This window comes from Puma concolor, chromosome D4, assembly GCF_028749965.1.
Source record: "Puma concolor isolate L17-30 chromosome D4, mPumCon1.1.hap2, whole genome shotgun sequence".
NCBI lineage: Eukaryota > Metazoa > Chordata > Mammalia > Carnivora > Felidae > Puma > Puma concolor.
Genome location: NC_141679.1, coordinates 94,563,064 through 94,687,471, shown reverse-complemented (window position 1 = coordinate 94,687,471; position 124,408 = coordinate 94,563,064). Strand labels below are relative to the sequence as shown.

Here is a 124,408-nt window from a genome sequence, read left to right as displayed (position 1 = left end):
AAAAAAAACACCCTGCTCACTTAAAGGAGTATGAAGGACATAAGGTCGGCTGTCGGGGTTGTGAAATGTTCTACAACCACATGGCGGCGATGGTTGCCCAACATTATGAATGTACAAATGCCACTGAATCGTACCCTTTAAAATGATTTCAATGGTGAATTTTATGTTGTGGGAATTTCACCAGCAAACAAAGCCAAAAACGGAGGGCCTCCTGACACATGGAAATGGGGAACACGCAGCATCTAGAAACAAGGCGGTGGCCTTAGCAGAAAAGGGGGGCAGCGCCGGGGGGAGGGGGATGACCTGAGGCCAGTCTGTTTCTTGATCTGCCAAAGGACAGCTGGGATAAAGCGGATTATCTCTCACCAAACACAGCTTTTGCCAAATATGTGACAAACATCTCGTTTTGTCTCATGCCAGGTGTTCAGAGGTGGCAACTGCTCACTCCATTTTGCAGAAAAAGAAATAGAGACTCAGAGAGGTGAGATTCCTTCCCCCAAGTCACACAGCACAGTCAGCACCCCCACTCTGAGGGGGTCATCTGAGCAATGGGAACAGTCCAAACCGAAAAACAGGCTGGCTTTGAAGTTACTCGATTTAAGTGCTCTACGCTCTGTGCGGTCTGGAGTCCCCTTTCTAAAACGCCACATCCTCGGATACGGCAGCAAGGCTGTCCTGCCTCTGATAGAGCTCGGATGGCGGCCGGGTTCCGTGAACCTCCGGGCTGAGTTTGCCACAGGCAACTCCCCGTCCAAACTACAGGTTCAGTGGAGGTTTCATTCGAGTCCCATCACCGTCACCTAGTGAGCTCCTCCTGGCGTCCGGGAGGCCAAGGCCGAGCTGTGTACCCATCAGCTGCCTGGCAGGAAATGGCTCTTGTTGTAAAGAGGAGGTTCACCTGCAGCGGTATACCCCCACCCCCTTCCTTAAGGGTAAGATCAGGAAGCTGTCCTAATCGGCTACTTTCTGTAGCAGGTTCCGGAGACTGTCAGACCTCACTCTTGCAGGATCGGGGACAGCACAGAAGCCTGAGAGAGGCCCCAGAGTCCAGGAGAGACTTCCCCGGCCAAGCTCTTGCCTCCTGGGCAGGCAACCCCCTGCAGACCTTGGTGCCCAAAGGGCTGAGCAATCTTAAAGTACCTGCCAGTGGTTTTAGCCTGAAGGTGCTTTTAGACTTGGCTGTTTCCAAGGATTTTCACACACACATTTTTAAAACCTTGGATTCTGATGAAAGCAGGCCTTTGGGGCTTGCAACGCTAAGAACAGGGGGAGGAAGCCCCGGCCCAGCCCCGACTGGGAAGTGGCCGACCCGCCCCCACCGGCCCGCTCGGTCTGGGGACACCTCAGTCCCGGCTTGCTGGAAAGGGGTGAGTCACTTTGGTCGTCGGGCGGCTCAGGGGATTCCCACTCAGGTTCCTTCCTGCCAAAAAGAAAGCAAAACTCCACCCGAGGCAGCCACAGTGGGAGGGCCCAGGGAGGGCCCGGGACAGCCCCAAGCAGCCCCAGGAAGGCCCGCACCATGCTCGCCCTGCTCCTTGAAGGCTGGGGTCTGGGAGGCCGCAGAAGGCCACCGTCATGGACCTCAGCGCCCCCCAGAGAGAGGCATGGGCCGGCCGCAGATTGGGGTTCGTGCTGCGGTGTGAACACTGGCTGCTCCGGGGCAGGAGGGTCCATCGGCTGCCAGTGAGTCTCTGGACTCCCGCACTCACTCCACTCGATGGCCCGAGCTCCAGAGGGCAGGCAGCCCCTCTGTTCTCCTTTCCCACGGGGTCATCTGTGCCCAGGGACACCTCTGAATGCGGCACCTCCTCTCCCAACAGGCTGCTCCTCTCAGAGGCCTCATGTCCTTTACTCGGGCTTGTGCGCGTGGAGCCTGAGGCAGGAGGGCTGACCCAGGCCCCCGCTCGGGATCCGGACACGGGAGGTCCCTCCTGTGCCCAGCACTGTCCCCAGAGGAAAGGCCCCCCACTAAGAACGGGCTACCTTACCAAACCCAACCCAGTTTCTGTCCTGTCTCGTTTCTCAGACATGAGAAGGCTCCCCCTGGGCAGCAGCTTCCGAAAGACACCGGGTTTGCTCTCACTGTACCGTCATCTGACAGAACCTTTCTAGAAAGGCCGGCCGGGAGGGGCGCCCCCCGCCCCCCCCCCCCCCAACAAAGTGCACACCTGCCGCAGTCCCTCTCCCGGGGCAACCCCCTCAGAAAGGAGAAACGCACGGGTGGTGAGGCTCGTGCTAACTTGACAGCAGCAGGGCGGGGGCGTCCCAGAGCTGCAGAGAGGAGGAGGAGAAGCCGGCATCCTGAAGGGTCAGCCCAGGGCTGGCCCCCAGCAGTGACCCCGTGCCGAAGTCGCTCGTGGTGACCCACATGTGCAGAACACAGCGTCCTCTGGGAGCAGAGGCGGGCGACAGCTTCCACGCCCACCTCAATTCCCTGTAGACTTGGAAAGAGACGCAGAAAGTCGTAAGAGTGGTGAGGGGGGAAGAGGAGGGGACACGTTCACTCTACACCACCCCACGTTTTAAAACCCACCCGATGGGGCGCCTGGGTGGCGCAGTCGGTTAAGCGTCCGACTTCAGCCAGGTCACGATCTCGCGGTCCGTGAGTTCGAGCCCCGCGTCGGGCTCTGGGCTGACGGCTCAGAGCCTGGAGCCTGTTTCCGATTCTGTGTCTCCCTCTCTCTCTGCCCCTCCCCCGTTCATGCTCTGTCTCTCTCTGTCCCAAAAATAAATAAATGTTGAAAAAAAAATTTTAAAACCCACCCGATGATATTACCAGTTGAAAACCGTGTGTGTTTTAAGCAACAGAAGGTCACTTCAGAAGCTCTGGAAAACACAGAAAAGTACCACGGAGAAAACAAAGATCACCCCCCAATTCTCCCACCCGGAAGCACACTCCGCAGAGGTTCCCTACTCCGTTTAGCACCCACCTCCCTCCAGCCAACCTCAGAACAGAAATGCCACACCACACCCCAGAGCCAAAGGCCCAGGCCACAACCTCACGGGCAGAATTTAAAATGCCCAGTCTGGGCGCACCTGGCTGGTTCATCCAGGAGAGCATGCAACTCTTGATCTCAGGGTTGTGAGTTTGAGCATAGAGATTACCTTAAAACAAAAACCAAAAAACAAAAAACAGCCCAGGCTGCCCGGGGCATCTCTAGCCTCTGCTCACTGGGCAGGTCTAGCCCCAGGGCATTTGCACCAGCCAGGCCCTTACCGGGACCAGCTCCCTTCCTCTCCCAGGCACTTGGCAACCCCCTGAGCCCTCTGCAGGCCTTAGAAGGTCTCCAGATAGAGGAGTCTCTCTCCTGGTGGCCTTGAGTTAAGAGGGATCTTCCTCCCCACGTGCCATGTAACTCAAATCAGGCCGTATGTCTCTTCCCCAGATATGGGTCCCTGTTTGGCAGTGGTCCCTTTGGCCACATTCGGGGCTCAGTTCCTGGCTCGTTTTTGTTGGATAGATGAAGGCACGATCCGGTAACTAATGGCTGGACAGAGTTCCAGAGTTCGGGTCCCCAGGGCCGTCTTTGGAGCCTGATGCCACTGCCCTCCTCCTGGCCCACCTCGCCCCTCCCCAACGGGCACAGCAGCAGGTCCGCAGCTGCCCTCTGCCGGGCCCAGCTGGAACTGCAGCCCGGGCCCTGAGGGCGCCGAGGGCGCCTCGAGCACCTGCTCTCTCCAGGGACCTTGCTCTGATTGCCTCATTTCAAACGTGCAGACCGTGAGGTGGCTTTGCTCACACTCGCACCCACCAAGTTGATCACCCGGCCAAGGTCCGCAGCCCCGTCTCTGGGAGGCTCCAAGTGGCCCTCCCAGGGTCTCTCCACCCCGCCACAGCGGGCTCTCCTGGGCCCACCGCCGCTGCCCTCTGCAGTGGGGCTCCCCCTGTTCAGCTGTAACCCTGAACCCCAGCATTCTTCAGCCCAAATGGGACCTCCAACCCTGGTCCTCCCACCTGTCCACCGTCCTTCCTTGCTTCCCCAGACCCCAGGCCACACCTGTCAGCCCCCACCCTCTCCAGCCAGCTGGCATCTCTCTCTCCCAGTGACCATCTGCCGATGCCCTGTCCCCGCTTGGTCTAGGTGGTCCTACTCTCTGACGCTGACCGGGGCTGAAGGGAGTCGCTCCCCGGTGCCCGTGCTCCCTCACAGGGTGACCTCCCTGCCTTGTCCTCCTGCACACGGGGCCTTTCCAGTCCTCCCGGCCTGCTGGGGAACCGGACACTGGTTGGATCCTTTTTAATCTCCCTCCTGCACAGAACCGAAGAATATTCAGTGATGGCAAGCAATACAAATATTCCTTGGCTGAACCTCACGTAAACAATCATGCTGGTAAGAAAGGGAAATGCGTTCGACAGAAAATACGAACGAGGATGGGGCGCCTGGGTGGCTCAGTCGGCTAAGCGTCCGACTTTGGCTCAGGTCATGATCTCATGGTTCGTCCTCCGTCGGGCTCTGTGCTGACAGCTTGGAGCCTGGAGCCTGCTTTGGATTCTGCGTCTCCCTCGCTCTTTGCCCCTCCCCCACTCACTCTCTGTCTCACAAATAAACATTAAAAAAATACAAACAAGGAAAAAATGATGGATTAGAAGTTTCTTTACATTGTTGTATTTTTTCTTTCTTTTTTAAAAAAATTTTTTTTTCCAACGTTTAATTTATTTTTGGGACAGAGAGAGACAGAGCATGAACGGGGGAGGGGCAGAGAGAGGGAGACACAGAATCGGAAACAGGCTCCGAGCCATCAGCCCAGAGCCTGACGCTGGGCTCGAACTCACGGACCGCGAGATCGTGACCTGGCTGAAGTCGGACGCTTAACCGACTGTGCCACCCAGGCGCCCCTGTTGTATTTTTTCATGAGCAAGGGAATACTTACACCAACGTACAAGTTTTTTGCTGTAGTGATTGATGTTATAATCCAGTCCGTTTTTCCGCCTCAATATCTGCAAATTTGATGATAAACTTGTCACGACTGATCTGCTTTTTCTTCTCACGTTCAAGAGACAGACCAGCCGTATTTCTCTATTTTTGCTCACAGTTGGTCCAACTTTTTACTAACCTTAATTTGGGTAATTTTCTTTCGCTCGAAGCCACAGATTAGGGGGAACTTGAAACAGGATACATTTGGCAAAGAGTCATAAAAATCCCACTTTACGTCACCTTCTGGAAATTGTGACTCGACCGCAAGCAATCCTAGTGGCTTTCGGACATCTCTGCTGCTGAAAAACTGTGAATTCAAATGAAAACTCCAAGCGGCCACCCGGAATGACAGGACTCAAATAACTCAAGCGCATTAGTGGCTGTACCGATGTGCTCTGGTTTTCTATTTAAACACGGGACAACAAAATCCCATCGGGGCTGGAAACACGGTGCACCCAACGTTTAGGAGCTCCCCCTAGAAACAAAGTTGTAGCTGATTTGCACGCATGCAGCGCGTGTCCAAAGATAGGTCTCCATCAGTGTGCTGATGCGAAGTCTACCCACTGGTGCTGAAGTCAAGAGGTATCTGGAGCGGTATTTTATCACTGACGTTGTCCGGAATTGGTAGCACGCAGCAGAACTTTTAGCTAGGGTTGTTACGATCTAGCCTCTGGGCCGCAGGACAAGGTGGTGTCAGCGGAGGCGGGCCTGCGGGCCGGGGCTGCACGCTGCAGGACTGGCCGGAAATCCGTGCAAGGACAGCTGGACCCCCGATCTCCTCCCCAGCCAGCACATCCGGGTGACTTTCCCTTCCTCACTGGCGGGCAGTGGGCGGTGAATCCCGTGGTTCTCCGGCCTCAGGGCCGCCGGGCTCCCTTGAAGCTGGCAGTAAGGCTAAGCGGGAGACGGCGGGTCAGCGAGATACTGCTCTTTGGGACCCTCGGAAGAAAGTGCTGCATCCCAGCCCGATCACCCTGAACAAGAACCCACCCTGGAAGACCCCGGCACGCCACAAGGCTCCCAGCTGCTCCTCTGCAGTGTGACAGACAGCTGAGGGTTGTCGCACACCTGAGTGAGACACAGACACCAGACCTGATGGGAGGAGAGCAGGGGCGCTGCGGGTGCCACGGGAAAACGTGAACAGAGCTGAAATCAGCACCCGCACAGGAGAAGAGCGAAAGCCCTGTGAGACAGGGGGCCCCACCGGGGCACACGGAACATAACCGGGAGCACTTAGAAATGCAAGATGTGCCGTCGGGTTAGAGAAAAATGTCTGTAGAACAATTATAAATTTCGAAACTCTCCCAAAAGTAGAACAGAAAGAAAAGGAATTAAAAATTTTTTTAACATCGATTTTAACATCGATGTTAAAATTAACATCGATTTTAACATCGAGTTTTGAGAGACAGAGTGAGACAGAGAGTGAGGGGAGGAGGGGCAGACACAGAATCTGGAGCAGGGTCCAGGCTCTGAGCTGTCAGCACAGGGCCCGATGCGGGGCTCCAACCCATGAACCGTGAGATCATGACCTGAGCCCAAGTCAGACGCTCAACCGACTGAGCCACCCAGGCACCCCGAGCGTTAGACTCTTAATGCCACAGACTCTAACATCTTAGTAACAGTGGTTTCAGAGAGTGGAAACAGACAATAGAGAGGAAGAAGTTACGAAAGAAATAGCACAAGAGGGCACCTGGGGGGCTCAGCCGGTTAAGCCTCCGACTTCGGCTCAGGTCATGATCTTGTGATTCCTGAGTTCAAGCCCCACGTCGGGCTCTGCGCTGACAACTCAGAGCCTGGAGCCTGCTTCGGATTCTGTGTTTCCTCTCTCTCTACCTCTTCCCTGCTTGTGCTCTGTGTGTGTGTCTCTCTCTCTCTCTCTCTCTCTCAAAAATAAACATTGAAAAAAATGGAAAAAAAAAAAAAAAGAAAGAAAGAAAGCCACATCATGAAATTGCAGGAAAAGGAGGGAGGATAAAAGATTCTGAAAACTTTCAGAGAGTGAGAGCGAGAGCGAGAGAATGCACCCACACAAAGCAGATCATTCAGAAAGGACTGACAGCCAGGAGAGCATGGGACATCTCAACAGAAAGGTGGACGCTAGAAGACAAGGGAACACGCTTTTGAAATCCAAGACAAAACATATTCCAATCTATAATTCAGGTAATAAAGACACTTTCAAATGTGCTGTGTCTCAAAACATGTGCCTCCCACGTACTCCTGGTCTGAAAGCTACTGGAACTTTCCTGGGAAAGGAAATACAATCATAGTGTATTACGGGGATCTGCTATTAACAATATCCATCGAAATGCTGACAAAGGAAATAACCAGTAACTTTTAAGTCAACAATCAGCAAGAGGCACGTTGGTGTGTGGATCCAACCTGACATCATCGGCTTCCATAGGGTGTTCCGCCCCTTCCAGGCACCTGTCCACTCCTTAGGCCCTGGCCAGTCCAAAGCACTGCCCACACTCCCCTGGACACCGCCCCAGCCCCATGTACAGGCCCCCGCTCTCCACACTGTGGGCACAGTGCTCTTTGCCAAAGGCAAACTCAGTGGGTCATCCGTGTTCAAATCTCGAAGAGGCCTCTTCCTTGCAGGCGTCTGTCTGGAACCGTCAGACCCACGACACCTTGTGCACTGGAGGTGAAGCCCAGATGTCACCTCCTGTGACACCTACAGTGGAGACAGCCTGGATATAGCAGCTGGAGGGAAATTTTCTCTGGGCTAAATACCATATCAGAGAAGCAGAAAATAGGCTGAGGGCCCCTGAAAATAGCCGGAGATATTATCCAATCTGAAGAGCAGAGCAAATAAAGGTTGAAAAAAGAACGGTGGGACGGACAGAACTACCAGGATCACATCCCAGAGAAAGACAAGACAAAGAGTGGGACAGAAAAATTAAAATATCTAAACACTAGTAAAAATCGTCCCTTTTTTTTTTTTTAATACTTACTCATTTTTGAGAGACAGAGACGGAGTGCAAGTGGGGGAGGGGCAGAGAGAGAGGGAGACGCAGAATCCGAAGCAGCTCCAGGCTCCCAGAGCCCGATGTGGGGCTTGAACCCACAAACCGTGAGATCATGACTTGAGCTGAAGTCTGGCGCTTAACCGACTGAGCCACCCAGGTGCCCCCAAATCATCCCAATGTGATGAACAACATTAACGTATGTATCCAAGAAGCTCAGGAAACCCGAGTAGGATAAATAAAAACAAAAGTGAGCACCTGGGGGGCTAAGCCTCTGACTTTGGCTCAGGTCATGATCTCTTAGTTCACAAGTTCGAGCCCCGTGTCAAGCTTGAAGCTGTCAGCGCAGAGCCTGCTTAGGATCCTGTCTCCCTCCTCTCCTTCTGCCCCTCCTCCACTGCCTCCACACTCTTGTCTCTCCCCCAAATAAAAAACCAAATGTGTACCTGGGCACTTGAAAGGAAAATCCAAAAATCAAGAGAAAATCTTGAAAGTAAAGAACATGTCACATGATTTGCAGAGGACGATGTTACCAACGACGGTACCCACCCCTGACTTCTCATTTGGAAGCAAGGGAAGTCCGAAGATGGTGGGACTCGAAAACAGAAATACCATACGACCCAACAATTCCACTTCCTTATGTCTAAAGGATTGAAAGCAGGGTGGCAAAAAGCTACGTGTACATCTGTGTTCATAGCAGGATTACCCGTGACATCATTCATAACGGCTAATGGCGGAAGCAACCCATGCCCGCGGCTGGCTGGCTGGCTGGCTGAATGGCCAATTTTGGTAGGGGCACACGACAGAATAGTATTCAACCTTAAAAAGGAAGGAACTTCGGACACACGCTGTGCGATGAGTGAGCCTTGAGGGCACTGCTGAGAGCCAGTCACTGCTTACGCACTGCTTACCAGGCCTCCTAAAGCTGGTTGTGTGACACCCGCTCCGGCTCTGTCCCCAACGCTACTCTTCCCTGGACCCTGAGTCAATCGGAAGCACCCAGAGCCCAGAGGGGCTGTGCGCCGGTGAGTGGGAGGAGGCACAGACACCTGCACCACCCGTGTCCTTGTAGGAGGGCACGCCACAAGGACAGGGGCACCGGAAGTCTTTGTGGCTTCAGGCCTGGACTCCTGACCAAAGGCTGGATGGGGCTGTGCGGATACCGGCAGATGCCCGCGCGGACAGAGGACATCTAGGTCTGGATAGCCGTCCTCTGGGCCTGAGCCACCCAGGGCAGTTGCAACGCCGCGGAGCTGATGCAACTTCTCTTGCCGGGATCCCAGCCACGACTCTCGAGGGCCCTGTAGTGGGTTCACGTGGTCAAACGTTGGCGAAATCCACGGACCTCATGTTAACGATCGGTTAAGGCCGCTGCCTCTTTCCAGGTAGGCTGTTCCTTCATCACACTCTTTCTGGGGCCCACTGGGGAGACCACAGCATTTTTGGGACCCCACTATGGCGATCTCGAGTTGGGATGCATTTAGTTGGGGTTTATGGGAGATTTTTATGATGTTGTTTTGCTTGCCTTCCCTGGGTGGGTACGTCTTCTATGGCTGCGAATTGCCCACCCCCACAGTCTAGGCACGGGGAAGTGAGGAAGAAAACAAGATTTGTGCTCTGAACCAGAAGTGAGTCTGCAAATTGGGAGCAGAGGACCTGGTTCTCCCCAACATCTGGATAAAGGGCGTGAGTGGGGAAGGTGCCGGGGCGCGCACCCGATACGTTTATCTTCTCCGATAAATGTATTCCATAACACAATTTTACGTACTGTACATCTTTTTTCTTTTAGACGGGGACTGCATTTGTCAGAATTCCCGTCTGTGGAGCAGGGAGCCATAGCAATGCCACCAAGGGTGAGCGCATCTATGCAAAGCCCCAGGTGTTACCCAAACCAATGTCAATACCAAAGATGAGATACAAATTCTGTCAAACGGCCTAGGGAAATGTCTGAGGAGTCTTTCTGCTGTTTTCATAAAACCATTCTGCAAAGTCATGAGGTGGCCAAGAGAATACAGCCAAAAATGTAAGCAAAAGCTTTAAAGACATGCATTTGATACTTCGTACAAATGTTATTTTTCCAAACTTTGTGATGCTTGAGGAGTTTGTCGGCTTTTGAAAACGCACTGACTTCTCATTATGTAAGTTATCTGTAAGCTAGTAATTACTGTAAAATAAAGCATCCATTTTTAACATTATACAAAATATACACGTTATACAAGAATATTAACTTTTGTAACTAAGCTTATTTTATCATTTTACTTTTTTTTTTTTTTTTTTGAGAGACCCTCCCCAAATTGCATATGCTTTAGGCCCCACCAAACCCCGATCCACCCTCGTCCCCAACATCTTCGCAACACGTGACCGCAACTCCAGGGAAACTGAACTTCAAACTGCGTGCAGGGTGACGAAATAAAAAGCACGAAACAGAAACTGAGCTCAAATACAGAAAAGCTGAGGAGGCAACGTGTCCCTTGGCATCCAGTTTCCCGCATCCCCACCGCGCACGTGACCGGGAAGGGGGTGGTCCCTCCCCGTGCCCAAAGGTGGACCAGAGAGCTAGGTGTGGGCCCACCGAGCGCCTGCGGGGCCGCCAGTCCCCCACTGGGGTCGGGGCTCCGCGGTCCTGCCCTCTCGGCGCGCCCCGGCACCCTCCCCACTCACGCCATCCCTCCTATTGGCGCCCTCGCCCCCACCGCACCCCTGCTCTTCCTGCGCATCGCCCCACCGCACCCCTCCGCGTCCTAGGGGCCCTGGTCTCCCCCGCACACCGGTGCCCCCTCTCCTCCCCGAGTCGCCCCTCCCCACTTTCCCCCCAGCGGGGATCCGCTGTCCCCACCGCGCGTCCCCTCGCCCTGCCGCCAGCGTCCCCGGGCCTAGCCCAGGGCGCCGTCAGAGTACCCTCCGCGCCCGGGCCGCGCACGGCCCCGACGCCTCCCTCCCCACGTCGCGCGCAGCCCGCCGATCCCTCGGACGAGCCGGGCGCGGATTGGCCTTGAGAAGAGGGAAGTGCCCGCCCCCCGAGCCGCCAGCCAATGGGGAGGCGGGGGCGGGCCGGCGGCGGGCGCCGGAAGCGGCCGAGCGACGAGGGGACGTCGCGTCGCCGGGTCTCGAGCAGCTGCCGCGGAGCCGCCGGACGGACCGCCGGACCTGCCTGCCCGCCATGGCCGAGAGCGACTGGGACACGGTGACGGTGCTGCGCAAGAAGGGCCCCACGGCCGCCCAGGCCAAGTCCAAGCAGGTGCGGCGCCGTGTGGGCCTCGGGACTCGGGGGCGGCCGCGCGGGCGGGGCGGCCGCGGGGCGGGGAGCCCGGGGATGGGGGACCCGGTGGGGACGGGGACTAGGGGCAGGGTGGGGACCGGGGCTGGGTGGGCCAGGGGGCGGCGGATCAGCAAGGGGCTTGCGTGAGGGGATGGCGCCGGGGCTAGGAGACAGGAGACCGGCGTGAGGAAAATGGCCGGGCTCGGACAGTTACGACAGAGGCGGGGTGCGGGCAAGGGCCAGGGCCCGGCCGCAGGGTATGGGACGACAGGTCGGCGTGGTGGGAGGACCGAGGGGTGAGGGAGATGGTGGGGGCGTGGACCGGCTGCGCTGGGGTGGGTGCGGAAGGGCCCAGCAGTCTTTGGAGCCAGGGACACAGGTCCGGGGGTGAGGCTGTAAATAGGGACAGGGACAGGGTGGACTTGCGGCCTCTGACAGCCGGGATGGGGGGGATGGGAGACCAGGTGAGGTTGAAGAGGTGGACCTGGGGGCGGGGACTGGGGACCGCGGTGCAGATAGGGGGCGGAGGCGGTCCGGACGCCCCCAGGGTCTCTCCCGCAGATGCCTGGGCAGCCTGACGCTGCCTGTGGAGCATCGCGGAGGCGCGTTTCAGGCCATCGGGGGTCCCTGTGACTGGGCTGAGGTGGCCTAGAGACCCAGTGCTTCTGGGTCTTTCAAGTGTAGATGACACGCCCTGGGAGGTACTTGGTAACCGGTCTCTAGCTTGGTTAATCTATGCGGAATTCACCTGTGAAGCTTTAGTGACCACCTCTGCCGGGCCTGGGGCCTGCGCCCTGGTGCCCGGTCTGGGCCAGGACTGGGTGCAGCCCTGGCACCTGGCAGTCGCTGACCTGCCCTGACCTTATCATTTGCATGGTCAAAACCAAATTTGCTGTTCCTTTTTTTTTTCCCCAGAGGAAATTTCATAGCCATAAGCTAGGAATCACCCGAACACGTCTAGAAAGCATCTCTGAACGTATCACACTCAGAAGGGCCCCGGTCACTTCTCCGAAGCGTCAGAACTGTCAAGAAATGCGTCGCGTTAACTTTTGGCAAACGTAGACAGAAGGCTATTGCTCTCCTTGGTGATGTCTGGGGGCTGGGCTCTCCTCTCAGGAGTCAGGTCCACGGAGGAAGGTTGCACCAGGCCAGCGCCTGACCTTCCTTCCTGGTTTTGCAGGAGAGCCTAGTGGAGGAGTAGGTCCGCCGTGAGCACGGATTTCTCAGAGGAACCCGTCAGCCTGTGCTTGTCCGCAGTGAGGAAGCGAGGGGTGGGGTTGGCGGGCGCGGGGGTACCTCGTACCTGATAGCAGAGGGAGGGTTTTGCGAGGTGAGCTTGGGTTTCGCGCCAGCCGAGCTTGTCAGTCTGGAAGCGCAGCAGTGCCTGGGGCCGTGAGCTCCGAGCCGGGCTTCCCCGGGCTCCAGAGGCACCTGCCGTGGGCACGCGTGCTGTCCGGCTAACAGCGGCCTCAGCTGGTGTTTGCCAGACCCTGCCAAAGCCGATTTTGACCAGAACCCTTTTCTGAACGTTCTAGGCTATCCTAGCAGCTCAGAGACGGGGAGAAGATGTGGAGACTTCCAAGAAGTGTGAGTACTTGTGCTTCCTCACAAAACAAGGGTGCGCTGTCGGGGCATCTCTGTGACAGGCGCCCGCCTCGCCTGTGCTGTCCCCAGGGGTGTCGGGGCGGCTGCCGGCAGCTGGGGCCGCTGCGGGGCTGGGGGACGCCTGGGGTCTCAGCTGAGCAGCTGTGCTCACTTCCTGTAGTGAGGACAGAATTCTGGACTCCGTGCTCTTAAGCCTGTGACTTCCCCGTGTTTGGATACCTGGCTTCCCGTGTCTCCCTGGCACAGGTCGCTTGTCATGCCTGGTTCCCGTCTTGAAACGGCTTTGTTTTGGGTTTGTTGCAAACCCTGTCCTCTGTTTTTGTCGCATGCTGGTCCAGGGGCCGCCGGCCAGAACAAACAGCATTCGATCACCAAGAACACGGCCAAGCTGGACCGGGAGACTGAGGAGCTGCACCACGACCGGGTGACCCTGGAGGTGGGCAAGGTGATCCAGCAAGGCCGGCAGAGCAAGGGGCTGACTCAGAAGGACTTGGCCACGGTGAGCGCGGCAGGGTCGTCCTCCCAGGCTTGGCGGGGGGAGGGGGTGGGGGGAGGGGGTCGGGACTCAAGGCCTTGTTTGCCCTTGGCCCTGGGATTCTCTCTGGAAGCCGGGTCAGGGCGGATGTAAGTTCCTTTCCAGCATGAGGTGGCTTCCAGCGCGTGTAGCCCCAGCTGCTCAGTAAGGCCCTCGGCCGCGTGCTGCCTGGAAGGTGGTGCTTGTGGCGACTCCCTTGGCTGTGTGCTAGCTTCGTGGCCTCTTCTTACCGAACCGCTATGCGTGTGATACGTTTCTTTAGAAAATCAACGAAAAGCCACAAGTCATCGCGGACTATGAGAGCGGACGGGCCATTCCTAATAATCAGGTTCTGGGCAAGATCGAGAGAGCTATCGGTGAGTGTCTTTAGGTCCCTTATTGGGTCTCCGCTGCTGCCCTCTGACCAGGTGCCCTCACTGAGCACAGGATGGCCCCTGAGGCCGTGGAATTCTCCAGACCCCTAAGAAGCTCATGAGGGCACCGTCTTGGGCGCCTTCCCCTGCTTTCACCTTTCACATCCTGTCTACCCCTGCCTCTGCTGCTGGCCAGCGCCCTCTGGGCCTGTGGACAGAGGGCTCAGTGGCCCTCCTGTTCAGGCACTTGTGTCCCCCCCCTCCCCTGCTGCCATGGGCATTGACTTCCTCTCTGGTGTCAGCATGGCCCTCAGCACGGGGAGCTCCCAGAGCGCTGGAGTCCCAGTTCTGGTTCTGGGAGGGGCGTCGGCCCTGTCCGCTGGGGGGCTGGCAGGTACACGTGGGGAGCTAAGCCCAGCCAGGACTGCTGGTGACCCTCCGCCTCCCTGCTCTCTCCCGCCTCCTTCCCTCCTTCCTTCCTTCCTTCCTTCCTTCCTTCCTTCCTTCCTTCCTTCCTTCCCATGGAGAAGGTCGTGCGGGCAATGCTGCCGTGTCAGGGCGGATGGGTGGGATGCTGTGGCGCCGCCCCGCCTCTTGGGTCCCAGACGGGGCGCCGTGGCGGTGAGCGGGCCAATGGCTCTTTCAGGCCTGAAGCTCCGGGGGAAGGATATCGGGAAGCCGATTGAGAAGGGGCCCAGGGCGAAATGAACACAAAGCCTCGAAATCAGTGCGTTCCGGCTGATCTCGCCTGGCTGGTTCCCCTTGACCACCGGTGCCAGCGTGGTCTCTTCACGTGGCCGAGCGGAACGCGGGGCGTCAGCCCTGCCCGGGAACCCCCTCTACCCTGCTGTCAAACAAAACCTTGCAAAGTATTGCTTCTCCTGATTTTTTTTCCTTCCCATCCCTGGTGTCTGCCCAGCCTCGGGGCGGCTCCCCGGGGAGCTCTGAGCGGGACCACCTCACGCTGGCGGGGCTGTGGGGTGGGGTGGCCTGACCCAGAAGAGAAGATGTCTTCTCCAGTCGGCTTTTAGAGAAGCTAATAAACGTGTTGCCCTTCCTGCTGGTGTCCGGTCTGATCTGCCGGGTCCCCGCGTGTGACTCTCTCTGGCCCACGATGTAGGGAAGAAAGGGTTCTCCTGACGTGCCCTGGGGAGTACTTGAGGGACCCTGAAGGTCACCCTGTGCGGTGCCGCTTCCTCGTCACCGTCTGCTGGGACAGGCCACAGGCTTTAGTCAGCCCCTTGATCCCGGACCCGTGCCCTCCCCTGGCGTGGAGTCTCCAGTGGGCTGGACGGCAACGTGGTCTCACCCCAGGCAGGAGGGGGCAGTTGGCTGTGCAGGTGTGGCTGTCTCCCCTTCCCCAGGACGCCCGTGCCCAGTGGGACCTTCCAGGCCCAGGCAGGGCCGTGTCAAAACTTCCTGTGGGGGTGCCTGGCTGGCTCGGTCAGTGGAGCGTGTGATTTTTTTTTTAAAGTTTATTTATTAATTTTGAGAGAGAATGAAGCGGGGAGGGAGGATCCCAAGGAGGCTCCACGCTGTCAGCACAGAGCCTGACCCAGAGCTCGAACTCATGAGGCCATGGCAGATCGTGACCCGAGCAGAAACCAAGAGTTGGATGCTTAACCGACTGAGCCACCCAGGTGCCCCAGAGCGTGAGGCTCTTGGTCTCAGGGGTCGTGGGTTCAGGCCCCACGTTGGGTTTGGTTGGAGCTTACTTAATGAATAAGTAATTTTTAAAAAAAATTTCCCTGGTGGAAGAGCAGAGCCGGGGACCCTCCCTGGGTTAGGAAGATTCGACTCCGTTGTACTAGGCAAGGAGGGAATGCAGGCACACCAGGGGCCTTGACACCTCCGAGAGAGGGGGGTTGCCTTCATCCTTGGACCCCGTGAGGTCGGGAGGGCGGGAGCCTTGGGTTTGCCTTCCAGTGACCTCAGCGGCATCCCCAGGGCACCGAGTGACCTCTGAGACACATCATTCCGGGGACCACTCGGATTTGCCCACGGGGTGGTGAGCTCGGGGACACTTAATGGCACGGACCCTTTACCATGGGACAGTGGACGTGGGACCTTTATGTGGAGTCACGGACAAAGCAGGGCGTTTCCTCACCAGACCGGCTTTATGTCCCTGACAGCCGCTTCAGCGTTTGCTAGTCAGTCCGTGTCCGGGGTTTCTCTCTGTCCTGAATTAGAATCACCCAGCGAGGCAGGGGCTGGACAGGGCCTGGGTCAGATTCCCACAGGCTGGGCTGGACGGCCTGAGTGCTGGGGTGCCTGCCCGGCCAGGGGCTTCTCGGGGTCCCGCTGTATCTGCCTCTGGTGCCTCTAGCCCTCGGCCCCGTCCCGTGTGGCTTGCCTGTTACCTGTCAGCTGAGTCACTGAGACCTGTGGGAGGTGCCCCCAAGCACGTCCTCTCAGGCAGGTTGGGTCAGTTCTGGGGATCCCCAAGAGCCCACCTTCCCGCTGACAGAGCAGGGTGCACAGACCTCAGCCAATAAGCGGGGGCTGCCCTCGGGGACCAGGGCGTTTATTGTTGGGGTGAGGACCGTACCCAGGCACGCGGGTGGCAGTCTCGGTGCCGGGTGACTGCGTGGGGGCTCAGTGTGTCCTGGGGGAGGGGCAGGGGTTGTTCCTTGGGCTCTGTCTGCCAGGGATTGGGGGAAGGGGGCGGGGGGCGACCCTCTTGTGAGGAGCCAGAGTCTTCTCTGCGTCATCTACTGGCTGTCGGTGAGCGAGGCCGGCAGGGTGACACCGTCCTAGGAGGAAGGAGAGGGGCCTCTGACTGCCGGGTGGCCGCTGCGCGTGTGGACGGCCCTGGCCAGGGAGAGCGGACCAGGGGGCTTCTCCCCGGTCGGCCCTGCCCACCTGTCCCTACCCAGGGGCTCCTACCGCATTGAAGACGATGTTGTCAAAGCCGGGGGCCACAGCCGCTGTCTCGCCCCGCGATGGGCAGCCCCCCTTCTGCAGCCAGCGTCGTCCTGCCAGTCCTAGCAGGACGAGGAGGACAAGGACGACGAGGGCACCGCCGACCGCGGCTGGCACCGATGTGGCCACTACCGTGTCCCCTGTGGTCCGAGGACCGCGTGAGCCCGTGGACTCAAGCCCTGCCTGTCGGCCCTGTCCCCTGAGGCGGCACTTGGGACGTCCCATCCTTGAAACCCCGGCAGGTCGTGCCAGCACGAGGCTCCAGACCTGGCGGGGGTCACAGCCTCAAGCTAGAGCCGCCCCTCCATCACAAAGAGACAGTGGGCCGCGTGGGCTCCACAGGCAGGCTGGCCACGGCCGCCGGCCCGCTGGGCACCTCCTCCAGGGTCTGGGAGTGGGTGTGGAGTGCAGAGGCCGGCTGAGAGCCGACTCAGCTCCTGAGGGACCAAGGGCAGGGGTGGCCCAGCCCAGAAAGGGAGGGGACAGTGGGCAGGGGGAGGGGCGGGGCAGGTCCCGCCTTGGTGGCTCTCCTGGCTCCTTGGGCAGCCGTGCAAGCCACAGGCTGCCAAGCCTGACGGAGTCCCGGATCTGGGGCGGGGCTGGCTGACCTGGGGAGCACTTACCCCGGCCGGGTGCAGGCAGCTGGCAGTGCCGTCCGTCCAGATACTCGACGTCGTCCAGGGCGATGGGCCCCACGGCTGGCTGGCCGCTTAGAGTGGCTTCAAACACGATCTGACCAGAGGGAGAGGGGGCTGGCTGCGCAGGCTGGAGGAGGAGGGCGGGGCCTGGGGCCTCCGCAACCGCCAGGCTCCGGGCAGCCCGGCCTCACCTGGAACTCCTCTGCGCTGGCCACCTCCACCTGGCCCAGCAGCCACTGGTGCCGCAGGCGCCCGCCCATGCTCCACACGGCCAGCTGGCCCCGGGCGCTGTTCAGGAGCACCCGCAGCTGGCCCTTGTCTGCAAGAAGGGGGCCGGGGCGGCTCAGGTCCCCAGCCCGGTGGGGCAGGGCTGCCCCCATCCGCCCTCGCTGCTTCCAGCACCCGTCGCTACCGGCCCGGCCCCACTCACAGAAGTGCTCCGGGAAGCCCATGTGGTACCAGAAGCGGAGGCAGGAGGCCTCGGTGGCGGGCAGAGGCTGGCTGTGCAGCCAGGCTGCCTGGCCCCCCGGGCCCAGCATGTGGGTTTCAAAGAGCACGAAGTGTCCTGGAGGTGAGAGGGACAGGGTGCCTGGCTCACTGGCCATGGCCCTTGATTCTGATGGGAGCCCCCATGGGCTGGGCCGGTTGGCCTGGGGCGGGGGGGGGGGTGCGTGCCCCCCCGGGGTGTGTGTGTGTGTGGCCCCGGGGCCCCTTGCCCACCTCGGACCCACCTGTCTCTGTGCCCAGAGTGTGATCCACCAGGGGCTGGGGGTAGCGGGAAGGTGCGGCCCCACTGCTCCAGTCCCAGCTGTATCCTCCCAGGCCAGGCCAGGCCAGATGACTCCAGCCACACAGGCCAGCCTCAAAGTCACAGGAAGCTGCGGGAGACCTGGGCAGTGAGCAGGGGTGCCCCCACGCCCCCGGGGAGCCCGGCCAGTGAGCGCTGCTGCCTCCCCTCTGTGTCCTGCTGGGGCCAGGGGGCCAGGGGGCCAGGCCAGGCATCTGCCGGTCCGCACTGGAGCTGGTACCAGCCGCGGGTCAGTCACAAGGGGGCCCGGGGCCCGGCCGCGGGGCTCCCACCTGGCCGAGGGCAGGGCCCGTCCTGGAGGAGCAGGTCGTCCAGCGCGATATAGGAGTGCTCCACACCGGTGGCTACCGCCTGGAACACCACCTGGGCAGGGACAGGGCAGGGCAGCCTCGTGCGTGGTCCGGGCGGGCCCCGGAAGCGAAAGGTCACCTGCCCCCAGCACTCACCCTCCAGGCCCTCTCGGCCTGCACGTCCACACTCCCCAGGCGCCAGGCGGACCCTCCGTGGGCACTGATGCTGAGCACCTGCTGCCTCTCGGCCTCCCCCACGTGGACCTGCAGGGCGCCTGCCACGCCGAGTGACCAGTCCAGGTCAGCAGCAGTGGGGGGGGGGGGGGGTGTTGGCCGCTCGGGGGCCCCGGGCTGCAGACCCCTCACCTGGGTTTCTGAGGCTCAGGTGGTACCAGAAGGTCAGGCAGGCAGGCCGGGCCAGAGGCTGGTGCTCCTCTGAGGTCAGGGAGGCCACGTGGCCGGGGGGCAGGGCCTGGGGGCTCGTGTCCACCACCATGTAGTGCCCTGGGAGGCGCCAGCGTCAGCCCCCATGTGGCCCCCTCTGCCCACCCCTCCGTCACCCCCGATGCGAACCTTGAGCCGTCCCCGTGGTGTGGTCAGCGCGGGGGCCCCGGGCGGCATGGCCCGTGGCATTGGGCTGGCGCGTCCAGAGGCCTTGGCCCCCGCTGGAGAAGCCACAGGCTGAGTCCTCAAAGGAGCACCGCCTGGGGGCCCAGCAGGGCCCGGGCCGCAGGGCCACGTCGTCCAGGCCCATCGTGCCGTGGTAGCCGTCCCGGGAGCCCTCGAACAGCAGCTGGGGACAGAGGGGGTGAGCGGCTGTGGGCTGGCCCTGCCCCCCACCGCCCTGGCGTGGGGCCTCACTTGGTACTTGGTGCCAGAGCCCGGCTGGTGGTGGAGGGTGGCCCAGGCCTCATGCCAGTGGTTGCCGTGGGTGCCGGTCCGTGACCACAGGAGCGTGTCTGCCTCTCCTTCCCGCCTCAGCACCAGGCGCAGTGTCCCTAGACAGGGGCGCGGGGGTAGGAGGGGACCAGAGCCCGACTCTTGAAGGCTTCCGCCCCTGCAGAGCCCCGGACCCGGGAGGCCCTGCCCAGCACCAGGGTCGCTCACCGATCTGGGGCCCGTGGAGGTGATACCAGAAGGAGAGGCACTCCTGAGGAGCTGTGGGCACCTGGGGCTGGGTGAGCAGGTGGGCACCAGGGCCCCGGGCTGGGGGGTCCGTGGGGTCCAGGAGCAAGAAGTAGCCTGCGGCAGGGACACCGGGCTGAGCTGCAGAGACCCCGGTTCCAGGAGGGGCTTGGCCCAGACCGAGAGCCGCCCCCCGGGCTTGGGTGCCCCTGCCCTACCTCGGCCTGTGGTGTGGTCGTACCCGGGGCCGTGGCTCTGGATCCGGCGCCAGTGGGCATCTGTGAGGTGGCCGGTGTACCAGCCGCACATGTCCCGCTCGAAGTTACAGGAGACCTCTGAGGGCGGGGCCGCGGTGGGGTCAGCACACCCCGAGCACCCTCACACCCGCCCTGTGTCCCTAGAGGGTGTGAGAATTGCTCTCTGGGGTGGGGGCTCCCAGGGTCCCTCGAGGTGGTGACAGGGGGCGGGGGGGAGAGGCCCCCGGGTAGGGGCTGGGAGCGGGCAGAAGGACCTGAGTCCTTCTCAGTGGCTGTCACGGGGCTGCAGTCCTTCAAGGTCACATCGTCCACTCCAGCGCCCTGCCGGCCAGGGCCGTCCAAGTCCACCAGGCCGACAAACTCCAGCTTCGTGAGGAGCACAAGGGAGGGGGCTGTCGAGTCAGCGCTGGCTCTGTGACCCACCCCCCCCCCCCGCCCCCCAGGCGGCCCTCCTTACGCGGAAAGGCCGGTGGCGTGCCCCAAGAAGGACTCTGTCCATCCTCCAGCCCTGGCTGCTGCCCGGGGCCTGCCACACCAGCTCACGGTTGCTGTCCTCCACCACGACCAGGGCCAGGAAGCCTGGCCGAGGGGGTCACTGTGGGTCTGCCCAGCCCTCCTCCCCCACCCTCCCGCAGGGTGCCTCGGGGCGGGGTGGGCCAGAGGGACGGGGGGGGGGGGTACCTTGGGGGTGACTCTGGAAATAGTAAGCCATGTGGAGCTCACAGCGGGGGCCCGAAGGACCCAGGGGAGGTGTGAGGACCCGGGCCTCTGCCGCGAGCTGTCCCCAGGCCCTCTTCAGGGCCAGGAAGTGCCCTGAGGAAGAGCAAGGCCTCTCAGAGCCAATTCCTGCCAGGGCCCCCCCCTGCCCCCCTCACCCTGCCGCCCCGGGCAGGCACACTCCTTGGTGAGAGGAGGCACAGCGAGGTCCCCTCTGGGGGTGCAGTTCGCAGATGGGGGGACTTGGGCCTCACCAGCAGCGGTCCTGCGGGCGCCTGCGCCAGGGCCCCGGCTCTCCTGGGCCAGGAGACGCCCCCACTGCAGCCGCCCCACGCTGGCATCCTCCCAGCCCCCCGCTGTGAGGGGCTCGAAGTCCGTGGTGCCTGGAAGGGCAGTAGCAGGGAGGGTCGGGGAGGGTCTGGAGGAAGAGAGGGCCCCCCCGCCTCCCGCCAGCTCCGGCCGCCCCTCACCACAGTCCTGCTCATCCTCGCCCCCCTCGCACTGTTGCTGGAAGTCACAGAGCTGCTCTAGGGGGACGCACAGGTCCCCGCAGGAAAGATGTCCCGGCTCGCAGAAGTCCCGGGGCCGCAGGCTGGACGGCTGGCGCCAGGGGGCTGCGGCCCAGAGCCCAAGAGGTGATCCAGACACCTCTGTGGGGACAGAACAGGGGTCAGGGGTGTGGGTTGTGCTTCTCCTGGAGAGGGAGGGGCTCAGCGGGCCCACCTGGGACTGGCTGGCAGTGGTCCGACAGGATGAGGTCATCCAAACTCACGACACCGCCTGGGCCTGTGTGCCCAGTGAGCAGAATCTGAGGGCACAGGGGACTCAGGGTGTGCCCCCCCCCCCCGGCACCCTTCTGTCATCCCCAGGTCGGCTCCGCCAGCCCTCCCCCTGCCTGGCCTCGCCTCGTGTCACCGGATACCCTCCCCTGTCACCACCCCCACGCAGGCCTTGAAAGCGACCCCTCCTTCCCTGGGCCTGCTCCCAGAGCTTCCTGCTGACACAGCCTGGGGTCGGGGGGGGGGGGGGGGGGGCTCTGATCTCCCCTGCCCAGCTTTCCAGGGGGCGGGGGGCCCTCTGGGACCTCCTGCTCGCCCACCCCTCCCTGGCCGCCGCCCTCTCGGGCCTCACCCGGAAGGGGTGCTCGCTCTGGATGTCGACCCGGTCTCGGACCCAGGCGGCCCCCAGCTCCCCGTGGCGCCTGCGCAGCAGGACGGGGCCCTGAGGGGAGCCTGGGCTCTGAATTTGCAGGAACAGCTGGAGGCAGCCACCCTCAGACCCGTGCAGGTAGTGGTAGAAGATAAGCTGAGAAGAGGCCAGGGAAGGTCAGGGAGACCTCCGGGCCTGGGCAGCCAGGTCGGGCGGCCCCGTGTCCCCCACCCACCTCACCGAGCAGTTGTGGGGGCCTGAGGCTTGGAACTCGGGGCTGGAGAGGACAGCGGGGGCGCTGGGCTCGGCCACGGAGACCAGGAAGGAGCCTGGGGAGACACCAGACGTGGGCCGGGGTGGCCGGGCGGGGCCCCGGTGGGCGCTCCCCGGTGGTCCCCCGTGGGCCTCACCCTGCGCGCTATTGCGGCTGTGGTCCCGGCGCGGCCAGGCTGGCGGCCTGGGGCCGGCGCTGTGGTTCCGGGCCCAGCCCTCCGAGTGGTTCCACGGGCCCAGGCCCGTCTCGAAGTCGGTGGCCGTGTGGCGGCCTGTGGGGGAAGCAGGGTCAGGCTGCCGGCAGGGCCCGTACCCCCCCTGTCCCGCTCCGTCACGCTCCCTGGTGACCCCCAGCAGCCCCTCCAGCTCACGGCAGGTGGGCGTGTCCTCATCTGAGCCGTCCCCACAGTTGTCCTCTCCGTCGCACAGCTGGTGGGGCTCCACGCAGGCCATGTTCCCACAGTGGTGGTACCCCAGGGGGCAGCGTGCCTGGGGGGCTGACATGGGGGAGGGGCAGCCCGTCACCGTGACCCCAAGACCCCGGGGGCCGGGGCAGCTGGGGGAGAGGCTCAAGGCCATCTGGGTCCTGCTAACCCACTGCCCCCCAGGTGTGGGTCCGCGGCACGGGGGCCTTACTGGGCAGCCCACAGCCCCGGAAGACCACGTCGTCCAAGGCCACGGTGCCCCTGTGGGTGGCATTTCGGGTGGCAGAGAAGGTCACCTGAAAAGAGTGGGGTCCTCAGGACTTAAGTCAGGGCTCAGACCCTCCCTGCTCCCTCCACATCCAGACCACCCCCAGCTCACCCAGAAGTCGCCCCGGATGCGGCCAGTGGCCACCACCAGCTCCTGCCAGCCTGGGCCCCAGGGCCCAGAGCTCTGCCACAGGGTCAGCGTCTCGGCCTTGTGGGTCAGCTCCAGCCGCAGCTCAGCCACATCTGTAAGTGGGGGGGCGGGGGGTCCTGGGGCGGCTTGGGCCCCGCTGCTTCCCGCAGCCTGCTGGCTGTGCCCTGCCCTAGGACCCTTGTCCCTCCCTTGAGGTACCTTCCCGGTCTCAGCGGCGGCCCTCCGTCCTTTCCCAGTCCCTCCCCTCGGGGCGACCCACCCTGGTGGAGGAGTCCTGGGCACCCACCTCTGGTGGCCGTGTGGTGCCAGAGCCTCAGCTCACAGGTGGGGGCGGCGTCGCGCAGGACAGGGGAGCGCAGGGCTGCCGTGGACGCCTCTTTCCCGCGGTGCGTGCCAACAGCCGTGTACCAGCCTGGCCGGCAGAGAGGTCAGGAAATGGGGCTGGAAGTGAAGGGGGGAGGGGGCATCACGGACACCCGCCAGGGCCTCACCGAGGTCTGTGCCGAGAGTGTGGTCTGAGCGCGGCCCCAGAGGCTCCAGTGTGGCTCCTGCCCGGTCTCGCAGCCACCTGTAGCCTGAGGTGCTGATGTCCCGCCAGCCGCAGGAGTCTCGCTCGAAGTCACAGGCGAAGGGGGCGCCCGGGGCGGGCGAGACCCCGTGGTAACCTGGAAAGTGGGGGGCTCAGGGCTGTCTGCAGAGGGCTGGCCTGCCCGCCCCCTGCCCGCCCCACCGGGCCCCAGCTCACCGCACTGGGCCTCGTCGGAGCAGTCTGGGCAGTCACACACGAAGTTGCATGCGGCCTCGCTGGGGGCCCTGCAGTCGTTGGGGACCCAGGCCCGGCCTGGGGGCCCTGCTGCTAGGAGAGAGACAGGCGGGTGGCCTGGGGCGGGGTGACCCCCCCCAATCCCAGGCGGCCCAGATACTGTTCACCTGCTCTGAGGCCTAGGATGAGAGGTCAGGGAGGGAGGGGGCTGGGTCCTGCCAGCTGGGGGCTCCCGGTCAGGGCCAGGCAGGGCACACCTGGCCCGGGAGAGGCGGGCTGCACGTCAGGATGGGGGCGGGGGGTTGTGAGCATGGGACCAACGGTCCCCGACATGGGACGCCCCCCGAGGAAGGGAGCAGGAACCCAACAAGGAAATGCCCCCAGCCCCCTCAGGCTCCATTTGGTCCAAGAGTGGCAGACTAGGCTCTGCTTCCAGGGCCCTCTTGCCCTGGGACCCGGGTGACACTGGGGCCAGGTAAAGCAGAATTCGTGCCCCTTCCCCGATGGGGCAACCCCCAGGCCCCCAAAGGCTTGTCCTGGGCACCCCCCGAAGGCCACCCAGGGCCTTGCCCCTCTCCTGGGGAGGAGACCTGACACTCACCCAGGAGCAAGGCCAGCAGGAGGTGGCGGGGCAGACGCATGGTTGGGCCAGGGGAGTGAGGCGGAGGGACCGCGCACTCCAGGCGGCCTCGCGGGGATTTCGCCCGGTTATCTGCCTGTGGCCCCGCGGGCTGAGTCTGCTCTGCTTGAGGGGGGGACCTGGCCCCTTCTGTACCCGTTGCCCGTCAGCAGGCCCCGCCCTGTGTTGATGAGGACGAACGTCCGACTGTAAAAGCGTCCAGGAGAGGGGCCCCTGGCCCAGGTAGGCTCCCACCCGCCCGGATCCTTCTGACCAAAGGTCAGGCCTCAGTCATCACGCCCACCGCCCCAGCCCTGCCTGGCGGAGGGCCCACCAGAGGAAGCACCCACTCGGGCTTTGTCTCCCAGAGCTGGGGGCAGGAGCCCAGCACACACCCCCCACCTGTGCCCCCAGCCCCACGTTCCGTGCCTCCCTGACCCAAGTGACCAGGGACTTCGTCCTTCCCCACCACAGTCTGTGGCTGCCTGTTTGCTTATTCCTTTGTAAGGGACGATCATTTATTCATCAACAACTGTTCTGATTAGCGTGGCCGGGTGCTGCCGGGCACAGGGCATTTACCACCATGTGACCTCGGTCTTACCAGATCCTGTCTCCTCATCACTAAGATGTGGTCACAACAGCCTGGAGAGGCCACCGTGAGCTCACGGAAGGCCTGCGCCAAGATGGCACCCGTGCTCACGGGGAGCCACAGAGACAGCTGTGCTCGGCTGTCCCCTCATCCACACATCCACTTGCCACAGCTCGTCCCCCCTCAGCCCTGCACTGGGAGGAGAGGAGGGGGTCCTGGAGGGGGGCTCCCGGCTCCAAGCCTGAACCCTCAGAGCCTGTGGCTGCAGGGCGGGTGCCATGGGACCCGGTCTCACAAGGGGTCTGGGAAACTTCACGTGACTTCAAACGGCAGATCACGAGGGGACACTGATGTCAGCTGGCCCTGGGGGACCTGGTGCTAACTCCTTGCGCAAGGGCTCATCAAACAGTTTCCTCCCAGATGTCCTTGGACACAGGAGGGGTGGAGAGGAGCAATCAGGCCATAAATGGGGGCAGCAGCCCAGGGGCCCCCTTATCAGAGCACAAAGGGCTGAGTGTGCACGCCACCCCCCCCACCACCCCCCTCCGGGGCCCCCAGATGTGGAGCCAGGTGAGGGACAGCCAGTAGGGGCCCTGCGGCTACCAGGGCCGCCTCCAGCTCTCTGTCACCCACACCCTCCGGCCAGGGGTCCCCAGGGGTGACCGGAAAGCAGACAGATCAAGACACACACACATCTGAGGAAGAGCAGGGGTGATAACGTTTTTAATTCCTGCAGGTGAGGTAAACCTGGGCGCTCGGCCCGGCTGCTGTTGGTCTCCAAGGCCTGGCCCGGGGTGCATAGCGCCAGGGGGTATAGTGGGTCGCTCGGGCAGGCCTCAGTAACCGTCGTCGGCCCAGGTGACCTCGTAGTCCGGGTACACGGCTTTGATCTTCTCAGTGGAGACTGAGTGCTGGGCACGACCATAACCCTGAAGACAGAAGCCGACGCTCACAGCCGCGTCCTGGCTCTGGGCGTCCATCGGCAGCAGCACCCAGGAGGCGGCTATGGAGGGGGCCCGCTGGAGCTGGACGTGGCCAGCCCTCCCTGAACGCCCAGGGTAAGCTGGCCGCCAAGGTGAGCAGTCCTTGCGCGTGGGCCCTCCGGCCCAGGGCGCGGCCTATCCTAGGTGCCGAGAGAGGCTGTGTGAATGCCCCTGGGTCTCCACTGTGGCCTGGTGACGGGACGGGGGGATGGCCCAGCCAGGCCTCGTGGAGGACCGGGACGAGGCCCACTGTGGCTGAGGGGCAGGCAGCGGCCTCCCTCCCACTGCTCGTGGCAGATGGGGAAGCCACTGGCGGGAGGGGTCCGCGGCCCAGACAGCCGGAGAACCCCCAGTGCCGCAGGTGTCCTCAGCGCGGGGCAGTGAGGGCTTGTGAGAGCTGGTCCCTCCCCCCCACCCCCCTCCGCGGGCCGGGGGCTCACCATGGAGTAGCCATACACGTGGATCTTCTTGTCCTGGCTCTGGTGGGAGATGCGCCCGCCTCCCAGGCACTCACAGCTATAGCCCTTCTTCTGCATCTCGCTCGATACCTTGTCATAGATGTCGGCTGGGACAGGGAAGGCGGCTCAGCACGTGCCACGGCCCGCGGAGGCCCGCGGGATCTGGAGCTCCGGCTCTGGGCAGCTCCTTCCCCAGGAGAGGAGCCCCTCCGGGCTGGGACGCCATGAAAGGAGGAAGGCGTGCACCCGGGCAGGAGTCCTGGGACTAGGAGACACGGGTCGCGCCATGGCGGCCCCTCGCCCTCCAGGACCCTTGCCCTCAGACCGGGTACAGGACCGCCTCTCTCGACACCGCCTCATTCCCCGCCCAGGGCCCTCAGCCCCGCCCCCGGACGCCCTCAGCCCCGCCCCGAAAACGCCGGCCGGCCCCGCCCTCACCGTGGTACTCGGCCCACTTATAGCCCCGCACGATCTCCTTGCTCTTCCCGGCCGGGGCCTCGGAGGGCGGCGCCGTGTGAACTCGGATTAGCACGTACTTGAAGACGCCGTCGGGATCGATGTCCACATCGGCTATCTGGGCGAGGTCCGCCGCCGCCATGTTTCCCACAGCCCGCCCGCCCCGGCAGCCCGCCCGCCCCGGCAGCCCGCGGCCCTTCCCGCAGCGACCCTGGGTCGAGTCGACCGTGCGGGAGGCGGGCCCTGGGAGCCCGGGCCCAATCCCGCGGGGCCTTGCTGCCCGGGCCCGGAGCTTCAGCCAATCGTGTCGCCGACCCACAACACAGACTGGCCAATGGCAACCTAGCTCCTTGCCACTCTGAGGCCACGCCGGTCCCGCTTAAAGGGGAACAGGGACCCGGGAGTGGGCGGTGATTAAATCAAGCTAACTTAGCAGTTCTTTTTTAGTGGGGACTGGGAGGCGGAGTGGGTAGCGGGAACGGTGGCAGGCTCCTTTAGAGGGGCTGGGCGGCTCATGAGGCCCAAGCGACAAGCGCCCGTCCCGACCCCTCCCCCACCGCGTCCCAAGACCTCTCCCTCCGTCTTCCCAACGCGCGTTCCAAGGCCTCCCTCTCCCTCCCAAGGCGTCCGAAGGCCTCCCTCCCTGTCCCCCACAGCGTCCCAAGGCCTCCCTCTCCCTCCCAAGGCGTCCCAAGGCCTCCCTCCCTGTCCCCCGCCGCGTCCCAAGGCCTCCCTCTCCCTCCTCTCACCTCGTCCCAAGGCCTCCCCCTCCCTCCCAAGGTGTCCCAAGGCCTCCCTCCCTGTCCCCCACCGCGTCCCAAGGCCTCCCTCTCCCTCCCAAGGCGTCCGAAGGCCTCCCTCCCTGTCCCCCACAGCGTCCCAAGGCCTCCCCCTCCCTCCCAAGGCGTCCCAAGGCCTCCCTCCCTGTCCCCCACCGCGTCCCAAGGCCTCCCCCTCCCTCCCAAGGCGTCCCAAGGCCTCAAGGCCCTCTTCCCTTCCCTCTCGCGCCTGCCCAGCTCAGCGTGGTCAAGGGCCTTTCTCCCAGTCCCACCAGTCCCACCCACGGACTGCCCCTGCCCCGCCATCAAGGAGGAAGCAATGGCTACATTCGAGTTGTTTTACTTGGTTTGAAAGCATTCGCCCCCTGGAAATAATCCCAGTCCAGCCAGGATCATTCCTGGCCAGCCGGCCCTCAGGCGTGGGGCTGAAAGCTGAGGTCCTAGGGTAGGGGGCATGGCGGCTGGACTTGGGAGGCCACGAAGGCGGGTAGGGCAAGCGGGGCGCGTGGCCGATGCAAATGCGCTAGGCTGATAGGCCAAGGTTGGCGCGCAGACGTTGTGGGATGGGCTAGGGTGCATGGCACGGAAAGAGAGCCGGGAACAGAGGTGTGGGGGACGTTCACAATTCAATTGATGTTCTCTCCTGGCCCCGTTAGGGAGTGCTGGGAGCCCCAGGAGGAGCTTGCCAGGCCGGCCTAGTCCCCTCTCACTTTGTCCTTCTGGAGCTAGGGCTGTGGGCCAATGAGTGTGCGCTCCCGGGAACAGAGCCCAGTCCCCTGCCTCGGGTCTCTAGGCCTCAGCACAGGGCAAGGCCAGAGCGAGCACATGCGGGATGTTCGTGTAGTCAAGCCCCCACACCTCCAGTCGTCCCCTGCCCTGGTCAACTGGCTCGCTCCGGCACCCTTTCCCTGCAGTCCAATCTTTTTGTCCTCCCTACGTTAGTGGGTACGAGCCCCTTCTGGGCATGTGTGGTTCCTCCTGTTCATCCGCCCTCTGCATTTGCTTCCCTCCTCCCTGTGAGGTTAGGGCCTGCGCTGCCGGTTTCACCCCCGCCCGCTCTGTTCTGGCACCCACCTAGGGGCCTCCTGTCCGTGTGGGCCGGCAGCCGACTCACACCCAGCCAGGACTCCTCACCTCTCAGCTCTGGGCCGGATCCTGCCAGCGCCCCCACCCACATCCTCTCGCCCACCCCACCCAGGCCCCTCTCTCTGTCTGGGTGTGTTGTGCCTTGGTTGAAGACCTCCGACTATCCCCTTCCACTGCTGCTTGTTCCAAACCCTCCTGTAGGACCCATGTTAGGGCGGCTGGAGGTGAGAGGACCGGAGGGCGGGTAGCGTCGCCAATGTGTGGACTCTGTCGCCAGTGTGCGGGCTCAGGGTCCAGCCGTGCTCTTATCTTGCTGGGGCCCCCTCCAGCCTTGTCATCTCGGGACACGAACACACTGGGACTAATCAGGGTGTCCGCCAGAGAGGAAAGGCCTCTGAGCAGGATGCACCCTAAACCACAGAAGGCGGGTGGGGGGACCGTTGAAGCGACGGGACGAGGCTTTGGGCAACCGGGGCTCCTGGGTCAGGGCGAACCAGGGTTGGGGAGGTTGCAGGGAGGCTTTGCGGACGTCAGGAAATGGACTGACCGGATCTTCGCGGTGGGGTCTGCAGTAGTGACCCCTCCGCGTGAAGGCAGGGTCGGGCGGTCCTCAGGCCCACCCCGCCTCCCAGCGGGGAGCACCAAGCGGCTGAGGACCGACCTCCGGGGAGGCCCCAGGGCTGGCTGGGAGCTGGGAGCCGGAGGAGGGGGAATGAAAGGCGGGGTCTGTGGCGAACTCAATGAGGCGGGACCTGGGCAGAGCTTGTGGCGAACAGAAGAAAGACGAGAAGAGCACGGCCTGGCCTGAGGGGTTGGGCTGGGCTCCCGGTGGGCTGGGCGGGGTCTGGGTGGGCAGGCAAAGCTTGGGGGTGGGCCCTAGGTGGACTGCGCAGGCCCAGAGAGGGCTTTGTGGGGCTCCGGGTGGGCCTTGGGTGGACTGGTCGGTGTCTGAGTAGGCGGAGCAGAGCTCGGGGGTGGGCCCTAGGCGGACTGGGCGGAGCCCGGGGAGGCCCCAATATGGAATGGGCTGGGCGGAGCCCAGGGGTGGGCCCAGTGTGGACTGGGCGGAGCCCGGGGGGGGGGGTGTGTGTGGGCCCAATGTGGACGGGCGGGGCCTGAGCGGGCTGGGTGGAGCCGGGGGTGGGCCCAATGTGGACTGGGCGGGGCCTGAGCGGAGCCCGGGGGTGGGCCCAATGTGGACTGGGCGGGGCCTGAGCGGGCTGGGCGGAGCCCTTGGGGTGGGCCCAATGTGCTCTGGGCGGGGGCCTGAGCGGGCTGGGCGGAGCCCGGAGGTGGACCCAACGTGGACTGGGCGGGGCCTGAGCGGGCTGGGTGGAGCCCGGGGGTGGGCCCAATGTGGACTGGGCGGGGTTTGAGCGGGCTGGGCGGTGGCCGGGGGTGACCCCACCGCTCACATGATGTCGTCCAGCAGGTTGGCGCTGGCCACCCAGTCGAGTGCGCGCGGCTCGGAGGCAGCCATGATCATGCACATGAAGGGGCGGCCGGTGCGCCGGTCCGTGGGGTAGATGGTGGTGGGCGTGAAGCGCCGGTTGGCCTCGACGAACTCGCAGAGCTGTTCGTAGACGCGCGGGAACTCGTGGCGCAGGAAGACGCCGCGCAGCCGCAGCTCGCGCTGAATGTGGATGAAGGCCACCTCGCGCGCGCGCCGGCCTGCCTCGCCTTCTTGGTCCAGGCCTGCGGTGCCTGGCGGCGGAGTCAGGATCAGCGTCTCCATGTCGGCCTCGCGACCTCGAGCCGGGGGCGGTCGAGCCGGGCTGCCGGCCGCCAACGCCACCTTGGCGAACTTACGCACCGTGGGCCCAGGGCTGCGCGGTGCGGGGACGGGCCGGGCGGAGGTGCCGGGGGGCGTGGCGCCGGGGCCCACGGCCACCGACACACTGAGCAAGAAGCACTCGGCCGGCTCGTAGAGGCGCCCGGCGGCCGCCAGCTCGCGCGCGTAGCTGCCCAGGGGCGCCGCGTGCGTGGCCAGCTCGCGCAGCGACAGGTAGGTGGGCGACAGCAGCAGCCCCTCGAGGCCGAAGCGCAGGAAGTTGTCTGCAGAGCCAGGGCTCGGGAAGCCCAGGAAGAGCACGCCGCGACCGCGCGACAAGAAGCCGACACGCGCGATGCGCGAGAAGGCGCGGTGAACGGGGCCGCTGTCGCGACAGAACTGCAGCACGTGGCGGCACACGCTGCCCACGCGGCCGTACACGCAGCGTGCCTTGTGCGCGTCCCAGTCTTCGCGGCGACACAGGCGCGAGCAGTAGTAGGTGTAGCAGCTGTGGCAGGACTTGAAGTAGAGGCAGGCGTTGAACATGGTCTCGGTGCGCCGGCAGCGTGCGTTGGAGCACGTCATCAGGTCGTCCTCGTCGGCGCTGGGCTCCGGGGACGCGTCGGCAGCCTGCCCCTGGCCGGCCGGCTCCTCGGCGCTGCCGGCGGACGCGGGTGGCGAGCGCGGCGCCAGCGCGGGTGCCCCGGAGCCCGCGGGCCTGGAGTCCAGCAGGCGGCGCAGCTGGCGGCCCAGTCCATTGGCCGCGGGCTCCGGGGCTTGGCCCGCGGGGGGCCGAGAGTCGATGACCAGGTCGGTGATGAGCTCGTCCAGTTGCTCGAGGCTGCGCTGGCGGCCACCAGTGGGCCCATCTGGGGCGGCGGGCGGAGACGGCCGGGGTCGCCCTCCGGGCAGCTCCCAGGCCCTGGCTGGCGGTCGCTCCCCGGCTCGAAGGTCGTTGTCGGTGATGGTGATCTCAGGCGTCACATACCAGTTGCGGCCCGGGCCCTCGCCCGCGCGGCCCTTCTCCGACAGCGACGTCTCGGACAGAGACAGCGCCGCATAGCGTCTGGGCGAGGTGGAGAGGTTCACGACGACGGGCGGACGCCGGCCTTCGGGGGATGCGCCTCGCGGCTCCCGCGCCTCTCGCCCCAGCAGGTTTTCGTAGCTGCGGCCGCGGCCCAGGGGGTCCTCCCGGCGCGGCCCCGGCGCCAGGATGTTGTCCCAGGAGCGCGAGTAGTGGCGGCTGTCAGTGACCAACCGGGGCGGGCTGGTGCCGGTGCCGCCGTGCCAAGAGGCGAGCAATGGGCCAGGGTCCGGGGGAGGCACCACCTGCAGGGTGCGGTAAGGCCGCAGGCCCCAGTCACTCCAGGCGGGGCTGCCTCGTGGGTGTGGGTAAGTCCGAGCTAGAACATCGCGATCGCGGTACCGCCCGAAGTCCTCTGTGTAAAAGGGGCGGAGAGCGGGGTGGGCCCGCGGCTCCTCGGGAACATAGCGGGGGCCACAGGGCGGGCCGTAGGGCGGGCCGTAGGCTCGAGCGGCCTCCCCATAGTAGGAACGGGAGGGCGGCTCCTGGACCGGGAAGGTGCGCACTTCCCCTGCGTAGTAGCCGCCGCCGCGCCTTGGGCTGGGCACAGGGGGCTCCTCCGACGGGAAGGGCCTGGCATAGTAGCCGTCGAAGGGCAGCCCAGGGCTGGCCGTAAAGCCACCAGCGTGGCCCTCGGGCTCCTCGGTGTAGAAGAATTGGGTGGGACCCGGCGGCGTGGTGAAGGGCAGACTTCGGCGCTCCGTATAGTCCCGGGGCCCAGGCAGGGGACCGTCGCAGTACAGCGCTCGCGGATCCGCGCAGTACGTGTCACTGGGGGTGGGGGTGCGCGACAGCGCCACGTGGCGAGGTCCGGGCACCGTGAGGCCGTGGAGCTGCGGGGCAGGGCGTGCCCAGGGCATGGTCTCCGCGGGCCCGCAGGACCGCGAGCCCCGGGCGGTGTGTTGCAGCACGGCGTCGTCCGGCTTGATGTCCAGGCGGCAGCGGACGTGGGGTGCAGGCCCGGCGGGCGGCTCGGGGGGCGCGCAGCGGCCCGTGGCGGCGCAGAGGGGCGCGATGCGGCCGGGGCCGCCCCGCTGCGGCTGCAGCTTGATGGGGTGCAATTCATTGGCGAGCGCGCGCAGCGCCGGGTACGCGGGCTCCCGATGCGGCGATGCCTCGCCCCGCGCTGTCCGTTGGGCCTCCCGGCCTCGGCGCGGCAGCACCGGCGGCGAGGCGGTCGCGGGCGCCAGGCCCGGGGTCGCGCGGGGCGCGCTCTTGGAGCGGGCGCGGCGCCGGGGCTCGCCATCGCGGGGTCGGGCGCGCGGCACGGCCGGCTCCGGGGGCGGCGGCTCGGGGCGGGCCTCCATGGCCTCCCCGTCCAGCGCCTCCAGGAAGTCGAAGCTGCGACAGTGGCGCTTGTTGAAAGGCGCGGGCGCAGCTGGCGGGGGCACGGGGCGCTCACATGGCGGGCGCCGCGACGCGGGCCCGGGGGCCGCCACCTTGATGTCCTGGTACACGGTCGACACCAACAGGTCCGGCGGGTCCGTGCGGGTCATTTTAAAAGAGGTCCCCAGGCTGGCGGTCGCAGCTCACTCTGCCTTTCCGGGCTTTTGCCCTGGTGGGAGATGCGGGTCAGGGTGACCCCTCTGCAACCCAGAGCTGGCTACACCCCTATGCTGGCCTGACTTACCTGGGACCCAGTGGGCGGAGCAGTCCTGGCTGCCCGCGGTGGCCGAGGCCCCAGGCACTTGCTCCATGCCGGCGTCAGAAGCACCTGCGGGAGGAACCCAGCCGTCCAGCTACTCAGGGTCTGTCCCCTGCCCCGGGCCACCCTTTCCAGGCCACTTTCTGCTGGGATGTAGCCAATCAGGCAGAAAGGCAATGGCCGTCGCTGTGGTTCCCGAGCTCCTGCGGCCAGGCCCGTGCCCCGGGGGGCCTCCCCCTCCCCCCACTACCATCGGCAGGTTTGGGTAGAAGCTGTGTCCTGGGGCAGGAAGAACGGGGGTGTGTTCCCAGCTGGGATGACGGTAGGCTCCCGCGAAACCTTATTTACAAATTTCTTTATGGGTGTTTGCCTCACAACACTCATGGGTGACTTAAGCCCCGTCCTCACACCCAGTGCAGAGCAAGCCCTCTGGTGGTGTGGTCTGAGGGGGAGTCCCTGGACCGTGACAAAGTTGCTGAGTCTCCCTGGCCACCTGCCGACCGGGTGGGACATGGAGACCCTCCCCCAGTATGGCAGTGGTGGCTGCCCTGGGAACAGTCCCCGGAACCAAGCCCCAGCCCTGAGGCCCCAGCAGACATGGAGATGGCCCCATCAGGTCCAGGCACCGCCCCTAGGCTGACAGACTGGCCTGCCCCACCCTCGCCCTTCTGTGTGGCCCAGGCCAGCACACGCCACAAAGAACATCCCTTGGCCCTAGAGCCCCCTTCCCCTTGCAGAAACCTCTTTTGATCCCTGGTGTCTTAGGGTGGTTGGAACCCATTAAGCTTGTTGGGGCCGTCGTGACAAGGCCCGGGGAGCAGCCTCCCCAGCTTTGCGGCCTGTGCTCTGCAGCTCAGAAACCGGTGCCGGCCGCAGGACCATGTCGGGGCAGGAGCCACCAGCTCAGGGCCGCCCCTCTTCCCCAGAGCAGCATGGGGCCAGGAGGCCGCAAGCAGGGGAGGCAGGGTGGTGGGCGGGTAAAGCCCCCCCCCCCACCGCCCCCCTCACTGCTTCTCCTCAGGAGAGAGTCCTCTCCACAGCAGCTCAGGAAGGCTCCATGGCAACCTGAGGTTCTGCTGCCCCCGCAATGGGGGCTGGGCGGGGGTCCACCCCTCTGCACTGGGCTCATGCTGAGACTTGGGCCACCGGCCCCTCTGTGGTACCCGGGGCCTGGACAGGTTGTGTAGGGTCTCAGACGGTGCTGACAGGGCCCCCACCTCACACAGGCTGGGGAAGCGTGCTCCTGGCCGAGCTGGGGGAAGCCCGGGGCGGGGGACGGGGGGCGGGGGGGGGGCCTCACCTGCCAGGGTCTCTGGTCAGGCCGACCCTGTGTCCCAGGTGTGCCAGGGGCTTTCTGCCGGCAGGGCTGCCCTTCTGGGTCAGGGCCATGAAGTCCCAGCGGCCCGTCCCATCGCAGCCTTGCGCCCACCCCAATTCTGTCCCTGCTCATAGGACTGTCCCCTTCCCACTCCCTTCCATCTTAAGCTCAAAGCCAGGCTGGAATTGGGGGTCCGATGACAGGGCATGAAGCTCCGCCCCAGGGAGGTGACAGCTCCGCTTTGCCTCTGCAGCGGTAAGGATGGAGCTGGGCTGGGTGACATCCCTCCCCGTGGGCACGGGGGCGGTCGGCCCTTGCAGGGGCCCCAGGCCTAACGCGCCCCTCCCGCGGGTCTCCCCGCGGCCCAGCCCAGCCCTGCCCCCGCCCCGAGCGCCCGGAGTGAGGACCCGCCGGTGTAGCTCTGAAGTAGGACCCCATCCTTGCGGGTGCCCCCCCTCCCCCCATGACAGGGCCCGTGGGGCAGCGGCCCCCGATCCCTTACCTGGGCGCTGCTTCCCCGCCGCGCGCGCCCGGTGGGCTGCGCAGGCCTGCGCCCGCTCCGCCTTCTCCGCTCCGCGGCGTCCCCGGCACCGGCAGAAGCTTCGAGGCAGCGGCGCGGAGGCCGCCGGCTGCTCAGTGCTGCCCCTGGCGGCGGCCGGCGGGGCCGCATTTAAAGGGGCCGTGCGGTGGGCCTGGGACCCGTGTGGCCTGCTGGCAGTTGGTTGGGCTGTGCCGAGCGCCAGCTGACAAGCGCTCCCTCGTTCTCAGGGTGCGGGCCTGGGCTCCAACCGGGGTACCCACACCCAGGGAGCAGCCTGCCGGTCCCGCCAGCCCCCACCCCGGGGGCAGCTGGTGGCTTGGCCGTGGCCTCAGAGCAGGACCCTGGAGGAGCCCCAAGCTCCGGAATTCACACCTCCGCTGAGGCCTCGCAGGAGCAGATGGGCTGCTCCCAGCCCCGCTGGGCCCTGCTCCGCTCCGCCAGGCTGGAGGTGCCAAGCTCTGAAGGTTCCTGGGGCCAGATGGGCATGGCTGAGCGGGGCCTGCAGCCTTCCTGTCCCCAGGCTGCCGGGGCTCTACAGGGCAAGGGCACGCTCCTAGGCTCCCTGGGATCAGAGTCGAGGTGCGTGGAGGACTGTCACTGCCCTGGGCAGGTTTGCACGTGGGCCACTTACAAACCACATGGTGATCTCCATTCTCCAGTCCCACCAGCCCCTCCCAAACCAGATGCTGAGCTGGGGAACCGTCTAACTGCAGAGGGTTGAGTCATGGATGCCCTTGGCTCCAAAGGCCAAGACCTGCCCCGCGTAGGTCCATTAGATCCAGGGCCCTGGGCAAGTTCATTTCGTGTCGGCCCGATCCGCACATTTACTGGGCTCCACGAGGACAGGAGATCTCGTAGGCTGTGGGCTGAAGGAAGTCCCTACCACATCAGCTTGGTGCCTGGTCCCCAGCCCCTGCCCTCAGCCTCCAGGGTGAGAAACTGACTAGTCTAGGCACAGGAACTGGGGAAGGGGAGGCTTTCCAGACCGAAAGGGGGATGGCCTGGCTGCCACCCCCGCCTCCTGCCGTGTGCCTGGTTCTCATGGCAACCGTGGGGTGGGGGGTGGGCACTGGTCACAACTAGAGGGAGCAGCAGGGCTAGAGGCAGAACGGTGGCTGGGACAGGACAGCGCCTTCCAGAGGCCGGCAGAGCAGATGCACGCTTGCCCTTGGCAGGCCAGAGGCCCGCGGGTGTTCCTGGGTGCAGCCGCCCAGCCCTGGCCTGGGGGGGCTGGGACCGGCGTGAAGGACAATGGCTGTATTGGCCAGCCTGCACAAGACGGGGCACACATGGGGCCGGGCCTGCCGGGAAGTCTCCTGCAGGTCAGCTCCCTGGGCCACGTGGTGCCAGAAGGCCTCCGATGGGTTGGGGGCAGTGGGGGGGGGGGGCAGCTGCCTCTCCGGGAGAAGGGCAGGGAACTTAGGACCTGCCCACCAACCCAGGGCCACCCGGGACAGGCGGGGTGGCTCACAGGGAGAAGCACACACAGACGCAGTAAAACAGGAGAGCTTTATGGTCAGAGTGGAGTGGTGGAGGAACACGAGAGAAACAGTGTCTGACGACCTCCCGGCCTGGCCGGCAGCGAGCCCGAGCGCAGGTGCAAAGCTGGACCCTGGGCCCGGGAAAAGGCGCCAGTGCTGCCTGGCGTCTGCCCCCCATGCCGAAAGGGGCAGGAAGCGGAGCCCGCCCGCGCGTGGGGGGCCCAGGAGAGCGAGCGCGGCGGGCCAGGGGCAAGCAGGAGCCGGCCGGTGACGAGGACGCGCCCCGCCCTGTAAACAGCCTTGCGGCCTCCTCGGCCTCAGTCCCATCCCTGAGAAGCGCTGGGGGCCGGCTCCCCGCACGGCCCAGCCCGATGCCCGCTGCCCGCTGGCCGGCTCGGTGCAGGGCGGGCCCAGCCTCCCCAGCGAGTGTGGAGCAGGCCCGCGGCCATCCCTGCGCCGGGCCGCCGTCGGCGGAGCCAGGCCTAGAGCTCCTCGTAGTCCCCGCCCCCGCGGAGGTGGCCGCTCGGGGCCGCACCCCCCAGGAAGGCTTCCAGCTCGTCGGCCGCGGTCCTCTCGGTCCTCTCGGTGGTGCCCCTGGGCCGCCGCCGCCGCTCCTGCCTGCCCTCCTCCTTGTCCCTGGCCTTCTTATGCTTGCTTTTCTTCCTCGCGGCCTTTTCTTCCTCCTGGGAAGGGGGGTGGCTCAGGCCGTGTGGACGCCGGGACCCCACACTGCCCAGCGGGCGCCCAGAGGTGGGAGGCAGGGCTCCTACCTCTTTGCTTTTCTTCTTTTTCTTCTTCTTCTCCTTCGAGGGAGGCTTGCCCTCCTTCTCTGCACAGGGGAGACACCGCGTGGGCCCCGCAGCCTCCCCAGTGCACCCCAGGGCTGGGCCGCACCGGCTGGAGAGCACACGGGGGCACTACCAGGCTACGCGGGCGGCCGGGGCGCTCTCTCGCCGTGGGGCCGACCCACCACAACCCCCACTCCTCCGCTTTGGGGGACAAGGAACTTCTGGGATGTGTCCCAGGTGACACTGCAGGTCGGGGCCCAGGATGGAGGGCAGGGCCAGGACCACAGGGAGCCATGGGTGCTCCAGGGGCTTACACAGCGGGCCAACTCTCCCGGCCGCCAGGTACCTCCCGGGCAAGCACTCGGCAGGTGGCGGTGGGACCCCCAGCCCCTCAACTACCTTCGTCACTGATCTCCTTGTGGCCCATCTCCTCCAGTCCCAGGCCAAAGAGGTCCGAGTCATTCTTCAGTCTGAAGGAGGACACGGGGGGCTTGGAGGGCGGGGGCGGCTGGGCAGGGCGGGCGTCCTCGTCCGTGTCGTCAGAGAGGTCCTCTCGCACCGGGAACTCCTCCTGGAGTGGGGGGCAGGTTGGGTGGCTACCTGTCACGTGACACTTGTGGGATGGCTCCTGTGCTTCTTGGGCAGGTGACAGCCACCTCAGGGGCCCCCACGCCCAGCCTGGACTTGGGGTGGCCAGCGGGGCCCAGGTGTGGCAGCCGAGACACCGCAGCCCTTCTGTGGTTGCTGTCATGGGATTGGGCCCCAGCACCCCGCCCTGGGGTCACATGCTGGTCTGGGGCTCTCAACCCAGGATGTCGTCACCTGGCCCTCTCTGCTCCATCCTGCCATTCCCACCGAGACCGTCCCCTCCTCACCGCTTTCCGCTGGGTGTCTGAGTCGCTCTCGAAGTCAGGGTCGTCCATGACGAAGGACAGCATCTGGGCGGCGATGGGCCCCTCGGGGTCACTTGATGACGATGATGACGCCACCTGCTCACCCCTCTTCTCCTCGCGGCCTCCTGAGGGGTCCTGGCGGTGCGACTTGCGAACACCTGGCCGGCGGGACTCCACGGCCCTAGGTGGCCTCGAGGCCTGCGTGGATGGCCTTCGGGACAAGGACGAGGTCAGGGGGCTCTCGGCCGCCCCCACCCCAGGGCGCATCCCCTCCACGTACCGTTTGGTCTCTGGCTCGGCGCACTTTTGGGGGGTTGCGGCAGTGGCCTTGGTGTGCCCCGCCATCCCCGCTGCTTCCTCCTCGCTGGCAGTGGTGTCTCTCCTGGGGACAGGGCCCGCGGGCGGCCTGTCTTCAAGGCCCACGTCGTCCTGGAAGCCTGCCACCAGTGGGTTCCCCCCCGGGGCCTCCCCATCGCTGCGGAGGAGGGGCAGGGTGGTCAGAGGACACAAGGCGGGTACGGAGAGTCCGACTTCCCACCCCGCACCCCGGACACCTCTGGATGTCGTCTCTGCCGGGTGTGGGCACCGGGCCGGGAGCCACTCTACCGCTGGCGCTCGGCACTTGCGTGAGGATGCGGGCCACGGAGGGGACCCACCGGCGTGGCAGGAAAGTGACACAAGCTGGCGGAAGGGGGGGCGCGAGGTGGGGGCCCGGGGGAGGGGCAGGGATACCACCACACACCGGGAAGCTGTTGGGGGGGGGGGGGCTGCTCCGTTTACGTGCAGTGTGGGTGCCCTCCTGCACGAAGGCGGGGTGAAGGGTGTGGGTGTGGAGGGGCTCGGCTGCCGGCTCAGTTCTGTTACTCTCACTCCCGGAGGGACCGGCGGGTCTGACCTGGGGTCAGTGTGGCGTGGGGGAGCCCGCGCAGGACAGGCCCGGAACCCGTGACAAGGGTGAGCGGTAGGGGTGGGGCGGCCAAGCCTGAACTGCTCTCTCTCTCTCTCCCCCTGCCGGGCCCAACCTCCCAGGGAGCCCTCACAGGCTGCCCCTCCGCCAGTGCTCTCAAATGGCATCAGCCCAAGAACGTGTGGACAGGCAGGTCACGGGGCACCACAGATATGCCAGGTCGGGCCACCTGTGTTACGGGCCAGCCTCGCTGCCCCTGCTCCCTCCCTGTGGCAGGGGGACGAGCCCCAGGTCCAGCCGCCAGTCAGCAGCCCGATGGCTGGTCTGAGCGGGCTTCCTCCTGGAGCGTGGAAGCTTCCCTGAGCCCTTCCCTCGAGGTCCTGCTGGACCGGTGAGGCCTGTCCTCTTTGCTCACCCAGGGGTGTAGAAGGCAGAGGGGAGGCTGAGGGCCCCGACCTGCCTGGCCCCTGCTCTCACCTGTCACTGTCCTGTGAGACCTTGGCTTCGACTTTCTTCTCCTCCTTCCGGGGAGCCGTGTCATCCAGGAAGCTGCGGTCAAGGCCATCTTCGGGAACAAAATCCTCCACGTTCTGGACTTTTGCCGGGGCCTCTGAGGCCGGGGCTGGCTCTGTGGACAGCACAGGCCGGTTCCTGCTTGTCCGACGCCTGCCCCCGCCGGGCCCGTCCCAGGCTGTATGTAGGTGACCGGCCACGGGGCTGCCTGGCCAGGAGGAAGGACGGGGACCCCCTCCCGGTCTCCAAGCTCACGGGGCCAGGGAGGCCGGTCGCCCCACCACATCGCCCGTCACGCCCACCCTGAAGAGCCGCTCCCGGGCTTACCTGGGGATGAAGGGGCCGCCTCGGCAGCTGGCGACGTCCCGAACAGCCTCGAGATGATGCTGCGCCGCGGGGCGGGGGCTGCGGGAGGCGGTGGGGCCTCCGCGGGGGGTGGGGGGCAGGGGCAGGCCGAGGGGGGTTGGAGGGGCAGCTGTGGGGCCGGCTGGGGCGTGCTGGGGCTGGAGCTGCCCGTGGACACGGTGCTCGGAGGCACCACCGGAGACTGGGAGCCCGAGGACGGGCTCTGCCCGTTGGCGGCCAGTGGGGACGCGTGGCCACGGCTGCGTGCCTCCATCATCTCGAGGAAGCTGGGGGGACACAGGGCAGGCAGTGAGCAACCTGCCTTCCCCTGGGGCTCTTCCTCTGAGCTGCGGGTGACAGCAGAGTCCTCACCCTCGGGCTTATCAGCCCTCCTGCCCCCCAGGCCTCAAGCAGAGCACCACAGGGAAGGTGCCGGCGGGTGCTGATAGGCAGGTGTGGCAGTCCCCTGGCTCACGCCCTGAGCTCTCCACCCGTGACACAGGACCTGAGGTGGGGAGGCCCCCGACCCCCGAGACAGGCAGCAGCCAAGACCAGGGGCTCCAAGTCCCACTGGAGGTCAGTGACGAGCCCCACCGCTCGTGGGCCACCGTGGGGAATGCCACCAGCCCGTGGCATCGCCTTCCCCGTGGAGGCTTCCCCACAGGAGGTCTGCAGTGAAGAGCTGGCCCGTTTGCTGGCTGGGCTCCCTGGGCACCGGCACCTCCGACTTAGGATTTCCGGGGCAGGTGAGAAAGAAGGGCAGGGCGAGGGCGGAACCCGTCTGCCCGCCTACGTCTGCGGCGGCCTATCCCCCATGTTCCAGGAAGCGTCGCGGAGACGTCTCCGCCAGGCCCCTGGCAGTGCTGCCTGATGCTGGGGCTGGCTGTGGGGTGAGCGCAGGGGACTCTCTGGCTGCCATCACCCCAGGGGGCAGGGGGCAGGGGGCCGGGTGGTGCCGGGTGCCCGCGCTCTCAGCCAGAGGAGCTGACGGAAGCGGGTCAACCCCGGGACGGGCTCCACGGTGAGGGCAGTTGCTCGCCAGGGTGGGGCTCCCACCGGGACCGGCCAAGCAGCCCAAGTGTGTGAAAACTCACTCCCCCAGAACCGCTGGAGCCGGTTCCAGAACCAACGAATGGATCTGGCTCCAGGGAGACCCTAAGGCCCTTTGGAGTTCCCGGGGGGACAGACACCTACTGGGGTGCCGGCGCTCCCAGGACAGGAGCCCAGGCCGGGAAGCAGCGTGCCCCGCCTCAGCTCCGACGTTTACGTGCCTTCTCTGTGCACCAAACAAAACGCGAGCACCTGTTTGTTCGGGGGCAGCTCAGGTCACACCTGCCTGAGAGAGCGCGTGCCTCCCCGGGGAACTGTGGAGGGCGGACGGGACCCCGGGCACGCAGCGGACAGGGGCGCTCAGCACCACTCAGCCGTGCCGCTGGCAGGGCACACGCTCTGCTCTGAACCGCTCCCTCCGCTGCCGAGGACTGAGCTCCCACTCCTGCCCCACAAGCCTCCCCAAGGTCAGGCCTCCGAGAGCCCTACTGTACATCGCCATCGATCTGGGAAACCGAACTCAAACCCATGGCAGCCCCAGCGGAAGATATCGGGGACGGCCGGTCTCGCCAGGGGCTCAGGTGCACACTCGGCCCGGGGTAGCGGGAACCGTGGCCCAGAACGGCAACCGTGTCTGGCAAACGGACGGTCAGCTGTACCCCGGTTACCCCTGTCAGCTTGGGGCCCCCCGGGGGCCCGTCAGGTCAATTAAGGCCTGGCCCCAATCTGCAGGGTGGACATAGGGAGGGGGCAGGGCCTCAGGGTGTCCGTCCCCAGGGAGCGTCTGCTTCCCGAGGTGAGGTGGGCTCCACCTGACACGTAAGCTGCCTGTTCTAGAAAGCAAGGGTGTCGCTGCGCGTTAACGATAAAGAACCCCGATACAGGGAACGGGGAGGGCTGCGGGGCTGATCTCACCGCGAGAGCCGCCCTCCTCTCCCTCCCCTCGGGGGCCTGGACTCCCCCTGCCTTGCTCCAGTCTGTGCACGGCCACATCCGAGGAGGAAATGACTCGGGTTTTTTGAGCAACACGACCGGCCCAAGCTGCCGGGTCTACCCGGGTGGGGGCTCTCCTCGCTGCCGTCTCCTAGGCAGACCCCCGCTCAGAGGCGTGCGTGGCGGGCCCGCCCTCAGTGCTCCCGCAGAGCCTGCCCGCAGGTCTGACCCGAGGCGGCCCCCGGGCTGACGTACATGTCGTAGTTCTGGTCCTCTGTCTCCTGCTGCACCGACAGTTCCTCCAGTGTGGCGTCCACGTCCAGCTGGTTCGTCTCCAGCTGCCGGAGCAGCGTCTCTCTCTACGGGGGAAGCAGATCCCTTCAGCCTCGTGTCCCTGCTCGGCCAGCCCTCGAGGAATTAAGCAGCAGCTGAGCACGGGGCATGGCGCCCAAGGCCTCGTCCGACACCCAGGCGGTTCACCGTGGCTCCGAGGACGAGGTCGTTGATGTTAGCACCCCCCACCGAAGACGGCGCCCCGCCCACACGCAGCCCCAGAGGTCCAGGCGGCCCCGACGTGCGAACGCGGCTGTGGGGCCGGAGCTCAGCGCCTCAGCGCCTCCGCGCATCAGCCGCACAACCTTCTGCCGCTTGCTCCAGCGACACGACACGCGGTGTGGCCCACCAGGTACAGGGGACACCTCCGCATGGGTGTGCGGGTCGTAGCTACAGGGATCTATGACAACGATGCGGGTTCCCTGAAGGAAGGGCAGGGTGCAGTGACCGCGGACACTGCCTTGAAATGGGCCCACGCCAGCCTTCCCTCCAGCCGCAAATGGCAACCACCCTGTCTGCAGGGCCCTGGTTTCCTTCCAAAGACAGAAGGACAGGAGAGGAAAGACGACCACCTCCCTGGGCAAGCCCACGCCTTTCTGGACAAAGAATGGAAACCACTGTGGCTGCAGAGGGGCCCCGGGCCAGCATCCCAGGGACAAGATGTCACGAGTCCTGCCGTGATGTGCCCAGAAGGGCAGTCGCCTCTGCGGGCTTCTCCCTGAAAGCCCAGAGCCTCGACCCTGAACGGGGCTCACGGCGATCGCACAGCCCAGAGCAGGCTCAGGACGACGTGGGAGGTGGGGCCGGGCCTGAGCGGGACACCTCGGGGGGCAGCGTGTGGCAGTCGGCGGACCCTCGCTGCTTGTGGTTTGGAGAGAGGTACCGAAGAAGCTGAGCGGGCGGTGTGAGAGCCCTCTGCACCGTCCCTGTCCCTTCCGTGTAAACCTAACATTGCTCCAGAGTAAAACGTTTATTAAGAAAACAGAGGGACACCTGGGTGCCTCAGTTGGTTGAGTGTCCCTCTCTCTTTTATTTACTTATTTTTAATTTTTAAAAAATGTTGTTTTACTTTTGAAAGAGAGACAGAGAGATAACCAGAAGCAGGCCCCAGGCTCTGAACTGTCTGCACAGAGTCCGACGCGGGGCCTGAACTCATGAACCGCGAGATCATGACCTGAACTGAAGTTGGACACCTAACCGACTGGGCCCCCCCAGGGGCCCCAAGGGTCTGACTCTTGATTTCAGCTCAGGTAATGATCCCAGGGTCGTAGATCAAGCTCCATGTCAGGCTCTGTGCTCAGTGTGGAGCCTGCTTGGGATTCTCTCTCCCTCTCCCCCACTCGCTCTCAGTCTGGGAGGGAAGGAAGGAAGGAAGGAAGGAAGGAAGGAAGGAAGGAAGGAAGGAAGGAGAGGAGAGGAGAGGAAGGGAGGGAGGAGAGGAGAGGAGAGGAAGGGAGGGAGGAGAGGAGAGGAAGGGAGGGAGGAGAGGAGAGGAAGGGAGGGAGGAGAGGAAGGGAGGGAGGAGAGGAAGGGAGGAAGGGAGGAAGGGAGGGAGGAGGGAGGGGGGAGGGAGGGAGGGAGGGAGGGGGGAAGGAAAGGAAGGAGGAAGGAAGGAAGGAAGAAGGAAGGAAGGAGAGGAAGGAAGGGAGGGAGGGAGGGAGGGAGGGAGGAAGGAAGGAAGGAGGAAGGAAGGAAGGAGGAAGGAGGAAGGGAGGAAGGAGGAATGAAGGAGGAAGGGAGGGAGGAAGGAGGATGGAGGAAGGAAGGAAGGAAGGAAGGAAGGAGGAAGGGAAGAAGGAAGGAAGGAAGGAGGAAGGAAGGAAGGAAGGAAGGAAGGAAGGAAGGAAGGAAGGAGGAAGGAAGGAAGGAAGGAAGGAAGGAAGGAAGGAAGGAAGGAGAGGAGAGGAGAGGAAGGGAGGAAGGGAGGAAGGGAGGGAGGGAGGAGGAAGGGAGGGAGGAGGGAGGGAGGGAGGGGGGAAGGAAAGGAAGGAGGAAGGAAGGAAGGAGGAAGGAGGAAGGGAGGAAGGAGGAAGGAAGGAGAGGAAGGAAGGGAGGGAGGGAGGGAGGAAGGAAGGAAGGAGGAAGGAAGGAAGGAGGAAGGGAGGAAGGAGGAATGAAGGAGGAAGGGAGGGAGGAAGGAGGATGGAGGAAGGAAGGAAGGAAGGAAGGAGGAAGGGAAGAAGGAAGGAGGAAGGGAAGAAGGAAGGAAAGGAAGGAGGAAGGAAGGAAGGAGGAAGGGAAGAAGGAAGGAAGGAAGGAAGGAAGGAAGGAAGGAAGGAAGGAAGGAAGGAAGGAGGAAGGGAAGAAGGAAGGAAGGGAGGAAGGGAGGAGGGAGGAAGGGAGGACACGAGACAGGGCAGGCGTGCTACCTGGACTCAGCAGGCCGCATACCAGGCACTGTGCCTGCGCAGTGTGTGTGGGGGTGAGACATGGCGGGGCTCTCCCCGCAGCTATGCACCAGCGGGGGCCACCCCTGCCACGAGGCGGGGGTCAGAGGAGCCGGGGAGCAGAGCCCTCCTGCGGGCCTTTGGGGACAGGCCGTGCCCACACGGGGAAGAGGCACCCGAGCAGGCCCGGTGAAGCCCGTGGCCGGGGTCAGGGTGGGTCCAGGGGGAGAGGGGCTGGGGCACCCGCCGACCCACACGTCTAGCTCCTGGCTTGTCGGTCAGAGACGGCCTGACACATCTTAAGGATCCCTGCATTCTCCTGCAGGCACATCCGCGAAAATTCTAGAAAGGCCTGGGTCTCAGGCTAGCAGCAGAGCAGAGGAAGGGGACGGAGGGGGACGGAGGGGGAGGGAGCGGGCGTCACGGGGCCGCCGGCACCGGCACAGTGAGCCCTCACGGCGGCCGCATTCCAGGCAGACGGCTCTGGCTCTGCTCGGGAGGGTGGCCCTGCCCCTGCACTGGGAAGGCACCCGCGGGCAGCAGCGCTGCCGCTCTGCCCCCGGGGATGGGCTCACCTGGAGCTGCAGGAACGGGATGTTGAAGAATTTGTGAAGGTATTTCAGGCCAAAGCTGTTTTTCATGGAGGACTCGGCGTAGCGGAAGTAGGAGGAGCCCGGGGGCCTGTGTGCAGGACGAACAGAAGGTTCTAGAGGCTTGGGGGGGGGGGGGTGGTTCAGCCCCTCTGGAACGCGGACCACACCTGGGCCAGCCAGCCCTCCACGCCCCCGAGGGGGGCCTCACTGCATCACCCCGACACCCAGCCCCGACCCGGCCTGCCTGGTGCCAGGAAGCCACTCTGCCCTCTGCAGACCCTCTGCCAGTCACTCTCTGACCCTCGCTGCCCGCAGCAGGGGCCCTGCTGGAGCAGGGGGAGGAGTCTGAGCCCCTTGGGATGCAGCTGGGCCTCGAGTCCGAGGAGCAGGAGGGAGGGCAGGAGGGCGTCCCAGGTGCCAGGTCTCCCGGCCACCCACCCACCTGTCCAGGTTGTCGATGAAGTCACGCACGTCGTCGGGCAGGACGACTCGGTGCTCGCCCATGTCGCGGTAGTTCCCCAGCACGCACACCGGCACGTGGGCCGGCACCTTGGGAAGCTCCCGGAGAATGTAGTTGAAGGTCCTGAGGGGGTACAGGTGAGGAGAGACGTCCTCAGGGTCAGCTGTGACACCCCCACCCGCCACTTCACCCGGAGCGCACGGAGCCGGGAGGGCCGAGCCCTCGGTTCCGCTGGTTCCTGCCCCTCTCAACCTCCTTTCCTGGGAGTCCCTTGGGTGAGGTGTCTCTGCACCCCCTGTGGGGCACGGCTGCCCCGTGGGGCCAACACGTGGTGCGAAGCGCGTCCCGACCCAGAGACCGCCACCGGGCACGATGCAGACACGCACGCCCGTGCTGACAGACTGGACTTTATTTTCCCGGGAGGCACGGTAACTGAAACTGTTATCAAAGGACCAAAGGGATCCGCCTCCCGCCCTGGGGCCCGTCTCCAGCGTTCTGTCCGAGGCCACGGGGCCCAGCGACTCGGGCCTGGCTCCGGCCCACGAGGGCTCAGAGGAGCCATTCTCGTTCGCCGTGGGAAGGCTCCAGACAGAGTGGCACCACCGGCAGGGTGCTGCGGCTGCTCCCGTCCGGGCTGACCTGCCCCTCCCGTCCCTGCCCCAGGCCCGCGGGCGGGCTCCTGCTGCCCCTCACACACGGCACCTCCCCCCTCCCCCCTCGCTCCCGCCAGTGGTCCTTCCTGGCCTTGGGCAAAGGCCGCGGGGAGCTTCGGGGATGCCGAGGGCCTACCCAGAGCTGCGCCCTCGCAGATTCTAGGCGGGGAAACCACCTCTAGGTGCCTTGGCGGCAGGGACCGCTGCAGCTCATCCGGGAGACACGCCGGCCTTCCCTGGCGCCGACCCCGGGAGAGCAGGGTGGCCGCCTCTCGCACAGGCACGTCTGTCCGTGGGGGCCACCGCCCTGCTCTGCACGCTTCCGAGGTGCGCCTGCTGCCACCCAGGGGCCTCCCGCGCACGTGCTAGTGATGGGTCCCCGGCGGGAGGGACCGCATCCCTGCGGGCCGGGAGGGCTGACGGGAGGCCCCGTCAGATCCCTTGGGCCTGAACCCTCCGGGTTCCCGAGAGTGAAAGCTTGACCTGCGCAAGGCCGGCGCCTCCGACCGTGCGCGAACGTGCCCTCAGATAAACGCAGTGTCTGCGGATGCGTGTATAAGAGCCTGTGTCCCGAAGACGGAATCTGTGTGTGCGGCGCCCTGAGGAAAACCTGGCCGGCACCAAGTGACGCCTGGGCCAGCCTCTCACGGCGGCATTACGTATGCGGTGATGAGAATTTCAAGGCGGAGCTAGACCCCACAGGCCATTTTCGCCAGCCCCCACCTTGGGCTGATGCAGAGGCGGGACCGGGGAGTCCGCTCGTGTCGCCCGCGTGGCCCGCTCCCACGCTCCTCCCCGCAGCCTGCTCCGTAGCGTTTCGCTGGGATTCTAGCTACGCCCCCTCGCGATCGAAGGATGTGGGGCGTGTCCTCGGGGAGCCCCAAACGAGCGGTCGCTCGATCCCGCCAGACGCCGCGTGGTCCTTTCAGGGAAGGCCGTGGGCTGTGGGAGGTGCGCCTCCCCCGGGGCCGTGCCCCCCACCCGGCCCGCCCGCCACACAGAGACGTCCAGAGACGGCTGGGCCTCCGCTTCCCGGCGGCTGAACTGCTGGAGCGCACGACACCCACGGAGAGGCTCCCGTGGTCTGGCACCAGGCGCGATGCCGGCGTAACCACCGCCCGCTGGGCTGCAGGGGGAGCCCTCCGGGTGGCGAGGCCCTAGGAGCCTCGACGGCCGCTGCCGGCCAGTGCCCCCTTACCACTGCTTGGTGATGTCGAACATCATGACCACCCCGTTACAGTTCTTGTACACGTCCAGGAACTCGGCGTCCAGGGCCATCTCGGACTCCGCCTAGGGACAGGAGAGAACTGGGCATAAGGGAGGGTGCTCCGGGCAGAGTCCCAGGGGCGAGAACCCGGTCTCCTCCTGGAAATGGCTGAACAGGACTTTCACAATCTGAAAAGACAACAGCTATTTTTGTTTTGGGAAAAAAACCACGTAGACGAGATTATCCAGGGTGGGGGTCAGAAAACTTTGCGTCAAAAGGTCTAGTAGTGAACAGTTCAGGCCCCGGGGCCACATCAGCTCTGTCCCTGATCAGGGCCTTCTCCACCGGCCAACAGCATCCCACCCGCAGGCCTCACAGACTTCACGCCACACAGAGGGATGAGCGGGCTGGAGCAGCCGGCGCCCCATTGCAAGGTGTACATTCCAGAACTGAGGAAGACACTTGCAAAGAACCTTCTAGAGCACACAGACAGGGCCGCGGGCTGCACGCACACAGGCTGCGGTGCTGGGGCCAGGGGCAAAGTGTCACGCAAAGGGCCAGACAGACCTGGACCAGGTGGTCACTTAACCCTCCTGCCCTAGAGGGGATCAAGGAGGCTGCCTGCCAATCGTGAGACCATCTACGGGCAGGAGGACACAGAGAGCAGGGCCCTTGGGAACAACGTGAAGGCCTCCCTCGAAGGGAAGGGGTGCCGGTTTGCCCGACTTCTTTGTGTCAAGAGTGGTGGCCACAGCGAGAGCCCATTCAGAGCCACACTCGTGCCCACGTGTGCGTGGGGCCACACGGTTTGACCAGTGCACCTCGACAGCCCTCAGCTCAAACTCCCTGCAGGCCAGCAGCTTAGGCAGGCCCGGCCATCCCAAAATACAGCCGTGGGCGGCGCAGGCTCGCATGAGGAGTGGGGCCGACTGGTGCCACTGGAGTCCCGGGGAGGGTCCCAACCCCCATCTGAGCAGTGGGCCCCGTGGCCGGACACGGCCTACCCACCTCCTGGGGGTCGTTCTCCACCTTCAGGCCGTCACCTCGCCGCCTGCACTTCCCTGGTCAGAAGACACACAAGTCACAGAGGGAACTGTGGCTCCAGGGAGGGACGCGGCTCCCCACATCCCACCCTGTGCCCGGCCCCCACCTCCAGCAGGCGCCGTACTCTACTGAGGAGGAGGCCCGGGGAGCCGCGGCCCCCACAGCGGGCACTGGAGCAAACCCACCAGCGCCAGGGAAGCGGCCGCAACCCTACCGAGACCTTCCTGGCAGCTGTAGCTGCCGACCTCACCAGGAGAGGCCCTGAGGGGCTCCAAGAGCTTGGCCTAGACTGGAGGGACGTCCGGCAGGGCTCGGGGCCGCTCAGCAAGATCGCCCTAACGCCCCCACCCGGGCTCTGGTTCGAACTCGGGCACTTCCTTCCCGGATCGACAGAGGTCCCAGCCCCGAGAGGGTGCTGCCGGCTGGCACAGGCTGGCACGGCCCAGCCTGTGAGGTGCTGCACTGGAGGCCAGAGAGGCTCCCTGAGCTGGTGCTGGTGCCGGCCGAGCTGGGCCCGGCCCTGAGCGGCCCCAAGGAGCTAAAGCCAACTCCAGCGGGTCCTGAGGAATAAAGAGTTCCACACCATCACCGTTATAGACTGGGCGCGTTCACACCAGCTGCTGCCTGTCCCCACAGCTCCTTTTTGACCCTCTAACCGCCTTTGGGGCCCATGGGGCGCAGCGGGCGGTCCCTGTCTGACGGCAGCTGGCCACGTTGCGCCCTCCTGGTGGCCGCTCCCGGGCCACAGGGCCGCATCCTGGCACCACCGACACTCTCGGTGAGCTTCCGCTGCCCTGGGGTACAAGGCTGCTCCCAGGTGCCCTCCCTTCTCGGGGCGCTCCAAGACTCGCCGGGCCTCGCCTCCTTGCCACTCTGCATTTCCCACCAGGCTCTCAAACCCGACGCCCTCTGCTGCTGTGCATGCTCACACCCTGTCCCACAAGCAACGGGCTGGGGTGGTGGAGGGGACCAGGCGACACGGAGCTGCAGGGATGCTGAGCACTCACCAGGGCCCCGCGGCTTAAGCCTCCTGGCCTGCCTGGAGCTCCCGCTCACCCTCAGGCTGTCCTACAGCAGCCGAGTCGGGCCTGGGAACCTACACCCACCTAAACCCGAAGACGATGGTGAGGGGACAGGGGTTGCACTTTTGGCACCAGAACCCAGAGCTCACAGAAGACAGACCGTCCTTTCTCGCTGAGGACACCTGTGGCTACGGCAAGCCTCCCAGGCCAGGGGTGACACCGTGCTCGGGAGCACAGGGCACACATGGGGCACCGGCAACGGATCCTCTGTGTTGCCCAGAAACACAGAGGAGGGAAGGAGAGGGCTCCGAAGGGGGAGCATGCCCGCCCCCCTCACCAGGCGCACTGGGGTGTGGTCCTGACAGCTGGAGCACTTCCCTGTGAGAGCACAGAGACACCACCGCCGTCAGCGACCGTGGGGCAGCAGTCACGTGGGCGCATGCCCCTGGAGGGTGGCAGCTTCAGAAGCCCAGGACCTGGTCCTCAGCTCCGGGCCCAGGGCACTACATGAAGGGCACTGCTGCAGGAAGGGCTTCTGGAACAGCCTCGTGCAGGCCTCTGGCTTTGGGGCCCACCCGCTGCCGGTCCGTGTCTGCCCCACGGCCACGTGCTCTGTCCCAGTGCGTGAAATGTGCATTTAAGCAGCAGAGGCCGAGGTCCCTACAGGTCACTGCTGTGCGTCCGCCCCGCCACCCTGGATGCAGGAGGGAGCGGCCTCAGATGCAGAAACTCAGGGAAGGAGCACAAGCCCAGACCTCCGACAGCCCCTGGCTGTTCCTGGGGGCAGACCTTCTGGTCACACACTCCTGTGTCCGCCCTGCGGCTGCGGAGAACCCAGAGGTTCCCGTGACTCACACAAGGACATGCCCAAAGCGTGAGCATGGGGGAGGGGGGACATCTGCTCCGCAGAATGGACGAAGCATCAGGAAAATGTACTTGTAATAAAGAGACAGGACTTACCTTTGTCAACTACGTCCCAGACCTCAACCTTCACGATGTCGTCGGTGGCTACAACGGGGGGATACAAAGATTAGTGCCTGACATGACCGTCGACCTTCTGGGCAGAGGGGCTTTTAGGGGCTGCCCAGGTGTCCAGGTTTGTTCCCACTCTTCAAGGGTGGGTCCCCCGCCAGGAGACACTGCGCTCCTCCCTCAGCACCTTCTCCAGGGACAGCCCCCCCCGCCCCGCCCCCCACGGCCTCTGTAGGAGCCACGGCCCCTCCCCCCTCCCCGGACGGCAGGGAGACTCATCGCTCCTTCAGGCTCCTGCTTAAGGCGCAGTGAGCAATCCTGGCCTGTCTTCAGCTGACATGCCACCCCTTTCCGGCGGGTGTCCCTGGGGCGGGCTTGTCCCCGGCCCGGGTCCACATGGCCAGGTGCTCTTTGCAGGTGCACCTGGGGAGCAGGCTCTGGGTGCTGGGTCAGGCCTCGGTGGGCCTGATGGTGCTCAGGCCCGACTCTCACCCAGCAACCGGCCTCAACTTCACTCCCCAGGACGTGGGCCCACTCTAGCTGGCCTCCTGGCGTCAAGTTTCCACCCAACCCGTGGGTGGAGCTGGTCCAGGACAGGCTCCTGAGGGGAGGGGGCCCTCGTGCAGGCCGTCGGGACACCTGTGCCAGGCTTGCTCAGAACTACTGGCCTTTCTGTGCTCTGCCTTTTCCTCACAGGGAAGAGACCCTCAGACCCTCCTTGGCGGTGCTCGACCTGGGAGGGGTGCGGGGGACCCAGGGGGCCGACCCCGCGAATGGCCAGTCCGGGCCCAGGGCCCAAGGGCAGGACGGTGGCTCGCCGCTCCACCCCGGGTTCCGAGGGGAAAAGGGAGGGGTGGGGAATTGCCACACACCTGCCCCAGGCTGAGGGGCACGGCCAGCTTCACCCCCGCTGGGAAGGGGTGCCGTGGGTGGCTGCCCTCAGGCCCCGCCAGCCCCAGCTGATGACTGGGGTGGCGCCGATCCACGCAGCCGTCCTGGGATGTGGTGGGAAGCGGGAACTTCCACAAAGACCCCGTGTGTTGACGACTACATTTTTTTTTTTTTTTCAATAAAAACGGATGTTTAAAATGGTTCAAAGGACTTTGGTTTCATGATTTCTGAACCCGCGAAGCCACTGCCCTGCCGCCCACGGGGCCGCCGTACTGTCCCGGGGGCAACAGCGCCTGCAGCTCAGCTGCAACCAGGGGCCTCGAGGTGCCCCGTGCTCTGTCTGTCGCGTGACCTCGACCTTGCAAAGGTGAAGGGGCGGGGCTCAAAGGGACAGAGGGGTCCTTCCTGCTGGTGGAGCATATGTGGGCGCAGTGCCGGCTGTAACGGGAGCAGCCCCCCCCCCCCGGGGCGCTCCCTGATGCGTCACATGTGGTAAACCTGGAACTTGAGCCCTCTGGTGGTCTCCAGGGTCTCAGAACCGAGGGGGTCTTGGCACAGCCCCCCACGAGGCGCCCCCACCACTGCCTCGTCTGTGTCTCTGGAGCAGCTTCCCGCGGGAGGGGATTTCAGGACAACCCAAGCACGGCTTTAACGGGTGCCCCCACTGCGGCCCTCTGCGTTCAAGGTCTACAGGGTTTCTGTGAGGACAGCACAGCCGGGGAGGCGTCTCCCAGGGACCGAGGCCTAGGGAGCCTCCATAGAAGCCCCGACCGCACAAAGGGTGCGGTACCTGCCCCCCAAGTCAGGAGGGCGGACCCTCGACCTGCCCCCCTGCCCCCAGCCTGCCCTCACTTTTGTAGTTCCAGTGGATGCTGGTGACCCGGATCTCCTGCGTGGGGATGTACTCCTCCACGAACTGCTTGCCCTGCAGCCGGTGCCACAGCGCGGTCTTGCCCGTGTTCCTGTCTCCTCGGATCACAATCTTCACTGGGGGGGGGGGGGGGGGGAGGACAGATCGGGTAAACAAATCAAACCAACGGCAGACTTTAACTTCACCGACAGGAGCCCACTTGCCACCCACGTTCCTTCCACACAGAGCGTGGCCCGCGTGGCTGGCGAGCAGGGAGGAGCCCAATGCCGGGGAGCGGCCTGGCTGGGAGACCCCCCGCAAGGGGTCGGGCCCCTGCTCGGCCCGTGGACGAGACCACACCGTCCGTGTCCCGGCAGCCCGGCCCCTCTGCTCTCCCTCCCTGTCCACGACCCCGAAACATTTCCCACCCACCCCCCCCCCGCCCCCGCGCTGATGGAGTCAAACCGGTCTGGGACTTTACACCTGCCGGAGAGCGGTCTCGCCTACAGCCAGATGTCCTGGGGACCCCTGACTCCCTGGGTCAGGGTCAGGGTCAGGCTGCCGGAGGGTTTGGGCGGCAGCTGATGTTCTTAGGAGGCTCCCTAGGTTTTGGTAGTTTGCTCTTAACCCACTTTCTCACAGCCCTGGTATTTTTAGCACATGATTTTGTAGAGCGCCAGCACTTTCCAGGCCGCACACGTGGGGTTACGGCAGCAAGCCCGTGTTCTGTGCCGTGCCGGTCCAATGTGGATTTACGTGGCGGCCCGTGTGCCAGGAGTGCGCACGCGGCAGTGAGCGAGCCCACAGGCAGCGAGTGCGGGGACACGAGGGGCAGGCGGGGCAGCAGTGGATGAGATGGGCAGCCCGCGCCAGGACCCCGCGATGCTCCTGGGCCCCGCGCAGGTGCCCGGCGCAGCAGTGTGGACGGCGGATGGTGCTTCACAGCCTGGGGCTGGGTGAGGCCAGCAGGGGCTTGTCCAGAGCCCTGGCCTGGCCCCACAGTTGCCCAGCTTTTTTCTCCTGCAACCCGTCCTCCTCCAAGACCCCTGTTCTCGGACACTCACTACTCATCCCACGAAGCGTGGTCACCACGTCAGCTCCCCCGCCCCGCCACCCTCACCAGCTTCCGCCATCAGGACATCAACTCCCCCCACACACACACACGCCCCCCGCCACTCTCCCCAGCTTCCGCCATCAGGACATCAACTCCCCCCCCCACACACACGCCCCCCGCCACCCTCCCCAGCTTCCGCCATCAGGACATCAACTCCCCCCCACCCCCCACCCCCCCACCCCCGCCACCCTCCCCAGCTTCCGCCATCAGGACATCAACTCCCCCCCACCCCCCACCCCCCCCCACCCCCGCCACCCTCCCCAGCTTCCGCCATCAGGACATCAACTCCCCCCCACCCCCCACCCCACCCCACCCCCGCCACCCTCCCCAGCTTCCGCCATCAGGACATCAACTCCCCCCCACCCCCCACCCCCGCCACCCTCCCCAGCTTCCGCCATCAGGACATCAACTCCCCCCCACCCCCCACCCCCCCCCACCCCCGCCACCCTCCCCAGCTTCCGCCATCAGGACGTGGTAGTTGCTTTCAACTTGAAGCACCTCCAGTCAGACCAGGGGTGTTCCTCTTGCTCCCACTTTATCCCATCACCAGATGGGACACAACAAGCCACTGCCCTCAAGGCTGCAGGCAGTCTAGACGCGATTCCAGCCAGAAGCCAAACACCCGGCAGAACCGGGGAGAGCCACCAGGACGTGTCTGTGCTGTCAGCGCGGCCCTGGGGATGCCCTGGGTCCCCGTCACGAGCCTGAACACCCTGCAGGAAGCGTGTCGCTTTAGGAGAGCACTCCCCACGTTAAGGACCCACACGAGACACGCGTTCGGTGAGGGTGGGTGGACAGAGGCCACGCGCAGCTCACCCCGAGGGCGGGAGCACAAACGCGGAGCCCCCAGCGCGTCCCGGCGGCGGGCCAGGAGCTGGCTGTCCTTCACTCTCCGGATGTTGCTTTTGATGGCGTCAGACTCTCACTTCATGGTCGCGCTTTCCCTGGTCTTAGCTTCCCCAGGCAGGCTCCTTTTCAAGCCTACTTGGCCTTTTTTTATGCTCTTCGGATTCCGCTTACTTCCCGAAACCTCTTCCACTTCTTTAAACATACTCTACGTACTGACTTTGTCACTGAGGGGCAGTCGGCACAAAACACGTCGTTAGTTTCAGGCGTGCAGCGGCCCCGACGCCGTATACACCACAGAACGCTCCCGCACTCCGCGTCGCGACCTCACCACTCAGAGCCGTTACGGTGCTACTGACGTGCACGACCGGATCCCCTGAAGCCCGAGCCCCGAAGCCGCCAGGGCCTGCTGTCAGCCTGCCCTGCTCCCGCCGCTGTCTGCCGGTTTCCTGATCTTCCACCAGCAGCTCCAGTTTCTTGGAACTTTATCCCCGGAGCCTCTCCAAGATCCGGGCTGGAGCCGCCGTCGGAAGGCACCTGTGGTATTTCTGCCCGTTGTTCGGAACGCTAACAACCTGGGAAGACCTTAAGTAAATCCTCCATTTCAGACTTTGGGACCACACTGATGATGCAGAGGCAAACCCTCTCGGAGGTCACCCAATGGGCTTGCACAGACCTGGCTTTGGGCGGGGCTCTCCTGGGAGAGGCCCCTTCTAGAATGGGTTCAGGGTTTTCCCTCCTGCCCCACGGGGATCACCACCCAGCCAGGGTCAGGCAGGTGCCTCAGGGAGAAGGCGGCTTCAGAGCTGGCTTCCCTCCCAACATCACCCCTTTGCTTTTAAGAAACGTGCAACCAGACAGCTGCACAACCTTTATCCGAGTTCAGAACTGAGTGATATGTCGACGTTTTCCTAAATGTTTTATTCAAACTTTTAAAATGCTTTTTGGGGAGCCTGGGTGGCTCAGTCGGTTGAGCGTCCGATTTCAGCTCAGGTCATGATCTCGCATTCGTGGGTTCGAGCCCCACATCGGGCTCTGTGCTGATGGCTCAGAGCCTGGGGCCTGCTTGGGATTCTGTGTCTCCCTGTCTCTCTGCCCCTCCCCCACTCACACTCTCTCTCTCCTTCAAAAATAAACATTAAAAAAAAAATTTTTTTTTTAAGTTTTTTAAGGGAAGGGCTGTTCAGCTCACTAACTTTATCACGCTGCCAGAAACAGAGGTTGGGCGCTGTGGTAAAGAAGGCGTGAGAAGTCCATTTCCTACACGTAACAGTGTCCCAACAAAGGGAGACTTCACACACACACACACACACACACACACACACACACACACTTTAAAAATTTTTTTTTTTCAACGTTTATTTATTTTTGGGACAGAGAGAGACAGAGCATGAACGGGGGAGGGGCAGAGAGAGGGAGACACAGAATCGGAAACAGGCTCCAGGCTCTGAGCCATCAGCCCAGAGCGCGACGCGGGGCTCGAACTCACGGACCGCGAGATTGTGACCTGGTTGAAGTCGGACACTCAACCGACTGCGCCACCCAGGCGCCCCACACACACCTTTTTAAAGTAGGCTCCATGCCCACCGCAGAGCCCAACGTGGGGCTTGAACTCATGACCCCGAGATCAAGACCTGAGCTGAGATCAAGAGTCAACGCTTAATTGACTGAGCCATCCAGGCACCCTGGGAAAATTCATTATTTTTATGTTAATTTTTTCCCTTTAGAAGGGCACGTATCTGCCCCCGCTCCACACTTGTATTTTTTCTTGTACTGGGTGGAATTCTATGTCCTAGTGGAAAGCTCAGTGAAAGAGGGGAGTCCTTGCCTTGGTCCTGATTTGAAAAGAAATGCTTCCTATGTCTCATTAGTATATACGGACGCAGGTTTTGGTAAATACTCTTGAACAGGTAGAAGAAGTTCCTTCTGTTCCTAGTTTGCTTCTTAAGAAGTGGGTTTTCTCAGGGTACCCAGCTGGCTCACATGGTGGAGCATGTGACTCTTGATCTTGGGGTTGTGGGGTCGAGTTCTATGTTGGTGTAGAGATTACTAAAAAATAAAAATCTTTAAAAAAAAAAAGTGGGTTTCCTCTTTTTATTTTCTGTAAATCACGAATGAGCGTTGAATTTTATCAGATCTTCTTGCACCTACTGAGATTATGATGCTTTTTCTCCTTTAACCCGCTGGTAAAGCGTAGAATGTATCTTTTCTATTAATCTGTGCACTCCTGGGCAGTCCTACTTGGTCTCGATACGATGGTTTGTTATGAATATTTTGATGACTTTCTAGATCCGATTTCCTGGCTTCTCACTGGGTTATTCCCTCTGTGCTCATGGACAGGACCGGACGGTTACCCTTTTGGTACTGTCCTCCTCTGTCTTGGCAGCAGGATTTACCAAGTGCAGGAAGCAGGCTGAGTGCCCCTACCCTCTGTGTCTTCTCCATCAGTGTGATGCTCGGCTCTCTGATCTCAGATTTTGTATTTCTCAGGGTCGGCTTTAGGGGCCATTCTCTGGGACACTGCCCACTCTAAGTTTTCCGTTCTACTGGCGCAAAATTATTCAGAACATTATGTATTTTAAAACCTTGTAGTTATAGTTGCGTACTCCTGATCACTCGTGACACCTGTCTTTTTTCTTTATCAATCTCTCCAGAATCTGCTTTACCAGACACACACCATGTTCCATTCTGGTGAACATTTCAATTGATTCTTTTAAAAAAGAGTCACTGGTTTTTGCTTTTTTCTTGGTCATTTCCTTCCTTCTCCTTTCTTGGGGTTTATTGTGTTTTTCCTAAATTTTCAAACTGTATTCCTAAGTCAGTGACCACAAGTATGTGGGATGTTCATGATCACTGAATTGTATTGTTTTAAATTTATTTTTATTCACTCATTCATTCATTGAGAGACAGGGAGAGCGAGCGAGCAAGCACCGGGGAGAGGGGCAGAGGGAGAGAGAATATTCAGCAGGCCCCATGCCCAGTGCGGAGCCTGACACGGAGCTTGATCCCACAACCCTGGGATCGTGATCTGAGCCGAAATCAAGAGTGGAACGCTCAACGGACTGAGCCATCCAGGCGCTCCTGCCCAGTAACTTAAATTTTTAACAGTCATTCACATTTGCTGTGATACATCTCAAGTTAATTAATCTCTTTATCTTCCAAAGCGCAAGGCCTTTCCAATGCCTTAACTCGGATCGGCCCGGTCCCGGGCTCCGTGAGTCTCTCCAGGGGATCAGTCCCTCCTTCCACCTGGACCATGTTAGTCACCATCGCGGTGACGGCCACGACCAGCGCTTGCTTGGATGTCGCCCCACATATTCACCGGTCTCGGCGCTCACCTTAGCCTTCTGAACCCCACCCCCGTGTCCCGAGCGCCGTTTCCATCGGCCCGGCGCACAACCTTGGCATTATTTCAGCGGGCGCCTGTGCACAGCAAACGGTCCGGCTCAGACTGCAAACGAGTTGAAGCACACACACTCGCGAGTAACTGCTTCCTCGGGTGAGGACCTCCCTCAGGCCGCAAACGGGACTGATGCTTCGGTGGCGTGTGGGCTGCTCCTCTGAAGGCGGGCTGGGCTCTGGCTGCTTCGTGGACTTCGATGTTGAAACGCTCGCAGGATGTTTTTAAAACCCTGGACTGGGACTTCTTGGGAGTTTCACGTGCTTCGTGGATTCTGGAAAACCCTGCCTTCGTTCCCTCAAATATTGCTTCTTCCCCGTTCTTGCTAATCTTGTGTGAAACTCATACCCCATGGGTGCTCCATTCCTGTGCCACACAACTCCCTTCCAGGCGTGAATTCTCTCCTTAGTGTGGTTATTATGCTGATTCACCTGACTGCTGGCTTCTTGCTTTTAACGGCTATGTTTCTCATTCCTAGCTGTTCTTTTTGGTTCTTTTTCAAACATGACTTGTCTGTTCATACAGTCTTGATATGATTTTAAAGCCGTTTCCTTCTTACCCTGGAAAAGCTCTCACCCTGAAATCAGCCTTTCAGAAGGTTTTTCAGTGAGAAAGTGTTTAAGTCCATTTCTAAATTCTAGCACTGAGATCCAACTGGCCAGGACTCTGGCTGTCCCAGTGTCTGGACGCTGTCTTTGTGAGGAGTGCAGTCCTGACAAGTTCCATTACGACTGGCGTTTCCTGACCTGGGAAGGTGCCCCAGTTCAAGCTTCTTCACTAAACGCGGCCAGTAAATCGTGTCCAGAGTAGACAGGATAGACCAAGTCAGGTAACATCCTTTCTTCCACTTTGAATGCAATTAACTTTCAAACTATAATTATGGTCCAACGTCTCATTCGGGTTTGATTCTAAGTTTGATGTGTGTGCTGGGGCTCTTGCATATATGACATGAATCACTTCTATTATCACAGCAATTTAAAAGAAAACTTTGCCCTAGGAGGACAAGGTTCTGTAAGAGGCAACAGATACACTTGGAAACCATCAACCCTTGCGTGTAAATATCTTGAACCTATAGTCATCAGATTGCTGGCTGGTTTCCCCTAAATAAGGTATTTTGGAAAATAAATAAATGAAGGAAATCAAAGTTTCCAAGTTGCACACTGTTCACCTACTGGGCCAATCTCCCACTAAATGAGATTTCTCTCCATCTCTCCACCTTTGCTGCAGTTGTAGGGAGTCACAGCCTGTCCCTCAACCACCTGAGGCTGGGTTCACCTCTCTGGAACAACTCTATGGCACCTCCCCCTTTTTCCTAACCACCCTCGCCAGGGGATGTGCCCGTCAGGGAGTGCTTTTCAGAAGGTGAAAAGTTTACAGTTTCCAGCTCTGATTTCCACACAACTAGAATTAAGCTTACAATAATACTCTAAGTAATAAAAGTAAATAAGGGAGCCAAATGGAAATTCTAAAGCTTTGTACACATGAGTAACTCGACTTACCATTCTCTTCTCTGAATGTGACAAATACATACAAAATTGAGAGTTGAATACACCCACATCTAAAATACCTCTCTTTAAAACCTGCACAGAGGTCTTTAGGGGCCCTGGTTGGCTCAGTTGGTGAAGCATCCTACTTTGGCTCAGGTCATGATCTCGTGGTTCACAGGTTCGAGCCCCGCGTCGGGCTCTGTGCTGACAGCTCGGAGCCTGGAGCCTGTTTCAGATTCTGTGTCTCCCTCGCTCTCTCTGCCCCTCCCCCACTCATGCACCGTCTCTCAAAAATAAATAAATGTAAAGAAATTAAACCTGCACAAAGGTCTTTCTAATTAGTTTAATATTGCATGGTACCACCTCAATATGTCATCATAGGGACCAGAAAGTTCCCCTGAAAGTGGTAAAGGGGGCGGGGGTAGGGAGGAACCCAAAATCTTGTAGCAATATATGCAAATACTTGAAAGGAAAACAATTTAAAACCAGAGAACATAAAAGTCCTTTAAGTAATGCTAGGAAAAGGCCAGCCAGATGGAAAACCTTAAAAGAGGCCAAGAGGACCATCAGCCTCAGGAGCTATACATTTTACATAATTTATGACAGGACTGGAAACGTCCTGGGCTCCGAAGGCGTCTGAAAATAACTCCTCCTTCCCTCGGGGGAAGAGAAGTCTCCTACAATAAGAGTCTCTGTGCCTTCTGGAGCTTTTTCCAAATATATCCCTTACAAATGCTTCTTGAAAAAAAAGAAGAGGGGGGCAGGAACGCGTGGCGTAGATGATATTCCCTTCAAACTGAATGCGAAGTCTACAAAGAAAAATCCCAAAGCTCAAACCACCACATCCAGCTGGATCTCACCGCCCCTGGGCAGGTTGTCACGTGGTTCATTGACGGGGAGCCCATCACCCCTTCAAGCGTCACAGACCACAGAGCTCTCCCCACGTTATATAAGAATCACTCTTGGACGAGGTTATCCGGGCCAATCAGGGCACCGCAGAACGCACCAGGAACCGCCTGGACGAATTTTACCGTGCAAACTAAACGCACAGATTTCTTAACGTGCCCGTATTCCTCGGGAATGACCCACCGGTCAGAGGGGAACGCCACGGGCCCAGGCGCCCCCACTCCGGCCCTGGGGTCCTCCAGGACCTCGTCTCCAGCCTGGCATCACCTCCCGACATCACCTCCTGAGCCCAAGTGAACACCCCTAGGGTACCTGCCACAGGTAAGGGCTCAGCACATCTCACACGGAGCAACAGGACTTGCCACGTCTCCCCGCAGACCGCCAGGCCCCGGGGGCGCGACAGGGCCCTGGTCTCTGCCAAGTCCCAGTCGCCAAAGCCCGGGCCTGCGGACCCTGCGGGGCAGCGCCCTCCTCCACCCGTGCCCTCGGACCCCCCTTTCCACGTCCCCTGGCAGGAACCCAGCGCGCCCGGCCTGCACTCACTGTTGTACTGCACCCCTTTGGCGAAGCGCCTCTGCAGCGCCTGGTTCATGGATTGCAGCCCGGCGGGGATATTCTTGTCGCGGCCGGGAGCCTGCTCCGACCCCACCAGCTTCTTGAGCGCGGAAAACATCTTCCCGCTCCCACGTCCGAGCCCAGCGCGGCCCGCGAGCTCAGCGGCGGCGGCGACGACGGCGACCCGGCGCGGATCGCACCATGTCCCGGGTCCCGGCGGCCGGGCGCCTGCTTCGAGGGCAGCTCAGGGGCTCAGCCGCGGCGGTTCCGCTCCAGCCCCGGGGACCCCCGGCGCGGCCGCCCTCCGTCTGTCAGAACCGCCATCTTGGCGTCGGCTCGGCTGGACGCGCGGCTACGGGGTGCCGCGAGGGCCAAGAGGGTGCGCGCATGCGCGGCGGAACGCGAGCGGAAGCGGACTTGGCCGGGCGCGCCTCTGAGGGGCGCCGCGAGTGCCCCGGCCGTGCGGCGGGATGGGGGTGTGCGCATGCGCGGGGCAGTGGGCCGGAGGTGCGCGCGGAGCCACGTCAGCCGGCCGGCCGGCCTTCGGGGCGGTCCCCGGGCTCGCAGAAGGCGCTCGACACCTGTCCGCTTCCTCGCCGGACCCGTCCCCCCACCGCCGTTCACCCCCTAACCCTGGCCCCTCACCCAGCACCACACGCTTCCGCAGACTTCCCAACGTGATCCCCCCACGTCTGCGTCCCCGCAGGGTTCATTTCCGAGACTCCTCTCCCGCGGTCCCCCCCGGCAGTCCTGGAAAAATGTTTATTTGTGTAACAAAGCGCCGGCTGCGGGGCGGGGGCTGCGGGGCGGGGCAGGGGCTCCTCCTCCGGGTTACTTCTTCTTTTTCTTGGCCACCTTGAGCCTCCCCTCGATCAGCCGCCGGGCCTGCCTCTTGATCTCGGCCCGCGAGGGGACGTAGCTGTGGTCCACGTCTGCGAACTGGAAGGTTTCTAGAAAGGAGGTCCAGGAGGAGGGCAGCTGCACTCCGCAGCCCCTCTGCTCCAGCGAACTCGCTTACAGTGCGGGCTTTGTTGGCCTGCATCCATCACCCGGGCAGCTATTAGCAATTTTTTCTTATTTTCTATCTTCCTGATGCCCTGGCATGTGGGGTCTTATAGACCCGGGGAGAGGCTGTCCCCTCGCAGGGCTAGCCAATCCTTAGAGACAGCAGAAGCCTCGCCCGCTGGGAGCGTCTCTCCTGCAAACCGAGCGATCCAGAGCCCACACCCCCCAGCCCCCTTTCTATGTCACACTCTCACACCAGGTCAATAATCCTCTGCCTGAATCAACCCAGGCCCAGGCACCAGACAACTGGGGACGGCCCCTACACGGCAAGCCCACTGGAATTATTCCAAAAGCCCATCCGAAGCTGTTTACCCTGCCCTCCCCTGCCTTTCCCACAGAAACCCCCATAAAGGCTCTGGCCTCGGCCTTCCCCCTGCTCCTCTCCGCCGCCGCCTCGCGGGCAGTGATGCTCCCATGTGTCAGGAAAGTTAGTAAATTCTCCTTTTGACAGCAGCAGCCTCTCCATGTCCTCACTAAGTCCCTTCCGTGAATTAAAATCCCATGGGTACAAGAGACACACCTGTCTGTCCTCATAGCCCCCCTGTGCCTCTAGGCTGTCCTGGCCAGAAAGAACCATCTGCCACACGCCCCCTCCCCAATGCCGGGCGGCCTGGCCCCCAGCCCCGAGCCTGTACCTATCACATCGTCCTCCAGGTCTTCAAAGCTGATCCTCTGGTTCTGCTTCTCCTTCAGAGTTGAGGACTCCAGGGTATCCCTCACCTTTGCGTTGACCTGCAGGGCACAGGGCACTGTCAGCTCCAAGGGTACATGGGACGAATAGGCACCCCCAGCCTCGGGCTACCTCCTCGGTCCTGGACAGCGCCTGCAGTCTGTCGGCCAGGTACAGGAGCTTTCCCTCACAGTATGCCAGCTTGCTGGACACGTCGAGGGTGTTGGAGAGCACTTCTTTCTGTAGGCCCGGAGAAGGGTCTCATCTCTACCCTGGGACCCTCCGTGCAGACGGCTCCGCCCCACTGTGGCTGGTACCTGGGCTGTGGGCAGCGCAATGCCGATCAGCCGGGCGTAGAGGTTGTCAATGCCCATCTGGATGGTCAGCAGCAGCTTCTGGCTCTTGGTCATGTTGGAGTAGGCCAGCTGGAGCCTTTCTTCCTCCTCTCTCAGCATGTCCTTCATTTTCTTCTCGACAGACTTAAAGCTGTTGAGGACGGTGGGGAGCGAGGTGGCACAGAGTCGAGGGCAGGCGGCCACAGACCTGCATCGGGTGTCGTGCTAAACTCGGGGGCTCAAGAGCTCAGATGTGGGCACGTGGCATCGCCCGGCTGGGCCTTCGCGGCCCACCTGCCAGGCTACCCACAGGCCCGTTGGCAGCCGACACACTGGGCTCTGAGCCGGGCCCCGCCCACATGGGCTGTTCACGAGGGCCCCACTGGGTGGCCCCGGGGGAAGGCAGGGGCCTCCTGGGGTACCTGGCCGAGCTGGGCGTCTGGCGGAACTTGAGCGCGGTCTCCTCCGCTGCCAGCTTCTTCATCAGGGCCTCCAGCTGCACCCGCCGCCGCTCGCAGCCCTCCACCTGCAGCCCGAGGTTCTCTTCCGTGGTCCTCTGAGCCAGGAAGCGGCTGGCGATGTCCTGGCCGGGCCCGTGGGGAGAGAAGCAGGTGTGGGCCAGGCAGGCATGGGCCCCCCCAGAACTGGTTTCTTCCGGGGTCCCCCCCAGCGGTCAGGAACGATGCTGACCGCGGCCAGGCACTGGGTGAAGCGCTTTATGTGAGGCCCCGCGTGTCGCTCACAGCACGAGCAGAGAGGGCAGACACCCCAAGGCAGAGGCAAGGAGATCACCCCTGAGAGACTGCCGGGGGCTCTGAGCCACTCGTCCAAAGTCAGGGCCGTGGATGGGAGCTAAGCTTACTAATAATAAAGCCAGATCGGATTAAACGGAAGGGCCAGGCAGTGTCAGCCTCTCATTGTGGTCCTGGCAGTTTAGGAAGGGACAGGATCGTAGGTGAAGGTCTCGGCATTTGGATCCTCCCTCCAGTCCCAGCGGGTCCTGTGTGGCCCTTGGAGTGTGGCTCGGATGTGCCAACCCTGTCCCGGCGTGCTCTCTACTCTCAGCCGTGAAGCCACGGCTCTGTGCCCACGTTCATTCAAGAGGTACCCGCGGCAGGCTTTGGGCTGGGGCGGGGGCCCCCTTCCTTCCACCCACACCCCAGGAGTGCCAGGGGGCAGTACCCAGAGGTGGGAGCATTGCACAGCCATCTTCACTTTCTCCACCAAAGCAGTCACGTCTGTCCGGTATTGGATATCAGCCTGGGAGGTCTCTCTTTTCCTCACTGGGCAGAGCAGAGGGGAAGGGTGGCCAGCACGCAGGAGGGTCACGGGAGCTTTGCCCGAGGCCATCAGACATCTCCTTGCGTGCCCAGCTGAGCGGGTGGCTGTCGGAGTTCCCTGCATTTTGCCCTGCTCCCCCCGCCCCCTCAGCTGGCCCTTCAGGGACGCCCCAGGGCAGCTCCATCTGGCGGGTGCCTGGCACGGGTGCTTCCTGGCACTTCTCAGAGGCAGCACGGGGACCCGGGGGGCTTGACACAACCCTTCTGAGGAATCACTGGGTGGTCGAGCCTTGGGGGGCCAGGGGACCGCACCGTTAAGTGCATTTCACGGCTGAGAGAACTGGGGGGTCGAGCACACTCAGCAGGAAGCCCAAGGTTGGGAGCAGTGCGTCGCAGAGTGGGCTGTGGCTGCTGGCACTCAGCCTCTGCGGGTTAGTGGGGACAGGCAGGGGCCCGTCTGTCTCCCTCGCCCGGCAGCCCTCGCAGAGACCTGAGTCCCTGCCGGCCTTTTGGGACCCTGGCTGGGGGCGGGCAGAGAGCTGAGCGGTTACCTTTCAGGTTACCTTTCACGGTTTCTGCACCCACGAGACTGGAGGGGAAGTCCAAGTCCCGCCGGCCCTGGGAGGAGGGGGAGGAGGGGGAGGAGGGGATGAGCGACGTCTCCTGCGGGGGCGGGGCCTCCCGCCGCCGTGCGGTCCCTGGGTCCCGCAGGGACTCACCCTGCGGAACTTCTCGGTGGTCTCCTTCGTGTGGATCTTGTCGATCAGCTTCTTCTGCTGGTTGAGCCGGTTCTCCCGTGCCCTGCGTTCCTCGATGAAAGTCGCCTCCGCTTGCCTCATGTTCATCTGGGGACGCAGGCGGTGGGGCAGGGGTACGTCTCACCACCGCTTCCGTGCTGCTAAGTCCGGCCGGCCGGCGGTTTCAGTCCCGATCTTCTAGGTTTGGGACTAGTGTTGGAAGCTCTCGGCTGTCCCCTTCGTTCTAACGTGCCAGGCCTGCGGCTTTCGTAGTCCTTCCGGCCCTCCGTTCTCCTCTCTGGACGCCTCTCCCACCTGGCCCCTGGGGGTGCTGCCTTCTGCAACTGCAGCCTCGGCTCAGGGACCCCGTTTCTCTCTGTAGCCTGGGCCCCCCGCTGCCTCAGCCGGCTCCACTGACAACTCACTGGAGTGATGCCCCAGTCTAAAAAGGAAGTCAGCATCTTCCCCCAGGCCCCGTCTCTTCCCGAGTGTCCTGCTTTGGCGGCTAAATCTATCATCCCTCCACACCTGCCCTTGCGTCCTGCACGCTGCCCTCCCCACCCCCGTCCACATCTGACTTGGCCCCACACGTCATCGGGTGACCTTTAGAGGCTTTGGGGCCCCAGTGATGACCAGGCACCCAGCTCTACTGCTGGTCTGTTCCATGCAACCAGGATCTGGACTCTGCTCACCCTTAGCCTCTGCAGCCAGAGCATGGCCGTTTTTGAAATGCAAATTTCTCCTCCCAGAGCTCCAGGTTGGGTGGGGGGCCAGCACCTAACCCCCCCCCCCCCCCCGCCCCACTGCCTCCACTGGTTCAAAGGCTCCCTTCCTCTGCACCTGCTCTGTTCCAGCCAGCCGTGCCTCCTTTGGCCCCGTTATGCCCCAGGACCTTGGTTGTCCTTCGTCCTCTAGGGTTGGGACCGCTCGGTTATATGCAGAGCCCTACTTGAGCACTGCCTCCCTTAGCAGCTAAGGGCCCCCCAGTGGCCCCACATCACGCACTCGTCTCTGCAGCACGGCCCAGTGGTTGTGTGACATTTCTTCATGGACCGCTGATGGTTCCATCAGGAGGAGGATGCACGCCTGACTTACAAGGGCTTCGAGGAGGCCTTGGTGCAGACCTGGTGAATGGATGGCCTCTGCCTGCACCGGGCTAACTCTCTCCCTCCTGTGTCTACCTCTTGGCTTCCATGCCCAGGGGCGACTCTTTCTGTCCAGGGGCCTAGTGTGTGAGCAGAGCAGGCCAGTGAGGTGGCTGCTGGGTCCCTCCAGTGATGGTGGGCAGCGCAGGCTGTGAGTGTCCCTGCAGACCCTGGGCCAGACAGGTCAGAGACAGGGACCTGCGGGATCCCCAGGCCTGGGACTTGAGCTCACCTTGACCTCATCTGTAATCATCATGGCATCCTGGGACATGACGATCATGTCTGACAGTTCTGAGCAGTAGTCACCCACGAGATTCTGCAGCTTGTCCAGCCCTGTGGGGTAGCTGGCCAGTTCCTGCATCGAAAGGGGCGGGAGCAGGTGGGCACAGAAACCGATGGCCCCAGGGCTCCAGGCCAAGAAGATGCTGCCCCTCACTCCTTACCCCAGACAGTGTGGGCCCTGAGGACACTGGAGGGTCCGGCCTGGGGCCCCAGCCCCCACCAGGCACAGAGCAGGGAAAGCACCGTTTCAGGAGGGCAGACGGCATTTCCCTGGTGGGCCTTCCCACTGCCCAGGACACTCAGACACACTTCCAAGGAGGCTGTGATGGGGGTGTGGCACCGGGTGAGCGGTGACTGTGCCCCACCCCGGGGGAGCCTGCGGCTGGGGAGTGGCTGCTGTCTGAAGCATAGCAGAGGGGCTCGAAACGCGGACGTGGGGTCAGAGACTAGGGCTCAAGGCCAAGGCTGCCCTGACCAGCGGGCTAGGGGGACTTGGGAAAGCCACTTCACTTCTGAGTGTGCCCACCTATTGATAATTGGTTCTTTCACAAGGCTGCTGTCAGAATCTATATGTAATGAAGTATTAAGCTCAGAGCCAGGCTCGTATATATCTAATATATCTTAAAAAAAAATTCTTTTTTAATGTTTATTTATTTTTGATGGAGACAGAGACAGAATGTGAGTGGGTTGGGGCAGAGAGAGAGGGAGGCACAGAATCTGAAGCAGGCTCCAGGCTCCAGGCTCCGAGCTGTCAGCACAGAGCCTGACGCGGGGCTCAAACTCATGAGCTGTGAGATCATGACCTGAGCTGAAGTCGGACGCTCAACCGACTGAGCCACCCAGGCGCCCCAATATCTAATATATCTTGACCCTTAGTCGTTTGTTGTTAATAACTACATAATGTAGAATTTCCCTAGTTTTTAAAAAAAATACAGATGACCCCAGGAGTTATTTTTAAAAACTGCGTATGTTCTGAAAAGAACATGCCCCCCGGGGGACATAATTGGTCACATGAAGGAGGTCTGGACTCCAGGTAACAGCCGGAGTGGGGTGGTGGGCCCAAGAAGGTGAGGTGTGCAGGGCCTCGGCTGAGTCTAGCAACAGGGGGCTGAGGCAAGAGGGACAGGCAGGAGGACCGTGACACCTGCCTGTGCAGCTTGGGCAGAGCCTGGGGGGCTGCGACCCCAGCCAGGAAGAGTGCCGGTGTCTGCCCATCCCACCACATCTCTACCTGTCACCTGGCTCGCTGCGCTGCCCTCCAGGACTCCCCCTGCCCCAGCCTTGGGGTGAGGGAGTGTGGACAACTTCCTCGTTCTCCCTGTGCCCCTCCTCCTCCTGGCACCAGGGCCCCCACCGTCCAGTCCTCCCATCTTCTGGTCCTCTTCCTCCCCATGAAGAGGCCTTCCCTCCCGGTGGGACTTGTGGCCCCTGGGGGCCTCCTCCAGGCCTCCTCTGCTGGGGGCAGGGCGGCTGGCTTAGAAGAGCTGGGCAGCAAGCTCCAGGTTACTGGCCTGCCGTCTATGAAGTCCCTCTGGGATGAGGGACCTTCTGAAGGCTCAGGGCCCATCTTCTGCCCTCGGAGGCCAGGCAACGATAAAGGATGGGGCAAGATAAAAACCGAACCATCAACTACGTGCAAGAAAACCCAAACAATTCTGATGTGTCCCATAATATGCCTTTTTGAAACAGCAAATTACACGTTCTTGATGGAATGTTTTCCACCTACAGGTGCAGGGTGTCCCTGCTCAGCTGGGGCCTCAAGCAGGGCTCTGTCCCAGAGGCAAAGCGGCCTGGAGGAGAGTTGCAGCCCCCTCTCCACGGGAGGGGGTGGTGGTGGCAGGGGTGGCCCTGCCCCGGAGGCTGAGGTCCCCACTGAGATCCTAGGCTTGCGTGCAGGCTGGGGCCTGACACTCCCGCCCTCCGGGCCAGATGACCTCCCTGGGCTGAGGTGTGGGGCGAGGGGGCTCACTTTCTTCAGATAATCCAGCAGGTCCACGTACAGCAGGTAGATGTTCTGGCTTGCGGTGATCTTGATCACGGTCTTTTCAATGTTGTTCTCCAGCTGGCGGATGACCTGGGGGTCGCCCGAGGGCACACGGTGCTTTGGGACAGACCGCGTGGATGCCCACCTGGAGGCCGACCGGGGAGGCTGCGCTTTCTTCCAGGGAGGGTTTGCCCGTGTGGCTTTCTTCCAGCCCCGCCGTCCAACGGAGTCCCATCCCTCTCTCCCGGGGCCCCGCCTCCCGGAGGAGCTTCGCCCCTCCCACCGGAGGCCCCGCCCCGCCCGCCACCTGCCGCAGGCGCTGCTCCTCCTTGGTGTTGTCGGGCTGCCTCCGCAAACTAGCCAGCTCCAGCTTCATGCTCTCCAGCTTCTGCTCCCGCCGTCGCACCAGGTGGATCAGTACGTTGTGCACGTTCACGCGGTCGAAGACGTACTTTCGCAGCTTCTCCCGCGCCACCTGGGTCGGGGAGGGCACGGCCCGCGCGTGGGTGCGCAAGGGGCCGCGGGGACCGCGCACAGCGGGGCTGGCGGGGCGGGACCCCTGGGATTGGGAACTCGCTCTGCCCGCCACCGGCTCCGCAACGTGGTTTAGTGGTGGTGGTCGGGGTGGGGGGGGGGGCGGTGCGCTGGCCGGGCGAGGCCGAGGGATCCCTCCTGCCACCTTACCTCCATGGAGCAGCGGCAGTGTGCCAACCTCATGGGAACGTCCTTCCCGCAGGCCCTGGAGATGGTCTGCTGGTCATACTGCAGAGCGGTGGTGGCTGAGCTGGGACCCCGGTCTCCCTGTGTACCCCCAGCCACCAGTCCCTCCCTCCAGGCATTCTCCCCGGGCCTCTCTAGCCTGTGCTAGCCCAGCAGCGAGGGCCCATCCAGGCTATCCCAGCTCAGAAGTGATGGGAGTCAGGAGAAGAGGACCCAGGTCTCCCCTACATGGCCAGAGAGCCAGAGGGGCCCCTGATGTAGGGGGAGCCCAGGAAAAGCTCCCCATCAGGCCCACCCTGCCATCTGGGGTGGGCAGTGGGGAACCTGCCCATCGGGCTTGCTGGAGTGACAGGTCCTGGGGAGCCCCTCCCCAAGATGCCCCCTGGCTCCTGAGAGGTAAGAGTGGGAAAAGGGGGAGGTCCTTGTTGTCCCCTTGTGTGTGGGCCTGTTTCAGCATGTGCCCATCCCCAGCCCGTGGTCAGCAGGGAGGGGGAGCAGGGCTGCTCACCTTCTTGGCCAAAGCCCAGTCCTGGGCCCCACGGCGGACGGTGCTGTGCAGGAGAGCCAGCGTGGCTCTGTTCTTGACCGTCTTCTCCTTTACGGCCTGGATCTGCAGTGCCCGGCATTGCTCTGGTGGGGGGAGGGGAGGGGCACGGAGATGCTCCTTCCTGCCCCCACTCGAGGGCCACAGGCTTCACTGCCCAGCAGTGCTTATCTGGATGGCTCTTAGTGATGGCTGTGCTGCGCAGTGGGGGACGTGAGGTGGCAGCCAGAGGTGGGCGCGTCCTGTGATCCCTTCCAGACCCAATGGCCAGAGAACGTCCCCTCTGGCTTTGGGGCTCACTGTGCTCACAAATCTCCGTGAAGCCCCCTGCATGGCAGACCCTTTTGATCCCTCCTCTCAGGTCTGTTGGGGGGGGTGGGTGGGGTGGCCGCTAGCCCTTGTTTGCCCTGGACCGGCCCTGTGTTAGATCTGAAAGCCCCTGGGCCCTGCATGGGGCCAGGCAGGCTGGTCCATTGCGGGGGGGGGGGGGGGCGTGGAGGGCTCACCCTGGAGCCGAGTGATTGTCTTCAGCTCCTGGATCTGCCCCTCCACATCTGCCTCGCTGCATGCCTTCATGGTGGCCGTCAGGGTCCTCCAGGCCCCCGTGCAGCTCCCGCCCTCCCTGTCCTGGGCCTGTTCAGCAGAGCCACAAGCAGTTCACGTCCCCGGAATCTCAGCCCATTGTGATGGGGGCCGAGATTCTCAACCACGGGGCCCTGGAGATCCCGGCCCACCCTGCCCCCTCTCTGTGCCCCCCGCCAGCCTTGGGGTTGCCCCCTGCATGCTCGGGTCAGCTGCTGTCTGCTCAGGAGCACTGCCGGGGTCAAGGCACTTTCCATAGGGAAGTGATTTGTGGTGATTTGACACGGCACCCCACGCCAGCCCCCTGTACCCTCCCCATCCCCTCCTACCCCAAGGCTGTCCTCCGCTGAGCCTCCTAAAACCTCTAATCTCTGCCTTATGGGATCTCCATTTCTTCACCCCACCCCAAGCTCAGATTCCACACCCGGGGCGACCTGGCTCACGAGACCTCAGCTGTCAGCCCGGACGACCTCACCCCGCCCTGACCTCCACCTGCTGCCTGGAGCCCGCCCTGCTCCACCTCCACGTTCCCGGGGCAATTCCCGGGTCTAGTTTCGATGCCGCTTACTCCAGGCGGGGTCGTGTGCAGCCCAAGCTTCCCGTGGGGTTAAGCGCTCCGAACACCTGCCAGCCTGGGACCCTGAGGGAGGCACACCGGATGGGTTGCTTTTTCCAGCGGCGCCGCATGGATTTGCAGGGGCCGCCACAGCCAAGTGGCAGGTGGCTGAAACAATGGCAATTGCTCGTCTCGCATCCTGGAGGCCAGGTGTTAGCAGAGCTGGCTCCTCCTCAGCTTGTAGGCGGTCATCTTCTCGCTGTGTCCCCACATGGCCGTCCCTCCGTGCGTGTCTGTGACCTCCTCTCCTAACAGGGACACAGGCCGGAGTGGATCAGGGCCCACTTCGTTTCAACACAACCATTTCTTTTTTTTTTTTTTTTAATTTTTTTTTTCAACGTTTTATTTATTTTTGGGACAGAGAGAGACAGAGCATGAACGGGGGAGGGGCAGAGAGAGAGGGAGACACAGAATCGGAAACAGGCTCCAGGCTCTGAGCCATCAGCCCAGAGCCTGACGCGGGGCTCGAACTCACGGAGCGCGAGATCGTGACCTGGCTGAAGTCGGACGCTTAACCGACTGCGCCACCCAGGCGCCCCAACACAACCATTTCTTTAAAGGCCTGATCTCCAAGTGCAGTCATGTTCTGAGGTCCTGGGGGTTAGGGGTCCAACATGTAAATCCGGGGACCCCACTCATGACCACGGCCTTCACTCAGATATTGTCACGTGCGGGTCCTCCACGACCTCACACAGACCTTTTCGGCTTTCTGGTCATTGCCAGTTTTTTTTTTTTTTTCTTTTTTTTTTTACACATTTATTTATTTTTGAGAAACAGAGTGAGACAGTGTGAGTGGGGGAGGGGCAGAGAGAGAAGGAGACACAGAATCCGAAGGAGGCTCCAGGCTCTGAGCAAGCGGTCAGCACAGAGCCTGATGTGGGGCTCAAACCCATCAACCGCGAGATCATGACCCGAGCCGAAGTCGGACGCTCAACCGACGGAGCCACCCAGGCGCCCCAAGTCATTGCCAGTTTTTAAAAGGGGAGTCCAGACCCATTTAAAACTCCAAGCTCAGCTTCTGCCCTCCCTCTGAGACCTCAGGGGGTTGGAAGGACCCGTCAAGGGCCTGGTCTGCTCCCTACAGTGCCAATTCTGCCCCCTGCTCTCCCAGGGCCTGAGGCCAGGCTGCTCACTGTCCCTCAATATTGCTCCTCCCTTCTTCCGCAGATGTGCACCCTCTGAATTTTAGTGGGGCACGTGGTGGCCCAGAGCAAGGCTGTCCCCCTAGGCGCCTTGGCACCAGGGATATCGTGGGACTCTGTTTTGGCCAATGGAGTGTAAGCACAAGTGGGAGGGAGCTGTCCTCCTCCCCACGGACCGGAACTAGCACCGCTGTCACCGTCTCGGACCACGAGGTGGGTCTGGAATAGAGGCCGTCACAGCAGGGAGTGGGCCAAACGGAGCCCGGGCCCCTGACGGCCTGTGGGTCCCGGACCACCCACTTGGACACGAAAGAAAACTCAAACCCCGGCCTGCTCCCCCCGTGGTTATCCCGGGCTTCCCGTCATTGTGCCTTCCCGCTAACAGATTCCCTGCTGCACAGTAGGTGCACGATATTCTTTCGAACGACTGGCTGGGCCGAGAGGTACGGGAGCTGAGCCGGGGCTGGGGCGGCGTGGCCCTGTGCCTGTGTGTCCTCAGCGTTACTGGGAAGGCGGACTTGCCCAGGTTTTATGTGATCTCTGCCTCTTCCTCTGCTGGGGGTGGGGTGGGGTGTGTCATCTTACCCACTCCAGAACTTGCCTGCCAAGCGGACCGAGCTTCTGCAAGCTAGCTCTGGCCTGTCCCCGCCCCTCGCTTCCTCCTCCCCTGGAGAGAAGGACGGAGTCTGATAGGTGGGTTTGGAATGGCAGGCAGGCAGGCACAGCCGCTTCCTGCCCCTCGTCTCTTGGGAGTCAGGCGCTGATTGGCCCAACACCTCCTGCTCTGCCCCTCCGGGACTGGTTGTGTGGAAGTGGGTCCCATAGGACAAGGCCGTGGTGGTGGCCTTCCAGTGCCCGCAGGGCCCGATTCTGGGGCTCAGTGTTAGGAACTGCCCTGGCAGGTCCTCCCGTGTATGATGCGAAGGTGACATCTGTCTCTCATCTTGCTGCTTTGACGTGCTTCCCGATGGCTGCAGAACTCAGGTTGGAGAAGGGCAAGGCATTTATTTGTCCAGCGACCCCCAGCAGCAGCTGTCACCTCTGACTGTGGGGGACGCCGGGGCCAGACAGGGAGTGTCAGAGCACCAGAGCATGCAGGTGGCCCTTCCGCCAAGTGCCCAGAGCCTCTCTGACCCTCTGCAGCTCTCGGTGGCCACCGTGTTTCTCACTGCCCTATGGGAGCCAACCACCATAGGGGACAGCCCCTCTGGTCTGACCTCCTGGGCCGGCGTGGAAGCAGTTTGCACAGGTTTGGCAGATCTGGCCACGCCTGTGTGCAGGGGACACCCGCTGGGTCACCTTAGGGTGTGGGGAGGGTCTTTGTGGGGGGAGAGGGCCAGTTTGGGGTGCAGACGCCCTGAGGGCTGTGTTCCGGAAGTCTTTGGCCCAGGTCTTCTGCGCCCCAGCTGGAGCTCTCCTAGCTGCGCCGATCTGTAGGAGATAAAGGGTGCCGGCTAGAACCGCACCCGAAGCTGCTGACCAGGCCTGAGATCAGTCAGCTTGGTGTCTGGCCACTCTTCTCGGGGTGCCCACACTCCTCATTCTGTACCCCCCCCACCTCAGGGGCCCCGACCCCTCCTGCACGAAGGGCTCAGGAAGGTCTGGCGTGCCTCCCACTCCCGCCCTTGCAGGAGGGACAGGCCAGCAGGGAGAGGCCCTGTCCAGCCTGCACGTTGGGCCCTGGGCTTGCCTGCCTCAGCCCCTGGCACTGGGCCCTCAGGTTCTGCTTCCCACTGCCCCCAGCCTCTCCCTTGTGCCCGGGGTCTTTGGGGAGCCGCCTGTCTCTAGAAGCCTCTCACCTGTGCCCAGGTCTTTGGGGGGGAGCCGCCCCATCTCCAGGAAGAGCCAGAGGTTGCTGCATCTGTGCGACTCCACTCGGGTCACCCAATAGCTGGCCACTGAGCCTGTGACTGGGGACAGGGGCAGGGGCCAGTGGGCTGTGGGCCTGGGTCTCTGCACTTCTCAGGGAAAGGGGACCTGGGCAGATGGTGGTGGTGGACTCGGCAGGACGCCCACTGAGAACTGGGACCCCATCCCAGGAGGCAGGCCTCCCACCCCTGCCGAAGAGCCAGCATCTCCTCTGGCAATCAGGTGCATTTCCAAGGCCATAGGCACAGGCCCCGGAGTACCCACCTACGGCCACCAGCACCTTCCACTGGAAGGGGTACGGAAACTTCCTCTGAAGGAACATCTGCAGGCCGAAGGTTGCACCGGTGCCTGCCAAGAGCCAAGGTCTCCGTCAGCCAGCCTGTCCACGAGGTGCTGAGCGCCCCCGGCACCTGTCAGGCTCCCAGCACCTGACGCCACCTGCCGGGGAGTCAGGGTGAGACAGGAGGGCGAGGTCTCTCCATACCCCAGGACACGGGGACCCAGCCTACCTGTGACAAAGGTGAAAATGCCCTTCACGAAGGCGCTCGACTGGCACGCGGCATACTCCCGGAGTCCCTGGGATGAGGGAGGGGGTTGAGGGCCCAGTTCCCCTCCCGCTTCTTTTACCGTCCCTCCCGTCCCTCCTTCGGGCCGTATGGAAGGAGACCTCATCGTGAGGCCCTGAGGGCTTGGACACATCCCACCTGCCTGCATGTCCACCCAGGATGCCCCGGTCCCCACAGCAGGAGGCTCCCCCCCTCTCTGTCCCTGTCCCTCTTCCCTGACGAGGACCCCTCCCCCCCCCCCCCCCCCACGGATCCTCTACCCGCTCGGCTCAGGTCAGCTGCTGAGGTCGGGGGCCCGCGTTCCAGGCGGCCTTCTCACCGGGTGCTTGGCGGCCACGGCGTCGTCCACCCGGGACAGGCCCAGGTTCACCATGTCTGGCGGGTCACCGGGAGCCAGCGGGCGAGCCTGCGCAGGACCCGGCGGAGGGGGCGGGGCCGAACAGAGGGGCGGGCCTGCGCAGGACCCGGCGGAGAGGGCGGGGCCGAACAGAAGGGCGGGGCCTGCTCAGGACAGGGCGGAGGGGGCGGGGCCGAACAGAGGGGCGGGGCCTGCGCCGACCCGGCGGGGAGGGCGGGGCCGAACAGAAGGGCGGGGCCTGCGCCGACCCGGCGGAGGGGGCGGGGCCGAACAGAGGGGCGGGCCTGCGCAGGACACGCGAAGGGGGCGGGAGCGAGAAGAGGGGCGGAGCCTGTGTCGGAAGGGGGAGGCGGGGCGGGGGGGGGCGGCTAGGGTCCTGTGAGAAGGTGGGAAAGGGTGGGGGGTGATGGTGGGTAGTCTGGGCGATGGGACTCAGGTGGCCTTTGAAGTAGAAGGGGAGTGAGGCTGGGTCCTGGCCAGGTCTTCTGGGGGAGATTGACCATCAGTTTAGGTCGCTGGTCAGAACGTTGAAGTCCCAGCTGGCACAGGGACCTGGGAATGGACAGATTCCCTGGGCTATTGGGTCCTGTGTGACATGTGGGCAGGTCTAGCTTACCTGTATGCCCCAGCCACGGTGGAGAAGCAAAGCTACCGCCTGGCCTGAGGATGAGGCCAGGCCTGGGCTGTTTTCCTGACTCGGGGGCAGTGCCTGTCCAGTGGCCAAGGCTGGGCATTCTGGGTGAGGCAAGACCCCTCCTTTGAGGCTCCGGCCCTTTACTAAATGGTCATGTTGACCTTAAGAATGAAAGTTATTTTACCAGCAGATATGGGTTGATTGGGGAATAGCGCGGAATTGCAATTTGGGATATGCAAGCTAACGGCAAAACCACAGACAAGTCCAACAAAGGAGAGAAACATTATTTTATGGAGAAGAAGGAAATGGGAGGGGTCCTGAACCAAACCCAATGGAGAAAAGCAAGGGTTCAGGGTGATGGAGACTTTTCACAGGCTGAGTTGCAGGGGCCTGGATTTCGTGGAGGAGGGGTGGTGTAGGTCTTTGCCCATGGGGCCTGTAACTCGTGATTTCCCCCGATTGACACTGTATGGCGTGGCTCCTCTGTGGGCCGGGAGAGGCAGGGCTGACTCGGAGGATGGTAACCCTGTCCTCACCCCCAGACCCACTACCTTCGCTTGCGCACACAACAGGGGAGGGTGGGCTGCAGGCTGGTGCCCCCGCCCCCTCCCTGGCACCCCGAGGAGGCCATCCTGTGCCGTCCACACGCCCTTTGCCAGGATGGGCTTCTCCTGCTCTTCCTACCCGCTGCCTCCCACATGCCCACTCCTTAGAGTGTGTGCGTGTGCCTGTGCACGTGTGTGTGTGTGTGTGTGTGTGTGCTGACATGTCTGCGCGAGCCCCTCTTACCTGGACAGGGGCCTCCCTCCTGGCCCGGGGCCCTGGAGGGGAAGAGACGGAGGAGAGACACAAGGGTCCAGAGAGCAGGCCACCCCGTTTCTCTGCGCGTGCTGCTCCCTGGTTCCAGGTCGGGTACCCCACAGTGGCCTCTCACTAACGAGGTGGGGTCAGCCCCTCTCCTGCCTGGCTGTGCCCTCTTCTGGCCTGGAGGACACCATCCCCTTCCTCCTCCCCTCTGCTTCCTCCCCTCCTCACATCCCTCTCCTCCCCCCTCTCCCCTCGTCCTCTCCTTTTCCCCATTTCTCTCCCCCTCCCCTCTTCCCTCCCCTCTCCTGCTCCCTCCTCCCCTTCCCTCCTTCTCTCCCTCCTGTCCTCCCACCCCTCCCCTCCTCCTCCGCCCTTCTCCGCTCCCCCCTCCCCTTTCCCTCCCTCTTTCTCTCCTCTTCCTCCTTCTCTTCTCATTCCCATGCTTAGTGTGGCTGCCCCAGCAAAACCGGAGGCCCGGCACATGGGAGGATCTCCAGACCCCGGGTGGGGCAGCTGCCAGTGGGCCAGAGGCTGACTTGAGGCAACCTGGTGGTTGAGGTCGCCACCTGGCCCCACAGGTGCTCTCATGGGTGCGAGCTCTCGGGCCTGCCATCAGGCGCATGACACGTCACCCAGGTTTGGCAAGAGGAGGAGGCACGGGGGCCTGGCTGCTGAACAGTGGGGGCTGGGAGGACCCAGGCCCACAGAGCCCACGTCCTGACTGCCCTGCACACTGAAGCTGGGGCAGGGTCACGGTGGCCTGCAGCCTGTGATCGGGGTGCTGAAGGTACCTGAGGGACAGGAGCATTGGAGGCAGCTGCCTGGTTTGGATTCCAGGTGAGGGTGGGGGCAGGGGCCCCTCCTGAAGCCCCAGGCAGAGATGCCCAGCCCCGACGCATTTCCTGGAGGGACACAGAGGGCACCCACAGATTAGGAGAAAGTGGGTCGTGTGTTTACGCAGAAACTATGCGCACGTGGGTGGGGTGCAGGGGACCCTGAGAGCCCGTGCAGGAACCTAGAGCTGGGAGCAGCAGAGCTGACCCACCCAGGTCAAAGGGTGGAGGGGAGGACCGGTTCTAGAAGGTCGAGGTGAACTGTGTAGGTGAGGCCCCCAGTGACCATAGGGAGGATCTGGCCTCTGCCCTCCCAGTTCCTGCTGGGGCTCCCTGGGGTGGAGTCTGACTAGGCAGGGGGCCAGGGGGCCCTTGACATCGTCAGCACAGTTCGGGCTCCCTCTGTGGTCAGCAGGGTGGAGGCACGGAGACCTGGAGACTGCTTCTCCCCCGAGGGCAGAGGTCTGGGGGCAGAGAGCAGTGCCACGAACCTGATGGTTGGGCCTGGGGGAGACGGTCAGCAGCCCTGGGCCACCGAAACCAGTGAGAAGTGACTGGAAGGATCCTGGGGCTCCTGGATCGTCAGGAAGCTGGAGAACCAAGCCCGTGGGGTCTGGGACAGCTCTGGTGAGCGGAGATGGACAGAACAAGAACCTCCAAGGGAAGTGTTGGGTCTGAGCCATGCTGGGGGTACCGGCTCCAACCAGCCCCTGAGTCCCAGGGCTCTGCCCCGCAGGGCTCAGACCCCAGGGTGGGGGCAAAGGCGCTGCTGGGCAAGGTGGCAACCCCCACACCTGTCCCCTTGGCCTTCACAGCATGACGCTGGGAGGGGCCGAGGCAGGGAAGCCAGACGGCCCCTCGCCCACCAATTCTGTCCTCAGTGGCTGCTGGCTCGAACTTGGCACAAGGGCAGGAGCAGGTGAAGGGTGCTCGGGGGAGCCCCGGTTCCTGCCTCCTGGGTGGTTGTGCTGCAGTTGGGCGGGGCCCAGGGCCCACCCCTCCACACAGCCTGCAGGGGAGGGGCTCCCCCCGCCCTCACCCCTCCCTACCTCTCACCAGGAGCTGCTGGAAGTCCCTGCTTCCCTTTGAGAGGGGAGGAGGTGGCCTCTTCATGGCCAGAGCCTTCCTTGACCCACAGTGGGGCCTCCTCCTCAGCCCGCAGGGCATCTCTGTCTGACTTGGCCCCAGGAGGCACACGGAGGAAAGGCCAGGGTGTGGTCCGCGTTTCGGAGAGCTCGCCTTCCCTGCATCTTTTCACATCTGGAGCTGGACCAGCCCTGGCAGAGTGGGCAGGGCATAGGGGCTCAGCTTGTCTGGGGCAGCCCTGGAGGGCAGACTGGCCCTTCCTGGATGGCACCCACCCCCGCAACACTGGGGCTGGGGCCCCGCTCCTCTGTGCCCCTGGTCTCCCCCGGGGGGCTGAGAGCGCGATGCCACCTGCTCAGTGCCCACCCATCGTCAAGAAAGAGCCCCCCCCCCCCGCCCCAGCCCTGGGGCCAGGGTGTCTCTGCAGGTGAGGGGAGAGGGGGCTGCAGAAGCCATAGCCGGATGCACCCCTGCCTCCAGGGAGGCCACCGTTCAGTGCCTTGGGCCTTGTCTGTGCATGCCCGCCCCCGGTGGGCTGTCTGTGCCCGGCTGGAGTAGGGGTGGGGCAAGAGGCAGGCTCCACGTGTACATTTTCTTTTTCCCGGAATTAAGTCTATGGCTCTGTCTGTGTCATAACCTGTGTCGTCTGTGAAAGCCAGGATGGCCTCCGGCAGCATGTGTCACTTCTGAAAGTGTGGGGTTTACTTCGCGACCCCACAGCTCAGCCATAAGCGTGCGCGGGGGCCGGGCAGCCCCAGCTGGGGGAGACCCAGACCCGTTGACCAGTCATTTGGGACCCCCAGCTCCGGCAGCCACCGATGGCCTTTCTGTGGGTCCACAGAACGGGGTGGCTCGGGTCTCTGTGTCTCTGCACGACGCGCTCGAGGCTCATCAGCGACGCGGCCGGTCGGTCCTCGGTCCTCCCTGTTCTGGGCGCCGTCCCCCGCTCTGTTTGTCGTTCACTGCTGCCGAGCCCGCCTGCGGTTTGAAGCGGGTTTCCAGTCCCAGGACTACCACGCTCCCGGCGGGCCGGACGCCCCGCCCGAGCCCCTCCTCAGCTCAGGGTCCAGCCAGCGGGGAGCACCCCCCCCATCTCCCCACGCACAGAGCCTGCTGTGTGTGGCTGTGGAGCACTGCCCTCCAGGGCGCTGGGCCGGCAGGACGGGGGAGGCCCGGCAGCTGCCCTCTGCGTGCACTCTGGGGGGCTCGGGGGACGAGGCTGCGGCCTCGAGGGCCTGCTGCGGCCACGGACGAGGCAGGCTGAAGCCACCCACACAGCCCGTGCCCCGGCCGCGAGTGCTGTGGTGTCTCCGGAGGCCACGGTGTGTAGCGCCCCCCGCTGGCCGACGTGACTTTCCTCCCTCGTTCATCCGCAGCTGTGAACAGAGAACCCCCTGTGGGGCCTCAGAAGCCAACGGGCCACCAAGAGCTCCCATTGTCACCGAGTTTATAGCATGTGCAGCAGGAGGAGAGTAAATAAACACAGAGGAAAATATTAAGCTCAAAGCCCAGAGGAAACAGACCAGGGGTGGGGTGCACGCTGGGGTGTGAGGAGGGCTGCTTGGAGGAGACAGAGGCCGGAAGCCGCCCCGGGAGCAGCAGGCTCCCCCGGGTGCTGGAAGGGCCGCAGGGCCAGGGGGCCGATGCCGCCGGAGGCTGGGTTTCATCCCAGGTGCCCCGACGGACGACTCGGGAGGGTCGTAAGCAGGGATGCGCCAGATCTGTGCCCCTCAGGGTTCGCTCCGGCCACGGTGTGGAGAGCACGTCCCGGGGGGCGAGGAGCAGGGGGGCCGGCAGGTGGCCGAATGGCACTCAAGACCCCGGTCAGGGGCACGCCGGTGGCAGGTGTGTCTTCTGTGGGTTGGGGCGCTGCCTCACACCGCTGAGGCTCCTCAGGGGGGGTCTGTCCCTCGGTCCTCGCTGGCTGGAGGAAGGACTGAAGCACCACCCTGGCATAGCAGTCCTGTGGCTGGAGGTCACGTCTGTCCTGCCCCCACCCTTTCCTTGGAGCTCTGGACTTGGGGCCTGGGGACTTGGGGCTTGGGGACTTGGGGGCTTGGGGACTTGGGGCCTGGGGACTTGGGGGCTTGGGGACTTGGGGGCTTGGGGACTTGGGGCCTGGGGACTTGAGGCCTGGGGACTTGGGGTGTGGGGATTTGAGGCCTGGGGACTTGGGGGCATGGGGACTTGGGGCATGGGGACTTGGGGGCCTGTGGACTTGGGGTGTGGGGACTTGGGGCCTGGGGACTTGGGGTATGGGGACTTGGGGGCTTGGGGACTTGGGGGCTTGGGGACTTGGGGGCTTGGGGACTTGGGGCCTGGGGACTTGAGGCCTGGGGACTTGGGGTGTGGGGATTTGAGGCCTGGGGACTTGGGGGCATGGGGACTTGGGGCATGGGGACTCGGGGTGTGGGGACTTGGGGGCCTGGGGACTTGGGGGCTTGGGGACTTGGGGCATGGGGACTTGGGGTGTGGGGACTTTGGGGGCATGGGGACTTGGGGCCTGGGGACTTGGGGGCTTGGGGATTTGGGGGCTTGAGGACTTGGGGTGTGGGGATTCGGGGCCTGGGGACTTTGGGGCATGGGGACTTGGGGCATGGGGACTTGGGGTGTGGGAACCTGGGGGCCTGGGGACTTGGAGCTCTGGAGTTGGGGCCTGGGGACTTGGGGCCTCGGGACATGGGGACATGGGGACTTGGAGCTCTGGACTTGGGGCGTGGGGACTTGGGGACTTGGCACTCCTTTGGCCTTCCTGTCCCCCAACCCAAGGGGTGTGTTTTTGAGGAAGATCTTGGAGCTTGTGCGTGTGTGTTTTTTTTTTTTAAATTTTTTTTAACGTTTTTAATTTATTTTTGGGACAGAGAGAGACAGAGCATGAACGGGGGAGGGGCAGAGAGAGAGGGAGACACAGAATCGGAAACAGGCTCCAGGCTCTGAGCCATCAGCCCAGAGCCCGACGCGGGTCTCGAACCCACGGACCGCGAGATCGTGACCTGGCTGAAGTCGGACGCTTAACCGACTGTGCCACCCAGGCGCCCCATGTGCGTGTGTGTTTTAAACAAGGTATGATTTACGTACGGTAGGACTCACTTTCTGGGGACAGATCTGCGGGTTTTGACAGATGCAGGCGCATGGCCACCAGGGTCCGGGCTCCAAAAGTGTCCGTGTGTCCCTCTGCCCTCCGCCGCCCCACCACCCCTGTTCTTGCCACCAGAGCAGCTTCTGTCCCCAGGGACGCACCTATTCTGGCAGGTCCGTGGCCTTTCCGGAGAGGCTTCTCTCACTCAGCAAGTGCATCTGGGATTTGTCTAAGCTCTTTACCCGAGCGGATGGTTTGGGCTTTTCATTCGCTCCCGGCACGGAGGGACCCCACCCGTCCACTTACCCACTGAAGACATTTGCTTGTCTCCGCTTTTCAGTGGTTGTGAATAGAGCCCTCCGAACATCCGCGTGCGGGTTCGCGGGTTCATTTCTCTTGCGTCAGTGCCGAGGTGCGCGACTGCCTGGGACGGGACCGTCTCCCTTTGTGAGAATCTGCCACACCGTTTTCCAGGGTGGCGCCTGGCTTTTCCCGCCCAGCGGCCGCAGGAGGGTGTATTTGCAGTCGGCCCTGCCACCTGAGGGCCGTGCAGCGCGTCTCGCGTCTCGGAGCGGCTCCCCCTTCCTGTCCCCTGACTGATGGGCGTGTTTTCACGTGCTGACTTTCCTCCTGATGTTTTCTTTGGTGAAGTGGTTTTTCAAATCTTTTGCCTGTTTTTTTTTTTTTTTCTAACTCGGATTGTTTGTTTTTCTTATCATTGCGTCTGTCTCGAGAGTTCTTTATACATTCAGGATTTAAGCCCTTTATCAGATGTGTGTTTTGAAAATATTTTCATGGGAAGGCTTTTCCTGTGTTGTGCCCAGTGACTCTGGGGCCTGGCCGCACTCGGAAGCACCCCCCTCCCACCCTCCACCCACCCCAGCGGGGGGACCCTTCCACTCTGAAGCACTCAGTAGTGTCGGCCCTCCCTGGGACCCCTGCCCCGGATCAGAGGTGTCAGGGCGCTGTGCCCCCGAGGACACAGGGTGATCGCAAGTAGTGTCTCTGGGTGCTCTGTGTGTGTGCACACAAGAGGTCACTGGGGAGCCCCCACCAGCCCATGGCGCCTCCTTGGCGATGCTCACGCCTACAGGCTTATGCAACCCTTGATAAGGTGGTTGTGATACCATAATCCACCCAGACTGGCGGCTCAGCTCCACCCTCCAGACGGGCTGCTGGAGGCCCAGTTGGTGGCTGGGTAGGGGGCGGTGGGGTCTAGAGTGAGGGGCACCCAGGCCTCCGACGTCCCCTCTGTCACAGCTGGCCCGGGCAGGCTCTGCTCCTAGGTGAGGCCCCGAGGCCTGGCCGATGGCGACTCCGTTGCAGTGTGGGGAGGAGGGACTGAGGACTTTGGGGGCCCAGACCTTGAGTGGGACCCTCTGGCTGGAGCAACCCCAAGGGTGATGTCTCTGCTTCGTCCTCGGCGACTGCCTGGCAGGCCTGGGGCACACATCAGGGTCAGAAGAGGGGAGAGCTCACCTCTCTGGGGCCCTCCAGGAAATGACCCCTGGGGCGGGGGCGGGGGCGGGGGGGGGCGCTCTTGAGTGATCCTGCCAGACAATGGACAAAGGGGACTGGGGTTTCCAGAGCCAAGTGCCTTCTGAGCCCAGCTGGTGGGCCGGACTATAAAGCCTGGCCTCCTGGGGCTCCGACCGAGCCCGAGGGCAGACATGGAGGCCAAGTGCATCCTCCTGGGCCGCGTCCTGGTACTGCTCTGGGTGTCCGTGGCTTGGGCCGAGGTCCTGGTGCAGCCCGATTTTGATGCCAAGAAGGTAACGGAGGCCGCTGCACTGCGCCACAGGTGGGGTGGGGGCTGAGCCCACGGCAATGCTCCACCACGGGGTGACGGCTGCCGCTGCTGGCCATGGGCGCCTGCTCTGTGCCTTGGGCCTGCAAACCTAGGGGTCGTCTCTCCATTTCACCCTGAAACGACCCCGTGGGGATAATTACTGAGCCATTTCACAGCCGGGGGAAGTGAGGCCACGCGACCCGCCCAGGTAGGTGGCAGAACAGGGGCTCGGACCAAGAGACAGGTGCTCAGAGACCCCCGGCCGCGTGGTTCCCGACAAGCCCGTGTGGCCACGTGGCTTTGGGGCCCTGGGGCCCAGGGCAAGGGGGTCCGGCCTGGCGGCCACCGAGCTTCCTTACAGTTCTCAGGCCGCTGGTACGTGGTGTCCATGGTCTCCGACTGCAAGGTCTTCCTGGGCAAGAAGGGCCATCTGCTGATGTCCTCCAGGGTCGTCAAGGCCACGGCAGGCGGCAACCTCAGCGTCCACATGGAGTTCTCCCGGTGAGCGTGGTGGGCCGGGGTGGGGGGGGGTGGGGGCGAGCCGGGCCGGCGGCCGGGAGTGAACACCGGGCCTGCACCCCCAGGGCTGATGGCTGCAACCAGGTGGACGCCGAGTACCTGAGGGTGGGCTCCCAGGGCCACTTCAGAGTCCCAGGTGGGTCCTGCCCCGCCCGCCTTCAGGGGCCCCTGACGCGGCTTCTCCGTGGGGTGACCCGGACCAACCCCCCCCCCCCCCCCCAGCGCCATCTCCTGACCGCGCCCTCGCCCTCCGCCCTCCGCCCCTCCCTGGGGCCCAGACGCGGAGGCCGGTGGGGGTGGGGGTCGGCGCCCGGGCCCCGAGCACTTGGCCACGGCTGGCCGGCTTACCTCCTCTGCAGCCCTGGGCTACCTGGATGTGCGGGTCGTGGACACCGACTACAGCTCCTTCGCCGTGGTCTACATCTACAAGGAGCTGGAGGGGGCGCTCAGCACCATGGTGCAGCTGTACAGTGAGGCCCCCCCCGCCCCCCCCCTGCCTCTCCTCCCCACCCAGGCCCCGCCTTCCCATCCCCCCCCCCACCCGGCCCTGCCCCTTCGGGACCGGCCTCCCCTCAGCCATCTCCCCCAAGTCCAAGCCGAGAAGGACCGGGGGTGGGGTGGTGGGCCCCCACAGCTCTTCGGATGGGTCGAGGTTGGCTCGAGGGGCCTCTGGGGCCCCGGCACCTGGGCGGAAGCTCGGGTACCTCTCTGGCCCCCTGTGGGTGGGGACCCCCCTCCCCCTTCCCTGCCCGGCCCCACTGCCTGAGAGCTAAGCGGGGGCTGAGATCCTGTTTCGCTTTTATTTCTGAGGGCCTTGGCAGAGCGGGCCGGGGGCTCCCCAAGGTGCAGAGGTTGGGGTGAGGGCTGGAGGCTGGTTTCGGGAGCCCGAGGGATGTGGGGCCCGGCCGGCCCTGTGAAACAGCCAGGCCATCCCAGTCTCCCAGACGCTCTTGTGCGAATTAGGAAAGGACACCCCTCTGGGTGGCTTCCAGTCCCCACTGGGCTCTCAGCCAGGCAGGCAATTTTGTGCAGTGCACAACCTGCGCAATCTTGGGTGGCGAACCTGCTCCCAACTCTCAAGGAAGGGACCTCTGTCTCCCCTGCCCCCCACCTCCGTGAGCCACAGAGCTCACAGGGGCCCTGCTCTGCCCCAGGCCGGACCCAGGAAGCAAGTCCCCAAGCTGTGAAGGCCTTCCGGGACTTCTACCCCACGGTGGGGCTCCCCGACGACATGGTGGTCATGCTGCCCAAGTCAGGTACACGGGCCAGGGTCTACGCAGTCCCCAGCCCCCAGCCCCCTTCCCCGCTAGGTTGTCAGGCCCTCGCCCTCCTGCCCGCAGCCCCTCTTTCCCCACAACACACACTGCAGAAGAGGTTTCAGGCAGCTGGGAAGGGAGAGTCTTTCAGAGGGTGGGGCTGTTTGGGGGCCCGGGGCCCCCAGGGGTTAGGGGCCGCAGGAGGCCGTGGGCAGTCCCGGCCGGCCCAGCCTCACTGCTCTCTTCCTTCCCACAGACACATGCTCCTCTGGGGACAAAGAGGCTCCCTGACTCCTCGGGAGACCCACCGTGGCCCTTCCCAGGTAGGAGGGAGATGGGGTACGTCCTCTGTCCTGTTGTCCGGCACCTGTCCGGGCAGCTCCTGGCCACCCCTCTGTCTGCTTCTCACCCTGCCTCCTGCTCTGCACGTGCGGACCCCACCCCCCACTTCCCCCGCCCCCTGTTCGGCCTGGCCGTCCACTCTTGTGATTCAGGCCTCAGCTCACACGTTACCTCCTCCAGGAAGCTTCCTCTGACTTCCTACGGCTGCCATAACAAGTCACCACATACCGGTGGCTTCGAAGGACAGAAATGTATCCCCTCCGCAGTTCTGAGGCCGCAGGTCCAAAGTCAAGGAGGCGGCAGGCCTGGCCCCTTCTGGAGGCTCCAGGGGAGAACCTGGCCTCTCCCGGCGTCTGGTGGTGCCGGAGGTCCTTGGCGTCCCTTGGCTTGTAGACCCATCCCTGCCACCTCTGCCTCGGCTGTCACATGGCCACCCTCCCTCTCTGTGTCTGTGTTCAAATTTCCCTCTTCTTGCGAGGACACCCGTCATGGGATGCGGGGCCCGCCCTCAACCCAGGGCGGTCTCGTCTCGGTCCTTAACCGATCACATCTGCAAAGACCCAGACTCCAAGTACGGTCCCGTTCTGAGGTCCTGGGTGGACGTGAATCTGGGGGGACGCTGTCCGGTGTGCTGTGTGTCCCCACAGTGTGTGGCTCCCTCCCTGGGGTGCTGGGCCTGGGATCTCAGTCTCTCCGGGAGAGTCTCATGAGGTGGGCGCTGCCCGCCATCTTCTTGTTCACTGCCGTCACGGGGCTGGGTCCCAGGAGCCCTTGGGACATGGACGCGGGTGGACTCTTGGGGACACCCTCCCCCAAAGGGGTCACCAGGAACCCGTGCCGCCCCTTACCATGTTCGTAGTGCAAAACTTGGGAACCTACGTTAGACGATAGGTGACAGGTGAGACGTGACAGTCCTGCAGCGTGGGAGGCCACCCTGCGGCCGCCCTGGCAGGAGAGGGTGGTGGGGGGTGCTTCTTCCTCAGCCTGCGTGCCCGTCGTCCCGCTCTCCCTGGCCGTCCTGGCTATGCACCCAGTGGGGCGTTCGGGCTGTTTTAACTCCCCGTGGCTCTGCAATACGCCTGCCCAGCCTCCCGGCTTTGCCCCTACCACGGGTGCAGCTGTTTAAGGCGGGAGGAGAGGAGGGAGGGAATTGTGCCAAATCACGCACCTTCTGGAAGCCTCTGCCTTTGGAGCGTGTGAGCCCCATCTTCCTGCTGCGTGCCATACCCTGACTTTCAAGGTAAAGTGCCCCAAGTGGGCCACTCCGGTGCTGAATATGGGGTGTCGTTGCGGCTTAGTGGCCGTTCTGGGGCTTTCTTGCCACGCCAGCCCCTTATCTCCTGACAGCGAGCAAGTGATGCTCCGGGAGTGTGGCAGGTGCCCAGGCCACGGCAAGGTGCTGGACTCGGCCTGGAGCCTCCGGGGCAGGAGCGGTGGAATTGGCTTGCCCTGGCCGGGCAGGCGACGTGTGACGGGGGCCGAGAGAGGGGCCTGAGTGTTTGCTGAGTGACTGGGTGCACGCGGTGACGGTGCCTTTCCTGTCCCTGCAGGGTGAGCTGGGGCAGCCGGCCTTGTCGTCCTGAGCTGTCTGGACCCACCCCCCCAGGCCCCCCTGTCTTTGGGTGGCTGCCTCCTCGCCATCTCTGGGCCTCCCTCTTCTGCTCAATAAACGTATTCTGCAGTCTAGCGTGTCCTCACCTCTTTGCAGAGGCCCCTGGGGAGGGCGCAGTGAGCCCCGTCTTGACCCAGAACTCCTGGGGAAACTGAGGCAGGGAGGCGGGCGTGCAGGAGCCACTGGCCACTGGGCACCTCCTGGCTTGAGGGGACAGGAGGCTCCAGCCCGTCTGGCACCTGTGAGGGGCTGCACCGTAGGCGGTCGGCGTCTAACGCCATTGGCCTGGCCCCCGCGCGTTCACGGCGCCTGTAGCCGGGGCTCCGCGGTGCACACACACCCCTGGAGGCACAGCGCCCTCCTGCCGCTGGGGTGACCTTGACCTTGGGCGTGTCATACAAACCTCAGTAAGGCCTGGAGATGGGTCATGGTCATGGCTGGTGCCCTCGGGGCCCTCGCCGCTGGCCCGGCCCAGATGCTCCACCGTGGATCCCTGGACACACAGTGAGCTTGTTTCACTCCTTGTTTGGGAAACTGAGGCACAGAGAGCTCAGTGACTTACCTGGCAAGGAGGCAGGCTGAGGTTCGGGCCCCGGGGTCAGGCTCCAGGGCCTGGGCTCCATGCTGAGCCTCCATGAGACATAGGGGGCAGGAGAGGCCTCCCTGGGGCCCTGGCCGCTGCCGTCCCCCCCGCTAGGAGCTGCATCCAGTGAACACAGTTCAAAGGGGCGGGGGCGGGGGCGGGGCAGGAAGGTAGTGGCGGTCCTGCTTCATGGCTCACGGGCTGGAGCTGGAGGCCATCAGCCACATCAGATGAGGGACATCCGTCCTAGCCCTGCTCCTGCTTATCCACAGACAGTGTCCCCCGCGCTTCCTGTCCTCCCTCTCCTGCCTGGCCAAGCACGTCCTGGGGGGGCCTCTCCTGTTAGTTGGGCCGGGAGCAGCCTGGGGCTCAGATCGGCCGGTCCTCAGCCTCCTCGGGGCCCCGCCGCCCCCGCTGTGTCGATGCCCCCCACCCCCCTCCCGTCTCAGGCGTGCCGGCCAGCCCTGGGCCCCCCTGTCCTAGCTTGACCTTTCCACACCTGCCTGACCCTAAACTGACAGCCTCTGTGGGAGGGCAGTGTCCAGGGTCCAAGGTGGCCGGTCCCCCTGGTGGGTGGGACCTCCCCTTCGGCTGACCAAGCCTGGGGCCATCCCAGGGTGGCCTTTTCTGGCCCCGAAGCTGGGAACGATTCCTCCTACCGGTCAAGAACCAGGATGCAGCCTCAGACCCCTCCTGGCCACGTGGTACTGTCCCTCTGCTTTGTTGCCAGTACACGTGGGGAAACCGAGGCAGCGCAACTTGCCCCGAGTCACACAGCTGGTGGGGCCGGGGCTGCTGTTCATGAAACCATCAACTGGGATAAACTGAAGTTGGGGGGGTCCAGATGGGGAGGAGGTGGGGCTGGGTCCCACCACCCTGGCTCGTGTCCTGGTCAGCGTCAACAAGACAGGGCCGCTCTCGGGCTGGCCTTCTGGGCTCCGGGTCTTACCTGGCTGTGCACCGAGACCTGAGTGAGTCCGGTGGGGGACGGGCGCGGGGCCTGGCCTGGTTCCTGTCACGGTGGCAGAGGACACAGGCCATAGGAAGGTGTCTGCAGAGGTCCCTGAGCCTTGGCCCCCCCAAATCTCCCATGAGTCCTCCCCCTCACCGGGGCTCTGTGCTTCCTCCCTGGAGACCTCTGCGGGGAGAGGGACCCCTCATTCACTTCCTCACCTGGAGGGCAGGGCCCCCATCGGCTCGGTGCTGCGCTGGCCGGATGTACCCGGCCGTCAGGACGTTTCCTCACTGTCCCAAGGCTGATCTGAAAAAGCCAGAAAGAGAAAGCTGTTCTGAGCCCGTGGGGCCTGGGCCCGGCATGCCCCTCAGGCTTGGGGCTGTGGTCCCGAGCCGCCCCATGGGGGTGGGGGGCCTCCTCCCTCCTCCTCTCGGGGACCCCAGGCGGGCCCACCGTGGGGCCGTGGGTGTCCCCGGGAGCTTGTGCAACACCGTCCCGATATAAACCCAGGTGCTGGGGCAGCAGAGGCTCCGTGAGCGGCGATGGACGCGGGGCTGCTGAGTGTCATCCTGGGCACTGTCCTAGTGCGGGTGGAGACGGCCACGCAGGACCTCAATCTACACAAGGTGGCTCTTCTGTCTTACGTGGACAGGTCGGGCAGGGGGGGGCCTGTGTGTCCGCTCCGCCGGCCCCGCCTCCGTCCCTCCAGCCCCCAGCCGATGCCACAGCAGCCACCCCAGGGGCCCCGTGGCCCACCCAGGTTGCTGAGGGCACGAGCCTCTCCTGGAGACAGGGTGTGAGAACAAGGACCCAGGGACCGGCAGGGCCAGAGCCCTCCCTGAGCATTTCCTGTGGGCAGGCCGGCTGGCCCTGCGGGGTCTCCAGGGACCGGGGCTCAGCGTGGTCACCTCCTGCTCCCGGATCGGTGGGGTCGCCCCCACCCTCCATGGCGCCACACCCCGTGGCGCCCGGAAGAGGCTTTCCCAGCGTGGGGCCTTTGGTTCCCATCTAGATAGACCTGCCCAGGTGGTGTGGGCCTGCTCCCTGACCCTGACCCTGACCCTGCCCAGGTGGTGTGGGCTCTGCTCCCTTGGACGGGGCTCTGGCTTCTCTGTCTAGATTATAGGATTTTGGCGAGAATCTGGTGTGGCCTCCAGCCAAAACCTGGCGCTAAAGACCCCAAAGAGGCTGGAGGCCTTGTTCCTGACCTTGAGTGGAGATGAGCTGACGGGGAAGGCTGCGTACGACAGGTGAGGGGCCCCAGGGGGCTCCCGGGAGCTCCGGCAGGAACAGGCACGTGAGGCCAGCCCCAGGCTGCACCGGCTGTAGCTGCGGGAACCGGACGATGTCCCTTTGGTGGACCGGTCCCCGCTGTGTCCAAAACACCAGACCCTGACCCGCTTCCCCAGCCCCGCGCCCCGGGCTCCCACAGCTGCCACACGTCGATCTGCTCCTAGACCTGAAGATAAGCGTAGAGTTTTGAAAAAACCCCATTAACTGAAAAGAGAGAAAACAGTGCTGGGGCCCCTGGGGGTCACAGACCCAGGGGGGCAGAGGCTGGCGGGGCCCCGGCTCTTCCCCTCCACCACCCTCAGCCTGCCCCAGGCCCTCCTGGGTATGGATCCGCTGCTGGAGCCCTTTGTGAAGATGCGTTCCCCTCTCCGCACCCCTGTGACGGGCCCGGCAGAAGGAACGCAGGCTGGCCTTTCCCTCATGGGCCCTTTGCTCCCTTCCAGCTCAGGAAGTTGTGAGACAGAAAACATAGTGGGCTCAGAAACCGATGTTTTGGGGAGATTTGTTTTTCCTGTTAAGAACCGCTGCCCGGTTGTCACAGTTACCACCCCCTGGCCCTGCACGCCAGCTCTCCTCGGCCTTGCCGTTTCCTGCGCTGTTCCTCATGCTGTTCCCTGCGCTCCTCCTCATGCCCCAGACCCTCCCGTTCTCTCAGCACAAACTGGGCCATCGTTCAAGGCCTGGGTCCCCCCGGCCCCCTGCCTGGTATTGCTGGAGGGTCTGGTGCTGGGCGGGGACAGGATGGAGTCAGACCCTGCCCAGCCCGGTGCACGCGGGCTCTCCTCCCCCCGCCCCCCAGGCCACAGGGAGACCCACGTGATAGACACGGACGACGAGCGGGACGCCATTCGGAGGGTGTCCCTGCACTGGCAGGGCCAGGATTTCCACGTGCTCAAATACTTTAGTAAGCGCACCCCGCGGTGGGGGCTGGCCTCGCTCCCGCGTCCCGGGGACGGCCCAGCCCAGTCCCTTCGTGTCCCCACAGCTCGGAGCCTCGAGGACGAGTACGGACCAGGCTTCTGGAGGTTCCGGGAGTTGACAGCTGATGTAGGACTGTACCTGGTGGTCCGGCACGGTGAGCCCCAGGCCTTCAGGGCGGGGTTGGGCTGCGGACCCCGAGGGTGGGGTCTGGAGGCCAGTCCCACAGCACCTCACGCTCCCCTGTCCCGCAGGGAGGTGTGCCAAGCTCCTGAAGGAGGTGAGCCTCGCCCCCCGCTGCGCCGAGCCCCCAGGCTGAGTCTCCCGGCCTGACAGGGGCCCTGGGTCACTCTGGATCCACGCCGCCAGATGGGGACCCTGGAGGCCGGGGGACTGAGGACAGGGCTGGGAGAGGGAAGGGGAGAGGCGGAGCCCGTACGTCCCACCCGGGTGGGGACACAGACCCCGTGTCTCAGGTTCCCACTGTGCTGGCCCATCCCCTGCCTGAGCCCCGAGAGGTGGGGGACTATCGCCCTGCTTTGCAGGTAGAGAAACTGAGGCCCAGGGAGGCTGCTCACAGTCATGCAGCTAAGACACGGGCTCCCATCTGTGGCCCCAACCACTGCCCTGAGGCCCTGCCCTTCCGTGTCTCAGGAGCTGATCTAGAGGATCCCCTGACCCCAGGACAGCATGGTCCGAGCCCCCGCCCGCCTGGCCTGCCTTGGCCCCAGGGGGCGGCTCGCACCCGCTCCGAATAAACCCCATGCCAAGCCCACTGCCCTGAGTGTCTTTCTTGGGGAGGTGGGCCCGGGGGGTGATAGGTGGGTGCAGTGGGTGTGTGTCCGATGACTTCCCTGAAGCAGCAGCAAAGCTAAGCGTTGCGTGTTTGTTCACCGTGAACGGTGGCGCGTGTGAACCACTCAGGTCCCGTCCCTGGCTGGACCTTTGCCCAGACGGGGCTGGGCTGGGGGGCCGCCTCTGGGCAGGCCGGCTCCCCGTCTGTCCCGTGTTTCCTTCCCTGTGGGGCCCGGGGCCCACACGGCTCAGATGCAGGGTGACAGCCCCCGGAACCTCCCCCCTTCCCGCCCTGAGGGTCTCACCCGGCCCTGCCCTGCTCGGGGCCCACGAGCCAGGCTGCCCGGGTACGTGGGCCCCGTAACCATCCTCCCACCACCGTCCCGCTCCCAGAGAGCCTGAGCGGCCCCGAGCCGGGCATCCTTGAGCTGAGCTGCTGGTTGAGTCTCTCAGATGAAAGGGGACCACACTGCATTTCTGCCTACATTCTCCCATGGCTCCCTCTCGCCCCAAAGTCAGATCCCACAGGCATGCAGTCCAAAGTCCTCCAGTCAAGGCTGCTCTTCTGTCCACCCGCTGGCTTCCTCCCACCCTCCCCTGCGTGGTCAGCTCAGCCCTTTCAGTGTCCGGGTCCCCTCATGCACGCTGTCACCCCATGTCCTGACTGATCGCCCCACTTCCTTTCCACCAGCGGGGGCTGGGACCACGGGGCAGACAGGGTGTCCTGGTCAGGGCAGAGAAAGTGGGGAAGGTCTCAGCCCAGGATGACCAAGACTCACAGGGAGCAGCTGCCTCACGGGCGAGGCCAAGCAGTGCTGGGGGGCTGGTGGGGACCGGCCCAGCCCCAGCAGAAACCGCCCCCGCTCAGGCATCCAGCACCCTCCACCAAGGCCTGCCTGGGAGGGAGGCCTGCCCGAGGCGGGGGGCCTGCCCGGGACCTGCCGGACCGAATCCCGAGCCAGGCTCCCGACAGACCCATGTTGTTCGAAGCTGCCCCTGACAGATTAGAGGGGACAACTGGGACTTTCCACGCATCTGTCCGCCCGAAGCTCGCGGTGCTAGGTGGTCCGCGTGCCGGTGGGCTCACCGGCTCCGGCAGCCACTACAGGCTCCACGGGCCTGGAGGGGGGGCGGCGGGGCTCGGGGGAGCAATGCGGCACCAAGAGTTTATGTCTCACACATCTGGAAGTTGGAAGCCCGAGACCCGGGTGCTGATGGGTTGGTCTCTGCTGAGAGCCCTCTTCCGGCCTGGAGCCCGTGGGCTTCCGGCTGTGCCCTCGCCAGGCCCCTGCCCCACACACCCCGGAGAGACCTCTGTGTCTTGCCTCCCTCCTCTCAGAAGGGCGCCAGTCCTACCCTCACGACCTCCCTCCACCCCGTCACCCCCTCAGAGGCCCCGTCTCCAGGCACAGCCACAGAGAGGATTAAGGCTTCAACAGTTGCATTTCTGGGGACACGATTCAGTCCCTAACGAAAGCCAGCGGGATTCAGAGGCTGACTCTGGGTCCAGGGCCTCCGCACTGCGTCCTAAGTGCACACGCTGCTGGACGTACGAGGAAACAGAAAATGACGGCTGAGCTACACACAATAAACAGGAGCACTGTTAAATGTGACCCGGGGGTGCCTGGGCGGCTCGGTTGGTTGAGCATCTGACCGGCTCAGGTCATGATCTCACAGCTCGTCAGTTCGAACCCCACGTCGGGCTCTGTGCTGACAGCTCGGAGCCTGGAGCCTGCTTTGGAGTCTGTGTCTCCCTCTCTCTCTCTCTGCCCCTCCCCTGTTCACGCTCTGTCTTTCATTAAAAAAAAAAATAAAAACAAAAGTGAGCCAGAGAAGATCCGTGGGCGGAGTGAGAAGACAGGTGGAGAGCGGCCTGGTACGGACACAAAGCGACAAAAGGAAGGCAGGCTCAAGGGGCTAACTCGCCGACGAGACGGCAGAATTAAATTTTTTTTTTCCAACGTTTATTTTTTTTTGGGGGACAGAGAGAGACAGAGCATGAACGGGGGAGGTGCAGCGAGAGAGGGAGACACAGAATCAGAAACAGGCTCCAGGCTCTGAGCCATCAGCCCAGAGCCTGATGCGGGGCTCGAACTCACGGACCGCGAGACCGTGACCTGGCTGAAGTCGGACGCTTAACCGACTGCGCCACCCAGGCGCCCCGAGATGGCAGAATTAAACAGCTGGCTAACGAACCCAGAACGAGCGAGCCAACGGGGCCGGGGGGCAGTGCGACGGAGGCCATCAGGAGAGCCAGGCCGCGTGGCACAGCAGCCGAGACGACAGCTTGCCCGGACGGGCGTAGGGGACTGCAGGGGGCACGAGCCAGTGGCCGTGAGCCCGGGACACACCGGCACAGGCTGTCCAAGCTGAGGAGCAGAGAATGACCGCCAGCGGCCAGGGTCGGGCGTGTGAAGTACTCCCAAGAAGAGAAGGGAGCGAAAATTGGGCAGAAAAAGATTTGAAGAAATAGAGGCGAAGATATGCCCACTTGACTGAAACGTCCCGGGCGCAGGGAAGCCAGAGCAGGATGAAAGAAACCACCCCCAGGGACATCGTGCTCAAGTGGACGCAGCGGCTTGGGGACGACGTTCACGGAGCCGCAGAGGAAAGGCACTTCGCAGCCAGAGGCCGTGACAGCTGGCTTCTCGTGGTGCGGGACGCAGGCACATCTCTGAAACCAACTCGGAGTTCTGGGAAAGAAAGCTATGCTTTTTAAGTGTATTTTTAAAATCTATTCATTTATTCTTGGGGTGGGGGGCACGAGCAGGGGAGAGGCGGAAAGAGAGGGAGGGAGAGAACCCCAAGCTGACTCAGCGCAGAGCCCGACGCGGGGCGCAAACCCACGAACGGTGACATGATGACCTGAGCCGAAATCACGAGTCAGATGCTTAGCCGACTGAGCCCCCGGGGGCCCCAATAAAGCTACGCTTCGAGAAATCAACGTGGAGAGATTTGTCCCTCGTTTACCTGCGGCACAATAAATTACTGCTAGCGTGTTCCTCAGGCAGAGGGAAACTGCAGGCGACGCCCCCCGAGGTCCGCGGGGAGGACGGCGGCGCAGGGGATGCCGGGAGAGCGCGCTCAGCGGGAACGGAGGGTCAGTGACCTCCCGTGATCGCAAGACTTCGCTTCTCCACCGCGTGTTTCTTGCCTGTCAGTCCGGACCCAGGAACGCTCCCTTCTTTCCTCTAGAGGCGCAAACCCGTCCAGATCTGTCCAGTGGGGGCTCCCCCCGGACAGCCGCTGAGTCCTTTTGACACACTTCCCTGATTCCTCAAACACGTGTTTACTGGAAACACTCCGAGTCCTTTCCTGTTGTCCGTGACCCCACCCTGGAGTGATCCCCCCACGGAGCCGGCTCCTTCCTGCAGAGAGCGGTGTTGAGAAAGCAAGATCCGAGAGCCAGGTGCCCCCCGCTCCCTCCTCACTGGGCTGGCATGGGCTTGGCCTCGGCAGAGAGATGTCCCCCGCTTTCCAACCCTGAGAAGACCGCCACCCTCTGACGCATCCCAGAGCGCACAGAAAGCCGTTTCGGGCTTGCTCCCCCAAACCGCCGCGAAGGACAAGCCTCAGAAAATCCAGAACTCAGGGTTTGTTTGGGGTTCCTTTACTCTTTAGCCTGAGAATATACAGAAAAAATCAGGGCTGATTCCGCTGACCCCGTTCGGGTGTTATGTCATCCGTCTATTATACAGTTTGATTCCTTTTTAAAATTTTTAAATGTTTATTTTTGACAGAGAGAGACAGATGGAGTGCGAGATGGGGAGGGGCAGAGAGAGAGAGGGAGACACGGAATCTGCAGCCGGCTCCGGGATCCGAGCCGTCAGCGCAGAGCCCCACGCGGGGCTCGAACCCACGAACCGAGAGGTCATGACCTGAGCCGAAGTCGGATGCTCAACTGACGGAGCCTCCCAGGCGCCCCTGTGCAGTTGAATTCCACTCGTTTGCTTTTGACGTAACGGGTTACCCAGATCCCAAAGTCAAAGCGACACCAAGGAGGCATGCAGGGGGGAGGGGGGTCTAACTTCCTCCCCGGCCCTACCTACCCTACCTGTCCCTGGGGGGGACCGCACTCCTTAGACTCCGATTTCTCCGTTCTGGGTTTCTTCTGGCAGAAGGAGGCAGACACACACGTTCTGAGTCTCACCCGTGTAAGGGTTAAATTGTACTGTAGGGCTAACGCTTAGCTTGAAAGATAACTTTGTTCTGACACTGAAGGTCAAAAGATAACAGCCTTGCTTTTACTCTTGTAAATCATACTTCACACTCTCGTGAATGAGGCTTTACCAATGAAGGAAACAAAAGCTCAAAAAAGAGCATCAGAGACAAGGTCAAGGAGATCCGCTGGTTGCAACTTAGCGGCAGAAAGTCTAAAATAATCACCTCATTCGATAACTGTTTCTGACTCATCTGGCAACTGTTTCTAACTCATCTGGGAACTGTTTCTCTGTTCTGTTCCCCGATAATGATAAAACGATGTGATCGGCTTTAAAAACTCTGTACCCCGGCTGTTCAGAGCCACACTCTTGTTAGGAGTGTTGGTCCCGATCGGTCAGCCACACTCTTATCAAGAATGTTGGTCCCGATCGGTCGGCCTTGCCTCTTAGCGTCACCGGCAATGAGTGAGCAGAGGTCCAAGTTCGAACCTGCAATAAACGACCCTTGCCGCTTGGCTTTAACTTATGACTCTGGTGGTCTTTTGTGGGAGGTTTCGGAACTTCGGGCATTACAACCCGCCCGCTTTGCGTGCCCTTTGGCACTTTGTTCTTTCACTTGATGGTACACCCGCGTGTCATGTCACCCGACACCAGTTCACGGAGACTTCCCGCTGCGTGCATCGCCGCGTAGGGCTCCGCTGCGGGCACAGCGTCTTTGGGCCAACCAAGCTCTCGTGCGTGGCCATTTAGGTGGCTTCCAACGGCTTTCCGTTAAAAACAGTGCTTCGGTGAGTGAGCACCGCGCACATCCATTTTTTGTGTCCTGGCAGGTGATTCTTTAGGGTAAGTTCCTGAGCGGGGTTCTAGATCAGAAGATAAATCGGTTTTGTTAGATGTCGCCACATTTCCCTGTATAGGAATCATACCCTTTTGCGGTCTGAAGAGCCAAACGTGGCACGCTCGGGGCCCCACGGCCTGGCCAGGGAGCGTGTGGTGGGGTCAAGCTCTTCGATTTTTCACCAGGTGATAGGTGATAAACAGTTATCGGTGTTGTTTTAATTTGCGCGTCTCCCATGGTGAATGAGAATGGAGACCATCTCCATTCACCGGGGCTGTGCCCTTACGAAGGACCACAGCCCTAAATGTCAGAGGTGGATTCTGTCCCAGCTCTGGAGGCCAGAGTCTGAGATGCAGGTGTGGCTGGGTTGTGTCCTCCTGAGGCCTCTCTCACGGCCATCTCCTCCCCGTGTCCCCACACGGTCTCCCCTGTGTGGTGTCTGTGTCTTAATCTCTTCTCATAAGGACCCCAGTTACGTTTAACCTGTATGACCTCGTTTTGATTTAATCCCTCGTCAAAGGCTCCATCTCTAAATAGTGCTGCATGCTGAGGTGCTGGGGTCAGGACTTAAGCAGAGAAATTTGGGGGGGACACAATTCATAGCAAACATCTTTTTGTATGTTTAGGCATCGTTTTAATTTTTTTTGCATGAATTATCTGGTTATGTCATTTGTCCATTTTTCTGATGAGTTTTTGGCCCTTTTTTCTTCAATTTTTTTTTTAATTTTTTTTAACGTTTATTTATTTTTGAGACAGAGAGAGACAGAGCACGAACGGGGGAGGGTCAGAGAGAGGGAGACATGGAATCTGAAACAGGCTCCAGGCTCTGAGCGGTCAGCACAGAGCCCGACGCGGGGCTCAAACTCACGGAGTGTGAGATCATGACCTGAGCCGAAGTCGGCCGCTTAACCGACTGAGCCACCCAAGCGCCCCTCTTCAATTTTTAACTATTTATTTTTGAGAGAGAAAAAAAGCGAGTGGGGGAATGGCAGAGAGAGAGAGAGGGAGAGAGAGAGTCCCAAGCAGGCTCCACGCTGCCAGTGCAGAGCCCAATGTGCGGCTTGAACTCAGGAACTGTGAGATCCTGACCTGAGCTGAAGTCGGACACTTAACTGACTGAGCCACTCAGGTGCCCTTTTTCTTTAATTTTTAAAAGTTCCTTATAGAGCATGGCTATTAGCCCTTGCATGTGATATATGTTGGACATACTTTCTCCAGATCTGTCATTCATCTTTTGACTTTGTTTGTGGCTTATTTTTGCTATAAAAAAGTTTAAAAAATACAGACGGGTTATTTATCAATACTTTTTTTTTAAATTACATCTGGATTTTGATGCAAGTTAGTGTGGCCTATGGGTTTGTAATGGCTTGATTTGCCTCAGCTGCACGGCGTTTCCCAGAATTCCCAGAAGGCAACGGCCTTACAGGGCTTATGGAGTGAGCTCCCACAGCGACATGGGGTCAAACTCCTGCCCTAAATCCCTTATTTGTGAATTCATATGCCTCCTGGTGGTTCTGCTTTCAGGAGTGAACTGATGCAATTAGAAAGCCTTTTCCTACATCCATGTGATAGGGAAATTCACCAATGATTTCATTCATTACTCGTGTGGTTCTATTTCCACATTTAGTGTCAGATCTCTGATCCATTTGGTGTTTACTCTCGCGCATGAGGTGAATATGTTTCATTTTAATCTTCTTCCAGATGGATATTCAGTTGCCCTGACAGCATTTATTTACAAAAACCGATTTTTTCCTGGGATTTGAGACATCTCCTTTGCAGCACAACGTGTTCAATCTGGCTCAGGAGAGCCTACTGTATAATATTTTTTCCCTAAATCTGCATTCCGTAAGATCATTTCGGGTTACCCAGATGTCTTTTCATCTCTACCATGTTTTATGGTTTCCAGCTACATTACGAGAATTTAAAGAACATGGTGTAATTTCAGATGTGGCTCTTACCTTGTTAAGCCAGGTGTTCGTAGCCGTTCTCACAATCTGTGTGGTTCCAACGTGTGTGTCGGCCCCCGGCATTCCTGTCGGCATCCTGACCCCCAACGTGATGGCGCTGGGAGGTGGGGTTTTGGAAGGTGACAAGGTCATGGGGGTGGAGCGCCCATGAGGGGAATCGGTGCAGCTGGAGCCCCCTACGTCCCCCCGCCGTGAGGACACCGAGACGCCCTTGTCCATCCTGCAGGCACAGCTGACTGGAACACCCGGCGTCCAGAACTGGGAGAAATCAGTGTCTGTTGCGCGTAAGCCGCCCAGTGTGTGGTTTTGTGATGCCAGCCCCGGGGCACTAAGGGAGGCCACCTGGGGGTCCCAATGCAGGAAGCGTCCGTGGGGCTTCTGTTACCTTTCTTCTGCTGTGTTTCTCTCCGTTCACCTTAGTCTCCCCGAATGTTTTGTCAGGAATCTCTATGTGAAAAAACAGCAAATAGGATTACTCTGAAGAGTAGGGTGATATTTTTGTCCTTGTGAGTCATCTCCAGCTGCGAGGCGTCGGAGAAGCTGGCAGTCAGGGGCCCTCCTAATCCACGTTCGAGGCCCGACACTCCCCGGGCTCCGGGGCAGTGGGAGCTTAGGTGCACGTTTGTGCCGGGGCTGGCTGGTTTACCTGTGTCCAACTTCCCCACGGGGCTCACCAAGGGCCGGGTGGTGGCTCATCAGGGGTCAGTCCTTAGACCTGGCAAGACACGTGGCTTTATGTTTCCTTCACCTTCCGCATCTTGCTTGTTTTTGTGTTGTTAGAACCCTTGGAAGCCGACTGGCAGAGCCATTGGAAATGCAGTGTGCCCATTCCACCCCCACCCCCCGGGGAAGGATCCTGCCGGCCGCCTCCCCTTGGATTTCGGGGGCTCAGACGGATCCCGCCAAGCCCTCTGCCCTCTGCTCCCAGGTAGGGGCTCAGATGACCCAGAGGTGAGAAACCCAGGCCCACAGAGGACTCTCACGGAAACTTGGGGGATGTGCAGCTCCTGGCCCGGGTCACGGAGTACAGAGGTGGGGGGCAGCAGGCCAAGCCTGGCCAGAGAGTGGGCGAGTCCAGACAGGTGGAGCGGAGGGGCAGAAGGAACAGGACGTTCCGGGCTGGCTGCTGACTGTGTGTGGGGGCAGGAGGCCAAGGCCAGGAGAGCAGAGTAATGGGTGGGCCAGGGGGGAGTGGGAGCTTTTTTTTTTTTTTCCTATTTTTAATGATTGAGACAAAAGATCTGAAGTGCGGCTTCTAGAACTGTTTGTGCCTTCCCTTGGTCTTGACTTTGGCCTGCTGCCAGCCACGGTCAAAGACCAGGGTCTCTGGCCTTCCCAGACTGAGCAAGGGAGAGCGTTGAATCCCCAGTGGTGTCAGTGGTTTGACCGGGGTTAGGATGCCCATTCTGGAACGGCCCAACAGAAGGAAGCAGACAGAAGCAGGGGTCGGCACGGCAGTGTTGACGCTCCCCGGGGCCCAATCCCCATTCTCCAGCGCATCGGGGCAGGGCACAGGGGCCACCACTGAATAATAATGCCACCCCCTCGGGAAATGTCACCACCTTGCAAGGAGACAGGCCAGCGTGGTGTCTTGGTGGTCAGTGGCCGCCCACAGTGACCCACGCAGAGACATTTGAACGGGTTTACACGGGCCGGAGGGACTGCGCAGCCCCGGGCCCCATGGCAGGTGTGCTGGTGCACAGACTTCCGGAAGATGGGGAGCGTCCTGCTCACTGCTCTTCTGACGTCGGTCTCAGGGCCTTGCACCCAGGCTGTGTGGCTGGGAAGGCTGGACCCGAGGCAGGTAATGGCCCGTCCGTTGGTGCCAGCGCTGGCCTCGAGCCCCGTCGGTCCTAGGGGCCCAGGCCCTTCGTGTGGGGCCGCAGTCTCTGGGTTACCCTCCCGGTGCCGGCCCAGACCGGCACCGGCTACGGGGGGACGGGTCAGCCTAGGTCAGGGGCCCTGGACTCCCAGACGAAGAGGACGCCTCAAGGGGCTGGGGGCCCCGGCCCCCCTCACCTGCCCCTCTCCCCCCAGCTTCTGGGGTACTGGTACGTTCTTGCCGTGGCCTCCGGTGAGAAGGGCTTTGCGGTGGAGAAGGCCACGAAGGACATCGAGGGTGTCGTGGTGACCCTTACTGCAGAAAACAGTCTGAAGATGCTGTCTTCCAGGCACAGGTGAGCGAGCTGTGTGCTGTGGGCCTGTGTCCCCAGAGAGCAGGTCTGGCGGGCCTCTGGGTGGGATCACGGTGGATGCGGGAGGCCTCTCGGGGCAAGGCCCCCCCTCAGCTGCCGCCTAAACTGGGCTCGCGCGTGGTGTCTCGGAGCCGCTGGTAACCTTCCTCCCACACCCGCGTCTGCCTTCGGGAGCCGTGGGGCCCTGGGTCCCGCTGGGACGGGCCTGGCCGTGGGACGAGCAAGGACAGAGGAGGTCTGGGGTCCGATGGCGGCCCCGCTGTGTTGGGTGAGCACACACGGTCACGTGCGCCACGGTGTGGGCTACGAAGCCACGTGGCTGGCTGTGTCCCGGTGAGGCTGGAGGAATCAGACATCCAAATCCAGAAGCTAGGCGTATGGAGAGCCTCAGGCTCTGTGAAAAGCCACCGGGGACCTAAGGGCCACGGGGGTGGACGTAAGGGCCACAGGGGTGGCCGCGGGGCTGGGACGCCATTCCGGTGTCCGCTGTCTGGTGTGACTGGTTAGCAGCGCCCCCTGGTGCTGTGTCACCTGCACCTCTGGGGACCGTGGCCAGAGGCTGGTTTGGAAAGACGGATGGTGCCGAGTCCCCCTCCCCACCAGGACTGCAAGTGGGTCCTCTTACATTGAATTGAATTGAATGGAATGGAATTGAATTGAATTGAAGTCATCTGTTGGCCTTCGGATAGGAAGTGCATTTGCATGGCTCAGAAATCAGAGTCCCCAAAGGTGCTCAGAGCGGGTCCTTCTCACCTGCCCAGCCAGCCCGTCCCCTCCCTGCAGGTGACCCATGCTTGTGATTCGTGGCGGCTCCTCAGACACGGGCGGCCACACGCCAGCACGCGTGTGTCACCGAGCCACGCACACCGGGAACCTCTCCGTATCCGTCCACACAGCCTCTGCTCTCTTTTATTTTATTTTATTTTTAATTTTTATTTTTTTTAAGTTTATTTATTTTTGAGACAGATAGAGACAGGGAGAGACAGAGCATGAATGGTGGAGCAGCAGAGAGAGGGAGACACAGAATCCGAAACAGGCTCCAGGCTCCGAGCTGTCAGCACAGAGCCCGACGCGGGGCTCGAGCCCACGAACCGCGAGATCATGACCTGGGCCGAAGTCAGACGCTTCACCAACTGAGCCACCCAGGCGCCCCACCTCTGCTCTCTTTTAGAACATTTCACCTTTTATTCTCTTCTGTCTTTACTGAATTTTTAAAAATTGTGGTAAGATAAATGCAGCACAGAAACGGCCGTCTTAACCACTTTCAAGGACACAGTTCGGGGGCGTCAGGCGCACTCACACTGTCGTGCAGCCGTCCCCCCCCCCCCGTCCGACCCCAGAACGTGTTCATCTTCCCAGACTGGACTCTGTCCCGTTACACGTGGACCCTCCCCTCTCCCAGCCCCACCCTCCTGCTCTCGGTGTCCGTGGCTCCGACTCCTCCAGGGCCTCCGGTGAGCGTCCACTCCTACAGGACGTGTCCCCTGTGACGGGCTGACGTTACTCAGCACGGTGCCCTCCAGGTTCGCCCACGTGGTAGCAGGTGCCGCGATTCCCCTCCCTTTTGAGGCTGACGTCCCGTGGTGTGGCCGGAGCACGTGGCAGCTTCCGCCTCTTGGTTTTGTAAATCACGCTGCCGTGAACGTGGGTGTGTAAGTCTCCCTTCAGATCCTGCTTTCGGTTCTGGGCGCTCACAGCGGCGGGACCGCGGGGTCACTCGGCGATTCCATGTCACATTTTCGGAGGCGCTGTGCTCTGTTTTTTTTTTAATATATGAAATTTATTGTCAAATTGGTTTCCGTACAACACCCAGTGCTCATCCCAAAAGGTGCCCTCCTCGATACCCCTCACCCACCCTCCCCTCCCTCCCACCCCCATCAGCCCTCAGTTTGTCCTCAGTTTTTGAGATTCTCTTATGCTTTGGCCCTCTCCCACTCTAACCTCTCTTTTTTTCTCCTTCCCCTCCCCCATGGGTTCCTGTGAAGGTTCTGCTCTGTTTTACAGCTGCGTATTGGTCCAGCGGGCTTTCTGCCAGCGCCCTGCTGCTGGGCAGACGGAGGTCTCCAATCTTTTGCAGTTGGAAACACACTTTGGGGAGTGGGCCCAGGGGTCTACCCGAAGGATACGTCTCTCGGAGTCCCCGTGTCTCCACATCACACGTGGCCGGTCCCCTGGACTGGCGCCTGCCCCGGGCATTCCCTCACTCTTTGTTCTTTGCCGTCTGATGGGCAGCAGATGGCCCTGTGTCAGCTTTTATGCATCTTCTGTAAGGACAAAGGCCAGGGGCATCCTGGGACATGTCAACGTGCCTTTTGTGCTTCCTCCCCAACACGGGGCTCAAACTCACAACCCTGAGATCAAGACCTGAGCCGAGATCAAGAGTCGGACGCTTAACCAACTGAGTCACCCAGGCGCCCCTGCCTGTTCGTATCTTTGGCATATTTTTCTGTTAGGTGTGTTTTTACCGGTTTGTAAGAACCCTTGAGTGTTTGGGATATTAGCCTCTCATCTGTGATAAAAATTAGTTGCAAATATATTTCCCAGTTTGTAATTTTTCTTATAACATTGAGACGGGTTGTTTCTGTTTGTTTTATTTTTTTTAATTTTAATTTTTTAAAGTTTATTTACTTATTTTGAGAGGGAGAGAAATTGTGAGTGGGGAGGGCCAGAGAGAGAGACAGAGATGGAGAGAGAGAGAATCCCAAGTAGGTTCCACGCTGTCAGCACAGAGCCTGACACGGAGCTCGATCCCACAAACCATGAGATCATGACCTGGGCTGAAATCTGGAGTGGACCCTTAACCACCTGAGCCCCCTGGCCACCCCAAGACCAACTGCCTGTCTGTGGTGTCCGTTCACTTTAGGGACTGATTGGTCCCTTGTGATGCTGGGGCTCCTCACCCAAAAATGCAAAGGGCCCAGCGTCTGTCTGAGTCTCATTTTGCGTCCTTTGTGCCCCCACCACCCTGGGGAGAGAGCTGATCTGAACTTGGCTCTCTTGTGGCTCATTCCCGAGCCAGGCTGGATTCACTGGAGAGCGAGGTTTCTGGGTAATGGGGGCCGTCAGAGGAAGCCGGGGTCCCCTCTGCGACACGCTGGCGGCAGGCCAGGCCCCGGTGGCAGGACCCTTGTGTCCTCTGGTCCCGACTCTGGACCCTGAGCTGAGGACGGACGGTCTCTTTTCCGGGCTGGAGAGGTGTGACGTGGGCACGGTGTTGCTGTGGAGACAGAACTCTGGATGGGTGTTTGAGAACCCCTGTAAGGCGACAGCCTCCGCGGTGTCCCTCGGGGTGCGGGGCAGCGTGGGGATGGGCTCGCTCGCCTGGACAGCACTGCGGGAAGGGGAGGGGATCGGTCACCCCCAGACTCCCTCTGTGGTGTGCAGGGGGGTGGCCCTCTGCCCCCGTGGGGACAGGACCGGGGGAGAGTGACCCCGGATGAGCTGGGACAGGCCCTCGCCAGCTGGCCATCCGTCACCCGGAACCCGGGGGACCACGGGGCTCTGGGGCTCTGAGCTTGCCGGGGGGTCTCTCGTGTCTCTCGGCCCTGGGCGTGTCAGACTACCGGGTGCTGGGCACCGACTTCAGGGACTACGCCGTCGTCTTCACCCAGCTGGAGTTCAAGGACGAGGCCTTCAGCACCGGGAGCTATACAGTAAGTGGAGGAGACCCCGGGCCCGCCCACAAGCTCCCTGCCGGCCGCAGCCACGCTGTGCGGGAAGCACATCGTCCCAGGGTCCGGGGCCAGAGAGAGGGGCCCCGGCGCCTCGCCATGGCCCTCTCTGCCTGGGGCCTCATCCCTGCACTCCCCCTGCTGCAAGAGGGGCAGCTGGGGCGGGGGGCACAGGTGTGAGGGTCCCCTCCTGCCCCGCAGGGCGCACGGAGCTGGCCAGCCAGGAGGCCGTGCGCCTCTTCACCAGGTGGAGCAGGGGCCTGGGCTTCCTGTCCCAGCAGCAGGCCGCGCTGCAGCGGGACTGTGAGTGTCCCCCGGGGCCGCCCCCCACGCCCAAGGGTCCCCCGGGGCCGCCCCCATGCCCGAGAACCGGCTCACTTCCGCTGGTCTCGGGGAGCCTCCCGGCCTCAGTGAGTCAGGCAGGACTAGGGAGGGTGAGTTCTTCAAGGGGTCACCTGCTCCCTGCCCGAAGTCAGGCCGACAGGGGAGGCCCCGTCTCGGGTGAGGCTGTGGGCCAGACCTCACGGCTCCTCTTGTCCCCCTAGTCACCTGTGCGCACAAGGCCTTCCAGGTAAGCTGGCCTCCCGAGCATCACCCCGCGTCCTACACCCCAGTGCTCTGCAGCCATGAGGGGCCGGGGACCCGGGTGGAGGCAGACGCCCCTCGAACCTGGGGTCCTCCAGTGCTCTTCCTGGTTTTCGGTGAATGCTTCGCCTCCAGTGGGGACAGTGCCCACCGTGTCCGGGCGAGGCCGGCCAGGCGCTGGCAACCTGCTCAGCCACCCGGGTGCTGGGTGCTGGGTGCTGGGTGCTGGGCAGGTGCTCCCAGGGACTCTTGCTGCGTTTCCAAATAAAGCGATTCCACAAACCGCTGTAGTTACCTCTCACTCGTGTGCTGGGCTGGGCTCGGTGTCGAGGGCGGACAGAGATGGACGGGGCGCCGCCCTCGTGGGGCTCGGGCCGCACAGGGAGAGGATAGGGTGCGGTGGGCACACCCCGGCTGAACCACATGGCACAGAGAGCCAGCTCGGGGGCGAGAGGGCCGGCCTGCACTCGTGTCCCTCGGCAGAGTCCCTCTGGGTGGGGGGACCCGCACACACGGGTCTTGGCCGGGGAGTAGGGGCTGGGCCGGAGGCAGCCGCTCCCCGGGGAGGGATCACACAGCCCCGGGCCGATGGGAGGGTCGTCTGCCCGAGTGAGAGCAGGCCTGCGATTTGAGTTCGGACAGGGTGCTGGGCCGACGAGGTGGGCACTGGTGCCCACCGGGGTGCCAGGCTGGGGCACCTCGGTGTCTGGGGCAGGGCTCTGGGGCAAGGCCAGGGGCCCAGGATTGCAGAGGCCTGGCCTGTGGGTCCTCCTGTGGTCTGGTGGGGCCCTGCCAGAGGTCCTGGCCGAAGCTGGGGTGGGGGCTGCCCATCCCTCACGGCGAGGTGGGGTGCACGCCAGGAAGGCGGCAGGCGGGCGCATACAGGAGAGCTGCACGCACACGCACACGCACCCCATGTGCCTGTGCACACACACCGGCTGCCCCCTGTCAGCACCTGCTCAGGACAGACCCCCCGTCAGCACCTGCTCAGGACAGACCTCCCGTCAGCACCTGCTCAGGACAGACCCCCCGTCAGCACCTGCTCAGGGCAGACCCCCCGTCAGCACCTGCTCAGGGCAGACCCCCCGTCAGCACCTGCTCAGGGCACATCCCCCGTCAGCACCTGTTCAGGGCAGACCCCCCGTCAGCACCTGTTCAGGGCAGACCTCCCGTCAGCACCTGCTCAGGGCAGACCCCCCGTCAGCACCTGCTCAGGACAGACCCCCCGTCAGCACCTGCTCAGGACAGACCCCCCGTCAGCACCTGCTCAGGTCAGACCCCCCTTCAGCACCTGCTCAGGACAGACCCCCCGTCAGCATCTGCTCAGGGCAGACCCCCCGTCAGCACCTGCTCAGGACAGACCCCCCCCCGTCAGCACCTGCTCAGGGCAGACCCCCCGTCAGCACCTGCTCAGGACAGACCCCCCCCCGTCAGCACCTGCTCAGGACAGACCCCCCCCCGTCAGCACTTGCTCAGGGCACACCCCCCGTCAGCACCTGCTCAGGGCAGACCCCCCGTCAGCATCTGCTCAGGGCAGACCCCCCGTCAGCACCTGCTCAGGACAGACCCCCCCGTCAGCACCTGCTCAGGGCGACCCTGCGGTTGGGTCCTCCTTCTCACACGCAGATAACCTTATGAAGTGACTCATAGTGACACTAGCTGGCTGTTGTCTCTCTTCCGGGGGTGGGGAGTAGTGTGAGAGGCCCAGGGCTCCCACTGTGAGGAGGGATGGCTCCAGGGGACACGTGGTGACCTGAGGTCTGGGGGGAGTGACCTCGGGAACACGATGGCTTTGTCTGACGCCTCCCAGGCAGGCGGCACTGACCAGGCTGAGCACCTGGGCCGGCCCTCTGTGCCCGGGGCAGGAGAGGGCCCGAAGCCCCCCAGCCTCCCCATCGGCCCACCCCAGGCCGGCTCAAGGCTCCGGGTTGGTTGGACGGCCACGGCAGGGTCGGTGGGTGGGGAGATTTAAACTCAGTGCCTTGGTGGCCGAAGAGGGAGGCTGAAGATGGGACCGGGGAGGCTGGTGTCCACGCTGGTCCTGGCGCTTGTGCTGGCCATGGGGTCCCGGCCACAGGAACAGCTGCCCAGGGAGGCCCACAGCCTCAACTGGAACAAGGTAAAGCCGTAGGTCTGCTGTCCCCCGAGCCAGGCACCCAGGCCGTGGGGGCCAGGGATCGTCCGAGTGTGGGCAGCTGGAAGATCGCTCCCTAAAAATCTTCCAAGGGCCTTCCCGGGGCCCTGGGCAGTGCCCCGAGGCTGGCAGGAGTCTCCGGCACAGGCCCCTGCCAGCCCAGTGGGACTGCCCCCTGGCCTGTCCCAGAGCAGCTGCCGGCCATGGGGGGTGGGTAGGGCGCAGGGCCCCAGGCAGGTGCACCCAGAGATGCTAGGTGGGCAGAGGTGGAATCAGCAGGACGTGTTCTGGAATGAGGAGATCGCTGGCAGGTGGAACCCTCCAGCGGAGGTGGCTGTGGGCACAGGCTGAGCGGGTTGTGGCGGTGTCTGGGACTGTGGGTTTGTGGCAGGAAATCAGAGGGATGGGGCCCCCCCCGGAGGCCCTGCACGGGAAGAAAGTTATAGCACACGGTTCCCACTGCCCAGCCTCCACATCCCCAGACAGTCTGGCGTCTGCCCACCAGGGCCCCTAACCAGGGGCCGTGCAGATCTGTGGGTGCTGGACGCGGGCTGGGTGTCTGGGAGGCATCCCTTGTCCGGTGGGTTCCGGGAGCCTGGCTGGGAGCCTGGGAAGGAGCGCCTTCCTCAGCACCTCTGCACAGTTTTCAGGGTTCTGGTACATTCTGGCTGTTGCCTCCGATGGCAAGGGGTTCTTGCCTGGCAGACACAGGAGGAAGCTGGGGGCATCCACGGTGAAGGTTCACAAAGTGGGCCAGCTGAAGGTGGTCCTGGCCTTTAGCCGGTGAGTGGAGCAGGGTGCGGGACCCAGCACAGCCTCCCCAGAGCCCTGGCCACGGCAGCCTGGGGCATCACCCTGTCCGGGTGGGGGTGCTGGAGCCGGATCACCGGGAAAGCCTAGAGTGACGGTCCCCGCAGCCCTGAAACCCGTCACTTCCTGCCCCTAAAATTCAAAAGCCTGATTTTGGGAGAAGCCCCCAGGCTACACGGGGTCACTCAGCAGGCACTGGGTGTTCGAAGTGTTTCCCTTAAGCTGTGGGACCGGTCCCGGTCCAAACTGGAAAATTCCAGAAATGGGCGTCCCGCCTTGTCCCCCTAGGTCACAGGGGTGCCAGTCACACGCGTTAATTCTTCGGAAAGATGGGAAGAAGGCGGTGTTCAGGAACACACGTACGTATGATAGCCCGGGGCCGGGAGAGGGAGGCCGGGGGTGGCAGTGCCCCCCCGGCTTCGTCACCCAGACGTGGGACAGGGTGCCTCTGCCAGCGCCGTCCCCGGCCGCCCCTCCGTCCTGGGGAACGTGGAGGGGGGCGGGATGGGCACCCGGCACAAGGGGCGGTCAGGCGGGCCGTGGCCCCGGGGGGAGCAGGGGGCTCTCGACCCCTCCCGCACGCCCCTGCCTTGCTTCTCTCCCGCCCAGTGAAGGGGGTGGAGGGTTTCCACGTGCTGTCCACGGACTACAGCTTCGGCGTGGTCTACCTGCGCCTGGGCCGCCCCGGCCGGACCGCCAAGATGCTGCTGTTCTTAAGTGAGTGACATCTGGGGGAGGGGGTGTGCGGGGGCAGGTAAGGGGGGGGCGCAGGGGCACAGGCTCAGAGGGAGGCCCCTGCCGCAGCTCGGGCTCCGCGACAGGGCGCCCGCGACCGACACCGATCCTCACAGCTCAGGGCGCAGGCCCGATGGAGGGCCGGGGTCTGCAGGCGGCCGCCGTCTCGCCGCGTCAGGTGTTGGGGAGGGGGCTCCGGTCCCTTCCTCTTCTTCCCAGGGCACCGATCCCGTCGCGAGGACCCCAGCTGACCCTACGCACCGCCGGAGGCCCCGACCCCTCGCACCGTCGCGCTGGGGCTTTGGTGTATGAATCTGGGGGGACACGGGCAGTCCATACCGTGGGTCGCAGCCCTTGCAGGGCAGGCTGGCGGCAGGTGGCAGGGGGCAGGTGGGTGGGCGGAGCCTGGAGACCACGTGGGCGGGTCTCTGAGGTGGCCGCTGCAGGGGTGAGTGGGGGAGGCCAGTGCAAGGGGGGAGACCGGAGGAGGAGAGGCCAGGAGTGGGGCTGGCCATCCGCGGGAGGCTCAGGCCCTGGCACTGAGGGCAGGATGGGGGGAGTTGGGGGCGGGGCAGGTGGAGGTGGTGAAGGGAAGGCAGACGGGGAGAGGTTCTGTGCCGGGCGGAGGCGGTACGGAAGGGAGTGGGGTCGGGAAAGGACCCCTCCAGGCACGGGACACGCGGGGCACGCAGGGCACGCACGGGGGGGCGGAGGAGGGGGAAGGGCTGCAGCCAGAGGGGTTGGGTGAGCAGACGGGGCTACCCGAGCCGGTCTCCAGGGCCTCGCTGGGGACACCCGCCCGCCTCGGGGCACAGAGGGGACAGAAGGACATTTCCCCATCACCTGTCTGCTGCGCCTCCCGTGGCAGCGCCCTCGCGTCTCTGTCCTGCGAGGGCCTGGCGGTGTCCGAGGGGGTCGGGGTGCAGCCCACGCGGCCAGAACCGGTAACTGATGTGACTGTGCTTCCCGACCGCAGGCAGACGGAACACGTCCGGCTTCCCGAGCATGAAAAGATTCACAGACACATGTGAGACCTTGGAGCTCGCCGATGGTGTGACCGTTCTTCCGAAAGATGGTGACACGTGGTCAAGAGCCCTCCCCCCGTCCCCCCCACTGTACAGGTCCGCGCCACGCCTGGCCCCGTCCGCCCTGTTAGGGTCGGCTCACCGGGGGCAGAGAGAGGAGGGGTGACGGCGGGCTCTTCCAAGCCCCGTGGGAGGTGCTCCCCTCCCACGGCCCTGTCCTGCATCAGCACCAGGCCCGTCCTGCCAACGGGCGTGGGCAGGGGGCGCCGGGCAGCCCGTCCGGTCTGGCCTCTGTGGCCGTGGCCGGAGGACCCGGGCAGTGTCCCACACCAGCACCCGAGAAACCGGGGAGAGACAGGGAACACTCGTGGGCAGACCGGCCCCCACCGGGCAGTGCCCCTCACAGCCTCTCCCTCCACAGCCTCCTGTGCGCACGCCATCCTGCCCTGAGGGCCACCGCCTTTACTTTGGGCCTCCGCTCGTGGTCCTCCGAGACCCCAGGAGCGTTCTTCGCGATTCCGGGAGGTCTCATCCCGCGGCTTGCAGAGAGGTGTCTGGTGACCCCAGGCCGCTGATGGGGTGAAGTCCAAGGGCCGTGGCTCTAGCCCAAGAGGGATCCTTGATGATCCTCAGGAGCTGGGGATGGGAGGGCACGTGCTGGCCGGCAGGGAGAGTCCAGTCCTGGCCCGTCAGCTCGTGCCCTCCAGGTTCCACGGCCGAGAGGGGCTGTCACCTCCTGTCTGCTGGGAAATAGACCTCGGACTGGTCCAGTGCAATCCTTGCCGCGTGTCTTCTCTGCAGTGAGTCTGCGCACCGCTCCCCGGGCTCCCTGACACCCCACACTTCCCCAGGAAGCCGCTCACTGCTTCGGGAAACACGCATAAGCACCCGTGACACGCCAGGCACGTGCTCGCTGCTGGCGAGAGGGCAGTGAGCAAAATAGGCAATAGCTTATTAGAATTTGGGGACTATCAGCCTCCGAGAGAGACGGCCTCGAGCATCCTAGATGCCTTCTGTACAGCTGCACAAGGACTACGCACACCACAATTCTTCCAGAGTCTCCACAAAGACATGACCCTAACGAGGTGCCTGCAGGAAGAGCCCTGAACCACCTCACACTTTCTGTGCCAGTCTCCCGGCTCGGCTCGGCTGGGAGCCTCAGCCCCACGGTCACCCAGGAGGCCAGGGCTGCAGCCTCAGCTGAGGCTCGACTGGGGCACGGTCTGCCTCCAAGACCGCGACCGGGCACGTGCTCTTGGCAGGATTCGGCTGGGACTGGGGGGTCTCAGGCCTTCTGTGTCTCAGCCCGGACCCTCTGCAGGTTCTTGGCCCTGGGCCTCCTGGGGCAGCTCATGTTATCTGCTCTTGGTTCGTCAGAGAGAGACACACACACAGATGCACACACTGACACAGAGACAGAGAATGGACCCAGGAGAAAACGCGGAGACACCATAGGCTTTCATGAACCAGCTTGGAAGCAACACCCATCGTTATATTCTCTCCCTCAGAACCGGTCACACGGGCCTTCCACCGGGGAGGGGAGGGGATGTCACGAGGATACAAGAGGCTGTGTCAGTAAAAGAGGGCACGTGTCGGAGATAGAGACCCCTGTGCGTGCTGTGACGCCACAGTCTGATGCCAGCAGGGACACGGCTGGTCCTCCCGTGGCCCAAACAGAAACCGGGAGATGCAGAAGGCCGGACGGTCACACCACAGAGGGAACAGCATCCCTCACGACCCAGGGCCAGAACGGTTCACAGGCCTCTGGGCCAAATTTTGCACCAAAGCCAGTGCGTTCCCCGGGATGGAGATCAGACCCGTCCCAGTCCAAGGGAGACGACCCCCAAGGGAGCAGGCATCAGAGATGCGGGGTGTCCCGGGGAGGGACTCGGGCAAGTGAGACCCGAGGGAGGCAGCGGTAGTCACCTTCAGAGGGGCAGGTTTCTGCTCTGGGGACCGGCTGCCCAGGTGACAAGGTGAGGAAGCAGAGATCCCCAGAGACAGCTGTGACGGGCTCCTGTCTCTGGGAGAGAGTCCTCAGACAGAGAGGAGGGACCGGGGGCACCAGGGGACACGGCCAGCCTGCGGGGAACCAGCCCCTCCGGCTGCAGGTGCACTCAGGTGCCAGAGGGACCTGAACGGGACAGCGGTGCGTGGCCGGCCTCGCTTTCCCCATCCAAGGCCAACGTCGTCTGCAGCCCTTGCCACACCGCCCCTCGTCTCAAAGCAAAGTGGTCTCTTCACTCAGGTTCCCTGGTGCCCGTTCAGGACAAGGATGCCTCCCGGGAAGAAAGAGGAGATCCGGCGGGGCTCACCCAGCCCGAGGGCCCTGGCAGACAAGCCGGCATTCGGCGTGTGGGCCACGGCCCTCTCCTGCCCCCACTGGCACCGTCTGCCCTCTGTCCCCTGACCCCCACCTGCCAGGAAACGAATCCAGTCTGAGGACCGCCTCGGGGCCGGCCTGGGAAGAGCTGGGTGGAAGGACAGGTGAGGGAAGACACAAGGGGTGTTCTCGACTCCGAAATCTGATGACCGATGTCTGGGAGGAGAGAGGAAGATGGGAAGAAATGCAGGGTGTGCATTTGCATGTCTTCCTAATAGGAGAGGTGGGTGGGTGACCCAGGGACTCGGGCGGAGACCTGACGCCTTCAAGGGAGCCGGGAGGAGGATCCGAGAGAACCAGAGCAAACCCACAAAAGCACAGAGGTGGCGGGAGGTGCAGGAGACATAAGTGTGCCCTGGAGGCAGGGCCCCCACCCTTCGCTGTATGTGTGTGTGTGTGTGTGTGTGTGTGTGTGTGTGTGTGTGCCTGTGTGTGTACCGTGGTTAAAAACCTTGGTGAATATGGCTTACGTGTCTTCTTAGGATGAGGAGGGCCATGGGGACGAGCTCCCCCTTGCTGGCTGTGGCCCAACGCCCCTGGGTGGGGTCCGGGGCTCGCCTTTGGGATCCAGGTGCGTGCACACAGCGGGGAGCAGACAGGGTGCTGAGGGCAGGCATGGACGCATCCACAAAGGAACAAGGACAGAAGCGGTTTCTGTCAATGACAGCACCTTACGCATATCAATTCATCTGCTTATTCGAGAAAGGTAAACGTCCACTACGTTGCGGGAAGGTTCTGGGGACTTGGACTCAGAGCAATGAGCCAACCTAGTTCCTGCTCGCATGGAGCTGACTGGAGCACGGAGGGGTTCACTGAGCAATTCTGGTGACAGCCATGTGGTCTCGCTGGGATCAGCGGGCTCGTCCAGCAGCTTAGGACCAAGCCAAGTGAGGCCCGCGGTGGAGGGGCTATGCCCCAGCTACCCCGGATAAGCAAGCCTCCGTTCCCTTGGCCTGTCCTTAGATTTCCCATCTGTCAAATGGGTGTGTAGGGAAACACGCCCCTCGATTTGTCCGTGAACGTGGTCTCGACTCTTCCGGGCAGATGAGGAAGAACTTCCTGGTGGTCGGTCTCCCCACTGGTAACTCCAGGAGAGGGGTTGACGTCACCAAGGGGATGGGGCGGCACCCCCGGGGGAATGGCTAGGGATCCTTTTCTGGTTAGCGGCCAAGCTGGACCGGGAGCCCTGGCCTCCAGACTCCGTCCTCAACCTCCCTACCGCCCAGATCCTCCCGCTCGATCCCTTGCTGTGACCTCCGCCTGAGATCCCGGAGGAGGCCCGGGAATGTCTCCCAGGAAGGAGGGGCTACGTGGTCGAGCAGGTCTTAGAACCCTGGAAGGAGCAGGAAGACAGGGCTCCCCAGACCTTACTCTCCAAGGGCAGGTGGGGGCAGGGCCTCTAGCCCAGTGAGTGCATGCACCTCCCTTTTCTTACCGGAGGCCAGAACCTTCTGTCTGGAGCAAGGGCCGGCGTTTTCCCGGGAGCCCCGCAGACGGCTCTGGAAAGCTCAGGGTAGACCCAGACATCCATGTCAGGCCCCGCGGGGCCTCGGTACCGGGACCGGGCGACAACAGGAGACGTGTCTCTGTGGACAGATGCCAGGTCTCAGGCCACCTGCCACGGGCTCTGCCCTCCAAGTTCTGGGTGACCTCGGACAAAACCTCAGTGTTCCCTGCTCTAAAAAGAAGCGATGGGTTCCTCATGGGCTCGTCAAGCTGTGCTTCTGGGATTGGGGGTCGGGCCTCTAGGGGGCCGTGGACGTTCGTGGAGTCCACGCCTCATCCCGATGTCACCCTGAGCAGCTCTGTCCTGTGTTTGCCACACAGGGCTTCTGCCTTAGGTACCGTCGGGACAGCATATGCCCGCCCCCATATAGGTGAGGTTCAAAAACGTAAGGGCAGGTGAGCGCTGGGCCTAGCCTGTCCCTCCGGGTCTCTGCTCCTCTGTTCCGTGTTGTCCTGTGTGCTCAGGGGGACCAGTGGGTATGCAGTCTTGTTGCTCAGTCTACAGGAGTCCAGCTGAACCTGCAGGTCATTCTTTTACCAAATCCATCGTCCCGCACTCGCTAAGGCCTGGCCTCCACCCACAGCCCCCATCCTGTCCCTGATCCCACGCTGGTCACGGGGAGCAAATCTGCAAGCTCTTCTGAGACCAGCAGGCCGGGACCCCAGGAGCAGACCCAGGGAGAGGAGAGGGCTCCCCCTGCATCCGGCAGAGGAGCTGAGGGTGGGGCAAGGGGCCCAGACCCACATGTGAACGAGGGCATGTTCGGAGGGCCCTGTGTGCCCAGCAGGCTCACCCTGGGCTGGAGAGAAGGCCTTGCACTTTGGAGAAGGCTGGGAGGGACGAAGGTCCAGCCTCCCTCATCCACTGTGGGGGTTGGGGCCGCCTTGCCATTCAGGCTCCACAGGCTGGGACCTGGGGCAGGTGGTCTGGACCTTCTGGACTCGTGCTTCCTTGCAGGGACATGTGCAGCGGCCTCCCTCGCAGACTCGCCAGAGGGGACAGAGCGCAGGAAGATTCAGACCCTGCAAAGGAAGATGCCACGTGGGGGACCCCGTAGGGTCATGCTCACTGAAGAGGTCATGGTGCTCAGCACACAACAGGGACCTGAGATCCCCGGCTGAATCAGGGAAGGAGGGAGGGAGTGAAACCACAGTAGCAGGGTCCACACCAGGTCAGGTCAGAGGGTGTCACAGCTCGGGCCCTGGAAGGGGGCACGGGACACGTCCGTCTGTCCCTCCAACACTGACCTTCCTCCACATGGGCCCTGCTGACCTCCTGGATCATGTCTACCTCCTCTGCAAACAACGCTGAGTGTTCCCAGAAGGGGGAGAGCAGGCAGGGGCCAAGGACGGGCTTCCGGAATCCTGTGCCCTGGGGGACCCTGGGACAGCCTTCCAGGTGGCCCTTTGTGTCCTGCAGGCACCAGGCCACGATTCCACCTCATCTCTCAGGGAATGCACCAACTCATCTAGAAGGCCGTTACGTTCCCGTGTCACAGATGGGGACACCGAGGCTAATAGCACAGCCTGAGTCACTAGACGAGCTGGGTCAGGAAGCCCATCTCCCTGACTTTGGATTGTCCTACCAGCAGGCGTGAATCTTGGCGTCCTGGGGCTCGAGTCCCTCCTCCTGGGGGATCCCACCACCCGCCGAGGGCCCCCCCACCCACTGAACTCAGGGGAGCAGAGCTGACCAACCTGCCTGGGGCCCCACATGGGGCTGGGGAAGGGCCGATCCCGGGCTCTGGGGGCTCTCCCAGTACTGGGCCAGCCGGTCCCCTGCAGGACAAGGACTTCTCGCTGGGGATCGGCTGGGGCCTCGCCTTCCTCACATTGTCACCTGGGCTGCCGGTCCCTAGACCAGAAACCTGCCCCTCTGAAGGCGACCACCGCTGCCTCCCTCGGATCTCACTTACCCGAGTCCCTCCCCGGGACGCCCCGCATCTCTGACGCCTGCTCCCGTGGGGGTCGCCTCCCCTTGGACTGGGACGGGTCTGGCCTCCATCCCGGGGAACGCACTGCCTTTGGCGCATTATTTGGCCTAGAGGCCTGTGAACCTTCTGGCCCTGGGTCGTGAGGGATGCTCTCCCCTCTGTGGTGTGACCGTCTGGCCTTCTGCATCTCCGGTTTCTGTTTGGGCCACGGGAGGACCAGCCGTGTCCTCTCTGGCGTCAGGCTGTGGTGTCACGGCACAAACAGGGGTCTCCACCCCGAGACCATTGTCACCGAAGGGGCCTCCTTTTTCCCACCTAATCTTTAATCCATTGTGATTTCAATATCAAAGGAGAAAAAGTCTATTTCAAACGACCACAAAGTACAAAAATGAATCTGTCCCATCTGAAAAGTCGGTGCAGACGCAAAGGTATCTCTTACAAGATTTCACTTGAAGGAAACCTCCAGACTAGGTAACGGAACATGGAGAGAAAGCAGACTGGGGGTTCCCAGGGGCTGGCGGGGGCACGAAAGGGGAGTGAGGGCTCTGGGTACACGGTGACCCTTGGGGATCGAGATATTCTGCAGCAAAATTCTGTGGCGGGGTTCACAGCGTTGTGAGCGTACCCAGGGCTCAGGAATCGCACAACGTAAAATAAATATAACATTTTATTGAAGATTAATATAGATTATAACTAATGAACAAATAACATAACAGCTAAAAAATAGAAGAGAAAAAGGATAAGGGAGAAGAGGAAGAGACATTTTGGTGGGGGGTCGGGGTCAGGGATTGGAGAATGAATTTGAAATAAAATATAATAAACAAAAAATAAAATAAGATAAAAAAAAGCACCCTGTATAGGTCTTCATCCCCTTGATTTTTGGCCGACATCCATGTGGGATCAGGGGCAGTGGCAGGGGCGGGGAGAAGGGCGATGGCAGGAGCAGTGTTGGGAGCGAAAGCGGGAACAGTGGAACCAGCAGGAGCAGGACCCAGCTGACTCTGCTCAGGTGCCCGCTGTCCCCGCACAGGTCCCAGGTCACCTGCTGGCTCCCGGGCCCCTGCAGGAGTCGATCCAGATACCACGCCTGCCTGCAGATACGCCGAGGCCCCTGATGCCTTTGGGCCCGGCTCTGGAGCCGACCCGGCTTTTGCTCCCGCACCGGACTCTTGAGAAGGAAACAGAGTGATGGTTGCAGCGGCTCCAAGGCCTCAGGGTGAGAGGAGGGAAGGTCCCCCACCCCACCCAGCGCCGGCCTCTCCAGGGGCCTTTGCAGAGACACAACTCACCCCAGAGCCTCCCCGAGAAGCCGCGGCCAGGAACCCACACCAGGACCTCTGCCCCCCTGCAGTCCTCAGCCCGGGGCTCTCAGTCCGCTCCTGGCCCCACACCAGCCCCCGGGGGCTCCTCCCAGGGTGGACCAGCACCACCCGGGCCCCGTGCACCCCCATCGCCCACCCCCAGCCTTCTCACCCTCGGGCTCTGACTCCGTGGACTCCAAGTACTGGTCCCAGGACCGGTGAACGAAGACCTTACGGCGGGGCCGGGGCGCTGGAGGAGGCCTTCCCAGGCCAACTCCAGGCCCTGCTTCCCCAAACCTCAGTGCGGCCACTCTCTCCACGGGTCCAGCCTGGCCCTCCTGGGCGACGGGGCACAGGCACAACTCTGTAGGGCGGGTGAATCCAGATTCCGCCAACCGTTTCCCGATTTCATCGGTTGATTTCTGTAAAGACAGTGACCCGCGGACGGCCCAGAGACATCACAGCCCCGCCCGGCCACCTCAGTGTCCTTCCGCCCTCTCCCCCTGCAGCTCTCAGATCGGACACAGACCTGAGTGTGCACAGACCTGCACCCGGAGCACAGTGACATCCACCTACAGGGCTCGGGATGAACGTTGGGGACAAGAGGGCCACCCCAGCACACCCTGTCCCTCCTAGCCAGCCTTGACCTGGGGTGTGAGCATGACCCACCCACCAGGCATCTGACCCCTTCATCAGCCTGCACCTGCTCAGGTGGGCCCTCCACACACGACCCCTCCTTACACACACACACACACACACACACACACACACGGGAGGGGACGTGGGGCCGCACAGGTCAGATGAGAGTGGTGTCGGGCTGGACTGGAATCTCAGGGTCTCCCGTGTTACCTTTGGGTCCCTGCGAGCTAGAGACCTGAGGCGTCCTGTGGACGACCTGACCCAATGTCTCCAGGGTCGAGAAGCGTCGCGGCCACGGGCTCCCCCGAGCCGGCAGCCGCGGGACACGGGCACACAACAGGAGAACATGTTCGTCAGGGAAGGTGTCCCAACGAATGAGCCCAGTCGGGCGCTGTCTCCAGAACGTGGGTGCCTGGTGACCCGGGTTCCGAGTTCTGTTGGGGTCTGTTACCAGGGAGGTGAGGTCACTTCCTGGGGTCCCCTTACCCGGCTTCCTGCTCCTACAAGAGCCCCTCCCACCCCATGCCCTGTCCCTACAGTGACACCAACACAGCCCAGACACGACCCCGCAAGGCCTGGTGCAGCCGGGGCCGTGGCTTTGGGGCCACAGAGCTGGGTTCAGACCTGGGTTTTCCTCCTGACCAGTGCTGGGACCCTGCATTGTGCCTCCCGGGGCCCCCGGTCACCCGTCTGCACAGTGGGGTCCTTCTGGCATCTACTCGTAGGGGTACCATCAGGGAGCCACCCGTAGACACGTCCCGTGCCTGCTCTCCCATGAGGCTCGTGGGCACACGTGGCCGTGGAAGGACGAGGAAGGGGTGGGCCTGGCACGGAACACACTCACGCGGGGCTGGGTCCTCTCCGGGTCCAGGCACAGCCACCCCTCCTGCCTGGGTCCCAGGCCTAGGGAAGGTGGAGGTGAACTCGTTCAGACCCTGTGCCCACCAGACAAGCATGCCAGGGGCTCCATTACATTTGGGCTCGGGTCTCAGCGCCTGGTCTGGGCCTACGTGCTGGGCGGTCCCCACTGTGGCTCCCAGCCTTCCCGATTCCTGGTCCTACGTGCCTCTGTCACCCCCTCCCCTCCCGGGTGGACGGCCCGTGTGACCGGGTTCTAAGGGCTAGAATATGATGACCAGGTGTCATTTCTGAGCCGATTCATGGAATGTCTGGTTTCCTCTCTCGTGGGTCCATTCTCTGTCTCTGCCTCGGACTCTGTCTCTCTCTTTGTGTCTCATAGGCGCAGGTCCTGTGGGCTCCAGGGTCCAGGTGACAACCCTCAGAAGCCTCCCTTGTGGCCCGTGTCCCTCCCCTGGCCCGGTGCTCAGGTCCCTCACGAGGCCTCCTCTCCCCAGCCAGGGCTCTGCCTGGGGAACCACTTCCTAATGAGGACCCGAGGCTCCAACAAGGAGGCTCTTGACCTCGGTGTCCACATCAGGGTCCACTGCTTGGCCACGTGCTGCAAACCCAGGTCCTCGGTCCTCCAGGCCCCCAGGCTGCCCTCCGCTCCAAAGGACCTTGAGGGAGTAGGAAGCATTTTCCCAGGAGGGGAGAACAGAGGGCCAGGGATGAAGATCCCAGGACACAGACTCATCTACGAGCCTGTGGGACCCTTGGGACACTGTCGACGCAGACCAGTTTAGGAGGAGGAAGCTGAGTCCTTCTTTGCCGTAGCCCCATCCACACTTCCTAGTTCCATGGGCTCAGCGTCGTGGACACAGGACCCCAGACCCCGTCCTACCCTAGTTCCTGTCAATCCCCCCGGACACTTGTGGACCCCCTGACCCTCAGCCGGCACGTATCCCCTCCCTATGTGGTGGGTCCCGGGCTATTGCCAGGAATCCTGATGTCCCTGCCCCATGGCCCCACTGCCTCCAGCCTTTCTCTTCTTTCCCCCGTATTACCCACCCCCTCCCAGTGTGGACTCCCCTCTAATCTCCAGTTGGATAGTCAGAATGTGTGTGTGTGTGTGTGTGTGTGTGTGTGTGTGTTTGTGTGTGTGTGCACGCGCCTTTCTGGAGATGCCCAGAGGTCACAGCCTCACACGGATGGGGTGCATAGGGACCCCCGAGCATCTCAGGGGCTCTCATTCCCAGGGAGAACCCCATGTGGGGGTAGAGGCTGGCCTAGGATTGGAGACCAGCCCTGCTCCTTGGACCCTGCACACGTCACTTGTCCTAGGCCAGTCCTTGCCTCTCCTGACCTCAGTGTCCCCCCTGTCCCTGAGGGTCAGACGGGGAAGTGCATCAGCGTGGCCGTGGCCCAGGCTCACCCCCAGGGGTAGGTGGATGGGAGGTGCCCCGGGTACACAGGCCTCCCTCTCCAGGGTCAGCCGGGTCTGTGTCATGGCCAGGTATGCCCAGGGACCGGCACTCAGCACCTGTGGATGATCCAGAGGTGACGCTGACATGCATGAATCCAATCGCTCCCCACCTGGCTGGTCCCCCATGTTCCCACCTCCGCCAACTACTCTGGAACCCCAACCTTCCTGAGCTCCAGAACCATGCCCTCCCCATCCAGGCAAGCCTCAGGGTGCGAGGCCAGGTGGGTTGGACATCTGGGGACACGACGGCCAGTGACTACACCCATCCCACCCAGCTGGCCTGGACCGCAGACTCCACCCCGGGGTCCAGGTGCTTGGACCCTGGGGCATGGCTGGGCCAGGGCTCCTGGAGGCAGCAGTGGAGGCCGACTCAGGGCAGGGAGAGGTCGGTCCTCCCCTTGCCCTTCTCCTTTCCTCCTTCCACCTTGTCTTCCTGGCAGGACCTTGGACAGAGGTCCGGCCTGTGCCTGGCTGCAGTCCTGGGCGGAGTCAGAGGGTGGGAAGAGGCCCCTGGAGGCCGGGGGCACCTCCAGGAAAACCAAGTGTCAGGGGGCTACTTTAACTGGCCATCCCCCGGGCACTCAGTGATTTCAGCCCTTTGTATACATGAGCCGTGACCCCGGGACCAGGTCCCGGCCTCTTCCTCACCCCAAGAGGCCCTCATCCTCCCCAGCCAAGGCCCGTGGGTGGCCGGCCCTCCCTCCAGCCCCAAGACGTCCAGCTGCTCCACAGGCTCTACATCTTTCCCGGCTGAAGCCCGAGCAGCCATCAGGGGCCTGGCTCCGGGCCCTGGAGCCCCTCAGGGAGGACAGGTGAGACCGGGCAGGAACCAGGAGAGGGCCGAGTGGAGGCTCCTTGAGGTCATGGCCTCCTGCTCAGCCCAGACCCAGGTGTGTGCCAGGCACAAGGGGAAGGATCACCCTCGACTCGGGGGTGTCCCTGCCCGGGCTGGCGGGGGCTCCGGAGGTGGTTTTCCAGCTCTCTGCTGACCAGCCCTGTGCCCAGAAACACCTACCTCGCTTCTCTGGGCCTCACTCTCCTGCTCTGTGAAATGGGTGATGCAGACTGACCCCTCCCATGGCAGGAACAAGGCGGGACCCCAGGGCCCGGGCTGTCCTCCCGGTCCTTCCCAGAGACTCCAGGGCCTGCGCTGTCCTCCCAGTCCCTCCCGAGACCCCAGGGGCCCAGGCTGTCCTCCCAGTCCCCCCCAGAGTCCCCAGGGCCCAGGTTGTCCTCCCGGTCCTTCCCAGAGACATCTGGCGTCAGCTCAGCCTTAGCCTCCACACGCCCCGGGGCAGCCTTGGGCGCTCACGAGCTCTGTGTCTCAGGGTCCGCAAGCACAGCTCCTCACTGCCCCTGTCCCCCCAGCCGGCGGGCGACACCGCATCACCGGTGCCAGCCTGGACGTGAGGATCAGCAGCTTGCACGAGAGCATCTGCCGAGCTGCAGGGGGCACGTCCCTTGGTCCCCTCTCCGAGACCACCGAGGTACAGACCTCACTTGAACAACTCCTCTGACAGGAGACCATCTCTGGACCTGCCGGGGAATCCAGCCCCGGGAGGAGGCGACGACCTGCTCTGCTCTACAGAGGAGGAGACTGAGGCAACATCATCCTCCCAGTCTGGTGCTTGGGAATCCATTCTTGCCTGGGGGCAAATAACAAGTCCGTGAGCTCCCTCCAGATCTAGGATGCCGTGGCTCTGACGAGACTGCCTGGTCACGTCCCTTGCACCTGGCAAGCTGCATTGACCCCCGACTCCTTACCTGGCGTCCGAGCCCCGAGTGAACTGGGCCAGATGCCCTCCCCAGGGTGTTCCCCTCCCCCCTCCCCTAGTGTTTTCCTCCCCCAGGGAGCCCACCATCCCTGCCCCTCGAGCCCCCTGCTACCACCGCCCCGCTCCATGGCTCCCATCCAGAGCACCCTCATCTCTAAGGCTGGCTTCAGAGGTCACCTCCTCGGGGTCCTGCGAAAGCCCACGCTTCGGGTCAGAGCGACCCGGGCTCACACTCACAGCGGGGCCACGTCAGAGACCTGTGACACGCAAGCTCTATGCCAGCTTCTGGGACCTCGGTGCTCTTTTTTGAAGATGGGGTCGGTGGCTCCCACCTCCGGTGGGTGTGTGGGGGATGAAAGCAGGGAGGTGAAGGTGTCCGAAGTGGGGGAGCTTGTGGGGGGAGGGGGCTCTCAGGAAGGCAGGGGGAGGGGATGGGGAGGAGGGAAAGGCGGCCTGACCTGCCCCCTTAGACTGGTGTCCACCTCCCCCTCCCCTTGCTCAGCCAGGCGCCATGATGAACAGTGGAGTGGAGTGTGTGGGCCAGGTCAGCAGGGTCGGGGTCTGTCTCGTTTCCGCATTGTGGGCTCCTGCCGCGAGGTGGTCCCGTGCACGCAGTCCCATGGTCCCGGTGCACCTGCGCAGGCTCCACCTGCCTCGACCTTTGGTGGGAGCACCTCCCCGCCCACAAGGCTCCCGCGCCACATCCTGCCCGAAGGTGGGAGCCAGGGGCCACTCTAGCCGGACTGGTGAAGCTCCTCCTCCAAGCGCTCATGGAACAGTCGGGAAACTGAGGCCAGGAGAGGCAGGGACTGGCCGGGGACCCACCAGGTGAGCAGAGCCTAGAGGGGCTGGGGGAGGTTTCGGGCTCCTAGGCCAGGGCTTCACTTTCCCACGGGGTTTTCGAGGGAATGAGAGCCTCTAAGATCCTGGAGGACCACTGAACCCATCCCATGTGGGGTCCTTTCCTCTGGGCATCCCCGAGTGGGCACAGGTCCACGCAATTGCATGGAAACACAGTCCCCCGCCCCCCAGTAACTAACCACCCGCGTGGGGGTCAAAGGATGAGTGGAACCTGGAGGTGACAGGGGTTGGGGGAGAGAAGAGGTGTGGGGCGGGGACATTGTCTCCAGGCAACATGCCCCTGAGGGGAGCCACGCCAGGCTGATGGCCAGGGGATCCCCAAGATGCCCCCGTGTGTATCACAGGCACCCCCTTTCTAGAGAAGCACCCCACTCAGCTCCCGTGGTTGGAGACCTTCGAATGCGCAACGTGTTCTCATGCTGTGCCCTGATATCTCGAGGCTGTGGTCTCAGGAAAGCCCACAGGGAGAGCCTTTTCCCACTGGCAGACGGTGGGTCCGGTCTCACCCCCGAAGCCTCTGGTCACGTGCCCGGAGGGACGAAAAGGTGACACCGGGAGGCCGAGGACTCGCCGGTCTAGCCTGACACGGCCCTGATCCGACTTGTGAGTCGCATGAGCCTCCTTGTGTCTGTGAGTGTGTGTGAGGCTGTGTGTTTGTAAGGATGGGACGTGGGGGGAAACCACCCAGAGCAGGAGCAGGCTGATGGGAGGATCATGTCCACACCCCAGGTCAAGGGTGACTGGGAGGGACAGGGTGAGTTGTGTAGAGCTACAGGTCACAGGGACACATTCTGGTGTCCGTCCCCGAGCCCGGCCGGAAGCTGGGGTCCAGGTGCCCTAGGGGTCGGCACACACCAGGGTCTGGGCTGAGCAGGAGGCCGTGACCTCAAGGAGACTCCACTCTGCCCTCTCCTGTGTTCCGTGCCAGGCGCACCCCTTCCTCATCCTTCCACGGCCACGTGTGCCCACGAGCCTCACAGGATAGCAGGCACGGGACGTGTCTACAGGTGGCTCCCTGATGGCGCCCCTACAAGTGGATGCCACAAGGACCCCACTGTGCAGATGGGGAGACTGGGGGGCCCCAGGAGGCACGGGGTCTGTGCAGGGTCCCAGCACTGGTCAGGAGGAAAGCCCAGGTCTGAACCCAGCTCTGTGGCCCCAAAGCCGTGGCACCGGCCGCCCCAGGCCTCGCGGGGACGTGTCTGGGCTGTGTTGGTGTCACTGTAGGGACAGGGCATGGGGTGGAGGGGAGCCCTTTGCAGCCTGGGAGGGGCTCTTGTAGGAGCAGGAAGCCGGGTAAGGGGACCCCAGGAAGTGACCTCCCCTCCCTGGTCACAGAGCCCAATTGAACTCACAACCCGGGTCACCAGGCACCCACATTCTGGAGACAGCGCCCGACTGGGCTCATTCCTTTGGACATCTTCGCCTGACGAACATGTTCTCCTGTTGTGTGCCCGTGTCCCGCTGTTGCCGGCTCAGGGGAGCCCGTGGCCGCGACGCCTCCCGACCCTGGAGACAGTGGGTCAGGTCGTGCACAGGACGCCTCAGGTCTCTAGCTCGCAGGGACCCAAAGGTAACACAGGGAGACCCAGAGACATCCAGTCCAGCCCGACACCACTCTGATCTGACCTGTGCGGCCCCATGTCCCCCCTTGTGTGTGTGTGTGTGTGTGTGTGTGTGTGTGTGTGTGTGTGCGTCTGTGTGGATGGAGGGGTCGTGTGTGGAGGGTCCACCCGAGCAGGTGCAGGCTGATGAAGGGGTCAGATGCCTGGGGGGCCGGTCAGGCTCACACTCGGTCAAGGCTGGTTGGGAGGGACAGGGTGTGCTGGGGTGGCCCTCTTGTCCCCGATGTTCATTCCAAGCCCTGTAGGTGGATGTCACTGTGTCCCAGGCACAGGTCTAGGCACACTCAGGTCTGTGTCCAATCTGGGAGCCACAGTGGAGAGGGTGGAAGGACACTGAGGATGGCCGGGCACGGCTGTGATGTCTCCGGGATGGCCGCGGGTCACTGTCTTTACAGAAATCAACCGATGAAATCGGGAAACGTCTGGCCGAATCCCGATACGCCTGCCCTACAGAGTTGTGCGTGTGCCCCGTCGCCCAGGAGGGCCACCCTGGACCGAGGCAGAGAGTGGCTGCAGGGAGGTCTTGGGAAGCAGAGCCTGGAGATGGCCTGGGAAGGCCTCCTTCACCGCCCCGGCCCGCCCACAGGGTCCTGGTTCACGGGTCCTGGGATCAGGACCCGGAGCCCCCGGAGCCAGAGCCCGAGGGTGAGAAGGCTGGGTGTGGGAGATGTGTGTTCATGGGACCAGGGCGGTGCTGGGCCACCCAGGGAGGAGCCCCCGGGGGCTGGTGGGCTGGTGTGGGGCCAGGAGCAGACTGAGAGCCCGGGCTGCGGACTGCAGGGGGCAGAGGTCCTGGTGTGGGTCCCTGGCCGAGGCTTCTCGGGGAGGCTCTGAGGTGAGTTGTGTGTCTGCAAAGGCCCCTGGAGAGGCCGTCGCTGGGTGGGGGGCGGGGGGGAGTCTTCCCTCCTCTCACCCTGAGGCCTTGGAGCCGCTGCAACCACCACTCTGTTTCCTTCTCAAGAGTCCGGGGCAGGAGCAGAAGCCGGTGCGGCTCCAGAGCCCGACCCAAGGGCATCCGGGTCCTCGGCGTCTCTGCGGGCAGGGGTGGAGTCTGGAGCGACTCCTGCAGGGGCTGGAGAGCCAGCAGGTGACCTGGGACCTGTGCTGGGACAGCGGGCCCCTGAACAGAGTCAGCTGGGTCCTGCCTCTGCTCCCGACACCGTTCCT

General features: G+C 63.1%; 8 protein-coding genes and 1 long non-coding RNA gene across 16 annotated transcripts; 3 read left to right on the top strand and 6 right to left on the bottom strand.

Annotated features, from left to right (window-relative positions):
* The first annotated feature begins 10,943 nt into the window (after positions 1-10,943).
* Positions 10,944-14,692, top strand: EDF1 (endothelial differentiation related factor 1). Its single transcript, XM_086684553.1, has 5 exons — positions 10,944-11,120; positions 12,677-12,728; positions 13,085-13,245; positions 13,544-13,637; positions 14,281-14,692. The coding sequence occupies exons 1-5, from the start codon at positions 11,043-11,045 to the stop codon at positions 14,340-14,342; spliced, it is 447 nt and encodes a 148-aa protein (XP_086540679.1). The 5' UTR covers positions 10,944-11,042; the 3' UTR covers positions 14,343-14,692.
* A 1,440-nt stretch (positions 14,693-16,132) lies between these two features.
* MAMDC4 (MAM domain containing 4) lies at positions 16,133-24,060 on the bottom strand. Its single transcript, XM_086683962.1, has 29 exons — positions 24,021-24,060; positions 23,402-23,512; positions 23,148-23,321; positions 22,943-23,068; positions 22,618-22,748; positions 22,450-22,534; positions 22,185-22,310; positions 21,951-22,085; positions 21,781-21,869; positions 21,523-21,696; positions 21,115-21,199; positions 20,862-21,041; positions 20,646-20,774; positions 20,356-20,487; positions 20,132-20,253; positions 19,929-20,040; positions 19,636-19,752; positions 19,400-19,534; positions 19,154-19,290; positions 18,866-19,085; positions 18,659-18,796; positions 18,449-18,567; positions 18,275-18,365; positions 17,926-18,072; positions 17,625-17,759; positions 17,386-17,513; positions 17,180-17,288; positions 16,521-16,696; positions 16,133-16,387 (listed from the first exon to the last, which is right to left on the bottom strand). The coding sequence occupies exons 1-29, from the start codon at positions 24,058-24,060 to the stop codon at positions 16,346-16,348; spliced, it is 3,645 nt and encodes a 1,214-aa protein (XP_086540088.1). The 3' UTR covers positions 16,133-16,345.
* A 1,263-nt stretch (positions 24,061-25,323) lies between these two features.
* PHPT1 (phosphohistidine phosphatase 1) lies at positions 25,324-26,721 on the bottom strand. The gene is made up of 3 exons (XM_086684555.1): positions 26,507-26,721; positions 26,051-26,175; positions 25,324-25,556 (listed from the first exon to the last, which is right to left on the bottom strand). Exons 1-3 carry the CDS (start codon positions 26,664-26,666, stop codon positions 25,464-25,466), a joined length of 378 nt encoding a protein of 125 aa, XP_086540681.1. The 5' UTR covers positions 26,667-26,721; the 3' UTR covers positions 25,324-25,463.
* A 906-nt stretch (positions 26,722-27,627) lies between these two features.
* On the bottom strand, positions 27,628-35,801 carry AJM1 (apical junction component 1 homolog). Of its 5 annotated transcripts, none has more exons than XM_086684545.1 (3): positions 34,710-35,801; positions 32,875-32,958; positions 27,628-32,799 (listed from the first exon to the last, which is right to left on the bottom strand). In XM_086684545.1, the coding sequence occupies exon 3, from the start codon at positions 32,738-32,740 to the stop codon at positions 29,801-29,803; it is 2,940 nt and encodes a 979-aa protein (XP_086540671.1). In that variant the 5' UTR covers positions 32,741-32,799; positions 32,875-32,958; positions 34,710-35,801; the 3' UTR covers positions 27,628-29,800. The 5 variants fall into 5 exon arrangements, with proteins under 5 accessions (XP_086540671.1, XP_086540672.1, XP_086540670.1 ...); XM_086684546.1 differs by lacking the exon at positions 34,710-35,801 and adding an exon at positions 34,190-34,591; XM_086684544.1 differs by having other exon boundaries at positions 27,628-32,958.
* Positions 35,802-36,238: 437 nt separating this feature from the next.
* Positions 36,239-60,689, bottom strand: RABL6 (RAB, member RAS oncogene family like 6). Of its 2 annotated transcripts, XM_086684550.1 has the most exons (15): positions 60,367-60,689; positions 52,073-52,207; positions 50,318-50,365; positions 48,300-48,352; positions 47,283-47,374; positions 45,414-45,554; positions 44,954-45,059; positions 41,914-42,017; positions 39,658-39,962; positions 39,295-39,445; positions 38,191-38,385; positions 37,893-38,121; positions 37,417-37,588; positions 37,000-37,058; positions 36,239-36,912 (listed from the first exon to the last, which is right to left on the bottom strand). In XM_086684550.1, exons 1-15 carry the CDS (start codon positions 60,494-60,496, stop codon positions 36,712-36,714), a joined length of 2,121 nt encoding a protein of 706 aa, XP_086540676.1. In that variant the 5' UTR covers positions 60,497-60,689; the 3' UTR covers positions 36,239-36,711. The 2 variants fall into 2 exon arrangements, with proteins under 2 accessions (XP_086540676.1, XP_086540675.1); XM_086684549.1 differs by having other exon boundaries at positions 37,893-38,385.
* On the top strand, positions 42,013-42,996 carry LOC147575179 (uncharacterized). The gene is made up of 2 exons (XR_015243243.1): positions 42,013-42,343; positions 42,513-42,996. It is a non-coding gene; the product is annotated as an uncharacterized LOC147575179 (long non-coding RNA).
* A 171-nt stretch (positions 60,690-60,860) lies between the features above and the next one.
* On the bottom strand, positions 60,861-69,811 carry CCDC183 (coiled-coil domain containing 183). 2 transcript variants are annotated; one of them, XM_086684551.1, is made up of 14 exons: positions 69,647-69,811; positions 69,105-69,226; positions 68,561-68,638; positions 68,184-68,351; positions 67,862-67,966; positions 65,843-65,965; positions 64,448-64,573; positions 64,280-64,346; positions 63,631-63,731; positions 62,871-63,031; positions 62,431-62,599; positions 62,246-62,353; positions 62,079-62,175; positions 60,861-61,328 (listed from the first exon to the last, which is right to left on the bottom strand). In XM_086684551.1, the coding sequence occupies exons 1-14, from the start codon at positions 69,714-69,716 to the stop codon at positions 61,210-61,212; spliced, it is 1,614 nt and encodes a 537-aa protein (XP_086540677.1). In that variant the 5' UTR covers positions 69,717-69,811; the 3' UTR covers positions 60,861-61,209. The 2 variants fall into 2 exon arrangements, with proteins under 2 accessions (XP_086540677.1, XP_086540678.1); XM_086684552.1 differs by having other exon boundaries at positions 64,292-64,346.
* A 2,654-nt stretch (positions 69,812-72,465) lies between these two features.
* Positions 72,466-74,386, bottom strand: TMEM141 (transmembrane protein 141). Its single transcript, XM_086684556.1, has 5 exons — positions 74,235-74,386; positions 73,859-73,925; positions 73,614-73,697; positions 73,280-73,390; positions 72,466-72,911 (listed from the first exon to the last, which is right to left on the bottom strand). The coding sequence occupies exons 1-5, from the start codon at positions 74,286-74,288 to the stop codon at positions 72,898-72,900; spliced, it is 330 nt and encodes a 109-aa protein (XP_086540682.1). The 5' UTR covers positions 74,289-74,386; the 3' UTR covers positions 72,466-72,897.
* A 7,858-nt stretch (positions 74,387-82,244) lies between these two features.
* On the top strand, positions 82,245-86,304 carry LCN15 (lipocalin 15). 2 transcript variants are annotated; one of them, XM_086684542.1, is made up of 7 exons: positions 82,245-82,484; positions 82,863-83,002; positions 83,086-83,156; positions 83,380-83,490; positions 84,175-84,276; positions 84,533-84,599; positions 86,169-86,304. In XM_086684542.1, the coding sequence occupies exons 1-6, from the start codon at positions 82,383-82,385 to the stop codon at positions 84,565-84,567; spliced, it is 561 nt and encodes a 186-aa protein (XP_086540668.1). In that variant the 5' UTR covers positions 82,245-82,382; the 3' UTR covers positions 84,568-84,599; positions 86,169-86,304. The 2 variants fall into 2 exon arrangements, with proteins under 2 accessions (XP_086540668.1, XP_086540669.1); XM_086684543.1 differs by lacking the exon at positions 86,169-86,304 and adding an exon at positions 84,799-86,158.
* Positions 86,305-124,408: the final 38,104 nt, after the last annotated feature.

Bases quoted from the DNA above. Each gene is read 5' to 3' on its own strand.
- EDF1 (XM_086684553.1), top strand. From the start codon at position 11,043: ATGGCCGAGAGCGACTGGGACACGGTGACGGTGCTGCGCAAGAAGGGC. The intron at 11,121-12,676 runs GTGCGGCGCCGT...TGAACGTTCTAG, and splicing joins CCCAGGCCAAGTCCAAGCAG to GCTATCCTAGCAGCTCAGAG. The intron at 13,246-13,543 runs GTGAGCGCGGCA...ACGTTTCTTTAG, and splicing joins CTCAGAAGGACTTGGCCACG to AAAATCAACGAAAAGCCACA.
- MAMDC4 (XM_086683962.1), bottom strand. From the start codon at position 24,060: ATGCGTCTGCCCCGCCACCTCCTGCTGGCCTTGCTCCTGG. The intron at 21,200-21,522 runs GTGAGGCCCGAG...CTGTGCCCTCAG, and splicing joins AGAGCGAGCACCCCTTCCGG to ATTCTGCTCACTGGGCACAC. The intron at 18,366-18,448 runs GTGAGTGCTGGG...GTCCCTGCCCAG, and splicing joins AGGCCGAGAGGGCCTGGAGG to GTGGTGTTCCAGGCGGTAGC.
- PHPT1 (XM_086684555.1), bottom strand. From the start codon at position 26,666: ATGGCGGCGGCGGACCTCGCCCAGATAGCCGATGTGGACATCGATCCC. The intron at 26,176-26,506 runs GTGAGGGCGGGG...TCCCTGTCCCAG, and splicing joins TAAGTGGGCCGAGTACCACG to CCGACATCTATGACAAGGTA. The intron at 25,557-26,050 runs GTGAGCCCCCGG...TTCTGTCTTCAG, and splicing joins ACGTGTATGGCTACTCCATG to GGTTATGGTCGTGCCCAGCA.
- AJM1 (XM_086684544.1), bottom strand. From the start codon at position 32,740: ATGACCCGCACGGACCCGCCGGACCTGTTGGTGTCGACCGTGTACCAG.
- RABL6 (XM_086684549.1), bottom strand. From the start codon at position 60,496: ATGTTTTCCGCGCTCAAGAAGCTGGTGGGGTCGGAGCAGGCTCCCGGC. The intron at 52,208-60,366 runs GTGAGTGCAGGC...CCCCCCCCCCAG, and splicing joins CAAAGGGGTGCAGTACAACA to TGAAGATTGTGATCCGAGGA. The intron at 48,353-50,317 runs GTAAGTCCTGTC...TCTTCTGACCAG, and splicing joins CTGGGACGTAGTTGACAAAG to GGAAGTGCAGGCGGCGAGGT.
- CCDC183 (XM_086684551.1), bottom strand. From the start codon at position 69,716: ATGAAGGCATGCAGCGAGGCAGATGTGGAGGGGCAGATCCAGGAGCTG. The intron at 68,352-68,560 runs GTAAGGTGGCAG...TCCCCGACCCAG, and splicing joins ACTGCCGCTGCTCCATGGAG to GTGGCGCGGGAGAAGCTGCG. The intron at 64,347-64,447 runs GTGAGTCCCTGC...CCCTCCTCCCAG, and splicing joins CCACCGAGAAGTTCCGCAGG to GGCCGGCGGGACTTGGACTT.
- TMEM141 (XM_086684556.1), bottom strand. From the start codon at position 74,288: ATGGTGAACCTGGGCCTGTCCCGGGTGGACGACGCCGTGGCCGCCAAG. The intron at 73,926-74,234 runs GTGAGAAGGCCG...CCCTCATCCCAG, and splicing joins CCGTGGCCGCCAAGCACCCG to GGACTCCGGGAGTATGCCGC. The intron at 73,391-73,613 runs GTGGGTACTCCG...CCCTGTCCCCAG, and splicing joins GAAGGTGCTGGTGGCCGTAG to TCACAGGCTCAGTGGCCAGC.
- LCN15 (XM_086684542.1), top strand. From the start codon at position 82,383: ATGGAGGCCAAGTGCATCCTCCTGGGCCGCGTCCTGGTACTGCTCTGG. The intron at 83,157-83,379 runs GTGGGTCCTGCC...CCTCCTCTGCAG, and splicing joins GGGCCACTTCAGAGTCCCAG to CCCTGGGCTACCTGGATGTG. The intron at 83,491-84,174 runs GTGAGGCCCCCC...GCTCTGCCCCAG, and splicing joins CACCATGGTGCAGCTGTACA to GCCGGACCCAGGAAGCAAGT.